The following is a 144,179-nucleotide window of genomic DNA, read 5'->3' on the forward strand; positions in this document are numbered from 1 at the left end:
TTGGAGGAGGCAAGAGGAGAGCTTGTCAATGTATACAAAAACATGTAAAAGAAGACAGAACCAAGCTCTTTTCAGTAGTGCCCAGTGACAGGACAAGAAGCACTCTGGAATTCACAGTTCCTTGGAGTGGGAAACCAGCTCCTGCACTTGGCCCTGAAAGAGGTTGAATAGGCCACCTGTTCGGGAGGATAGGGACAACACCACCTACCTCCTCAAGAACTCCCTCATTGCCTAAGAGGAAGCAGTTGAAGCATTTCATCTCCAGACAGCAGCAGAGGTGCCACACAAGGCAATACAAGTGCAGAGGACAATCTTAACATCGCCAGGCTTGCCAGCGCTTCAGCCAGCTGTTCGCTCATCGTACTATGTACTTGTCTAGCTGTATGCTGGATGTTTTGTCTGGATGGATACTGTGAGCAGCAGTATCAAAAATAATGCTGAAATCCAAACAGATTACATCAACTGGCTTCCCTTTGTCACCTAGATGGGTAACCTTGTCATAAAATGAAATTAAGTGAGTTCAACAAGACTTTCCCCTTGTGAACCTATGTTGGCTATGACCTACAAGTGTGTTGTCTCTGAAGAGTTTTTCAGTAACTCTCAGAATATTCTTCTCCCTAATTTGACCTGGCAATGAGGTGAGACTGACGGGTCTGTAATTAACAGGTCTTGGGCATTGTCTTTGGCAGCCTACTCTAGGTGTGCTTGCTTGAGCTGGGGGGTGGGGGGGGAGGTGGAACCATGTGAATTCCAGAGGTGCCTTCCAACCTCAGCCAGTTCTGTGTTTTGGAAATCAAATCACTTTCCAATTCTATGGCAGCAAGTGTACTCAGCACCCACTGCCCATGTTCCCCCACAAAGTGCTGTGCATACAAAGTCAGAGCATTTGTTTACCCAAGTAATTTATTGGCATCAGTGCATAGGCTGAAGATTCTGGAGGGAATGGACTCTCTCCAAGAGTTTGGGTGCTCACTGCCTGGAAGAAGTTGAGCAGTCCAGCTGTTTCGGAGGCTGGGGACAACACCATCCACCTCCTCAGATGCCTTCCCTCTCGAGGAAGCGGTTGAGGTGTTTCTTCTCCAGGCAGCAGCAGAGGCACCGCAGGAGGTCATCCAGGCACAGGGGGCAATCTTTTCTTTGCCAGGCTTGCCAGGGCTGTGGCTGTCAGGTGGTGAATCACAGCCGTCTTCAGGGTGCGGGGGGAAAAGCCTTTGCTCACCAGCATACGGGCGCGGGGCTGCAGATGTTTGAGGTGGAAGCTGTGGGGTTGGGCATGCCTGGCCGTGTGCCCGACAGACTGCATCTCTGCCACAGCGCAGCTCTTTGGCGGCGCCATGCTGCTGGTGAAGCTGGCCGCAGCTACTCCAGGCTCAGGAAGGAGTCTGAGTTGTCCATCTGCACCCCAAGCGTGCTCTCAATGGAGAGGATACTCTAAGAGGCATTGGCCAGCCTGATCTTGCAGGAGCGGCGGGAGGGCAGCACCGTCAGGCGGCAGTGGTGCCACTGCGGCAGAAGCTCCCAGGCTGCTTTCACGAAGGCCTGGAACCAGTGAGTGGTTTCCTCCACATCCAGGTAGAAGCCGGTGCAGAGGGTGCGCAGCAGGCTGGGCTCCTGTCTTCTCCTCAGCTCGTGCTCGGGGTGGTGGAGGAAGCACAGCTTGTCCGCCACCAGCCGCTCCCTCGCGCAGGCGCACTCCAGCTCCATGCGCAGGCCGGGCTTCCTCGCTGGCGCCCAGCTCCGGGTGGAAGGCATGGCCGGGGGGAGGCCTCAGGGGCACGAGCAGGCGGTAGAGGACGTTGTCCTGCCGGGTATTCCCATCTTCGGAGAAGCAGCCCACACTGATGGCTGGCTGCAGCCGTGGCTTGAAGAAAGATTCCCCGGAGAGTCTTTCACAGGCACCAAGAAGCTTGTCCACCAGCTCCTCCACCACCTTGCACTTGTCGGCCATGTACGGCGCCGGCCACTGGGTGTGATCGGCCCAAACCCTGCCCAGATCCCAGGTGTCATCGGTGTGGCTGTCGTCTTCTACACCATCCTTCTTCTCCTTCTCCTTCTTCCCTGGGTAGCTGCCCTGCTTGCTTCTGCTGCCCAGCCCACGGCTCCTTTTCCTGAGCCACCGGCAGAGCCCGAAGAGCAGGACAAGGAGGTCAATAAAGGTCCAGAGCTGCCACTGCTGCAAGGCAGTGAAGAGCAGGGCTCCCAGGCCCACCCCGCTCTGCTCCTGGCTCCTCTTCTCCATCTCATGCAGCAGCCGAGCCATGCCTTCAATCAGCAGCTCCGCATGCTGCTGCATTTGCTCATTTGCATTCGCATCCACATGATCATCCAGGAACCACAGCTTCTGGGCAATGCCCAGCACAGCCAGGGCGAGGAAGATCAGCCGAGCCATGGCTTGCAGGAGGTGCAATCTGCACTCACCAATGGCCAAGGCCAAAGTGTGGTGGCGCTGCTGCTGCCTGCCCTGATGACAGCTCCCCCGCTGTGACTCATCCTCTGTGCTGTCAGAGGCACCACAGCCACATCACACCAATCCCCCTCCTCTCCTCTCCCCTCCTCTGCTCTGCTTTCCAAAGTGAAGACGACCTCTGCTGGGTGAGATTCCGGAAGTAAAGAGGCAGAGGCAAAAGACATCTGGACATGGAATCACAGACTCTCCTGAGTTGGAAGGGACCCATGAGGGTCATCACGTCCAGCTCCTGGATCCACACAGGACTATCCAAAAATCAAACCACGTGTCTGAGAGCATTGTCCAAATGATTCTGGAATTCCAGCAGACTTGGTGGCGTGACCAGTTCTCTGGGAAGCCTTTTCCCCTGTCCGACTGCCATCTCAGTGATGAACCTTTCCCTAACCCCCAGCCTGACCCTCCCCTGTCCCAGCTCCATGCTGTTCCCTCAGGTCCTGTCGCTGTCCCCGCAGAGTGGAGCTCAGCAGCTGCCCCTCTGCTCCCGTTGTGAGGGAGCTGCAGGCCACCACGAGGCCTCCCCTCAGCCTGCTCTGCTCTGGGCTGAACAAGCCCAGGAACCTCAGCTGCTCCTCACATGTCTTGCCCTCTACACCCTCCACCACTTCCATGGCCCTCCTTTGTACACTCTCTCCAGTAGGTCTGTATCCTCCTTCCATTGTGGCGCCCAAAACTGCGCACAGCACTCGAGGTGAGGCCGCAGCAGCGCAGAACGCAGCGGGACAGTTGCTTCCCCGGACTGGCTGCGCTGGGCTTTGTGCAGCCCAGGGTGCGCTTGGCTCTTCTGGCTGCCAGGGCATGCTGCTGACTTTTATTCAACTTGCTGCCAACCAGAACCTCTGCATCCCTCTCCACAGGGCTACTCTCCAGCCTCTCATCCCCCAGTCTGTACGTATATTAAGGATTGCCTCTTCGCTCCCCGGTGCAGAATCTGGCACTTGCTTTTGTTAAACTTCACACAGCTGATGATTGCCCAATCCTCTAGTCCGTCAAGGTCTCTCTGCAAGGCCTCTCTGTCCTGGAGGCAGTCAGCAGCTCCTCCTAATTTAGAATCATCTACAAACTTACTTAGTGTGAATTCAAGTTCTGTGCCCAGATCATTTATGAAAACATTGAAGAGAACTGGCCCTAAAATGGAGCTCTGGAGAACCCCACTGGTGACTGGCCACCAGTCTGATGTAACCCTACTTACCATAACCCTTTGAGCCTGGCCCTTCAGGCAGCTGTTTGCCCATCGTACTACGTACTTGTCTAGCTGTATGCTGGATGTTTTGTCTGGATGGATACTGTGAGAAGCAGTATCAAAAGCTATGCTGAACTCCAGAAAGATTACATCAACTGGCTTCCCTTTGTCACCTAGATGGGTAACCTTGTCGTAAAATGAAATTGAGTGAGTTAAACAGGACTTTCCCCTATTGAACCTATGTTGGCTATGACCAACGAGCGTGTTGTCTCTGAAGTGTTTTTCAATAACTCTCAGACTAGCCTTCTTCATGGTTTCACCTGGCACCACAGTCAGACTGACAGGCCTGCAAATACCACGGCCTTGGGCATGGTCCTAAGAAGCCTGCTCTAGGTGGCCCTGCTTAAAAGGTGGGGTTGGACCAAGTGACCTCCAGAGGTCCCTTCCACCCTCAGCCAGACACTGACTCCTGTGTTTTTGGAAAACATTTCCTAATTCTGTGACAGCGGTGCACTCAGCACCCTGTGCCCATGTTTCCCCACAAAGTACTGCGCAGACACAGTCAGAGCGTTTGTTCACATAAGCTGTTTATTGGCATCAATATATAGGATGAAGCTCCCTGACAGAATGGACTCTCTCCAAGAGTTTGGGTGCTCACTGCCTGGAAGAAGTTGAGCAGTCCAGCAGTTTGGGAGGCTGGGGACAACACCATCCATCTCCTCAGGTACCCTTTCATTGCCTTCCCTCTCGAGGAAGCAGTTGAGGTGTTTCTTCTCCAGGCAGCAGCAGAGGCACCGCAGGAGGTCATCCAGGCACAGGGGGCAATCTTTCCTTTGCCAGGCTTGCCAGGGCTGTGGCTGTCAGGTGGTGAATCACAGCCGTCTTCAGGGTGCGGGGGGAAAAGCCTTTGCTCACCAGCATACGGGTGCGGGGCTACAGATGTTTGAGGTGGAAGCTGTGGGGTCGGGCATGCCTGGCCATGTGCCCTACAGACTGCATCTCTGCCACAGCGCAGCTCTTTGGCGGCGCCATGCTGCTGGTGAAGCTGGCCGCGGCTACTCCAGGCTCAGGAAGGAGTCTGAGTTGTCCATCTGCACCCCAAGCATGATCTCAACGGAGAGGGTACTCTCGGAGGCATTGGCCAGCCTGATCTTGCAGGAGTGGCAGGAGGGCAGCACCGTCAGGCGGCAGTGGCGCGACTGCGGCAGAAGCTCCCAGGCTGCTTTCACGAAGGCCTGGAACCAGCGAGTGGTTTCCTCCACATCCAGGTAGGAGCCGGTGCAGAGGGTGCGCAGCAGGCTGGGCTCCTGTCTTCTCCTCAGCTCGTGCTCGGGGTGGTGGAGGAAGCACAGCTTGTCCCCCACCAGCCGCTCCCTCGCGCAGGCACACTCCAGCTCCATGCGCAGGCCGGGCTTCCTCGCTGGCATCTCCCCCTCGGCGCCCAGCTCCGGGTGGAAGGCGTGCCTTGGGGGTTGCCTCAGGGGCACGAGCAGGCGGTAGAGGACATTGTCCTGCCGGGTATTCCCATCTTCGGAGAAGCAGCCCACGCTGATGGCTGGCTGCAGCCGTGGCTTGAAGAGAGATTTCCCAGAGAGTCTTTGGCAGGCACCAAGAAGCTTGTCCACCAGCTCCTCCACCACCTTGCACTTGTCGGCTATGTACAGCACTGGCCACTGGATGCAATCAGCCCAAACCCTGCCCAGATCCCAGGTGTCATCGGTGTGGCTGTCATCTTCTACACTATCCTTCTTCTCCTTCTCCTTCTTCCCTGGGTAGCTGCCCTGCTTGCTTCTGCTGCCCAGCCCAAGTCTCCATTTCCTGAGCCACTGGCAGAGCCCGAAGAGCAGGACAAGGAGGTCAATAAAGGTCCAGAGCTGCCACTGCTGCAAGGCAGTGAAGAGCAGGGCTCCCAGGGTCACCCTCCTTGCTCCTTCTTTCCCTGAGCTTTTATGATTGATCACAATGGTACACACCATGGAAGACCATTCGGTAAGTTCAAGTCAGCTGTCCCAGCTATTTCCTCTCCCAGTTTCTTGTGAACCCCCATCTTACTCGCTGAGGGTCAGAGCAGGTAAAAAAAGAAACTCTTCATGCTACATGCACTGCTCAGAAATAACAAAAACATTTGTGTGTTACCAACACTGTTACTGCCCTTCTAACTCAAATCTGAAGAACAGATTCAGACACAGTGGTTTTATTTTCCTAGTGGCAATTAAGTATGGACTAAATTCACAGGTCGGAGAATTCGCCCCACCTTTGCTAAAGCAGGTTAGCTATCAGGGTCCAAATTTTAAGTGCCATTTTGGTCCTGAGAGTCCTTTCTCATACTAGCGCATAATATGTTTCTTTATACAGGAATAATGACCTGAAAAGCAGCTACATCAGCAGCACTTTTCTCTAAGGTGTAACTATGTCCTTGCACTCAGCTTTTCCATATACAACTAATTGTGAAGAAACAAAATTTATATTATTAACTAAAGAAATATATTGGATTCCGCAGTACTCATTGGGAATTATTTATTTATTTGTTAATTTTCCTGAGAAAGAAGGATTTTCAGTTCACTTATTTACTGCTGAAGGGAAATGAAGCTTAGCATAAAAAGAAGAATTAGTATGTCCAAACTCTGCAAGCACTATACTAGGGAACAGTTTCCCTAATACAGGTAATCTTATTTGCTGTAAAAAAGCTATTCACTGAAGTACAGCTAGACAACAACGTAAATATTTGAGTGATTACACTCTGATAGTCACTCTAAGTTTCTATGAGTATTTTCTATATACATAGATATCTTAGATATCTTTTGGCTCTAGTACATGCTGACTTTTCAGTTTCAAATAGATTTAAATGAGGTTTTTTATGTCGAGTAATGTGACATATAAAGTCAAAGTATCTGTGAGTGATTTCCACTCAATTGCAGTAGGAAAAGGAGAGAAAGTATAGATCAGGTTGGTAAGACTAGCAGTTTGTGTTCTGGGGGGAAAAAGAAGAAGAAAAAAAAAAAGAATATGTATATAATGAATATAAATATAAATAATTGTGGAAATACATTTCAGATTAAGTTCAATGAATTATGAATTCATAAACCATTAAAATGGTATGCAGCATCAGCAAGAATAATTTCTGCTGAGTAGATTGCTAAGAAAATCATAGTGATTCTAGAAAAATATATTTGAAAATACACCAAGAGAAATACACCAGAAATCTGTTTCCTGCTGACTGTGTGACACCATACAGTTTAAGCAGAATCAAAAGAATTTGTGCTATTCAACTACATTGAATCAATGAGGCCAGGAAAATACTTTAAATCTATGAATGCTTATCTTCACAGTGTCCATATACTTATTAATTTATAGTATTTAAATATTAATTTTGCTTCTTCAGAGGTAGTACTCTAGCAGACTACAACTAAAGAGCATAATATCTGGAGGACTGCAGCCAAGATGTATAGTATACATATCATCTATTAATCATGCCTAAGCCAGGGGTATAAAAATCATTTGCAGATGGAGTCTTTATTCTCGATACTGGAGTCCGAAAGTAACACTATGCACATTTATATATGTCATATCTCAACATTGCATTTAAGTTTCATGAATTACTTGGCCACCTGTAAATTTTGGTGCCATATCTGACTCTATCATTATTAAATACAAAGAATCACAGCATTAGAAATTGTTACTGAAAGCTACCTTCAATTAAATAGTCAGGTCCCAATTCAAAAGTGTATCCATTAAAAATTAGCTTCTACTTCTGAAGTGTAAGAAACTGATTAATGTGCATCTATATATATATATAGTAGTACTAAAGGTGTTTCATTCAAAATTGGTTTAGTTGTAAATGGAAAAAAGCCTCATAAATACGTTAAGACATGAAGCATTTTAAGTGGGATAGACAACTGAACCATTAAGTCATTAATATTTCACTGACTAAAAAATAAAATAAATAAAATAAAATAAAATAAAATAAAATAAAATAAATAAAAGAAATACATACTTCTATTCCTGTTCCTGTATTATTTCTAAAACAATGGCTTTCTACACTTTGACCACTAGTGTATAGACCATAATGATACCCAAAATATGTTTCTATCTGTATCTGTGCCACTAAACCCTTCATAATAAGTTAATTTCCTTCCACCATAGAAATGCATCAGCACTTCCTATCTGCAGAAGACCTGTCCATCGGAGACAAGCGGGGAAGCCTCTGGAAGAATTCTGCTCTGAAAAGCAAGAAAGTCTAAAGACTCAGCAATCACTAGTTTTGAAGTGGAGAAACCCTGAGAAAGTCTGTTGGTGTTAATATGGTATTGTATCTACTGAACTCTGCAAAGACAAGCTTAAATGTTGTGGGACTCTCAAATTGCTGAAGATACATCTGTAATCACTGGCATCATCTGGAATGATTTAATGGGCTTCTTCGACAATGATTGTGGATCCTGATGTGGCAGGAGCTGTTCTCTCTCTGTCCAGGGAAACAATGATGAGGACAACCCTGTCTCTGCTGCCTGCCAGACCTTGTATCTCCAGACTTCCCTATCTCATCAATACCAGCACCTTAACCTGTCCACATCCATGCAGATCTCTTTCCCATTTACCAGCTGTGTCCCTTGAGGTCCTGGGCAAAATCCTAAATCATTGGGAAGACTGAAGGTGATTGAATGAGAGATTTCAATCTTCGTTGATTATCAAAAGAAACTGATGCATCCCAGTAGATTAATCAGGTAAAGGAACACAAAGTTCACCAGCAAATAAGTTTGATAACACTCACAGAACTGTCTTTACAGCTCATATATGCAAGTACAGACTCTCTTCACAAAGCAGCATTTGAATGTGTGAAAAGTCTAAATGCAGACATATAGAATTCATACTATATATACATTTGAAAAATGCCTCTCAAATTAACACTATTGCTATTTAACTTTCACATATATTTCCACTTGGGCAGAGATGCCACCTGACCTAGTGGGAGATGTATGTCCCTGCCCATGGCAGGGGGTTGGAACAAGATGATCTTTAAGGTCCCTTCCAACGCAAACCATTCTATGAATCTAAGATATACATCTACTCATTTTGTAACCTGGTTGTTCTTCTGGCTGTCATGTATTTACTCATAGTAATGCAGTTTTTTCTTCTGTGCTAAAAATGTCGTGAATTGAATGCATATGTTGCCTCCTCTTTTAAAGAAAGCAAGGGTATTGTTCTGACTCCTTGATCACAGCATTCTCAGGCTGGAGAAGCATTGTTTTCCATATATTTAAAAAGAGGTGAACAACATTTATATGCTATAACTACATTAGATTAGCATCAGGATAACAGTTATGTCTAATTTCTGATTCCAGTAACTTATAGTAATATAAAGATATGGGAGTATGACTTAAAACCTTTTCGAGGAAGAGGTTTTCTCAGCAATACTGTGTAATATACCATTTTAATGCAGTTTCATGTATATACCTATCCAGTAAGTACTTAATACTCTAGGCAGTTTATTTCAACTATATCTCTTAGTTATTGGCATGATCATTAATTAATTTGCAATTATATTAGCTACTCAAATATATTTTTATACAACTCTGCTTATTGTATGGTTAAAAAATAAGCTGAATTAATGTGAAAATTTACATGTGAAGGACAAGTAAAATTCAACTTTAATTCACTCACTCTGAAGGAAGGATTTTCAAAATTCATATTCTTATTTACTATGAGGTTTAAAACTGTATTCTCAGAGGCTGCATTTGAGATCAGAAAATATAGTCCAATCCTTGTCCTCAAAGCTGAATCCCTGCTGTTCAGACTGGTGATATATGGGGAACTTTGGCTGTTTTCCTTTTGTAACAAATGGGGTGTTAACAGATCAGCCAGGTTGGGCATGGCCTAAACAGTATTGGAAAACAGGCTAACAATGCTCATTCAGAAGAAAGGAACATTTTATTCTTTTAGAAAATAAATAGATAAATACATTTTATTTTCAACTTCTTTGGCTGCATTTCCTATTTTTGTTGTTGGTGTATCTAGCTATTCAATTGGTAGAATTTGAGATCTGTATTTTTACAGTACCTGTGTAATACAATCAAATATTGTCCTTGTTCTATGAGGAAAAATAATAATTGTTATTAACAGTAACAACATAATGAGGTGCTTCCTTGAATTGAAATATAAAACAGAGTTGCCTGTCTTATTTGTTAGGGACAAAGTTCAGGAAGCACTTCATGGAAAAGTTTAGAACAAGATCCAGAAGTAAAAAAGTACTGAGCTCTTCTGACTGAGTAGCGACAGTAACACATGAAACTTCTGCATGGATCCTGCACCAAGAAACAGCCTGCCCTTTCCCTCTCTCCTCCCCTCCCCATTTTCTCTCTAGGCACTAGCTGGATAAAAATTATATTAACACAGAATTTTAGAACTCCACTTTGACTTTGATATGGGTCACTGGATAAAATTATGCTAATCAGAAGAGATGCATCAATTTGCCATGGGTAGAGCATCTTCAGAAAATGAGTGAAAAATTGCCTGTTTACTGCTGAAATAACACATATATGAAAACATGCATACATGAATGAACTTTGCTTTTAGTTCCATGGTTGTTCCAGGAAGTGATAACGTGTGAATCCAAAAAGATGAACATGAAAAATGTAAAGGAATGGGGAAAAGGCTGAAATTGTATCTGTCTACCACTTCCTCCCCCCTGCACCAACCCCCCCCCCCACAAAAAAAAAAAAAAAAAAGCTTTTAAGTAATTGCTATACTGTCACTCACAGAAAGGTGAGTTAAGTACAATCTATATCCTGTTATGAACTAAAAACCCTCTAACCTGTGATGAGAAAGGGTTATGAAAACTATCTTTTCTTTTTGTGTTCCAGTTGATCATTTCAGGTCCAACTGCCTTTTCCCTCTCATTTATGCAAAGCAGAGATTTTGCTCTGGTTAGCAGCTTATTTAGCATACAAGGGTAGCTTATTTAGCATACAAGCATACAAGTGACTTCTATTGCCTAGTGCTGAGGTCACTAACTTTTATCAGTCATACCTATATAAAATCTTCCTGAATCATGAAGTTTATCATCACCTTTGCCTTTTTTTTTTTTTTTTCATAGAATCCAGATTTCTCTGCAGCATGGATTATCGTGTTCTTTCTCATTTACTCCAAAATTTCCATTTTTCCTTTCTAGGGCAGCATCAGGTTTTTTGCTCCTCCAGCCAGCCAGGGTTGTTGTTAGAGGCCAGAAGCTGCATTTTATCTATTTGGCCTAATCACAGGCACACCACAATAATCGTACAAGATCATGTTTGATTATCATCTCTTTTGGTATCCAGCCTTTGTCAGTAGCTTTTACCAAGCTATCAGAAGAAATATAGGTGAAATACATTAGACATTCTCCCATTTTGCAGACACAACAGAACTTGATCATCGTGACTAACCAGTAGTTTGACTGTCTTATAAGTTTACTTCAAACTGTATGCCTAAACTTCCATTAAGAGCCTCTTAAACGCTACTTGAAATTACTTAGGCATATAAGGAGGAATTTGCAAAAAGCAACCTACAAAAAGTGAAACCAGCCTTCTGGTTTCTTACAGAAAATTTTAAACAGGGAAGGTTACTTAACTTTTTTTTCCCCTTTTTTTCTTAACTTCTGATTTAATTGCAGCAAGGCACTTCCCTCCATGTCTAACCCCTCAACCCAGTCACAGTATTATGTTCCCAACCAGTTCTTCATTTCAAATGACAAAAAGCTTATCTGCTCACTTTGATACGTAAAGCCTCTTAGTTGTTATTACTTCAGGAAAATCTTTTTTTACAGGAAAGTGCCCTAAACACTCATTTATGGGTGTTCCAATGCAACCCTCTACAACCCACTGAAGCTGTCACACAGTGAACGATGAACTTAATAGCTGCAGAAAAAGAACAAATTAATATTACTCAACAGTCTAGCAGTTAGCTTCTCTTTATTGGATAGGAAAATCTTTTGCAATGAATATTTTGCTCTTTCATAGTAAATATTCATTTTTTTATTATTTTTTTTTTTAATGTAAGTATTGCTATCCTTCTACAAATGAGGAAACAGAAAGGCAAAGTGATTAACAGCTTGCTCTAGTTCCAAGGCTTAGATCCAGATGGCTGAAGCAGCTTTGTCCACTCTCTGAGCTGGCAGGAGTTGAACTATTTTGATTCAAACATAATTTACACACATTAGTTTAAAGCACCCTAGCAGTTAAGTTGCCTATCAGCTTTTCAGAAGATGAGAGTCATCATTCATTTTCTTAACCTCTCTCATAATTCTTGTTAGCTTTTTGTTCTTAGAATTTAAAATCTCCTTTGGTTTCTAATGCTCTACGTGCAATATGTACGCAGCACAGGCTGACATCTAAAGCTTTCGAGTATCTGTTCTGTTATCAGTTAATTTGAAAATTTTCTCTGCGTGTAAGTATCAGATACATTTGCACAATGAGAGTTTAGCCAGTGTCCTGTTCCCTGAAATCTCTATTGAGTTACATATAGACTATAGAATATACAACAAATTGATAGATTATTGGAAGTGTAGCATAATAGACCCCATTTCTGTAATGGGATTTGTTACAGGTTGCAAAGCCAGATTTAGGTAGTGTAGCTTTTGACATCTATGAAGGCAGTTATAGTTGAAATCCAGCCACGGTAAGAAACTAAGTAGAAAAGCAACATCCCAAAGAACCTTCAATAGCAAAGCAGGGTGATCTGACAGGTTTGGAAAGGGCCTATTAGCAATTTCACACACACCAAAAACAAACAAACAAACAAAAAAGGATGAAAATTTAAGTATGGGGACTTGTAAGTTAAAAGGAAGGTAGTGAGTCCTTCCCACACATTTTCTTGCTTTCACCTTCTGGATAAAATGTAAGAGACAAGTTCCCAGAGGATGCATTCTTGCCTCACTAGTAACCTCCAATGTCCAAGGTACTGATAATTGAGTCATTTCTTCCAAGTATTCAACCAAGACTGCACCCAAGTTACTGCTCAGAAATAGATAAGGAAATCAGACCCCCCTGAGGACTGCATCTCATCAATTTTTCTACCTTTTTTTTTTTTTTTTTTTTAATTTGTAACCACTTATTCTTCTCCTTCATTCAAATCATATTTGTATTTTCTCTGTTAAGCCTGGAGTAAAGCTGACATATACACAGTACATCAGTACATTATTTCTCTAGGAATAATAGTCCTGTTTAAATGAAAATATCAAACTGATCCACCTCCATATTCTCCTCTTCTACAGAGGCTTCCAGCCTCGACCCAGGAGTCTCAGGTGACTGAAGAGTCTTCAGCCAGGCTCCAGCACTCAGTGCTCACAAGTCTGCAGATACCAGGCTGTAGGAGAAGGCAAAACAAGTCTCATTTCAGGCTAACAAGGAGACATTGACTATGCTGGCCATAGTCACCTCTCACATCATCACAGTGTACCCATAATAGTCTTGAAGGCAGCTGCCCCAGTGGTTTTCATCTGCTTATACTCAAGAACTGCATGTATTTCTTTCTATTTTCTGGTCAGCTCTGCTGTACAAAACTGAGTCTCAGATAATATCCTGTGCACTCTACTATGTCTCGTAACTTTGGATTAATGATGCTGTTGTCTCCCAGACCAGAAAAGGCTCAGATTTGATTGGCTTGAAAACTGAACAGAGTATAACTGTTTCCACCATATAAATGCAGATCTTTCAGTATCATGATATACCCTCGTCAGGGCCAATAGAAATTGGTAGTTCTTGTAGAAATTGGTAGTTCTTGTAGCCCATACCAAAGGAAAGCAGAATGGGCTGCAGAATCGTGTGGCAGTCAGCAAAGAAACATGTCATAGCTCTGCTTTTCAAACATGACATGTTACGTGGCCCAAATCATGCTATCCCTCACTTACATAATGTGCAGCTCAGAAAGTCTGTAACAAATGTATTGATTAGTAGTTGTTAAGAGTGAAAAGCACCATTATGAACTCACAGTCTGACATCTTCTAATGGCACCAGTTGTCAAACTTTCTGCAGTGACTTCTGCACTATGTTCGCACTGGAAAATGCCTTTTTTCTCCTCTGGGAAAAAAAAAATCTATATCTGAAAATTGAGGGAGACATTCTTTCCCTCTTGAAAGCCTTAATAATTAGCCATTAGCTTTGATAAAGCCAGAAATCCGCCTTTATCTCTATTTTTTTTTCCTTATTTTACTTTTTCCCCTTATGAAGTGGCAAAGCCTCACACTGTAGAATTTTTCCATAGAATATTCTATAAAATAAGTTCTCTGTTAGGAAATGTACTTTATGTTCACATGTGAGCAAGAAAAGCAAAAACTACCCTATTATCACACTCCAAAATCCTACAATTTCAAGCACAGATTTGAATGGCTGTGCACAGCTGAGTAAAACTGAGAGGAGATAAGGAACAGACAGCGAGAAGGAACTCTGCTCACATTGACGTCACTGGTACAATTGCACTGACATCCAGGCAAAAAGACTTGGTGTTTTATGCAGTACAAGTCTAAAATTTTACTTGAAAAGACTAAAGTACAGTCTTTGTGGTTTTTTTTTGTTTTGTTTTGTTTTGTTGTTTTTTTCTTATGTTTGCTTGGCAATATACGAGTTAGGAAAATACTGACTGCAGTTTAAAAAGTGAACAATGTCCACCCCAAACAATGCCTCTCCAAATCTCTTTTCTTCGTATCAAATTCATTTGGTCTAGTATTTCACCCTAGGTTTACTGAGGATGGATGACTTAATATATTACTGGGATACTGATATTATGCAATACCAATATTACAGATTTTTATTCTGATAGTTCTCTGATTTCACACCAACCTAACAGACAAAAGAATCACTTTCACAAACTCAGCAGCTGATCTACAGTAACTGTCCGCTGTGAATTCTTTTAGCCCATGGCAAATGCAAAATAAATTGAGTTTGCTTAGCCTTCTTTCATGCTAACTTAAATTAAGTTGCATTTGCCACAGGCTAAGAGCACTCAAATAGATATTTATTGTGGACTTGCCAGCACACAGTAACTTCTTACCCTGCAGTAATGTGTTTGTTTGATGTCTTAGGCAGAGAAGTTCTAATGTTGCATGTTTTCATATTATGCAATAAAATTAATAAACCCTTTACAATTTAGTGCCAGATCCTATCAAGTGAGGCAGGAAGAAGAGCCTGGGTAAATTTAAATATGAAATTTTGAAGTCCTTTGGAATTAAGGGGATGCAGAAGCTAAGCTGATACCAAACACAAGTCCATTCCATTCATAAATAAAGGGAAAGTAAGGGAAAAAATATGTATCAATTTAGAAATCTTTTAAAAGTTTCCTTATTTGACTATTTGAAGTAAATTTTGGATGATTATCCAAAACCGTTACTGATATGCTTTCTCAAAGTGTGGTTGTAATCTACTTTCAGAAAGTAAAAATTCAGTGACTGTTTTCTGCAAAAGTAGTCTGACACTTTACAGCATACCTTCATACTCCTATACTTCATCCTCTCATACTTCACACACACCTCTCATACTTCACACTCTCCCAGATTTCTCTAAAACTCTTAGCGTTTGACCTCTAGATCAATGCATTTGAGAGCACAATAGCCTTCATTAGAGAACTTTAAATTCAATAGCATATTTCAAAGCTATAACAGCAATTTTTTACTAATAAAAAAATAAATATATTTTTTAGGAGAGATTTACCATCAGGAGGCTTTATGTAGACTTGTCAAAATCTACCATACTTTTGTATTGCTTCTTGAGCAACTTTGAGCTCTGCTCCCTGCCAGCTACTTGGCACATGGACATGCTTTCTTGGTAAACAGAAGAACAAGGAGAATGGTGAAAGAGCTTAGCTCCTTCCGCTCATGAAAACAAATGAAAGGATGATAGACTTATTTTCTTTTCTAACCTTTATATTCCACTGGAGTCTCAATATCTGTGGGCTTCTTTATTGAAGTTGGCTACATGCTGTGAATTCATAATTTTCCATGACCAGGTTAGAAAGCCTGAAGCCCAAAAGAATAACTGAGTTATTCAACAAGGTAAACCAGCAGATAAAGAACACACAAGGAACACAACTTCTGCTCTAACAGCATTGCAGCTTTTGTGTAGCTTTTCCACAGCAAAGATTTACGTTCTAGGGCATCCAGCCTAAGAATAAATAAATACTAGAACTAACCACAAAAAGAAACAAAAATATTTAAAATAAGTATCTTTATTTGAAATTGCATGCCTGTATTTTTTTCCTGTGTAATTATAGCATGACTATATTTTTCCTTTTTTGGAGAAAAATTTGCATTTTTGGAGAGAGAAAAAAGTGGTTATTACATTTTAACATTCTCAATAAATATTGGAAAAATGACTGTGAAAAAAGCAGATTTTCCCTTCTTTTCATTTTAATAACATTACTCTCTTTTTATTTTTGAGCATCAAGTTTTATTAACTTTAAACATGATCCAATATCTAGAAATCTATACTTAAATCCTTTCTTAGATAATCACTGTTTAAAAAATATCTTTATGGAAATTTGAACAGTTCTAAAGTAAGACAATTGACCTTTCTCAATATTGCTATTGTAAAATGTTACCCTCTGGCTTAGCTCTATTAAATTAAGTAGGTGAGATGAACCAAGTAAACATAGCATGCAATTTCCCCCAAACACCTAGTAACCTTGTATGGTGAAATTGAAGCCAATTAACAGTTCTTTGCTGTGAGTGCTCACACTTGTGTATTCTGAGTTATGGGAGAACAAATACTTCGGTTCACTAGATAGACAAATGGATGCTTTTATATGGGGCTTGCTGGGCTATTCCTAGATTTAACGAGTAGCATCTGTCTGTTTATGAAACAAATAACTTATCTGTGTATGTTTTTTTAAAGTAAAATGAAACTTAAAGCCAAATTGGCATGTCTCTGATATTTCTCCTTTTAATACTGAACACGTGGTGTTGCCTTAGACCTACTTGATTTTGATTTCCTTTTTTTTTTTTCAATTAATAATAAAACAGGATAATACAAAGAAGACCTTCTCTATCTCGTTTCTTGATGCTTGGATTTGGTATTTAGCACAGCTTATTCACAGCACAGAAGACAGACTTTATTCCTTTATTCCCACCTATTTTTATTGTGTTACATATCGGTTTTGGTGGTTTTGTTTTGTTTGTTTTTGTTTTGTTTTGTTTTTTCTAGTAGAGTTTTGAATGTTGAGTTCAGGAGAAAGACCACAGCCCTAAAATCTCACAAAACTCAGTGAGTACTTGGGGTCAATCTGCTCATTTCCCCCGTCGGGCTTCTTATTAGAGGTGAATTTGTTTTCTGATTATATACTAAACTGAAGTTATCCTTCTCCAGCAGCGCAAAGTGACATTATTAGGCTTGAGGTTACAGCTCTCCGTATTTCCTATTAAGTGGCATAAAATGGCTCAAAAGCCCACAAAACAGGTATCATTCTTAATGGAGAGGTACTTGATATGATTCTAGAAAATTTCATGATCTGTAGAAGCAAAGTCCCACTCAGTTTTAAGGGATAATCTAAAGTTACACAAATTAAAATCTTAATTATTTTCACCTTGTATGTGAGATGGTCCCAGCCATCCATGAAACATCTATAACTGCTTTGTGTGGGGATTTTTTTGCATTTTCATCTTGCAATATTCAGAACTGATATGGGATTTTGCTTAAAGCAGAACTAGAATTCATCACTTCCATGTGGCATAGATTGGCACAACTTTATTGACATCAGCTGGCCTTGTGTCTCTGCTAGAGAAATTGCTGTTTCCTTTCCTGAAACTACTGTGATGTGCCAGCTACAGTATGAATTTGTCAAATACAAGTTCTCATTTCTTTGCTTACAATAGTTGTTATGAGTGGGATAACCATTGTAATCTTTTTAATTCTAAGCTAATTAAGCCATTCACTGTTTCATAAATTCTAAATGTTGGTTATGCAATAACTATTCCTTTCAGATTAAAAAAAAAAAAAAGTGTGTGTTGATTTTAATCACTTGTTTCTATTTTTTCTTACCCTTGAACACATCCATAAAGCAAACAGTATTTTATATCTACATGTATTCCCCAATGGATATACCAAGATATGACAAGTTCTCTCTGGATACATAAGTGATGCTTTAATCGGATCCTGGGTGGCATCATCCTTTCCAACTGTGTTAATATGACAAGCCAATTCTCAGTTGATATTTGCAAGCTATCCCCCTCTAGGTATCTTTGCTAGCTGCTACTTAAACTAAAATAGCTCCTTCCTGAAGTGACAATTTCTGCTTTCCAAGGCCAAGGAAAAGTTTGATCTGCCAGTCACTACTTCTCAAACTCTGTTCAAGTCCACTTTTCTCAGCCACAATTTGCACAGGCTTAATTCTGTGGTGCTGGTGTTGAGAGACTCCTTCCAAAGTTTCTCTTTCCAAAGAGTTTTTGCTCACTCACAAACTCTGTTGTTCTAAATAGCCTTCCCCCCGCCCCTCCTCCCCCCCCCCTTTTTTTTTTCCCAGCAGTCTAACATTCATCTATCTGATGTTAACACTAGTCTTGAGGAAATAACCTTGTTAGGAACACCATGTCAGTGTTTTGCAATGACTAGTTCACCCTTGTTTCCGTAAAAACATTAGCATTCCCTCTACAGATCTCTCTGCAAGATATTCACTTCTTTTCTTTCTTTTGCTCCCTTACAGCTGGTGTTTTGACTCCATGCAGTCTTAGAATAGTAACAAGTAGCCAAGCTAAGGCACAAACAAAAGAAATGCAGCAATGGATATAATTAATTACACAGCATCCTAGATAGGCTCCTGCACAACTGCAGTGACACAAAAACAATATTTGCCTCAAAAAATTCCAGGGAGCATTCCCAGGCACTGAAATGTGGTCCACAGTGGGTATCTCCACATTAGCATGCTAGTTATTATCGAAAGTCCACTTTTCAAACAAAACTTCCAGTCATCCTCACCAGCCACTCTTTGATTCTTACTGTGGAAAATAACAGTAAAGGGTGAAAGGATTTTTTTTTGAATGAAATTAAAAGTGGGCTTTGCATGCCAAGTGACTTTCAGTTCAGATACTAGTCTGGTCCAGATGACTTCTCTGACCTTGAAACCTATATGATGTGAAAGTCAGCTCCTTGCTACCAACTATTCTTCTCTATGGACCCTATGGACTCTATGTTGCATTGCTTCCAGAAATAGCCCAGACTTAAACACTCTTTTGTCATGCCAATAATCAGTCATCCATGTGCAAACAATTTGGGGAATATTTTAAGAGACACCACAGACTAAGGATCACTGTCAACAAGCAGTTTGTGTAAGGCTGCCCTTTTGGGGGGGGGGGGGTTAGAAAAAGTAACGTGGACCATTTCAATGCACTGATGGATGGATTCCTCACTTTGCAGTGACAGGGAGGAGCACTTTATTCCAAGATAAACACCACTTAAGTCAATGTGACTATATCTTAAAATGAACAAAAGCAATGAAATGTGACCGTATATTAACTGAAAAATGCTCTTGGATGAAAAATATTCTAGGAACGAATCTAGAAAACTCTTCACATTTTTCATCTTTCCTCACCACAATGCAGAAACCTGCTGTCTACCTTTGGTGACTCAAGTATTTATAGCATTTTATAGTCATTCTCTAAATTGTGTGGGACACACGCCAGATTAGCAATAGCAGAAAACTTTAGTACATAAGCCTTATGAAGTGTTGTTGGCACTGATGGCTAAGGCACTTAATTTAATTAGATGAGCTTGCCATTGCTGAAACTGCTGAATGTAGTATTTTCTAGAGAGACAAGAAAAAATCTAATTCATTAGACCTCAGAAATTGTGTTCAGCTCTTGTTATTGTCCTCTCTCACAGCAACTGCACCATTTTGAATATAAATACAAAAGGCCACAGAAGGTAGTATTTCACTCTCTGAATTTATACATATTGCTGTAAATTCTCATGCAACAATGAAATGCATTGTATTGTCTTCCTGGCTGCCACAACATAGCGTATGATTATATACCTGATACCTATAAACCAACAGCAAAACACACAGTTGTTATAACATGTTACTATTGTCCTCTGTAATGACAAATGACAGCATGATTTTGCAGTATGACGACTTGTCTCTGCTAATACGGAAACTAACACATTTCTAAGAAAAGGAAAATAAAAAATATATTGCCATCGTTAATAACTGTACTGTGAAATGGAAAAAAATAGATTATAGCCTTTAGGAAAAATTATCAGTCCTCTGGCACATGCATTGATCCATTTATTTTGAAAGAGAATGAAGATGTAAAAGAAAATTATAGCTAAGACTGTGAGGAATTAAAATCTGAACATTTCTGGCATTGAATATTGTCTTATTAAACTTCTGGTTTAAGATAACAGCATTTCTTCATAATATGGTACAGTATTTGTCAAATAACATTAAATAGTAATATATGACTAGAAAAAAAAAAAATAATTCTTGTATAGAACCCTGCAAACAGCCCAGTCATAACTGCCTTGGTTACAGTTATTCCTCCAGCAGCTTTATGGTAGTATAACTCTACTATAACAGAGGATGAATTGTGTGAACTATACCTGCAGCTTTATCAGTTTATCTCACATTTCAGTTGGTCATTACTACATTATATCTTTAGAAAACTGAAGGCCAGAAAATCAATGTCCTGCGTAGGGGGATGCAGGAAGTCTGCACCTAGACTGCAGTAAAGTTCCACCTGGGGGCCAGCCTCCATACTCTTTAAAGTTGGCAAAACTCCTAATCCTGCCCTTTCAATCTGTCTATATTGTTTGTAATTTGCCTCCTTTGCACAAATATTCCTTATCGTATAAGACACTCAGGATCTCAGGAGTCAGGTGCCTCCCAGAAGATACCACAGAACTTCAGATTAATGTACAGCACCAAAATGTTTTAGGTATTAAAGGTAATTTGTTTCTTTTTCAAAGTTTTCATAAATCACTTGTTTGCCAATTGTGACTGTGCAAGTATTCCAAGGTTTGTACTCTTTATAAGATTCTGACTTCTGGCTCACACTATATGCAGGGTATGGTATATGCATGCTGTGCTCTCTTTATTTCCTGTTTGGCTAAAATGTTTAGAATACGAATACAGAAATATCAAAATAAATAACTCACTTCATCACCATATTTCTGAGATCTAGTTAAAGACACTCATTACTCAATGTTTGAAAATCTTTTTCAGATCAGAAAGAACCATTTTGTTTAGCCAGTGAACTTAACACAGAGTATGCGATTGACTTTGGCAGATAGAAGTGGGATCCAGTAATGTTTTTATGGGCTAAGATAAAAGGTTCTTATCTAGTGCCATCTTACATAGTGCTATCTATAACAGCCTCATGAACTCACCAATGCATCATTTGCAAAAGGGCATTAGGCTGATCCCCCAAAAAGAGATGTATCAGTCTCTAAAAGTCCCTGCCATGTAAGTGGCATCACTTACTGGTTAGCCATTTAGAGCAGAATCCTACCTGGAAAAACAATTATTTTCCTATAGTCATTGAAATCAAGGGCCTTCCACAAGATGCTACAAAAAGTTGTGAGTTCTCCCATGACACTGCTAGTAAACAATAATATGGAAATAATTGCATTGAAAGTTATACCTTTATTAAGTTTTCATTATCTTGCCTGTTAAGTTATCTTCCCTTTAAAACTTAAAAACTTCGTGATAGTTTTACTTTTGAAAGCATTAAGACCAAAAAATATAGGTGTACATGCATATCAAAAAATTTTAACCTGGAAACAGTGTCCAGAAAGACTTTCAAATGTGCTTAGATGATGAAACCCCTAATATGCAATAAGATGTAAAGGCTAACCTCCTCAATACCTTATCAAAATGTTTTGTATTTAATAAGTACCTTTTCTTCCTTGAAATCAACCTTCATGATTCCTTTTCTCTCTCAGTTCCTGATTTAAAATATGATAGTTGAGTTTCACTGTGATTTTTGAGGTACACTAAAATGTTCTGCAGTAATTATGAAGGGCCAGAGTTAAGTAAACCTACAGAATTTTAATGAGTTTGTGGTGGTAATTATTTTTAATTGCTTTCAATCTCATTAGAGTACCAGGTGGCCGCTATGTAACCTCACCATGGATGTTGATTGTCTATATGGCCAAGTATTTCTCTGCAGAGACTAATGAACAGGCTGTCCAAAGCCTCAGTAGTGTTCTACTAACAGCAACTTGTTAGTTCCTTTGAACAAGAGGAGTCTGATTCTGGCTTTACTCACACTACTTAACTGCAAATATATCACTGCATATGAAAAATTGATATGAGATATACTCTTTCAGCATACCTTATTAAACAAAAATATATGAGCACATAAAGATGTGAATATATTATGCTTCATTTTCTACTATAAACTGTTTAAAGGCTTTTACATTTACGTATCACTTTAGAAACAGTAAGAATTGTGTCAGTTCCTGATTCACACAGGAAGATAAAATAGGAATGGGTCCCCTACACTTTCTTCTCTTCCGCTAGACTTTTGTCCTAAAACAAACTAAAAAGAGTTTATTTCTTATGTGATTGAGAGATATAATTTTAAAAGGACAGTTAAAAGCAAAGTTTTACCTTATGCATCTACTGAATGGTAGAGGAGTTCGCATATGGTTCTTTCCTGAGCAATATCAAGAAAAAGAAAGAAAAAGTGAAAGCAGAAAGGAAAACAGAGAGGGGAAAAAGAAAAACAGTAACAACTAGCTTTGGATTAACAAGGAAATATGACGCTGAAGTTAATTCCATAGCTATGCAAAAAGGTATGGTTCTGCAGGGATCAATAGTTTTTAACACATGAAGATTAGAGACTTGATAATAAAAACAAATACTACAGAAAAAAAAATCTAATCAGTCAAAAACCCTTCTTTTTACTACTGGAATAGAATCTTTGTTACACCCTTCTAAGCATGTAACTGTTGTTCTAAGACTGCTAAGAGTTCTAGATTCAGGATGCTTGAAATCAAGATGATCTTTATTTAAATTAGATGGTATCACTGAAAAAAAAAAAAAAAAAAAAAAAAGATGTATGCTAAGTACAACCTTACAGTATATAACTACTTGTGATGAACTACATGTAAAGTTCTGACATCTCTTCCAATATTCTGTAACAGAATGAAACTCTAGAATATAAAATCTGCAATACAATATCATTAGGTTCTCTTCTTTCAGTTGTTGACTTCTTTATACTCTTTTTTTTTTTTTTTAATAAATTCAACAGAATATTGATCAATTTATTCAATGCGTCTTTTTTTTTCCTTAGCTAGATCTTTTACTTTCTTTACAGATGTTTATTTCACATACCTCAATTGCAGAGTCATAACTATTACGCATTTTACCTGTATTATATTAATAATAAACAAATATTCTCTGTTCGTTATCAACTGAGCTGTATAGACACTGCTTCTTTTAATTAAAATACTTTCTTCCTTGGCACAGTGGATAGCCCAAAGTAACAATGTCTCTAAAATCATATAGTTCCCACAACAGATATCATTTATTAAAAATAAATAAATCGATTTTATCTTGACCTAGAGGATTTTCTTAGGCTCTAAACCGGTTATCTAAAACTGGATTCTTTAGTCAAAAATGCCTCCAGCCTCATAGCGTCTACACTATGACATGACCAAATAGCCAATGGTGTTTAAAAAAAAACATACGCTAAGCTTCTGGAAATCAAGTTGTAGCAAGCTGGTTCTGTTACCAGTATTTAAAAAATAAATAAATAAAAATAAATAAATAACACTTTTTGTTTTGTTATGTTTTGTTTTATATCGACTGAAACTGTATACTTGTTTTTGATACTGAAGAAACCTTTTGATTTTTGTATATGGAGTTACTGTATACTGTTTTAGTTGTATATAGTTTTGTACACTGTAGTTTTGTTTATAGTTTTGTTTAACTGGAGTTAAACATGGATTAAAACAAGAAACTCAAAAATAGATGTTACCTAAAAAAATACAAAGAAATAATGCTGGCTGTCCCTATAGTAAGATTAGTGTAGGTGACATTATGTAGCTGTCTTCACAGCTTAGGAAGACAGCCTGCATACTTAGGCTTATTGTCACAACCTACTTATCATATCAATATAATTCATCAAAACTATTAATTCACAGACACAGATAGGGATAACTCCAAACTCAGACAAATGTTAAAACATCCTTAAAGCCAGTCAAACAATCAATCAATTAATTTAGCTTAAAATGCTCACACATTAAATAATATTGATGTGCATTAAGAGACTTAAAGTCTGCAATTGAATATTCTATCAAAGAGGTTTGGAAAATGTAGTGAAGCTTCCACGTAAAAGGCCATAGGTGCATTTGCATTAATCATGGAAGGTTTCATAGTTCAAGCACTGTTCTTTCCTTTGCAAGCACATACTTTTTCTGTTACTACCTTACAATTGTGTCAAGACTTTCTGTATCAGCACAGCTTGAACTCATCAGTGACTAAGCTTGTTATGGATAATCTTATTTATTCTACCACCTCTCTGCAAGATAATCATATTATGTTTTTCTCAAGGGCTTATCACCTTGAATCCACCCAGGACCTGAAACATGCACAGAGAGAGCAAGAGAGAGAAAGATATACAGATGTGTGAAAAACTTAGCTGAAGTTCTTACTTCTTTATGCTCAGAATGATTTAATCAAGACTCAAAATAATTACCACGTATATTAAATCTTTCAGAAGAATAGATTTAATTGGCAGGAAAATTAAATAAAAATGTTATGAATGACACTTTTGATAAGGAATGAACATTTACATTTTCTATTAAAAAGTATAGAATAGAGTATATTGTATCAAAAACCTCTTATCTGTAATGAGTTAAAGATAATCCCAAAGAGTATAGATATGATTTCTGTAAGAAGACCAAGACCATATTTGCCTTTCAATAAGGTGCAGTATGAAAGGAATATTTTCCTCCAAGATTTTAATAAGCATATATAAAAATGCAATTCATTTGCTGAATTACTGAAAACTAGATATTGAAAGGAACTTTAAAAAATAAAAAATAATAAATCTGGACAATGCACAGATATTTGAAGAGACAGAATTACCTATTATTCCATCATTTGGACTTTTAACCTTGATTGGATTAAATGCTATTAAGTACTGCACATAAGAAAATCCTCCACTGCCAAAGAAATCTATTAACATACTCCTATTTATAGGATCTAATATTATGTACAAAAATATATCATAATTGTTATGAATTAACTGATTTTCTTCAAATGCATACCATATGAAAGTGTCAGAATATGTCTCTTCATATACTCAGGCAATATTTGCTTTACAAACTCAGTCCAAATTAATTTTTGCCCAGGAAAACCATAGAATCCATTAGGGCTTCTCTCTGAAGAGAGACTGTGACCCTCTGAGTTACTTGATCCAATATTATGACTAAATCAGTGAAATTAAGCAATGGTTCTAACTCTTCATCGTGTTTACAGATTGTCATCTCACTTGTATCTATTAAGACCACCTAAAATACATCAGCTTAGCTATACACAATTCAACACAAAACTATCATGTCCACTTTTTGTACATTGCCTGTCAGCTGAAGTTCTCTGAAGTGGGGGACTCAGTTCTGTCTTCAGATGCACTCATGCATCAGTAAAAAATTGGTGTCCCTATAAGCAGAAGATAATCCTTAAAGTTTGAAGCTTTTTATTTGGCTGTAGTCTTGTGTAACCCACATGGGATATAGTTTTTATTATTGTCAAATAATTCTTCATTCCCATGTATGTAACTGGTCCTTAAATATGCACAAATGTTAGCACACCCTGTGCAGTGTGGAAGGTGATTAAGTATGAAGTGCTGTTTTGAATTTCAAGTGGCTCCTTCTGCATGAAGTATAACATGCTGTGCAAACTAAAAAGATTTGAATGTTTGATTTGGTCTTCATTTCTTTTCTCCACAGAGAGTTTTTGCTGTTGGGAAAAGGCAGCATTCACATGTCTTAAATCAGAAACAAAATCAGGTTACAGAATTTTTCAAAAGACATTTTGTGCTTTATATGTAACCCTTTTAAATGTTTATTTTCATAGTATTCTCTTGTGACATAACTGTTGATATATGGCAGAAGAAAATGTGCAATACTGAAATGAGATTCTTGGGATTTACTTTCTTTTTCTAAACATTTGCCAGGAAAAGAAAAAAAAGTATCTAAAAATTCATTAAATTCATATATAAATGAAGGTGTGGAATACTTGTACAGTTGAGCTAATATGAACGGGACCTGAAAAACTGGATGTTAGAGTTAAGGAGTCAAAAATTGTGAGATACCAGCGTAACTTTAATTCACCCTCCTTGTGCGTGTGCATTATTAGGCTTTGATTTCATATCTTCATTTTGTATTTTCCACTGAATCCACCACTCATTTTGCAGCTTCTGGGGAGGGGTTATAACAACCTTATAAGTATTTCATGGAGCATGACTTAAGAAACAAATAAGCTTCCTAATTCATTCATGGTATCTGATCATCTCACCTTAGTTATCTTTTTTTTTTTTTTTCTTTATTTGGTGGATCTCTGCCCCTTCTTAGCCCAGTAATAGGAGAGATGATCCACCATCAAAACTTTATAATTACAATTGGATACTTAACATCTTATTGGTGGAAAAAAAAGTCACTGACCCTAATCCCTATGGCTCTTCTCTCCGGGTGCAGAAATTGGTTATCCCACATCTAGGTTACTGAGCTTTTAAAATAAGGCTGGTAACATTTATAGTACACTCTAAGAAAAGGTAAATTTAGCATTTTTGAGAAGAAGGATTTTGACTTTTCAACCCAAAAGAAAGATTTCCTATCTAGAGTTCTCTACTGAGAAATGAAAATGTTGGTAAAAAGAGCTAACCTGCCTCTCCACCTTATTCCCCTGTCACAGTATCTCATTACTTTTCCTTTAGGAACTGGAAAGTCTGAAGTGACTAAAAGGATTGTTAAAGAATCATTTATAGATCCCTCAATATGCTCCACAGTGTACTTACCTTCACTTTTTCTCTATTGAGAGCTCTTTGTTCCAGACTTCACCTTCATTCTCCCCTCTACTCTGCTCTTGTGAGACCCAACCTGGAGTACTGAGTTCAGCTCTGGGACATGAGAAAGACATAAATCTTTTAAAATGGGTCAGGAGGATGGCCACAAAGATGATCAGGGAGCTGGAGCACTTCTGTGAAGACAGGCTGAGGCTGAGAAAGTTGATCAGTCTAGAGAGCGAAAGACCTTATACTGACCTTTCAGTACTTAAAGGGGGCCTACGGGAAAAATGGGGAGAGACTCTTTACCAGGGAGTGTAGCAATAGGACAAGGGGTAATGGTTTTAAACTAAAACAAGGTAGGCTTAGATTAGATATTAGGAAGAAATTATTCGTGGTGAGGGTGGTGAGGCATTGGAACAGGTTGTCCAGAGAAGCTGTGGATGCTCCATCCCACAACCCAGTCTAGTGAGAGGTGTCCCTGCCCATGGCAGCGGTGTTGGAACAAGATGATCGATCATTAAGGGTCCTTTTCAACCCAAACCATTCTATAGTTCTATGATTACACGATCTTTGGGGTCCCTTCCAACCCAAATCATTCTATGTTTCCATGATTTTATGATTTATACCTAGAAGTAAGAAACCCAGAAATAATTTCCATAAATAAAGGATACGTTACTATTTTTACCTGGTAACAGTTGTAAATCCTGTGGTACTCTCCATCATGCATCAAACATTATTGTAACTGCCTGCTGGTCTGAGACTGCTTGGTGCTGTAAAGACAAAAATTCACTAGGCTTTGACCTAAATTAACAGCACTGTTTCCTTTACTTGGGTCCAATCTGATTAATATGATTTAAACAGACCAATTAAAACCAAGCAGTCTTCAGTCTTTTCAGGTTCTTCACCATCATTTATGTATATTTCCCCCTATAACTAGTATATACAGTACTTATGCAGCTTCTTTCAACTACTGATCTGCTGAGTTTCCGTGAGGAGAAATCTTCAGCAAGTAAAAAAAAAAAAAATAGTAACGTACTATATTACAAACAATATGACTTTGTACTGAAGTGTGGATTGTTTATTTTGAATCCAGCATTCTCTCAGCTCTCGTTTATTCAGAAGTAATTTCCCATTTTTTTCCATACTGTAATCTATAGTAACACCAATTTCATACATGTATGCTATTATTCAGTATACTTTGCTCACATGTTGATACATAATGGTGAAAAGAATTTAGCAGGATGAATATAATTAAAAATAAAATGATCTACTCTCATTTGCAACACTTCAACTAAAACGGAAACATATAAAATATATACACCCAAGTAAATTTTTACTAAATTTGGTGGTGTAAAGTGCAGAATGGTAACTTTTACACAGATTTTAATGTATGATATTATAGTAATTCAGATGTTTTACTTGAATATAACACTTATGTATCAAAAAGGCCAGATCTTCTGCCAATGTGAATATTAAGTCTCACACCACAAGCATATGATTCATCAGAACTAATAGTCTATGCTTAAGAATTTAGATGTTTCTTTATTGAAATTCAGAATACACTATTTTTCTTGCTTCCAGAAATACATTTAATTCACATATGCACATGGCTTAGAAATCTTCTCTGCAAATATATATATACATATCAGTGTTTACAGGTACCAGTTAGGGAAATATCACTATGTCAAACTTCTATTTTTGGTACCCATTATTGGAAGTACCCATGGCAATCACAGGAAATAACTACAGTTGCTGTGAAAGAATACACTGAAGAAAGATCAGCTAGAAGCCTCAAATATTGCTGTAGTCTCCTACAGAAAGGAGAGCCTCCTGGCTCCTTTATGTAAATACTGTAACATTAAAAAAAAAAAAAAAAGCAATATGGGTCATAGTTTAGTCTAGAAAAGCTGTGAATTTATAATGGATTCTGTCTAATTGAGGGAAAATTCTTTTTCGCTTCTCTCCTCCCTTCAGACACCTTTGCATATCAGCTCTAACGCATAGCTCAAAGAACCCTGTAAGGTTACATACCTAGGTTTCAACACTATCAATCATCCTGTGTACTCTTGCAAATTCTGTGTCACCAGAATAGCCTCTACATAAATAAATCAAATGAAGTTCCCAGGCTGCTCTTAAGGTGGACCTTCCTCTGGGGCTGCTCACATGTACTGGTGGGATCTGCATGATTGTTGCAGTTAAAACTGCAGGCTCTTACAGAAGGAATCGTGTCTGTCCTTTGCATCCTATACACAATTTAATCCACTGTCAATGCTTGATTAATAGCAACGTTAACAAATTAAATAGCTTGACTCTTTAGTTTCAGTATGCTAAATAGGATGCTTTAATTGGTCACCTTGGATGGACGAGGAGCAAGCAACGCTTCTACTCTGTATGTTTCCCCTTTCTGTCAAGACTGCCAACAGATTTTCTCATCTTCAAAACTGGGAGTGCTTAGGCAATACAAGCATTTTAGACTAATCTGGTCAATCCATAATTAAGCATTCAGCATGAAATATTCTTGTACTAGCAGACAAATGAAATCATCATCATCCTTTTCATATTTTCAGTCTTAAATGCAGTACTCTTTTTCTCAGCAATGAAATTTTTGCTTGGTAAACAACCACATTGATTCCATGTACCTAGAAACAATTTATTCAAGGCATTATTTACAAATATTACATCATTTTCTAAGAAAGACAAAATCAAGTCCCACAAAAAAAAAAAAAAATCCTAGACAAGTGACCATGTTTTAAGGTAAGAAATGTTAATTACTTCCAATATTTCTTAAATTTCCACTCAACAGTAGACTGAAATTTCCACCCAGCACCTAGGTTTTTATAGATGTGCCTACAAGTATCAAAGCACAACAGGATATACTTTATGTATCTTTATATAAAGAATCATCCCTCAAGAGTGATATGGCCTACCAATCCAGCAATCCAGCGACAGATGTGGAAGAAACCTGAGTGATTCTTTGGCTGTGATCCTTGCTGCCTTGAGATAAGATTTCACTATCTCTTCCCTCTGGTTCCACTACTTCTTGTCTACTTACATTACATAATACTGGCTTAAAACTGTCTGTTACTGGTCATCTCTATTGCATCTGACAGAATTGCTCTACAAGCTCCACAGGGGTCCAAAAGAAACAGTGCATAAATAAACTATTTAAACCTAATAATAAAATATTATCTATATTATTTTAAAAATATTATAGTAAATCAAAGATCAGAGTCTGTCAGAATTTGATAATGGTCCCAAAATAAGTTCCTTTATAGTCAAATTAGGAAAGCATTTAGCATGCATTAGAGGGCTTACTATCAAGGATTACAGATTATTTTCTACTTTGATCCAGTAGTATTTTACTGCATCTGAGCTTTTTATCCTCTAGGTTTTAGCTCTCTGTGAATCTGTTGATAAGCTCTACTGGATGACTGTGCTAAGACAGACTCCAGGTGTTAGTGTGTAAATTGCTAGCCCACTCAGTGGTGCTTTTAAAGGCATATCAAAAGCAGAAATTTTAAATATTTTGTCTGTGCTTTGTATTTAATCTGTTACATATTTTCCTTTCTATGGACTACCACACACAGGCAGGTGAAAACACATCAAAAATATTTCTTTAGATTTTTTTTTCAATTATAATTTCATGTTTCACATAGAAAAGGTCCTCAGAGACATATTTTATTCTGCAGAAATTTTATTTTATTTTTTTTTGGAATCAAGTGCTCTGAACTACCTGGAGAGTTGTGGTGGGTTTTAGGCTTGATTAAAAAAAACAAACAAACAAACAAACAAAAAAAATGACTACACAATATAACTAGGACATAATCCAATAATCCATGAAGGCTGAGGGTAGCAGTCTATACTTACTTCTTTACATCATCAGAGAAATAAATCTTGAAGACTGAAGACAACCTGCAAACAAACAAGCTAATAAAAAAAATGCCTAAGCCATATAGGTTTGCAATGTTTCAACAACTTTTTTTTTTTTAACAGACCCCAGCAAGTCACTGGGGTATAAAAATAGAGCAATCAAATTCTCTTGCCATTACTGTGGTTCAGAGGTGGAAGCAAAATTAATGAAAACTAAAACTGATCATTTTCACAGCCCTTTTTTTACTGAGATCTTCAGTATAAACCTACATAATTCTGCTTACCAAACTGGACACAGACCAGTTCATAGTTACTTAAGATCAGTCATCTAAGTTTAAGGATTTTCTAAATATTTCTGTTATTTTTGGTGTATGGATATTTTTACATATGTAAGCAAGCCTTGCACTTGTGAACAGCAGACTAGTTTGTTCTGTAACTTACTATTTAAGATTACTTCTGCTAGGATGTAAACGTGATGTAAAAAGTCTTTCGTACAAAGACCTAATGGCAAAAGTCCATGTATCATTTAGCATACTTCATTCACAGAGGTAGTGCATTTACTATATTAAGATAGCCTTTTAAGGGATTACCCAATTTAAAAAATTGAATGAAGGAAAAACAAATATCTGGCACTTCAATTAAATTGTAACAGAAAATGGTATGTTAACTGCTGATCCTCAGAGAAATCCAAAACCAGCGAGAGGAAAACATTACCACTCAATAAAAGTCTTGGCAACTTCCCACTGAAACACAATATGCACACATCAAACAATCACTAACTTATTGGATCATTAGGTAAAAGCTGGAGTCATTTGAAGAGAGTGCTGCCCTCTTTAAAGCTGAAATATTTCCTGGTGAAATAAATAAAACAGACACAAATAATTCTGCATAATAGGAATTCTTAAGAATAGGAATAAGTTAGGAAGCAATCTGCTAAACTTTCTTGCTTTCAGGTTTATTTTAAAGTTAACTCTTCTTTTTTATTATGCTCAAAAAATTTTACTATCCAAACAATGTTACTTTTCTCTGCTTGCAAACCCAGAAACCAGATTTCCAAGGACATGAAATTCAAATCTTTCTCAATGTAAATGGAAGAATGCAAGTGGAAAATAAAGTATCATCTGAAAATGTTCTTGCAAATACTTTCCATTTCATAAATGTACAAATAATTGCAATATTTTTTTTCTTTTTTTTTTTCTCCCTGCTCTTTAAATGAGTAGTATTTTTTTACCTATAAATGGGAGTGAAAACACAATTGTGTCATACCATGTAACTACCCTAATGGCTTGAATTAAGAAGAAAAAAAAAAAAAAGCTAAAAGATGAACAGATGAGTAACTTTGTTGATTTAGTCATAACATGAGACAACATAAAGATGTGCTGACCACAGACACTTAGTGAACTTGTTTATACCTAACATTCACACACATAGAGACTTTTTTTTGGTTTCACCTCTGTTGGTAAAACAAGTCTGTGAACCTGTCTTTCACAATGAAATTTACACTGGTGGAACCACATTTCATGCTGTTTTGATCTAAACTAGATTTTGGTCTAGAGCAATTTTCTGTGACTGCAAACACTTCACTTAATCACACCTTCAAATCAGCCAGATTTCCATTCCTCTAAGTTTGTAAGAAACAACCACTTTGACAGCCTAGCTATGCTTTTTAAATCATACAACTCAAGTGATTTGAAGTTCATGAGTGACACTGCTATAGCATATGGTAGGGCTGTACAAGGATGTTTCACAGAAATTTGGATATACCTAGAAATCATAACTTTCTCATTAAAACCAAACATTGGCTCTGTGATGGGTTCTCTATACTCCCACGCTTGACATAGTCTTGCTCAGAGTTATGAGCCACAGTAGGCCTTGATGGGACTGCTCCTTGCACATCAGAGTTCCAGAACATGGTAGGGAATCTGAGTTTGTCTAAGAGCCAACGACCTGAACTTATCGCAACTGCAGAAAAGCCTATCTGAGCTCTCCAGGGATCACAGCAAGCTGTAACCCTTGATCTCTGTGGTGGAGTAGCTTTTCCCCCAAGTCAGCTATGGTTCAAGATTGACTAATGTTACATCAGTCCTCCATTGTCAATGGACAATGGCCATAACAACTGAGTACGAGCAGGCACTCCCTGATTGCACCTCCAAATCTGCAGCCTGGACAGTACCACAACTATACATTCTGGAAGGTATGAGAAGAGCAGAATTAGTGAAAAATACCAAAACTGCTTTATCTGAACAATAGCCAGGATGGTAAAGTACTAACAGTCTGTTGTCTCGCAGTCCTATGAATGATAGTCCTAAGCAACTAGTTGATTAGTAGCAACTAAGTAGTCCTAAGCCCCTTGAGCCTTCCAGGGACCACAGTGGACTGCAACCTCGATCTCCCCTTGAGCCAGGATGCCTCTCAGGGTACCCCCCCCCCCGAGGGGAAGCGCATCTCAGGGCTGACTCCTTGAGGAACAAGGTTTTTTGTGGACAAAAGCTGACAAGAGAGTAGAGTGAGTAATTCACCCTAAGGGGAATTTCGGAAGCATGTACCTGGATTAAGAACACCCCCCCCCCCTCAGACTCTGCAAAAACCATACAATCTAAGCTTGTTCCTTGTTATTTATCATAAAAGTATAAAATAAATCCTAAATTGCCACTACGTTAAAGTTGTGTAAAAACAATTCCACAACATGCTCTTCTCAGGGTTTGCTACACCTATATACCACACTATAACTCTGTATTATGCTGCAATTATTTAACTCCATGTAGAATAAAGGCAGCATCTCAAGAAATAGAAGAAATGGTCTATCTCTGTCCATCACCTCCTCTTTGGTCTGTAGCTTCTTTTGTTTTTCACTTTAGAATGCTTTGTTCCTGCATGTCTCAGTGGTTCTTCAGTGGTTTTCTTATTATATTCCTTAGTTTTCCTTACCTCTGTCCTGTATGTTTCTGTCTTACCTCTTTTCTCTCCTCACCAAGTACATGTAATCTGAATTTCATACACTCCAAAACATTTACTGCTGTACTACTACTATTACTATCTATCTTCAGGAAGCCTTCTGAATTTACTTCATTGATGCCTTCCAGTCCCTTGTTCTTACTTCCATTCCCGTTTCACAACTTAGCATCATGTACATTGCACAACAATTTTGTTTCTGCTTCCAATTCCCTTTCCTGACTAATCCCTCAAGATCAGTTTCACATCCTTCCTCTTATGTCTCTTCTTGTGAGTATTTTTCCCCTCTCTTCTACCTCTTCCCTTTTCTCCTTGCTGGAGAGGTGAAGATAACCTCTACTCTGACCTAAGGAAGATAATCCCTGAAGATCCTCTCCAGGAAGACAGTCATATTACAGCAACTCAAGTAGTATCTCAATGAGGAGAAAAGTTCCATTTTCTGTTAGACTTAGAAATGTTTCTAATGTTTCTTCTAGACATCTACATTAAAACAAACAAACAAAAAAAAATCATGCTGAAAAACTGTAAGAACTAGATTAATCAAGGATCAGTAACTGAGAGTGCTTGATGAGGCAAAAAATTCCCTGGCTTTTACAACATACTGTATAGATCAGCTGGTTTAAGTAGTTGTAACTCTATTGATAACTGGGGACCTAGCTACTCCTACCTCCTAACTGCCAGCTACTCCTACTCCTGCATTTGCAATGAAATAATTTTTTTTTAGCCCACACAAGTCCTGTTTTAAGCCAAAGTCAAATAAAGGGCTTACTTTTAACAGCATTCTTTCATGCAGAGCCAGGAATACAGACATTTTAGCTGCAAGCAATTAATATTTTATATAGTTTTTCTTCTCAGAGAACAACTAAAACTGGGGTTCTTACATAGTTCTCATTTAACAGTTGTTTTCAATTTGTATTTGAGAATTTACTTACAGAAGAAAAAATATGAAGTGAAAATACTACCTTGCATATATTTATTTTATTTTAAAAGCAAAAGCTATTTGCTATTCATCCCACACTGGTAAACTCCTTGAAAGCTCTAAGACACAAGTGACACATAAGCTGTAACATTACAGCATTTAAAATTAACTACCTTTGCAGGACTTGTGCAGAGGGCAAGGAAGCGTGCAATATCTGAGTCTACAATTAACTTGACTATCACTGTGTGCATCTGTGAGTATAAATCTTTGCTTCTTTATGTGTTGTCTATTGCACCCTACTCACCAAAAACCAGATACATTAAAGTGACAGCATACTCTCAGTTTTCTTCCATGTAATGGTGAGGAAAATGTTTTCATCATCTCATCCTGTATAAAGAAATTGTTGGATATGAGGAAATATGACTGATTACTTGCACAAGAATGTTTCTGTGGGATAATTTACGGTGATTGTGTATGCTCAAGAGGAGGTGGGTTTCAGAAAATTGGAAAAAGGACTTTTCTTTCTGTACATCTGGATCCTGTGTTACAGCGCAGTTGAAACCCAGGGGGCCTGACTGAGAGATGGCTAAACAACAATGTAATTTGGATGGAAATTTCTTCTTTTTTTTTTTTTTTTTGGCTTCTGTTGTTATATGGGTAGATGAATCAAAGAGACCACCTACTCAAAATAACTTGGGAAAAATTGGGGTTTGCATCTTCTGAATATGTTCTAAGAAAGAAAAAAGAAAAAAAAGAAAAAGTATTTGATTGGATGCTTTCACCTCTTCATTGTGCAATATTCTCTTTGTCACAAACTCAGTTACACTGCATGGATGCTCTCTAGGTGTTTCAGTGTAAAGTCATGCACTTTTATTTAAAATGTGATAGAAGTTCTCAGTCTCCCAGAACCTTCTGTAGGGGCTTAGGGGTGGTGATGCTCAGCATCCGGTAGAGCTACATATAAAAAAAAAAACTTCTCTGGAATGCTGTGATTGTGGGCCTCCAGCAAGGAGATCAATAGACACCAACATTGCAAGCTCTTTGCCTTGGGGAAAAAAAAATGAAAATCACATAAGCAGAATCAATGGCAATGTAATATGGATGGCATTTTATGTGACCAGGGACAGGGAGAAGAACAGTTGTATTTATGAAAGTACATAGCCAGCTGGATTTTGTTTATTCCTCACACGATGTAACATCATTCCCATTTATACCATGCAATGCTGTGGTTTTGATTTTTTTTCCAGACAATCAAAAGAAAATTTATCTTCCTTATCAAACACTGACATGCCAAAATCTCTACAAATTTATGAGATATAAAACATGGATGTAAATTTGTAGTTTAGAAACATCTTCAATTCACGGTACTCTTTCTAGCTCCCCAGATGCAACATAAAGTTAGATGGATGTCTCTAAATCAAAATTGCATTTTTCTGACACTTCATTTCTTTGCCATGTTGTCTCCTCACGATATCTGCACTACAAAACTCTGCTTCTTTGCCTATTTATAGCACCATAGGACACACATCAATTTTACAGGTAACAAGACTAATATATACAGAGAAAAAAAAATCTTATAAATTGCATTTGTGGGGAAGAAAACTGTGTCAAACACAACAGTCATTTAAAAAAAAAAAACAATTTGTTTTGCAATTTTTTCAGCTGAAGTGTAATATTTTGAAGTGTCAAATCAGGCTATGTTGGACATATTTATTGTGATGCTATATATGATATACACTGTATACTAACGCAGAGATGTGATAGTACATCTCTTTCACTTGAAAGGAAAACAGCCTGGTTACAACCTCAGATGCTGAAATATCTCTTTAAATACTGTCTTGTGTTCTTTCACCACATTTTCCTTTTACCTTTTTGCACCTTATTTGTTCCCTCATTGCCAAAAAGGGGTGTCTTATAATTCTGACAACCACCTTCTTCCTCCAGATACCTTCTATGAATTTGGATCCTAACATCCTTCCTAATCGTGTATAGCACTGTGAGAGAATCAATCTCTCTATATACAAATATACATATGCTCTCTTTCTGCTGTTATATAAATTTGAGGCAAAGAATATCACTGTTCTCTACTTAGTAAATTTTGATAACAGACACAATATGTGTCTGTTATTGTAGTGTGATACAATAACACCAAACAATTCTTTTGAGATTTGCTCATTCAGAAAAGATGTCACCCCTCAAGAATATATTCCCTTTAGCCTTTATGATAAAGAAACATGTAAACTAGATCAAAAATTTGAATGTATCTTCATCACTTGTATGCTCATAATTTAAATGAGTCTAGACAGACAAGTTGAAGTTAGAACATAAAACAAACTATCCTTCTTTTCAGAACATTTCAATTAGCCAAACTGTTTCATGTATTCTACTGGTAGTTCTATCAGGATTCCACAGAAATAAGCATGTTACAGAGAAGTCCCCGGACTAATAAAATGGAAAAACAAAAACAAACAGACAAAAAAACCCTTAACTTTCTTCAGCCAATCCCAGATGAGAAAACACAGATCTGTTCTCTTACGTTTCAACTAAACCTGACTTGCATCTTGAAGCACTTCATTATTCCTTTCAGAAGAAGCCGTATCTTTGATTCCATATTCAGTTTGACACCCATCCTTTCATCCGTTATTCCCCTAGGCTTGCCTGCTAAACCTCCACAGAAAGATTAAGAGAATATCTTCCCATTCTAGCAATGGCTAGCACAGTATTGGACATAATTCTCTGCCACTATTAAAGGAATATTAGGTTGGATTTAGGGGTCTAGTAAATTAATCTGTTTTATGTTACTGTTTGTAAGACCTATGGTATTTGTTGTTCCTACTTTGCTTCTTTAACAATATTGCTTTGCATGTGTGTATACCCATTTTTTTTAATTCCTCTAATATTGCTCCACTGGAAATGTGAGGTTGTTGTCAATAAAATTCTCAGTTAAATTAAGTACTTTCAAAAGCTGAGAATCTGGCTTTTTGATGTGAGGCTGTTGCTAGTCCGAAGCCTTAATAAGAGGTTATGCTAACACACAAAAAGTATGCCAGATCATTAATTTATAAAAGAGGAAAAATCATAAAGACTATTAAAAAATGTAAATTATATTCACACTCAAAGCCAGTTGTTCTCTGAGTTAATAATGAAATCCCAAATCTGAAGAGCCTTCTGATGTTATAATTACCCTTTAAATCTTTTTGTATAGCTGTTATATCCTGTGGAGGGGGAATCTGTTTATCTCAGTACAGATGCACAGCAAAATAAGACATTTAAATAACACACAGGGCTCTTCATACTTGTCTAACTCTATTGACATTAAGGTCATTAAAGTCAGGTCATTCATCCTAGTGCTCATGGCCTGCACAAGACCCATGCATCACTTAAATCCTGCTTAAATTCTCTGAATGGGACTTTAAAAGGATTTATGAGGTGTGCAGCCTTTTAAGCCTTTTACTACACAAAAGGTGAATGTCACCGCTAATTTGCTCACCTCTGCAAATCCTTAAAGCAAAGTTACAGTAACTTCAGTTGCTGTTTTTCCTGAAACAGGTTGAGCAAAGGTTGATAGGACTCTCCTGCTATCTGAAGAACTGTGCTTGATCTTATTGCTGGGGTATGATATGAAACAATACCACAAACTTTTTAAAATTTGCTAAAAATTAGCACCTAAAAGAACCACTGGTATTTTTAAAGAGTGAAACAGAACATGAAAAGAAATAAGCAAGCCATTTGTGAGTACTTATTTTACTGCAACATCTTTCAGTTTGTGAATAAAAAGTCTTCCAAACATTTTTTGTTGTTATAACTAATTTTCCACAATAATATTGTACTACAATTTTGCATTGCTTAGTTAGAATTTTGGGGATACAGTAGCTTCTGTAGTCTTTCCTGTGGATCATCGTTTCACCTTTGCTCTTTGCTTCATGTTTGCAGAGCATGGGAGCTTTCAAACACATCTTATTCTACTTTTCATATTTTACACTGTTCTAAATTGTTTTGTTGTTGCCATTTGGTTTTGTATGATTCTGTTTTTTAAATACATCTTTCTCCTTGGATTCTGTACTAGTTATCTAGTATAAGACAAGAACAATTGATGGCCAGTCATTGAAAGAGTAAGAGAGAGACAGCTATTTTTGAATCTGCCTTGCCTAATTTAATTTGTCTGATTTCAAACATAACCTAACATAACATAACATAACTTCTAAATGCAACTAATAGCAAAATTTAATACCTGTTTGGATCATGCAAATATAGGCTAATCTGGCAGACTATGTATTTTTTATCCTTGGTGAAAATTGCAATCAACATTTCCTATTAGTAAATGACAGATTTATATATATATATATATATGTATATGAAAGCTTTGAAAATTTAAAAAAGAATTCAATCACTTGAGCTTGGAATCAGATTATGACCTTTTATGCTGAGGAGCTGTTACTCACCTGACATAACTCTTTGGAGTAACTAGATTAACCTATTAATGCAATGCTTTATCAGTCAAACAAATCAGAATATTGGCATTTTCTAAATATGTGTTAGCTTTACATGTCTTGCATGTAAAATTCTCTACATAAAATAAACACATAATGGAAGAACAGTTTCCACAGTTCTTCAGTATTCACTGTCTTTTAAAAGAATGTGTGATGACTTTAATCACTAGTATCTATACATACTTAATACCAAATCATCCTACTTTTTTTTTTTTTTTTTTTTTTTAAAGAAAATGACACCTACACCAATAGAAAATTTCAGAGATTTTTCTTTGAAAATAGGTTATTTATCAATTGAGAGATTAAAAAGCTAATTTAATTCCTTCTTTTGTAATCTCTGCTACTGGGGCTCTGGACCATATCAAGAGGGATTCTGACAGCTTAGTATTAGAGGGAGAAGGAAGGAAAAAATGAACTATCAGCAGTGAATGATTGTATTTAAGGTTGACAATGACGAAATAGTAGAGGCCATGCTACAATTTCTGCTCCTTCATTTGTCTTTGTTGATAAAATGAACACTGTCAGAGGCTCAAGCTCACAGCAAATTTAACGTGACTCTGTTTATCCCTGCACTGAACAAGGTTTGCACATGATCAGATGATGAATGCACAAAATTCTGGGACATCCCTTCTTTCTGCTTAACAAAAGCAGGCAATTTTCCTAGCTTCTTCTTCCTTGAAGGAATAAAGATGGTGAAAAGCTAAACAAAATATTTAATGTAGCATGACATCCAAAATTAACACAAAAATACACTCTAAGCAGTCTTTGAATACCATTCTTCTAAAACAGTTTTCTGTCCTTGTTAGAAAAAAATACTTACCTCTAAGAAGTGAAACATGCCAGGCTATGCAAGAGAACACTTTCATAACCATAAGAAGGTATGAAAACTGAATTTTATTCATGAAATTTCTAATGATGGAAACAAGCATACTAAGATCCTTTTAATTGTTTCACTGAGGAGAATTTTCCACAATAAGCTGAATTCTTTCATGACATAAGACTATCCACATTTTTTAGTAAACTATCAGTACAAGTATCCTGATTATAAGGTGTTGCCAAATTCGCTTGCAGAGATAATATGGCCTCAACTATATTTCATACAAAATAAAGGTTTGAATTTTACTGGTATTTAAAGTAGTGTAGCATGCTAAAACAAATTGTCTTCATGTCATGCTGTTGTTTATATCATGTCATGGGAAACTAAAGTAAATCAAAGAAGCAACTCAAACCCAAAGTCCACGTATTGTCTGCTAAAATTCATATTTTATATTTTCCTTTTGAAAAAGAGCTGAAAGCAGTGACTTGTCAGGTAAGTTTCACTGTCTTTATTGATTTTAACTCTTGTGCAAATCTCCAGCTGAGTGGTCATAGTCCAGGTATCATATGGCAACTATGGCATTATAGCTGATAAATTACAGAGATAATACTAGTCTAAAATTGAAAGAGTTGGTCTTAGAATAGGTTCTCGTCCTGCACTAACTAAAAATGTTATACTTCTGTAGATTAACAAAGTACTTGAATAGAAATGCTTTGCTTTATTTTCTGAGGAATGCTGGTAGAAGAATCTTAAACAGATGTAGTACCCCAAAATTGGAGTTCATGCACTGTCTGAATGCTTTCCTGCATCCACAAGCCTCATAACATAACTCTCTTAATATGTGCAGCAATTCCTACTTTTTAATAGACTTTCTATTCTTCACACCTTGTATTTCAAAGCTCCCCCTTCAAAGTGCAGACTGAGAAAAGGTTGCTGAGAAAACTGAAAATGATAATTTGAGAGGGACTGAAACCTGAAACTTAGCAGCACTTTTTGAAACAACACAAAAGTTTGAATTCTGGACAGTCTCTTCATCACACAATTAGATTTTGCTGTATGCAAAATTGATTTTTCCAAAACTACTCCATGGCAAAAAAAAAGTCATAGCTAAAAGACAGATGACACATATATAAAAATACATACAGAATGCTACCCAATTTCATTAACAAAGTATGGAAGAACATCCACAAATACTGTACTTACCAGATTTCTCTGATATTCTGCAACCATTGCCTTTCATAGCTTTATGCTGATCAAATCATAACCTGAAGTCCAATGACCTAATATTCAGTAATGCAAAATTCACATTTCATACTTGCAATGTCATTTTTTCAAAGCATTTTTCAATGTTAGAACATGACAAGGTTGAATACATTTCAACAGTGATATGATTTGAAGCTGCAAAAACAAGCTGTCTGAATTGACTAGAATTTTTACCAAATTTTTCCTACGGTGCAGCTCTTGGATTAGAATGTTTGAATGTCAAACTTTCAAAAAGACAAGCTGTCTGTAACTCTCTCTCTCTCTCAAAATAATTAAAAAAAAAAAAAAAAAAAAAAAAAAGAACCAAATCAGAGAATCAGTGCTTTCATGTTGTGAGAAATAAGTATTTCCTAATCCTTAAATAGAAAAAAAATAAAGTGCTAAATTATTAGTCTTATTGATTACAGCACCGTCCCTGAAATAATATTTTTCCTGATTTAACAAATATATTGCTTGTACTTCTCAGATACACAATTCTATCAGGAGATGTGTATCTGGAGAGAATAAAAAAGTGGACCCAGCCACTTTTTTTCAATAGCATTATACTGACTGGTCCTGCTAGTGTGAGCCTTCCTCCAGGGCCCACCATAGCTGGCCATGGCATGAGAGTCATTGTGGGTCATTGGTCCATGTTATTAAGTCAGGTTTACTCCAACATCCTTTTTCCTGTGAGCTGAAATTTATCAATGATGAAATTTTCCCTTATTCCTCGAGAACCAGCACCTATTTCATGTCTCATTTACCGTTTACTTTCTTGTAAATACCACTATTTGTTAACACAATTGATCTTTCTCTTACAATTACAGTAGCAATAATACTCTGATTTTTACAGGTGCGCCAGCAGATGGAGAAGACTGGAAGGATGTATATACACTTAAGCAGCTTTGCAAGAGAAAGCAAGAACTTGACATGTCAGCTAAAAGTTTACATCCTAAGATGAGACTTAAAGGGTCTTCAATGCCACACAACAGAACTTAAAAATAGGGTAGACAGTAAGGCAACATGCGCAGATGAAACTAACGTGGGAACCTGTACATAACATTCCTATCCGAGCAGCTGCAGCTTGGCTTGCACACCGCACCCAGAGGTCTCGGCATGGCAGTAGCCTTGGCATGGTGGAGGCCATGCCTGGCCTCCTCCCTGCTGGGCCACCACATCCCAGGTGAGCAGTGCCCATGCCAGGAGGCGGCCTCCGCAGAGACCCTGTGATTGTTTCAGGAGAGCAGAAAGCTTTCACTCCTTCCTGTGTTCATTTCCTTAGGAAAATGTTTTTCCCAGGACAATCCTTTTTGTTAAAATACTAATTTTCAGATTCAAACACTGAAAAGAGCACTGAAGTAGTGCACCAGTGGTTGTAGAAGCAAGTTGAGGTGTGTGTTTCAGCAACACTGTACTCCCATTCATTTGTACAGGGGGCTTACAGTAGCTCAGAGGAAAAAGATGGGTAGTTCCTAATGGTCTTACTGCCTTCATGTGGTCTGGAAAAGGGTTTGCCATGCAGTACAATCACAGAACAAACTAGCATGGTTTGCCCCTTCAATTCCTGTTAGCTCACTTACTGCACTTGGGATTAAACACAGTAGCAGCCCCCAGAATACAGTCCAGCCAGAAATCTCCACAGGGCCAGGAAGTGCAGAGAACTGCAGCTGAACCGCTCTCCAGCTGCATTTCACTCAATAGCCATAGGCTGCAAATCCCTAGTGTAAAGGAACAGGTAAAACACCCCTTTAAAGCTTGTTTCTACATGTTTTTTTATATATATATATATATATATATATACACATACACACACACACACACACATACACACATATGTATATTCTAAAGCATAAATATATATGTATAAACTTTAAAGTAGACAAAGCTGCTGTATTTGGACAACATTAATGGAAATAGTGTGTTCCATTTGCTACAGATACTGCCTTACCTATATGTTAATATTGTTTAAAGGACAGCAGAGATAAATATTCAACATACTTAGAACTCTCCTGACAGGTTTAAACTCCACAATCTACGCATATCATTTCCATCATAATCAAAGGGATATTTTTCAGGATAAACTGTCTCATTTTTGGTACTGCAGACAATTTTTAACTAGGAATAGTGAAGTGTTTGAATTTGAAAAGCAAACACAAGATGCAATCTGTATTAAACAACATCCTCTAACACAAATACAAACCAACTAGAACAAATAGCTTCAGGCAAACTAGCAGAGTAAACAACAGAAAGCAAAGAGAACAAGGAAAGACCAGAGAGAAGCTGGGTTGCACTTTCTTTGGAGGTAGAGGTCTTAGAGGGTTTCAGTGACTCCCAGCTCCGTCTGTGTACAGGAAATCATTTTTTGCCACTGGCACGAGAATTAAAATTCTACTGTGGGACTGGGAGAGATGAAGTTCATAGGGCTTTATAACTTAACTTAACTTAGGGCTTAATTACTTTCTCTCCTGCCAAATAACACAGCATCAAAATACTTTAGTATCATAAAGTAGCCTCAGACAGTTTCTCAGTCTTTCTTCAGGATTTGATTTTGCAATTTAATCCAGTAATACTAGCTTCTTTCCTGCTGATTTCACTTGAGCTCTGTGGATGCAAGAATCAGCTCTTATTGATCACTTTGCACAGCCAGGGCTTTCTTCTGTCCACCCTTTGTAGAATACTAAACCACTGGTAAAGTAATATAGCTCCTTTCACAGATATGTTTGTTTTTGTCTTTTGTTTATATGTGTCTATCTACTAGACTGCCTGCTAGTTAGATTTTTGTCTTGAGGCACTTAACCATCAGTCAGTACTTCATTACTCTTATTTTTCTGGTTTTGTTTCATCTGAGATTAAAATCTTTTTCAAAAGGTGGGCTGCCAACTTGTAAACACATATGCTTAAAACACTATTGTGAGTTAAACTGGGTAATCCATGGTTTTCTATCTCTTTAAGAACACACAGTAAGAAACATTACTTTGATTTCCATTAAGCTTTAATGTAGAACCATTAGCTTTTTCAAAAAAAATGAAAATAAAAATCTAGAACACACAACTGAAAGAACTGCATAATATTTTAGTAGTAGTATTGTTATATTAGCATGTAATTCTGTGTCTTTGTGTGCTACTATAGTCAAGAAAGCTTAGTTTTAAAAGACATTCAGCATCTTTTAGAAACACAAGCAAACCAGTAACAAAAGGTCTCATTATTTTCTATCTTATCTATTTTACTTTCAGATCTAATGATTTTCAGAAGTCATTGGGGTTACTAGGGTCAATAGGCAGTGTAAGAGACCGTTAGATGTAGAAGACAAGGGAGCTACAAAAAGCAGCTGCAATGAAAGACAGAAAGACAGAATTATCCATCAAACATTAGGATCATTATTAAGAGTAGAGTATGTTTTAAAAACCAAAGCATCTGGTACAAGGAGGAATATTCTCACATTCTGCATTGGCCAATTTGGACCTTCTTTTGTACCTTTTAGGGCTCTGGAGAAAAGCTCAGTGTATGAATAAGACTTATTTACAATCAAAATTCAGATTTGTACAAGCAGAAGTGGGCTATACCCACTACTTCATCTCACTATTTTCCCTGGACTTTGCAGTTTGGCTTTACAGCCAGCTTATGTGTCAGTGGCACATGGTATTCTTATATCTGCAAACACTTTCCTATAATTTGGCTCTGTTCTCTAAAACTAGACTTACAAATTGCATCCAATCTGCCCACTCCTTCTTCCTCACACTTCTCCCCTACTCTACCATGGAATCTCCAGGGGCTGCAGGACAATCTTTGCTCTGGCACCTGGAGCACCTACTTCCTCACCCTCCTCCTCCTCTCCCCTGGGCGTCCTCAGGGCCGCTCCTTGCACCACTCCGCTCACCGCCCCCTGCCATGTGGCGTTTGCCCTCCCTTCCCCAGGCTGCCCCCAAGGCGAGGCACCACCATCTTGGCTGCGGGGCCTGGCTGTGCCCTGCAGTGGGGCTGTTGGGGCTGGCTGGGGCTGGCACGGGGCAGCCCCGGCATCACCTCATGCAGCAGCCCTGCATGCCTCTGCCACTGTTTGGGCACCTGCATGCAATACATTAGTTTTTAAGATTTTGATGTTATTTCTCAACTGAATGTGGTCTCGGTCACTTCAGATACGATAATTCAAAATTTTGCAAAACCACTTCTCTAGCAGGCTTTTCAGCCCAATGAACTGCATTGGTAGGATCAATTTTTGTAAGGGACCAGCTTTAGACATTTCCAAATACAGGTGTGTCCTGTTCTCCAGACACTGCACTGTTGTGCCTCTGGTGGGCTAAGCCCAGCAGCCTAAATCACTGGAACGATAAAATGTTTTAACCATTTTCCTCCCTCAGTTGAGAGAGGACGGGGAGCTACAGGCTTTACAGTTTCTGTGATTTGATTGTCAGTACAGCCACAAGAACAAATTAGGGCAGCAAAACCAAGTTACAGGAAACTGTAATGTGCAAAAGGCAGGAGGTGGGAACAGAAAGAAGAAATGAACTGCTGCCCTTTAGAGGTGGCTGGGACCTCTCGAGTTGATTTTGCTGTGAATGCCAGCATCCTTTACAATTCACATCCACATTTACTAAAACTCTTCTTGCCTTCCCACAAGAGGATGGGAAACGATTTTACAGGTCATTGTTACCAGTTCCTCCACCTTCTTTACTTTTGCTCTCCCTGCTCTGGCTACTGCATATCCCCATCACCCACAAGAGCTTTCTGTGAGCTAATTTGACTTCCTAAAGTTTGTGAGGAATACCTGCAAATTAGACTCTTAATTCACTAATACTGAAGAAACAGATCAGATCATATAACGGTCAAGGGGAACCTCAGATATGGAAAAAAAAGTGAGGACAGGACTGTTACCAGGCACTGGGAGAGAGGCATAACGAGAAGTGAGAAACTCACCTATTCCAGGAACAAGGAGTCATTAGAGTACCCATGCTGTCCTGAGACTATGCTCCCTCATCATTCTCACTCCACCACTCCTTTGAGGTGGCAGCTGGGTTTTAAAAACACTTAATGCATCACCACTTTTGCAAACATACCATTGCATCATTCGGTATATTAAACAAAAATCTGTTTCCTCTGTATATCTATATTAAGTGACGTTTGGATCTTTCTTCATTCACTGAGTTATTATGAGCTGAAAGCTCAAGTTTTGCTTGGATCTACTTTAGGAACAAAGTTTCTATTCTTCACACTTCAAAAAGCACTCTTTTTACATTGATTTTGCAGTAGACTAGGTAGCATTCGTTCACAAAACCTGACTTTTCAGAGAGATCTGAAATCACAGAGCAAATTTACCTCACTGAATTTATCATCCATTTGTGAACACTGGTGATCTTGGAAACTTTGCCTGTGCAGATGTGTTGCATTTCTTGCTCGTGGACCTACCATTAGCACACCTACGTGAATATTATTCTACTATATGTTAGGAGACAATGTGCATATAAAGACAGCAAAGAAACAAGATTTTCAGCTTAACAGATGTCCAAGCCAAATTCCAAATCTCTTTCTTCTTCCTTTCTTTGACCATTTGTTATAATTTGAGATTAGATTAGAGCTGATTGCTGCTTTTCCACGCAATCCTCCTATGCCAAAATGACAATCAAGGATGGATGAATGCAAAGCATTCCTATTTTTCATGCGCTTTAAGTGTAACAAGGCCAGATTTCTCTACATTAGGAATTAAAAATGAGGAGAAAGAAAGAGACTGTCATTTTTGAAAAATTATCAAAACTCAAGTCTCAGGCTGTCCATCCATTCTAAGAATCCATTACTAAGTACTAGATTAATTCTCAGTTGGAACTGAGAGAACCAATGCACACCAACCTCTCATCTGAAATTCAAGCTTAATTTTTATTTTTTGAAAATATTCACCCATTATTTGTAATTTCATTCACGGTAGTTTTGCAGTGATCCATATTTTCCAATAGCTCTGGGGCCTGAGCACTGAAATAACATCCAGTAAAGATTTTTCCTCTCCAGCTTTCAGGCCAGTTGGATGTAGGATGCACCTGGGCAAATTCCTATAAAATAATGTGCTCCCCAGAAGATTTACATAGATTGATAAGCTTCAGGTAAACTTTTGAACCAAATTTTAAATCTTTAGAGGATTATCTATAAGCTATTATTGATGGTTCCACTGACATTATTAATGCATTGCGTTATATACAGTTAAATTCTTTTGTGCTTTTATAATGGCAGAAAAAAACAATTTACTTAATTTTGTGGAAAGGTTGTAAAGAACTGAGCACTTTCTGACTATGGGGGTCATGCCCTAGGTTGTTTGTCAAACAGGAGCCAAACCATGTTGGTATAACCAGAGAGGTGAGACAAACAAAAAAGGATTCAGTGTCAGCCTTATTTTTAGGGGAACCTTTGCCAAGCGTTTAAGGTGATTTCAATCACAAGTTGCAGTACATGAATCACAAGAGGAAGTAATACACCAAAATGCTTGGATATCAATTATGTCAAACACCTGAAAACATCTATGTTTGCACGATCCTCACCCATACTGGTACTTCATTAGGTCAACATATTACTGTGTTTTCAAGCTAAGCAACTTCATAGCTAGATAATAAGGTAGATTTGACTCAGTTATCTTGGTTTCTGTTGCTGTTGTTGAAAAGATTCAGATCTGAAAACTGAATGCATGTCAGTCAAATGAGTAAAGGATGCAACATAGCCGGCTCAGTTCAGCTCCCAAAGCAGCAGGACTGCATTTGTTCAGCATTTTTCCTGTGACAGCTTGCAGCAGTGAAAGACAAGCAGCAAGTTAATGTTGTCCACTCACAGCAGCAAATAATTTCAACAACTTGAGCTCTAATTCAATGACAAACCATTTTGGAAAGCCCTTTTCCTTCCAGCAGTGCATGCACTGAAGTAGGATGAATATTTTTATGACAGCCAAACTGCACAGCAAAAAACCACACTAATTTTTCCAGATTTACTAACAATATTTTTGACTGTTACACATGCACAAAGAATTAAAGGAAGGTGCTATTGTACTGTAAAATAACTAGAGGGTAGCATTGTACAGTCTAGTAGAAACAATTCTAACTAGAATGCTTCACATTTACTTACATAGCTGCTGAACTTCAAGGAAATCCATCGCAAGTCAATGATTTCCCAGATTTCCATGACAACCTAATGAAAACAAATGAGATATTCAGAAAATTATGCTTGGATGCATCAAAAGAATAGCACTAATTACAGTAGCAACACATTCTTGGAGGGAAATGTTGAACTGTATAAACAATCAGCATCCATTTGGTGTCTCATAAAATGCTATGTTATAAAGGGGAATTCAACAGTCAAGTCTGCAGATGTACATCTCTGACAAGTAATTTAAGTAAAGCTCACTGTGGTCTCTAAAACATTAAATGGATTCTCTTTGGGAACCTCTTAGGTTCCCAAATGTACTTACCTCCAGATGCAATATTCAGCTGGTATCTCCTGGGGAGAACGTGATTTGGGTAAAAACAGTTGATTTTAGCACAACTCTTTTTATTTTTACCATCTGATCTCTTTATCACTCTGAGGTTAGATATTCAAGTAGGAATGGGCGAAGGAATTGCAATAAACCAGACTATTTTCTGGGGGCAGCAATTCTATTTTGTCTAGTTTTTCAAGCTGTTAGACCTCTGATAAATTACAGAAGAACTAAAAGAGGGAGATATGTTTTTTTTAATACAGAGTGCACCAAGAAATTACACAATCTTACCAGATAATTTGTATTACAACTACTGTCTCATTATAAGTACTATTATACTTCATGAAAGGATCCTAGAATACATATCATTATATAACAATGATTTAAACGCCAGCCTACCATGAAATCCTTTTCAGGAATAACTCAATCTCAAATGGAGATAGAATTTTCTTAATCTGTTCCTCTCCAGCATACTGTATTTTGATAGCATCTGAGAAACAAGCCATATTACCAAACAGTGTCACATCAACAATGCACATTAGAGTTGCATCATAGTATTCTTTTCATAAATGAATAAATGGATTAAAAATTCAATGCACTTTTGCTTATTGTTGCAGGAAGCATGGCCAAAAGCACGACAGACACCAGTATGGTCAGATCATGCTCCATTTTATTGCCCAAATAGCCTAACTTTTATAGTGAACTTATCAGGGGCGAATAGTGTCTCACACAGGATTATTGGTCAAAAGCACTCAGACAAACAACTACAAGAAAACAACCCCCTTGTGATTAGCAGTCACGTAGACCTTGTCCTTGAAGCCAGCTGCTGGTAACAATATTTTTCTAAATTCCTCAATTGGGCAATGTGGGAACACTGTCATGGAAACTTCTCATAGTTGCCCTGGTAGCTTGGTTTGCTCAGCTGCAGCAAAATATGGGATTTTAGCTGTTTCAAAAAATCCCTCAACAGCTTTTAAGTCAGGCTTTGAGGTAACACACAAATTCATCTGAATTGTGTCAATTTCTGTGTCAAACCAGAAACACTACTTATTTCTGTAGATAATATACAATATACATTTATGATAAAGTTTTGGGAAAACATTTATCTCTACATGGGCTTTTTTTTTTTTTTATGCCCAGCCCCGTTTTAAATAGGTAAAATGATAAATTGCTCATTGCTATTCCAAAGCTCTTCTGTGAAGTATATGCAGGAAAGAAGATCTGTGATTCAAGGAGCAAGACGCATGTTAATTCTTATACAATGGAGAAATCGATATTAAAATCAGGACTGCATGGCTTCTGAGGCTGTACTCCCAATGATAACGAAGTATTGACTTACTATTCTCAGCCTGGATCAAAAAACTAAGAGAACACTGAATTTTAACTAATACACATATAATGTAGTTGCAGCTTATGTTGACTGCCTCCCCAGGAATGCATAAAGTTATGCCATACATTGACATTTATCCAGACTTTGAGGAAATATTAAATCAGGTTGCAAGCTTTCTGGGGCCAGGACCCTGTCTTACTGTCTACCTATATATCTAGCATGCCTGTGGCACCACATAAATAATTTAACAGTAAATGAATAGGATCAAACAAACAAGCAGAAAAAATAATCCAATCAGATTTTTAATCAGATCCGATCTTTTAGTAGTTTAGCCACCATTTCAGAGTCTGCTACCTTTATCCAACTGAGCTGTCAAACCTTACTCATCTATATTGAAGAAAGGGCATACTGCTAGTGTTTGTAGACAGTTTGCTTCCAGAAGATATGAACCAACGAACATCTCAGTGGCCTTCTACAGTGGCAGGGCAAACAAATCAGTCCATGTTCATGACAAGCAAATTTACATGCTTTAAATGTAGACAAAAATGCTAAAGCTGTAGAACTTAAAGCTTCTGATCACACAATTAGGCTAGTGTTTCAAGAAGATACTGGCATTGGTACAGCTCAATTTCATAAATATGTGACCTGTGTATTCTGCAAAGCCATTAATATATATATATGTATATATATATATATATATTTATTGCTATCTATCCTAATTCACACCTAGTCAAAGAGAATTACAACTACAGGACAGAGTCATCAGGCACTAACAGCTATCACTATAGCAAATATCTGTGCAATTCAGTAGCAGCTAAAATCTGTTTATAAAATAAAAATAACAAAACATCTTAATTCAAAGAATAAGCCAACTGAGATGAATAAATAATTATATAAATCATGATTTGATTGCAATTTCTCTAATTCTAGGGGGGGAAATAAGGATAAAATTTTTCTGAGTATATTATTCACCATGTATTATTCACTCAGTTTCACTTAATCATCCAGCCTCTGTAGGTGCCCAAGACAACCCTTCAAACCTTTGATTATTTTTGGTCTCATTTAGAAACTGTCATACAGTTGCAGTGTATTAGTTCCAAACAGCAACGATTTCAGAAACATGCAGAACAGAACTGATCAATTCAGTTACCCTCTATCGGAAGAGGGATATACCCTAAAATGTGTGAAATGTTTGAAACATGAGATTGAATGTTCCATAAATAAATTAAATTCAAATTGAATTATTTTTAAAATATTCCTATAGTTCTAAGTCTACAGTTCTTTTGATTCTCAGTCTATAGGTTTTCTAGACATGAATGGGAATTCTTACAATACAATAAACTTACACTTTACCAAATAGGTGTTGGTGTTTTTTTCCTTCATTGCTAAATCTTTACCCAAAATAATATTTATTTTTTTTCCTGACATACAATACAACCTCCTATCTACATTATTTACTGTTTTACCTGTTTCTTTACCTTTCTGTAATCTCCATGACAAAGTACCTCAAATGAAACTCATTTAAGAAATGCAGAGGGTCAGGAGGCACCAATGAGGTTTTGAGACACCAAACTACTAGGTAAAATTTTGCTCAAGGAACAAGGTCAGCAGTACCACGCAGGCTACTTTTTTCTTTTTCCTTTTTTTTTTTTTTTCCCCTGGGGATTTTATCTTTGATTTTAATTTGACTTTGAGTTTAATTTGACTTCCAGCCTTTGTCTTTTCCCTTGAGATTTCTATACAGGCTGTAATCCTGGTTGAATTAGCTCCAGAATTCTCAGTCAAATACTCAACAGGCATGTAAAGATTATATGGATGTGCAAGTAGAGATCTGGTACCTAGGCTCCTGCTCTTGTGTAGTCTGATATATCTGGGAAGCTATGAACAAATTGCACATGTATCACACAGACAGCTTGCACATGAAAATCCACATATGGAAAATATCAATTCCATTCCTTCTTTTACCTCAGATTACACTCATATTCAGTTTCCAGGAAAACACCTTTGCCCTGCATTCTTGTTATTGGGATGGAGGGGAGAGAGCAATCCTGTCATCTAGTAGACTAGCTTTTTTAACTGTCCTTTTCTGATGTAAAGTGTGCAGGATATAGAGCAACAGAGAGATGAAGCTTGCTTAAAATGAGTATTCTTCCCCACAATACAGTGGAATGATACCATTAGTCTAAGGGAATAAAATATACATCTGAGGCAAAGGCATTTGTCTTTAAACAAAGGGCTGAAACATGGTCTGCTGTCTGATACACTCAAATACTACTTACTTCCATGAGTAGGATATCCACTTGAGAAGCAAGTTGCTAGGGTTTCTAATTTCCATTCCCTGTAACTACTCATGGTACAGAAAAAAAACAGTGTCAGCTGGTGAGATTTATGGTGGGTGGTGGAGTGTAGCTGGAATGCCAGTAGCCAGGGCAGCATCCTCAGATGGGGGTGGGAGACTAGGTAAGTATAAAGCCCTTTGGACAGAGGATGGAACCACGTTTCACTTCCAACATTTGATGCCAGAGGGCAATACAAAGCTCTCCATCTCTTTCTGAGGCTTTAGATTTTGGGGGAAGAAAAGGAGCGCAAGATAATTGTTTTCTTCACAAAAGCCTTAATATGATTCTTTTCTATGCAGAAGAAAAAATAATAATTAAAAAATAATCAGACTTCCATTTCAGGGAAGGGAAGCAGGGGAAACTTCTATTCATATTAAACTAAGCTAGAGTAATCTTTCCAGTGTCTTAGTTCAGCTGCCACTAATGGCTTATTTGCCTAGGCCTGTGATTCCTTGACTTAGGGCTGAAGAGACATTGTGAAAATAATACATAATGCTTATTTCTGCAGCATGGAATATTGCATTTGACTTCTTTTAAGGCTTGGCCCCAACTATTTCACAACTAGTATTTGAGAGGAGAAGATCATACAACTTACTCAATAAGAAGGGTGTAAAATCTGACAAACTGTAAGTACAACAGGGTTATGAAAAAGTGGGATACCAAATCCAATAAACCAGAAAGCTATTCTTACTGGTACTGAATGAGGCATGCCTAAGGTTCCTGAGGAAGTTACATACATTCATAAAATCTCAAGTGAGAGACTGTAAGTATTGGAAATCACTTTCTCTGACTGGTCTGGCTGTAGGAAAAGAGAACTCACGTGATGTACTTTATTACTGAAAGAGGCCATAGCTGGAATGGTGGAGACCGGACAATGGCAATGCAGCCCAGGGTCTCAGCCCAGGCATCTGGTTCTCTGGTGAAAACTTTCTCTCATTCTTTATACCAGCTTATCTTGTTTAGTTAATTTTACTCACAGTTTGCATCATCATTGATACATGCTTCCCCCATGACAAACGGAACACACATCAGCTTACTATGATGCATTAAATATCCATATGTTTACCTGGTGGTCAGAAAGAGCTTACATCAGAAGTGAGTGAATTTCACATCACTTGAGATAGGGAGAAAGTCAATTACAAGGAGAAAATCAATCTTTGAAATTGATGTCTAAGAAATGCGCTTGGCAAGCCACTCATTCGCCAAATCAAGCCCCTTTTGAAGGTTGACCATCCGCAGCAAGTGGGGATATCTGGAGTAGAGCACTTTTTAGAATATGGAAAAAAGCCCACAGAGCATCAATTAGACATTCTGACCCATAACATAATTTAAATTAATTTTCAGAAAGTAGCATGTGTGATATTGACAGTAGAATTCTGCCCATATGGTTTAACATTTGGTTGCCTTCAAAGCAGCTTCGAAAGTTTAAACTATTTGTTAATACTTCTGCAATGTTATCTCTTCCTTACCTTTATTTTTGAGAGGTAAGCTTTAAAAAGTTCTCAATTTCTTCAAATGGAGAAGATGCATTACACTCGGTTTCCAGATATGGAAACATCACTGAAAAATATGACTGTGGTACCTATGTGAGTTCAAGTAATTTCAATCATTTCTTAACAAAGAAAATCTCCTTTACAGGAGCTGAGAAAAACAAAAAGGAAAATTATCCTTCTGGTCCCAGCATCTATGTTTTTTTTTTTTTTTTGCCTTTTTTACTTTTGGGGTGATTCAGATAACAAATATCCCCAGCTGGTCCTGCTACAGTAAATTTTCTAAAATTAAGTTTAAACCAAGCCTGCTACACTCATATATATTCTGTAATGTCGTGTTCTAGAGGGGCACTGGCACACAATTTTATCTGCAACATTATTTTTCCGGCATTTGTGACAAACTATAAACCACGTTTCTGAATTTTTAAACGGAGGACTTTCTCATTAGGAAGCAAGTGAAAGTAGGATTCTGCTATTGTAAACTAACAGCAAACTTGCTCTTAAAGCATATTTCTAGTGGTTCTCATTTTACTGCAAATGTAAATTCAAAGAGATGGATGTTTCTATCATCCCAGCACCACCACAGAATTAAAATATCAGCAATATCCATGAATTACATGGGCCTCATCAACACTTTTTACAGCAATTGAGATAGCATTTTATATTTTTTGTATACAAACAGCAATAAATATACTCATGAGTACTGATCTTTATTACTGCTAAGATTAAGCAGCTCTTATGTTCTTGGCCTTGCACAAAAGAAAAAAAAAAATCATGAATTCTTAACAAGAAGTTTCTACAATAATCACAATATATTTAAGAAGTCGTAATCTTGAATTTTTTCAAGGAACATATTGAGCCTTGGGTGAACATGAGGATGTCTGGGAACAAATTCAGTGTAAATGTATCATGTTATTTGTTAGTTCCAAAGCACCTGAAAGATGCTATCTGCTACTACATGTATACATCTTTTAAGATTAGACCTCAGACCACTAGGAAATGGCCTACCCTTCAGCAGTAACAAGAAAGTAAGGATGCCCTTTACTCTTTTGTGGTTTGAAAAAGCTAACATAGAATTTGAAGGACTCTGTTCTTACCTAGGATGCACTTAGACTACAGGTCTCTTTTCTGACAGAAATCACTACCAAGCTTCCACAAACAAGTCCCAGGAGGGGTATATTCTCTGAACACTGCAACACACGTATGCATTCTTCAGAAGAGATGACAGAAACACAGCAGATTCAGAATCATTCCATTGATTTTCACAAATTGAAAGATTCTCTACCTAAGGACTAAAATGAACCAAGGAAAAGACCAAATGGCAACTAAAACACAGACTTTTTTTTTTTTTTTTAATCATCTTTTTCTCTTCTCCATTCTATGGAATTTTCTGCTACCCACATATCAATCTGGGAGCATTTAATTGATGTTCTATCTACAGGTTAAAAAAGAAAAACAAACAAAACCCTGAAATTTTCATTCAACAACTGATAATCTGTTATCTGAATGAGTTTATACTAAAACAAAACAAAACAAAACACAGTGGTATTCAATAAGGCAAAGCTTTGGTTGAAGTTCTCACTAATTTTAATGTAGCATGACATACCAGTAACTAGATGTAGAATCTGATTACTAATTTGGGATTAAAGCCAATTTCTTCTTACTTTTAAGTATTTTATGCAGTCTTTCCTGTCCAAAACATTATACCAGCCCAAATTAAATTGGTTCAATATTAATTTAGTTACAGTGGTGCAAAACACCTGTGTAGATACACTTAAATTGTTTTAAAACTGAAACATCAGCCTAGGTTAAATTGATTCCTTTTAAGATTAAACAAAATCAATGTCAGCTATCTTTAACCTGTTTAATCCACTAAGTAAATTAGTTTCAAAACCTAATAATTTAACAGCACGTGTGAGACTAGTGTTTATCATGATGATCACCATTCTCTTCCTATTTCCTGGTAGCTGCCTGCTTCTCAGCCTATGTCCATCTGCCATATTTCTTGCACAAACTCCTGTCTCCTTTGAAACCTATAACTTGGACCTTGTACAAGATCTGGCATTGCAGAGGTGCTGTCAATGAGAGGGACTCAAGGGATAATCATGACAATCACAGCATTAAAACTGCATAACACTGCATGCAATTGTGGCCTGTTTAGACAAAAAAGAAATAAATCTGAATTGGTGGGAAGATTAAAATAACTTGCAGTCTTCCTGTCAGTGTTTTTAAATTGCTGTCTCTAAACTATAAATCGATATATGGTGAATTAAAGATGAAAAAAATGACAAGAATCCGTATGAAGGCTTAAGCTTCTAATGGATTAAAACAAAATATATACAAAAATCACCATTACCTTATGTTCAGAGAGAATGAAATTACAAGTAACTAGATGATTTGTAACTTCAAGCAGAATAACATTTTCCCAATTAGGTGCAAGAAAGCATACTGTTTCTTGTAGTTGATTCTCAAGGTCTCATTCCTTGTAAGTGCAAAAACCCACCAGATAGCAAGAACTGTGAAAAGGGATCATATGAGTTTGACAGCTCCACTAAAGAAACATCATAAAATTGCTTTCTGGTTGCTATCTTGTAGCTAATAAGTGGCACAAGCTTGGGAAGGGGAAAATAATTAAATTCTTATGATAAAATCTAAATTTGATTTTGCTATGGAATAACTTATGGTTCAATTGCTCTAATCTTTACACTACCACTGTTTAAAAAAAAAAAAAAAAAAAAAAAAAAAAAGTGTTATAAGTGTTATATCTTATTTACTTCATATTTTTCAAAGCAAGAAGCCTTTTCAAGATATGCATCAGTAATTTTCAATATTGAATTAGGAAACTCTTGTCTTTAATAGCCACATAATAAGTGGAGGATAGTGAATCCTTTTGCATGACTTATTCCAATAAAATATATCAGTCACCAATAAATACATGCCATCAAGTATTTCTTTCTTGCAACATTTAAAAGCAGCCAGCAACTTAAAGAAACGTGGCAGGAGAGAAATATTAAACTGCAACATTTTATTTTTTTTTTTAAAAAAAAGGTACTAGGAAATATTTTAGGAACATGGTAAATGATGAGAAGAGCACGAAAGCAGTATTTCCCAGCCAGACAAACCTGTACTTCTTGTAAACATTATGCAGACATTGCATTAAGATGTCTCCTGTCATAGCATGGAATGATTGATAAAAATGATTTAGGGTCCAGACAGCAATAGTACAGAGCAAAAAACATGGGGGCGGGGGGCAGGCAGAGGGCAGAAATCCTTTTAGATTGACCTTTAACTGATAAATTGATGATGTCCTCATTAGCAGCAACCCTGCTGCTTGCCCTCAATAAAAGATAATGTCCTGCTGTTAACACTATTCCCGTTTCTGTGATTTAACACTACTATTACAGTGCAGATTCTATTTAAATGGATTAAGGTTTAAATTAAGATAAAATATTATTGGGTCTGCAGTGTTTGTCTCTGAACCAAGCAGTATGCTTTCATTGCCTGTGACTGGAAATCAGCAAGCTATAGGGGCATTTATCAGATGATATTAACGCCAAGGTTTTCACAAGGAAGTACCTATACAATACCCAATTTGTTTAGAATGTTCTCGGTAATATTTCACAGATGGTCTGTTTATGATTAACTGTTTAATGCATAGTTACCCATAGCTTAATCCTTCTTGAGGAAAAAAAAAAAAATACTAGAATTCCAGTATTTTCTTAGAACGCAAAATTTGTAGGGTTCACAATGTAGTTAGATAATGAAACAGATTACCTGTTATACACAATGGAAACACCATGCAATTTTTTATTTTGCATGGTTATCAGTGCCATCTGCAATGATCAAAAATACAGAAAGAGATGTGCCATTATTAATCTGTGACTTGATTTAGCAACACATTGGTTATTTTTTGAAAAATCATTTTAAACAAAGAAGCCTAAGACTTTCAGTTTTATCCCCAGATGTGCTTACCTTTCAAAACATGATTCTCTAAGTCAATTTATATTTTAAAGATAAAGGACCAAAATTCTATACTATAACAAATATATTTAGAGATTTGTCTAATTAAACCTAGTTAGAGAGTTACTTTAATTATTTAAATACATGCTGATTCAGCCTCTAGGCTTATTTATTAACTCCAGACAGATAGGAATTCTCTACATTGGTTTTGGTCTGCTATTTTTTAGATAACTTAGGGACTATCTCTACAGAACGGAAACTGTTGTGGTTTAACCCCAGCAGGCAGCTCAGTACCACACAGCTGCTCACTCGCTCTCCCCAGGTGGAATGGGGGAGAGAATCAGAAAGGCAAAAGTAGGAGAATTCATGTGTTAAGATAAAAACTGTTCACAAGGTAAAGCAAAAGCCACATGCACAAGCAAGGCAGAAGGAATTCCTTCTCTGCTTCCCTCTGGCAGGCAGGTATCAGCCACTTCCCGGAAAGCAAGGTTATTTTGATTTCCAGCTAGGTGGAAGTAAATGGGCATCATCCTGACCTCACAACCTACTGCAGTCCCTATGGGCACTAATTGTCAGTGTGGTCTTTTGAAGCGGCCAGGAATGACCACCTGGGTGATGACACAGGGGCACTTGTGGGCCCCACCCTGGGAATCATACTGGGGACAAGCAGGAGGCAGGTTTCTCCTCACTCTGCCCCTACTCACTGTGGGGCAGCCAGGAGATAGGAGCCAGAGCTTCAGAATCTGCCTTCCTTGGAGACATGCATGTGACCACAGGGCGCTGAAAGAGACCAGGGCAGGAAGGCCAAGGCTCAGGTGGTGGGTGGGCTCCTGAGGTGCTCTGGCACAGGGTTTTGCCACACAGGGGTCTCCCATTCCCCTTGTCTTCCTGCATGTAGCTGAGGGGAGACCAAGTGACCTCCACTCTCTCTCCAGGCTCCTTTTCTATCATTTTATAAGTCCTTAGTCCCCCTGGATCAGCTCCCACAGGTGCCCTTTCTCTTCCACTATGCTAAGCAGGGCTTTAATCAAAAGGTTCTCTACTTCATCCTGGATTCTTTCTAGGGGGAGGAAGGAAAGAATGGGGGTGGTGGGAAATCACACGTAATTGCAAGAAACAGCTGTCATTGGAGAAAGGTAGGCAAGTCACATAGGGAGTGACATGAATAACAATATCCAAAAGACTTGAATAATGTGAAATTATTCAAAGTGAACTTTCAGATAGAACACATATCAGTTGAGAAATTTGTGGGGTTTGCCTCTTACCATATATTATTTTAAAGAACATCTTTCTTTTCTTCAATTAATTTGTACCTGTCATTGTTGTTTGTTTTTTAATCTTTTTTTCCAGACAAAAGCAGAGAAGAGTCTGCAAGTGTTAGTAAGTAGCCCACGTTTGCAAGAAGTGTTTGGGCAAGATTATACAGGATTCATAATCCCATTAAAGTTTGAGAAACTTCATTAAATTCCATTTTGCCACTTTCCCAGGAGAATTTCAGATCCACATTAAATAGTCCAGTACTGCTACTGCATGTGGAATAAGTTTATCAAGAGGAATGGCAGCAATCATTCCTTTGGTGCTGAAAAACAGAAACTCGAAGTCTGTATAATCTTAATCATTCAAAATTTTCATTTAAACTCTTGTTTGACTTTTGCAGGTATTCTGTGAACCTTAAGCAAGAAAGTCTAATTCTGTCCCTATCTAAGTATGCAAAATATATTTATGTAGCCCCGCAGAAATTATACATTTTTTAATATTACGTCAAGCTGATTGCAACATTTACAACTACATATTCCACATTGTGTGCATTCGTGTGTAAAAAATTGTATTTATTATCAATATTCTTCACTTCAACTAGTGAAGAATTGAACTTACTTCAATTACATTGCTTTAGATATACATGTATATATTCAGGAAAAAGATTTATTAAAATAAAAACAGTGGATTAATAACAACCTTTGAAAAGATAATACAGTGGATTAAGAGCATACTTTCAATTATTCAGTTACATACACGTGATCTCTTTCACACAGTTGTTAACAGTAGGAGGCTACTTTATAATTTTATAAGCTTAGTGAGAATGAGAAAAAAATATCTTTACATTAATACTGTAATTACTCTCTGTTCTATTTCTGTAGTTACCCTTGTTATTTTTGTTCATGAAAAATAACTTGAAAATTTCAAATATTTTGATGTTGCAGCTTATTTAAAGCTACAAAACTTTACAGTGCCTTTCAGCTCTTCTGTCCATAAATGTCAAATAGTGCTAAAAGTAGGAAATTTTAGAGAACGTTTAAAATAACTTTTCAGAGTTAAACTGAATCCCCAGGGAACACTTTTAGAGGTTCTTTACTATTGTTTGTTTTAAAAGTTGATTAATACTGTAATTAGTGATAATTTTTGGAGGACTGCATTGAAAAAACACGTGGTCTTGGTTAAATTAATATTAATTTGTATTACTAGTCTTTTCAGAAAGCATTATTGAGTTCAGTGTGTGTCAGTAGGAATTAAAGATGTTCTGAGCTGGTTTTAAGACCATTTAAGTATGCATTATAGTCAGTATACACCCTGGCACCACAGAAATAACTAGCAAGATTCCCACTGATTTGTTCTGTTCTTGCCATACAGTCCTTTATTCCCTAATTGTTCTGGTGTTGGAAGTCTCTTACTGTAAATGCTACTCTTGCCCTTTCAAGCAGAGTTGGATGTATTCCAGTTGTCCTTAATATTTTATTATTACTTGTATAACTCCATCAGCATGGGGTGAATTTCCAGCCATTGGTTCACAATATCATTTACCCACACTCAGATTCTAGAAAGCATTTGATGGGATTTTTTTGCTATGTAGAATTATGGGTTGTGAACACAACATCAACGCAACTAAGGTCCTCAAATACTGTGATGTACTATTTGTCAGGTACTTTAGCAATTTATGTTGTGGTCCTTCTCATTGTTCTGCAATTATTTTTGCTTGAGTGACTGTTACATGCAAGATGGGTAAGCTTTACAACATGAGAAGACAAAAGGTATAAGATTAAAAGCAGAAAAAAAAAAAGTCAAAGAAAAAAAAAACAACCAAAACAAACCTGTCTCCACCACCTCACCACACCCCAAGCCCTCACATCATATAAGAAACCATGTAGGTACAGATACATTTATACTGGATTTGAAAACCCAGACTATTAGTAAGGTGCTGTACTTTAGGATAACCACTAGTTCATCAGCTCCATAGCAGATTGCCATCGTGGTAACACCTTGAAGAAAATCTGTATGCAGAGGGAATATAACACCACAGCCACATCCTTCCTTTAGCTATGGAAATAACGCTCTGACATGTGTAGTCCAATAGTCATCTCTAGCAAAGGCAACATTTTATAATAATTTCTAAAGCAAAAGGAAGCAGGCATAACTCACACTTAAAAGAAGTCTCTGTTGAGATGGACAAGTTGGAATGCAGAAATATGTGTAAGAGGACATGCAGATATGAGTTTGTTGATGTAAGTTAAATACACAAGAGCTAAGGGAGGCATGAAAATATACGAATTTAAATATTTTTAATTGATTATACCTACATTCTGCAAGGATATAGCTGTTATCCAGGAATAATTGGCTATAATGTTGAACACATGTATGACAATAGCTCCTGTTTTAGATATTTTAGAAAGAAACAAATATGAAGAGAGCAAAGAGATCAAGAGGAGTAAAGAAGTTGAAATAACTTCCCAAATGTCACAAAACTGAGTTTCCTGACAAAGAACGGAATTACTCAAGTGTATAAGACAATCTGTTTCACAAGAGTAGTATAAAATAATTTGGAGACTGAGACTTGACCAAGATCATTAAAAAGACATACGGTCTTTTGAAAAGGTAGCATTTTTGGAAACATAAAGGTGTTAGAATCTTTCTCTCTCTAGAGTTAGTTTTGGAGATTTAATTCTGATGCTGCATGAAGTGTTTCAAAGGTCACAACATCACAAGCAAAAGCAACAATCCACATGCAGCTTTTTCCTAACAGTTGCAGAAAAAAAAAATCTTACCTATGATTCACATAGGCTTGTGAATCCTTACGGAAAACCCCAAGCCTCATATGTGAGCACCTCCTGAGGGAAAATTAGTCATTTCACATAGCACTAATGATAGCTTGCCAGTGTTAAATTAATGGAATCCTTGGGGAGAAAGGTAATAACATTTTTTCTGATTAACCTAACTGGCTGCAGAACTCCACTGTAGTTCTGTTCAAATTCATCAGCAAAGCCATTTTTTGTATAGTGCCTTGTGTTGGAAACCTTGATTCTCAGAGCTGAAAGGGCAAATGGCAGTTTCTGGTGTTCTGCTGGTTTCTGTAATTACTTATGATCACAAACTACATTTATTCTCATAAGATTTAGCTAAGATGTAAAATCCAATGATATCCCATAAATCCTCAAAATAACTTTTTACATCAACAAGTCATTTGCTTGGTTTTCTTAAGTCCATCAGTCACTTCTAGTATGAAAGACACTGTAGGAACTGAAGACAAATTAGGAAGCTGAAACACGAAGCAGTACACGCAGGTTACAACAATGCAGTTGTCCAGGTGAAGAGTTTATATACCTATTCATTTAATCTGCACTGCATTTTTGCTTCACAAGATTTCAAGTTTCTTGTTAGAAGAAACTGAATAAAAAAAGAAAATGAGTGCGAACATCTTCTTTCAGGATTTTCTTTTTAATACACTGCTATGCTATTTATGTGTGTACGGTCATATAAAAGGAGTAGTCAAAATATTCCTAAGGAATTCTGTGCAGTATGATGGTAAAATGGAAACGAAAGGAGTATATAATGACAATAACAATTAAGATTTCAGAATGCAGTAAGGACACATTTGTTCTTGTTCCCTTCAAAACATCTCTGTCTGTGCTACAATTCTTTAACACTTTGAACTAAGTTTTGTATTGATTTATTATCAATTATAATAAAGTTTATAGATAGATTATGACACCTGATGCAAAAATTAAGTTGCATCACACAAATATGAGTGTTATCAATAAACAACAAGGTAACCTGTCAGAAAAGAGAAGTGAAGATGAATTTTATAAGAAGAGTTAGATCCAACTCTTTTTTCTCCTGACAGATCCTCTGGGTCACATCCTCTCTTTTACTTTGTGTTTGAGACTTCTTTAGGACTTTGTCTACACAAAGATGAAATAGAAGCCTCAGCAGTCAACCCACTTTATTCAATTACAACCATTACTGAAATACAATGAGCAATGTTTAGTCCACATGTGAAAAGTGAGGGAAAATTTACTTCGGTGAAAAGTAGTACCACTACCCAGTTTGGAACTTGATGGTAAGAGTGTCAGCTTTGTATAGCAATATAAACTGTGAGAACATAAATGAAACAAGACTTCTAACGCTAATTCTGGAGAGGTGTATTTAGAATTTTATTTTTTTTTATTAAGCTAATTCCCTGCTAAAGCACCTTGCATTTTTCTTGATAAGTCAATATAAGTCACTTCAAACCCTATTACCCATGAGAACTTAATTTAAAATTCATGGGAGACTACTATCTAATGATTCATTTCATTAATAACTCATTTCCCTGGTTTCTAGGCCACAAATGCTCCAGACTCCGAAAGCTTACCCCAGTTGTTCATAAGAACATTTTAATTGCCTCATTTCTAGCAAACACAGAAGGCTAGATTAGTCTCTGAAGTTCACAACAATTGTGTAGAGAAACCTTTAAGTGCATTCAAAGAGAATCCATATGCACTGCTGATACAGGGTTGCCCCTGCAGCCATCCACAGGAAAGCAACCTCTATTTTAAACTGTCACCTCATTTTTTGAATATATAGTAAGAAAGGTAGCAACAAAGATTTGACAGCTGCAACTATGAGAAAATGAGAACCAATGACAATTTAAAGAATGACAAGGAGGCTAGACTCAAAAGACAAAATGAACAAAACCTTAACCATGATTCTCCTATAAGCGGGGATAAGTCAAAAGAATTTTTGTGTCTGTTCTCAGGTGTGTACTTCTAAAAGCAGAGCTTTGTGTGAAGACTATCTCAGTTAATACCCAATTTTTGATATACATAGAACTATCCTGACTTGCACATACCCATGTGAGAAGTTGATAAATCAAGGTTACTGCAGATACTTAATACCTGAAGCAAAAAAGCCCCAAGTGATTAACATTGTGCATTCCTGCAGATGGTCTCAAGAATGACCCTATAAAGCACACCATGCTGTTTGGGCCACCACTACAGGGAGCTCTGCATGCAGCAGCTGGTGTGACTCCTAACCAGAGAGTAGGTTGGGGTTTGCAAATACATCTCACATGATCCAGGGCTTCCTTTCACTGGTAGGTGTTTAAACTATCAAGTCAGAGTTAATTACATGTTTAAACTCAGAATTACCACTAAAACTGGGCTTAGTGAAACATTTCATACACTCTTTTCTGTAGCAAACATAGTAGTTCTGCTTTCTCTGCCAGGAAGCACAGCATTCACTGCAAGTTTTTTAAAAAGATATACAGAAAGTTCAGTCATGTTACTTCTGAGACAATCTTTGAAATTACATTTAACTCTTATGAGATCATCTAGAGACTGCCCCAACACAGCATGTCATGAGCCCCAGTTTTCCAAGCTGTCTTCTGAATGTCACCCAAATGACATTTGGATGCTGGCGAGGAACTCTCAGAAGTGGTATACCAAATATCCCTTTCATCTCTCTAGTCATTTTAGAGAGGTGACAAGATGCATTTCAGTCTCCAGATCCATTTATGTCTTAGAAATCAACTGAATAAGCAATGCAATAAGCTTTTGAAGTGGATGCAATTTAGATTTTTTAGATTTTTGGTGCTGAACCAAGCCCCCTGTATCCTCTACTTTGTATGTGGTCAGGAATTAGACATGTTCTGCAGATTCTCCCTTCTCTCATTTCATGCGAGTTTCAGCAGATTACCTAAGTATGTTGTTATTCAAGGAAACATAGTTGTAACATGTGACAGTTAGATTTATGTGGTGCAAATATGCTGGATAAAAAGCCTTACATAGTAAATGCATTTGAATAACACAGAAAAAAGCATAAGGAGCATTCAGCCTCATCTTACATATCTAACTAAAGCTTCTCATGATGCTTCATTCCTCTATAGTAACTCAAAAGTGAATTAAAAGCCAAGAAATTACTATGTTTCTAAATAAATCATTTCTGAAAAAGACAATCTCATAACCAGAGGAAAGTCATTAAGCTGAAAATCCATGCTGAGCTGTGAAGTGCATTATATATTCCTTGATGTATTAACAGCAAGGGAGTTATTAAAGCAAAGTATCACAGAATATTCAATAAACTCTACATCAATAAAATTTACATTTTTCCCCAGAATTGAATGTTTATAGACTTTTTCAAAATTATTTCTTAAGAGAATTTAATCTTAAACAAACAGTACATAACTATTTCTTGAAGGCAATACAACATCTTGTTAGTAAAACGTCTAAGACACAGCATCACTACAGGGGCACAAAGAAGTTGGGAGAACTACGTGATATACTTATCAGAAGAAACAAATCAGAAGAAAGAAATTAATCTTCTTACCTTCACAATTAATCACCATCTGAAATCATTCTAGAGGTCTGTTTGGACTTTCTGTTTGTTTGGTGTGGTGTTATTTTTCCCTAAAGAAAGAATAAAATAATTGTTTTCATTACTACTTCACAGGAAATGTTATGCTGTTTAACAGCAGGAACATTATTGTTTATTGATCTTTCATTTAATTTAGAGATATAGTTAAAGACAATTGATTTAGGTAAAAAGAGAATAAGGGAAAGAAAAAGAAAGAATAAAATCTTACTCTGTTTTCCATAGTTTGCACATCAACCATATTATCCTAATAAATGAATTAAAGCATCCCAACACTATAAATTATCTTTATTACCTGGGACTATTAAAAATATCAACTGAAATCTGTCCATTATCATCTGCTGGAAAGAAACCATTTTTTTATTTGCTTATTACAGCCCACCCAAATGTACCCTGACCTTTGAGATGTATTCACTTACTAATTGAAAAATGACACTAATGAAGTTACAAATTTCTGATGTGAAATTTCTCTTAAATAGGGACAACAAAATTACATGACTGAGATACTTTCCCTGAACAAAAGGTGTACTGCTCAGTAATGCCTTTCATGTAGGAAGGTGATGTTCTTCTGTAAGAGAACTCGTTTTACCAGCTTGTAAAAATAGCACACCATTCCTACACATAGTCCCTTCCCTCCAATGCCTTCAGAAGGCATTTGGAAATTATCTGGAAAAAGCCTGGGAAAAGATAGATCTGTCTATAACATTCAAAGAACTCTTAAAAAATACACAAAAAGATGGTGGGAAAGAGTTCTGAACACCTCTCCCTCTGACTGCTGACAGCCTCATGCAGCTTCTAGATGAAAAGTCCCTAAATGATAGCTTAGAAACCAAATGCCCTCCTAAGCACAAAGGTATGGTTGTTTTGTTTTCCAAGTTTTAATAACTTGTTTCCAAATTCTAAACTTCTTATTTAGTTTAATATTAAATAACAAAGTGATTCTATGCTGTTAAAAGTTTGGTCTAGTAAACCCCATGCTCAGCTATATGGAGATTTTAAGTCCAGTTTCAGCACTGGATGGAAGCAATCCTAGAGCAGGCTAACAAGCAACATGAGTCACTGCAAGAGCTGAGCACAATGGAAGCATTCTTTATAGAGAAAATGGGAAGCAGGGTGGTGCAAAGAAAAAGTAGAATTTTTAAGTTCTTTGTAACCTGTCAGATCATCACAGTCTATGACACAGAAACGCTGTTCAGACCTTCAGAATACATGAAATACCTGGTAGCAATGCTCACTGTTAACGTAGTACTAAAAGTCTTAGGTGATTTTAGCCCTACACTTTTTGAGTTCTTCTAAACTTAAGTGCAATTATGAAACTGGCCTTTTTTTTTTTTTTCTTTTCTTTCTGTAAGCTTATGCTATGATTTTCTGACTGAGGTCAGAATTTTGTCAATAGACTAGTAACTTTATACTTAATCGTGCCAGCTAGATCTGGTTATGTCACTGACATAACCAGATCTAAGATGTCTTAAAAACAAAGCTATTTGTCAGTAAGAGTAAACCTTTACCCTTTGAACAGAAACCACACAGCAATGTTACAGAACACCATACAATGGAAAAGACAATAAAAACAAAGAAAACGGATTATTATAAGATGCATCCAAACTATAGCAGAGTCATAACTAGGAGTTTCTCTGACAAGACAGGAAAAAAAAAGATTATGTAATTATTTTCAGATTGTGTAGCTGATGCAGAAAATTTCAGAAGTAATTGTACATTTATTAGTAGTCTGTTAGAGCAAGAAACTGCAACTCCATCTGTTTTTTTGGGGAAAGAAAAAAAAACAGCCTTCACTATCAGATTTTTTTTTCCTAAATTGTGGATGCATTTCATAACATTTTATGCATTAGAACATATTGCATGCTAATCAAAAAACTATTTTGTACTGTGCATATTCATATTCCTTATGTTTGCATTGATGTGTTTATTTGTAAAAGAGATTATCTCAAATGTATTTTTCTTCCATATATTGAACACAAAAGATCTTATTGTTGTGCTCCAAGATAATAATTTTTTATACATTAAGTTTGATAGTCTATCAAAGTCTAAAGCACTTAAATTCATTTTAAATGAAAAGAATAAAAAAAGATTTAAAGCTAAAAAGGTCTTAAAGATGAATAGATGATTTTGTGAGCGATGCTTATAAAATTATTACTGTCAGTCAAATGTGTGATTCTCATCACAAGATTAAACCTATACAAAAGATTTGAAAACATACTTTAGCTGTAAGTAAATGAGAAATCAATCAAAAGATGATATAAATGAGTGACCTAGCTATAAGAAAAACAAAAAAAAACAAACAACAACAACAACAACAAAACAGAATGTGTGTTGTACTTATGGATGCTTTATTATTATTATTATTATTATCAATTAATTTTTTAAATGGAAAAGCTGACCATTCATTTCATCTACTTTTGTTGTAATTGGAGAAGTTTGACTATTAGAAGTCTTTGTTAAATAAAAGCCTTAGGATCACAGAGACAGTGTTAATACTCTCAATATATTTGCTTAAGAGAAAAAACATAATGGAAGCTGGGCTTATCAGTAGGAAAACTACATAGATATTCTTAGGCAAATACAAACCTAAGTGCCCAATAATATATTTTAATAAGTTAAAGTACCCACTTTGGAGTGTCCACTCCAAAAGCTCTTAAAGAATGTAAAAGTGTATTATGAAGAATTGATTTTCTTTTTGTAGTTGTATAAAACAGAAGGCAAGTCATCTTATTCATGTTACCATAAAATCGGCAAGTCCTAGTCTTGGACCAAGGCTAACACTAAAGAATACACAAATAGCTCCAGAGGAACGAGAAAGCAGGGGAGAAAGATCTAAGGTCTGCTTTAAATACAACTGATATCTATCTACATGTTTTAATTTACTTTTTAAACAAAGGATCTTACTGCTGTTATCGTAGTTGTTCTTACTATTATTAACATTGGATGTTTCCATCAAATCCTTGTCATGCTCTATTACAATTTCATGCAAGAACAGGAATATTCACGGCAACTTCCTAGGGACTGTGCACATAAGCACAGTAGTCATTAAACACTTGATTATAAATTTCTGATCCTACTAAAGTCAAGATTTTTACATACGTGGACAGAGAGCTGTTGAAGGTGAAATGGAGATTGCTGAAATGGAGAAAGAGGAGAGAAGAACTAGGAGGAGGTTGGTAGGACCCTGGTGACTGAAATGCAGGGAAATATTAGAAATGAGAAAAGTAAACTACATGAGATTTGTGTCATTTTGTCGTATTTAAAATGTAATAAGTCAAACAAAATGTAAGGTTGTATTTTTTTTTGTTGTGTTGTTTTTTAAATGTTTATTTTAGTAAGACCTCACTGTCAAAGGCAGTCACAGGGAAAAAATATAAATTGCCTTTGTATGTTATTGATCAAATAAAGCCTAAAAAAAAATTGAAACATTAAATAATCAGCAACAGTTCACATTTTTTGAATAGTCTTTGTAAATTTCTAGTAGATGGAACACTCAAAATAAAAACTCAGAAATTTGATGTCAATGCTCAATTTTACTGCTAATGTGCTACAGCTTGAAGTCACCAATACTGACAAATCTGTCACGGTGTTGGAGCATACCACTGCATTCTTGAAACTGTTCTTCTATGCTGACTTTTACAGGTTTCAAGAGCACTATTTTTATATGTGAAGCCAGGGAGTGTTATAGATCCTTAATGATTCTGAAAATCAAATCTGGTACACCTGCTGTGAGACACCTAAACTGAAAGAAAGTGAAATCTGCTATAACTTCTGGGAGAAAAAAAAAATAATAATAATAATAAAAAAGCTTTACTTTATTCATCTGTGAAAGATGTATACCACTGGGATCAAACACATTATGATACTTGATGTTATAAATACATACATATGTTTTGTTTTCTTATTATATATGCATATGTATATATACTGCAAATGCTTATTTCACATATACGTTTGCCTTTTGTGTGTACTTCTGCATATGTTCTGAAATATTCAACTGGAACTTCCCAAATGAATTCAAAGTACAAGTGGGCAACCAGTCGTTCCTTAACCATTCCCTAATTTTTAAAATGAGGTGGAAAGAATTCATGAGGTGTTTAAAGTTTGAACTCCTCAGTTTTATCAGTAAGTTAAGGAATGATTATTTATGTCAAAATACAATGTGTCTGGGTGAAGACTAGCCATACGAAGCTATTTTTGCTTGGAATAAAAAACCAGCTTCAGTTATAAAATGCAGGTTTTGAGCATTCAGCTGATTTCTGTCATCAGGTGTCCCTACTGAAATTAACCAGTCTCAGAAAGAAAGAATGCTACCTAACATGAGTCAGGGCTCATACTTTATCTCAAAATACCATTAAAAGAAAAACAAAGTAAGCTTTATATTTTCATGTGAGAGTTTATAATCAACATTACATGTGGTTTTGCAATAGCAAAATGATAACCTCAAACACTGAAAAAATGTGAACAAAAAGGATAGAATGCAATTCTATTATAGAAAAGACAGAAGATTGTCATTATATTTTTGTTGTTTTTATTTTTTCTTTTAATGCAGTGTTCTAAGCATTTGAAAAGCAGCTAAACTGATAGGGAATAACCTTCTTAACAGTCTCCAAGGACACAGAGACTGCAAAAGCGCTGTCTTCTTTTTCAAAGAAAGAAATCCCCAGACTTGCCCCAATGCCACAAATTATCTAATTAGTGAATCTCTTTTAAAACCAGTAGAAAAAAAAATGCTTTCTATTGTTTATACAATAGCTAAGGAAAGACCAGTTAAAAATCCATTATATAGACTTGTGGAAAAAAAATAATTAATTAATTAATGATGAGCAGCACTTACTAATGATGATTCCCACTGCAGTGGGCAGTGCAATGTGCAATTATATGACCAATAAAGCTTTTTTCATCTTTTTCTTCTCATAGACCTTTTTTTGTGGTATCAATGAGCAGAAAATACTGTATATAATGTGTTTGTACAAATGATATCAGCTAAAGAAATACAGATTATGAGAGGTTTTTCATTCCTCCTCCAGACAGTAGAGATTAACTACAAAGTTCATAGGTCACACACAATGCTTTCCAAATGCATTATGGATTTAATCCTCTCCCCCACTGTCCAAAGTAGGAGGGTAAGATAGGGTATAATGATATAGCAAGGAACTGGCTTGTTGCTCAGCTTTTTGCTTGAAAGTGCACAATTGAAATCACAGTGTCACAGACTAGGTCAGCAATAATTAGCAGTATTTTCGTAGAGCTCAGTACAAAACATGAAGAAACAATCCTTGGAGCATCTCCCTTATGGGGGCACAAAGGGCATATGTTCTGCTTATGTTTTCAGTGATGTATGTACTGCAGACAGTGGAGACATTTTTTGTTTTAGGGAAAACAAGGTAACAATCTACCATGCAAGAAGATACAGCTACCATGCAACAAGAAAATTGAACTGTTTTTCCACCTTTATATTTAATTAAGCTGATTTAAAGCTTAAGCTGTAAAGGCCACTAAAATGCTGTTATTATCAAAAAAAAAAAGAAAAAAAAAAAAAAAAGGGGGGGGGGGAGGAGGGGATTGTGCCATGCATACAGGCTACAGAAATAGGCTACAGAAACATGCTAAATTAAACCTACATGAATGACAAGCATAAGAAGTTCCATAGAAATAAAATCCAATTTAAGGCCTTGCAAACTACTTCAACACAGCAGGAAATTAAATTTTTCTTTCATACAGGATTTTTATATAAATTGTGTCAGAATGCTCAAGCCTACTGGAAACATTACATGGGATGTGGATCTGGCAATGAAAACTGAGATTTGTGTAGCTTAACTGCACAGCATGGACCTTCTTGCCTGCAATATTCAGAGGCCTGCTCTCATCATTCAGGATAAACAAGAGTTCATGTGTATACCAGGGGGCAGCTTCTCAGCTGATGCAAAGAAGAACAGCACTGCTGGTTTCTGTGACAAATTATGTTTTTTATAATGAAAGAGTTATGACTCTATTCCTTTTAGAACCTAACATTTTTATACTAAAAATGCTAGAAATCCTTTTAAAAAAAGAAACTGATTAGAGAATATGAGAAAAAAAAATGACTGAGAATTTTCACACATTTCCATATCAATAAGATAGTCATTCTGTAGATGTTTCCTTATTTAATGGTCTTACATGAATACTTAAGCAAATCAGTTTATGCAAAGGAATTCCAAGGAAAGATTATTATATTCAGCAAATACCAGACAATTTTCACAGGCTATGTTTGGAAGCAGTAGAGTTCAAGATGTGCCCATATAGAAGGCAAAATGGCTGACATGGCATTCCCGAGTTGATCCAAAATAGTTAGAGTCTATTCACATTTGGTATAAAATCTGTATTTTCACATGGCTTTCTCAGTAGAATAAAATAGTATCTGAACACTTCCTGCAGAGTGAAGCTCTGCTTGGCATCAATTTCTGAACCCTTTTTCTAAGTAACAACCTGTTCATAACAAAACTTTCAGAATAATGGACAAAGAATTCAAATCCAAATACAAAAAATACAGAAAATCCTCTTGTTTCATACAACCTACAGCTAAGGAGAGGAACTCCTTTCTCTAGGTAACAGACAATGCCAAAACTTACATAGGTTCAAGAAGCAGCAGGACAAATTCAAGAAAGAGGGCTATTAACTACATAAAAATTATGCCTTATGAAGAAATTTCCTAAGCTGCAAATCAATGTTAGGGGAAAGATCGTAGATATTCGCTCTGTTTTAGGTATCTACTTCTGGCTACAGTATGAGACAGGCTTCTGGGTTAGGTAAACTCATATAATTCCTTATAACCCTATTATTGACCGAAGTTTTTATTTTTACATTTTTCTTTCCTTCCCCCCCCCCCCACTTAAAATGAAATATTTTCAGAATAAGAACGATGACAAAAACATGAAAAACATGGCATATTTTAAGTTTTTCTCTTAAATTCCAAGATTGCACTAGTGAAATTAAACACTTCTTCCTGATTTCACGTTTTGTACAGCTAACTTGAATCATTTGCATAATCCAAAGTATAGGTTTGGAGATTTTATCTCATCTGCATTGCTGTATTATCAGCAAATAGGACCAGGGAATCTGGTCCTATTTGCTGATAATACAGCAAATAACCAGCCCTTCTCCACTACTTTCACCCCAAGTTGGTGCGAATATAAAATAACACCAGAATTCCCCAGAAGACTGGTGTTGCTTCTGCTAGCTTTAATAACTCCTATACTAGTTACCAGTGAAAAAAGACAGTTCATCTTAATTAGAAAAGTCTAACCAACAAAATTATGATTGGGAACTCCATGCTATGAACTATAGAACTGAACTGCAGGCATCTTGCAACCACAATGATAATCTATGCAAGAATTTTCATAGCAAATGCCAGAAATAATCATAAACTGCTCAAGCTAAATTGATAATCAGAAAGAGAAGAGTAGAGAAGTTCATAATGGAAAAACATCCATGCCACAAGGTTTCTCTCTCTCTCTTTTTTTTTTTTTTTTAAATAAGTTTTTTATAGTATTCTATTGAGGATATACAAATAAATAATATGTATACATAGTTCATATTGTTGTGTAACTGAACTGAAGAATATTGTTTGGATGTAGAAGAGCAGTTTGGAGTACTTTCATTCACCTTTCATTCGCTCTTCATTCACCAGGCCTATTCACTCAGCACTTTAAAATTGCTTTGAAAAAAAAAAAAAAAAAAAAAAGTTTCATTATATTTTGCTTTCAATTCTAGCAACATAAAAAACACAGATGATCATAAAGTTTGAATTAAGTATTGACATAAGCAAAGAAAGGCCAAATTTCATTTGCAGCAGCAAAAATTATCAAGGAAAAAAATGATGATTTCCCAAATGCCAAAACCATTTAAGCTGCTGTTGATCTTATTGTCAAAAAAAAAAAAAAATAAAAATAAAAAATAAAAAGAACAGTGACAGTCTAAGAAAGGAAAAAATGAACAGTAGCAAAAATCATACTATTCTATGGACTTCCACTCAACCTCAAATGCTTATAATGGATGTTGTAGATGCTGAAGGTCACTCTAACCTCATGTAAAAATGTTTAATTAACTTTAACCTAGGATTATGGCATACATGTATTTTCTGCTGTTTTTGTTGTTGTTGTTGTTGGTTGTTTGTTTGTTTCCAACTGCATTGTGCCCTTTTTAAAGTTTTGAACAAAATGCAAGGAATGGATATTAGACAACAGCTGTAACAGAGTGATGGACAAACCGTAACGGGTACAAAAACAAATACAAAACAACAAAACACACAGAAGACCTTTAAGATTTTTCCATACAGGAACATTCTATATACCAACTATGAACAAAGTATACCGATGAAAGGACAGATTTGTTCTGTTCTTGATTGTTTGCGAGATTTTCTGCAGGAGTCACATTTTAAAATAGTAGTAGTAGAAATGATTTTCTTTAACGCTACGTGTATAGTTCCATCAGTAACATGTTATTTTGGCGTTAATGGTCAGCTGCACCTACTTTCTTTAATAGTAACTCTCAATGGAAACCAGTGTCTTATTTGCTCCTGAGTCACTGTCTGCCTGGGAATGGGGGAGGGGGTTGTTAAAGCATCAGCGGCTTTAAATACCAAATTTTTCTTCAATGACTTTCCACAACCCTTTCCAAATTATTATTCAGGGATACCAAGAATGATTTTATTTCTTTCCTCTTCAAGGCTACCCTTGAGTCATTTAAGTCCCAATGATAACTTGATATTGTAGTGTGATGCTACATCAAAGCTCTAGCATGATGTAGGAATCTTTACAGCACTGTGACTTCCAACTGCTAAACTGCACAGTTCACCCTTCTTCTGTGTTTCCTTCTATCCTTTTCTACCCCATTCCATGAATCATATAAGTTTAGAAGCTGTTTAGAAGCTACTGAATGATGTCTTCATGTGTTTTCACAGTGGAATGGGCTGTTGCCATGTCTTTTTTTTTTTTTTTCCACCAAGCTTCAGCTCAGAAATTGGAAGATCTCCTTTAACTTCTCAAAGCAGCACTTACAACGGATAAATACAGTGTATACCTAGACAGCACCAGCAATGGTTGAACATTAAAGGAGGGAAACTCAGGTGAAGATTGTATAAGTTAGACTGAAATTCTTTCTATGTCTAATCAATGTTAAAAAAAGAAAAAAGAAAAAAAAAAAGTCAGATTTTCTGGCTTCTGTCTCATAGTACACTTCTGTATTTCTATTTATGTGTACCCTGTTTACAAATTCTATATTCCAGTGTTTGTTCTTCTAGTATACACTACAGGAAGCTACAATCATGGTTTACTTCTCTCTCTCTTTTTTTTTTTTTTTTTTGTAACACAATTATGCATTCAAATTTCAACACTATAAAAACATGAATTAAAGACATTGAAATGGAAGTTCTGCTTCATTGTACTTCTAAAAAAATATTATACTATAAAAATGAGGGAAAAATTACATTTTTAAAAATCATGAAAATTAAGACAGATTTTAATCCACTTTACAACTTTTCTTGTCAGTTTTAGACAATTTAAACAGTCAAGTATATGCCAATAAATAAAACCTGGAATGGCAAATCACAATTTAAGATGAAATCTTATTACTAAGAAACTGTGGTGACAAAATAGTTTCATCTGTTATATTAAAAAATTAATGAAGAAATGATTCTCTTGTTGCAAGAGTAACACATGGTTGAAATCCACAATCTAATACAGTTTTAATTTATTACAGTTGAAATTAAATATTTAGATTATATGATGGAATAAATAATGCTGGTGAATTCTCAACTGTAGGCAATTACATGTTCAATTATGTACTAAAAGAGCAGTGGGAATCAAAATCTTCACTGTAAATCCAATTGAAAGCTTTTTATAAAATAGTTGACCACAGAACTTAGCTTCAATGTCTATTTTTTGGAAAAAAAGCATCACACTTTGAACTTATGTACATAGACGTATGCACGTATGTATGAGTATATAGACATACAGATGCATCACTTTTCTTTTGCTTGTTTGAGCTTTCCTCGGTGAAGGGAAATTAGCTTCTGAGTAATCTGATTTTATTTATTTTTTAATGTATTTTAAACAGCAACACTGCACAATTCAAGACATTATTAGTTCTCCCAGTTAAAAACTAATAGTATAAGTTCTTTATGCTACACATATCCATGAGAAGTAGAAACTTCACTAGTACTCAATACCACAATTCCATTTAAAGACTACCTTTGCTCTTGAGATCCCACTTGCCAGTAGAGATGTATTTGTCTAAAAATCTATGTCCATTAATTCCCAACACAACTAGAGGATTGACTTCTGTTTGTTAATTTGTATGGATATATATAACTGTAGAGATAATATAGATGTTTACCTGATTATATTTCAGCTATTACAGTTCAGATCTGAATTGAAACAAAGAAAAGAAAAATAGGACTGAAGCATTACTGACACAAAACTGAATAAAATGGAATTCTATTTTATAAGCAAATACTTCAATAAGTATTTAATAAGACTTTTCAATCAATAAATAATTGTAAAAATTACTGAGGACCTGAATCATCTAGTCTCTCCAAAAACAATCCATAAGTCCTTCATATTTCACACATAAGGGGAAAGAAAATTACTGGAAAGCATTTATAAATATATGTTAGTTTTCAGATTAAAGACTATTTAAATTGCTTATACCAAAAATAAGAGCTGAAGAGAGCAGCAGCTATGTTATTGATTTGAAAACTTTAATGTAATAAAAATATTTCAAAAGCATTTGGTTAATTTAAATGTTAAAACAGGAACGGGTTAAACCAAACTATCTAGATTTGATATAAAAAGCATGATTCTGAGTTCTTTTTCCTTATTATTGGCACTCTATTAAGGCTAGTTTCCTGTACATTATAATGAGGTTTTAAACCAACAGAAGCAGCTCCTGACACCTCTCCTCTACTGTCACTTTCTCCTATCACCTTTCTATGCACCTCCTTATTTCCCCAGAAGTGGCTGGGTGACTGTGTAGTGAAGTAAAGCCCATGCAAATTATAAATAACTTGAAGGGAAGAAAAAAAAATCCCAGGTGAAACTGTACAAAAACTATGACATAAGGATGAGATCTTCAATGATTTTTTTAAACTAGTTCAAATATTTACTGGGATAATTCTTTGTTTCCTTGGAAATAATATTTCATTTCTTAATAATTTAAGTGATCCTTCTATCTAGTATAGATCACCTAAACTTGAATTCTTTGAAAATATGGCAGTGTGAAAAGGGTGTAAATGAGAACAATTTAATTCCTTTTAGCAACTACACAACCAGTTGAAAGTTTATCAACAAGCAAAGATGCAGAAAAGTTCAGAATATGCTAACACTAGAGATGTAAATTATGTGATTTTTTTGAAAGCCAGTGGCACATATTATAATAAAGGGGCACACCTGAATATAATGGCATTAATATAGGTGGGGTTTTTTTGTTTGTTTGTTTCTTTTAAATCTGTACAGCAATTAAAGCTCCAACTATTTGGCAGCTTGGCTTACATACCTCTTGCTCACTTTGTAAAGAAGACAGCATACTTTAGCTTTCCCATACGCTCTTGCTAAAACTCCGGGTTCCCAGGAAGGAATGTGGAGATTTCGCAAAGCCATATTACCTTGACAAAATAGATTCTTTTTTCTCTAGATCAAAACTCCTTTTCTTTTTGACCATGAGGAATATTAAATAAATACATATCATGTAATGCTTCAAAGCAAAACAATGAATAGTATGTATTTTAATGCATTCTGAATTATTTAAAATTTTCTAAGAAAGTTACAATATGATAACAGTATGATATCACTAGCTACTGCAAATTCAATTAGCATCTGGTTATCTTCAAACTATTTTTTGTTTGTTTTGTTGTTGTTGGCTTTTTTTTTTTTTTGTACCCTAAATAAATATTTCTAATTCATATTTAAATTAACTTCTGTGATTAAGGAAAACCCCGAAGTGTATCTTTGGTAAGACATTATAATATAACTCCCAGGATTTTAAGTCACAGTTATATTATACATGTATACTGTGTTAACACAAGTTATGTTCCAGAACAAAGTCATTCATATTCAATTTTTTGTTTATATTTAATTAAATTAAATAACTACAGCATTTCATGGTGAACAAATCAGGGTTAGTCAATGCTGAATTTCATTAATGTTGGAGAATAAAGAAGGAAACTGTAGAGCAGAAATATCGTCTTGTAACTCCAGCCAAGAGATCAGCTGAAACAACTATTTGTTTGGGATAGTGGACAGGAGGAAAAAAGGATCTTCTACCGAGCAACTCCAAATATAATCTCTTCCTGACAAATTTCACTAGGATTTTATGATGTGACAGATTTTGAATTTCAAATCAAAACCAGATTTATTTCTTGCTGTGGTAATATAATCGAGTGGTTACACTATGCTGAGGTGTATGGGTTATCCCGGCTTCTAGAGAAGAGGATCTGTGCCAGCACATTTACTGAGGTACAACTCCAACCTTCAGGAAAGTTATACCAGAAAATTACTCCACATAAAAGTTTACCAAAAAAAAAACATGAAATTCTGACTGAGTCAGACAGAAGTGAGAAAGCCCTTTTTTTTTCCCCTGACCCTAAATGAAAAAAGGCAGAAGAAAAGGTTTAAATTATGATTAAGCTAAAATATTTTAGGATTATCAAAATACTAAACATAAAAATATAAAATAATATACATATATAAAATAATAAACATTATATATACACACACATAATTTAAATACGAGGCACAATTTATATTAAATGTGATGGAAGCATTTGAAGGAGGGAGAGGGGGGGCACTGGCTATTCTGACAAAGTCAACATTCTTTTAAATATACATATTTCAATATTTTCATGACAATTGTTTGTTGCTACATTGTAATTGCAGAATAGGAATTTCCAGAGAATGTTATATTTTAACTCTAAAATGTTTTCTGTATATATTTTTCCATTTTCATCTGTGTCAAAGACACAAAAGGGTAAGGAAGAAAGTATATTCGAAGATGAGGTGTCTGAACAAACCCAAGATTAGAGATTTTCAGTCCTTACCTACATTAGTAGAAAGAAAAATGCATACAGAAGAAAACATTTGGTTTCATTATTTAAAGGCTATTAACTTCCTTGAGAAGGACAAACATGGTCTTTCAAGTTAAATGCTAGATGATGAAACAGACAGGCTGTCAGCTCTGTGGAATGGCCAGTGTTTGTTGTTTTTTTGTTTGTTTTTAATCACAAGCAATATTGCATTTATTTATTATTTTTTTAGCCCTTGCAACTAAAGGCTGCTGTAAGGTAGGTTACACTGGAGAAACTGCAGTTCACATGCAGCCCTTCTCCTGTGTGACTGAATTACTACAAAAATTTCATTTTATTATAATATTGTGAGGGAAGTTTGATTTTTTTTTTTTTTTTTTAATATTTTTATATTGATAGAGGGAGAGATATTTTTTTGTAGACAAGCGAGAATAGATTTGAGAAGCATTCCTCTAGTCAGGACATAGAGGCTCAGAAATTGCAGACCAAGAAGCAGGGAAGTTTGAAACTACAATCCTCTGTGTGCAGGGTTTCTGAATTACCCACTGTGTGTGAGAGGCTACGTAAATCAAGGTGCTGAGAAGATTTACAGCCCCAGACTAGCAGTTCAAAATCAGACCCTGCAACCCCTGTTACCTTGAATAACTTGATTTTGTAGCCATGCTAGAACTCTTCCACAGGATCTCTCTGCTGGGGGGGGGGGGTGGGGGGGGGGGGAGGGGGAAAAGGTTACCATTGACCATTGTTCCATTGTTGTCACTGCAAGTAGGCTACAGAGGACTGGCCTTGGCTGTATAGTGAAATAGAAGGAAATGAGATTGATAAACATAGTAGAAACAAGATGCCTCAAAACAGGGCTAACATGGTCCTGCTTTTCCTTCTTTTTTTTTTTTTTTTTTTTTGATCCTGCACAGATCTTTCCTCCTTTTTCACCACAAATTACACCTGAGTTTTAGAGACAGGGATGGTTCTGAGGAAGGACACTGAGCTCCCCTGCCTGTGGCAAGTGGGAAGGTTGCATGGATGTTGGCAGCCAGTACAGTACACCAAACATTTGAGAAGACAACATTGAGCTGAGCTACAAGTGTATGGCATGTGACATGGCAGCTGATGGTTCTGAGGTATAAAGAGGTCTGTAGCGGATTTGTTGGTGAGAGCAAATTACTCAGAGGAAGTATGTTTTGGTTACTCTGTAGACTTTGGTTTGTCAAGCCTTGGAGTGGGACAGAGGAGGGCTGTGAAGGTCTCTGACTGGAAGCTGTAAAGGTGAAAATGATGACAGGGAATTAAATAATTCTGCAGAGCTGTGAAGAGGGCTTGAGACTTTTTGGAGTGGCTGGAAACCTCAGGAAGCTGCTATTAGGAAGGACTGGGCTAGCTACTAGGAGCTACTGACCCACCTGGGCACCTTCATCCAGAACACTGCTGAGAAAGCAAGAGTACTTGCTGTCCCCTTGACCTCGTTTGCTATCAGAAATGCAGTAGCTGCAACAGAAGTCAGCCCTCACTGATAATACTCTGAAATATGGTTTCTTAGCTGTTTAAGCAATATAGACTTAAGGAAGTAGACTTACATTGTTTTTAAAAAAATTGTTTCTAAACAAATCTATCATAAATTCAACACTTTCTACAATCATCATCCTCTTATTTTTCAAGAGCTCAAAGTAAGTGTCACAATGATTCATCAAACTCATTTCATTGCATTTAGGGATTATTTTTAGGTGCTGGCAAGTGAAGTACTGAGGAATATATGTTGATACTATAAAAAGGCGAGATGCAAAGATTTGAGAGAGACATTTAAAATGCGTGCTAGCCAGCATCTGTGTTGTATTTCAAAGGCATGTTTCAAAGCTGCAATAAATGAAGTAAGATTTGCTGGATTTTGTTATCAATGGTAATAGGTTTAGGGTTTACGTATGTGTGCATGTCTAAGATGAAGAGTTCCTTGCCAACAACAAACTGGGAAAAGAACTTTGCCTTCTTGTACTTTGCTTGCCAATATAGATTACAGCTAGCTTTATAGGTAGAGCAATCTGGAAATCTAGGAATGGCATTTTGGCCTCAGAAGCAAAATTTTATACAATCACATATATGTATGTAATCACACAGATGAGACTGCTTTATCTACTTGTTAGTGTTCTCTCTTTGAATTCATTTCATTTACGCTTCAAAACTGAAAAATACAGTTAAAAGCATTCCTGAACTTTTGTTATCATTCTATCAAATTCACCACAATGGGGAACTGACCCATGGCAGAGTCTCATAGACAAACATTTTGCTCAAATAAGAATAATACCATGGACATCTAAGGCAATCCAACTGTTTAACACTACTTAGTATCTAATATGTAGTGCATAAATACTGAATATGCATGTTGAATGACCCAGTGACCATAGAAAGATATTTTTGAAAATTAATGGAAAAATATGCATATATGAAAGACAGAAAACAGACCATGAAACAAACTAAATGAAAGAAAGTAGAAAAATGAATAGAAAAGATTAGTATAACCTTAAGGTGTGAGAAGCAAAGTCTGTTTCCAATAAGGAAAACATGCTTCGTACTTTTGTGGTGCATTGACGTTCAAACCTCATTTCCTGACAGAATATTATACTGATGGAGATTCTCTGTTCTTCTCTTCACCTAATCTGTTGTCTCTCCTTCTTGAAATAAACAGAGAAACATGAAGTCATGGTACTGATCATGAAAATATAGATTTCAAAAGATTAAACAAGCAGGTGGTTTGCAAAATCTAGTTACATCATTTCTTCCCACTCCACTATCTGTATTTCTAGTCTTTTCTCTGGAACCATTTCAATGATGTCTTTCTCTTGTCTACCTCTTTTTTTTTTTTTCCTCCCCAAAAAAAACTGAAGCAATGGAAAAAAATCTAAAAAATGTATCTTTAAAATTTTATCATTATTACATCTTCCTTCCATTTCATAACCATGCCTTACACAGTCTTTCTGTTTTGTATTCTCACTAAAAAATCACCCCAAAGTAGTTTGCTTGTTCTGTTTTTTGCCACTTTCCTGCAATTATATGTGCTCATGTGTTGCTACAAGATCTTATCACTGCTGAAGTGCTTCTGAAAGCACAGCCTGCACTGAGTTAAATCTGCATCAGAATCCCCTCAGGAACAGGCTACTCTTTAGGATTTATATAATTCCAGCCCCTATTCTCAAGTCTTATTCAAAAGTAGCATTTTTAAATATTATTATTCACTATTTGTAAATCTGAATCCAAGTACATTTGAGCCAAATTGAGCATTTCCAATTTATTCACTGGGATTTAGCTCAGATGCAAGAGTTCCTGTTCAACACTGAATTTCAGGCTCTCTTAATACATTTTTCCAATAACAAGATCTTTCATACTTTCCAAGGAAATACAGCAGTTTCTTCTACTAATGCTGCTGCTGCAACAATTGCCATTGACATGACATCTCAAAGTATATATTATAAATAGAAGAAGTTGTAAACAAAGCTCCAGTAAAGCTGCTTGATAGATTAAAATCTGCACTAAGCTGTAGAAGCTTCACTATTGGAGTTTAAGCTCTCAAGCTAATTCAATTTTTGAACTGAATATGGAATATTAACACAAAGTAAAGCATTGTTCTGGTGTATACTATATCTTTTCAGTTCAAAAAGCTTCCAAATGCTCAAGTGAAACCAAATCAAACTGTCGCTCTGTAACTTATAGCTAAATTTTATCCATAATGAAATGAACTGTGGCAAATATATTAAACAAAATACATCCTTATTTCTCTGTTGTCAGTGTTGAAATTAACTTGGGAGAAGCAAGAAACAGTATTTATATGCAGCTGTAGCAGTGATTTTGCTTTCCATTTGCATATTAAAACTTGTATTACAGCAAAACAAATGACTTTGATAGATTGCCTTACACATAACTATTGAATATTTTTACACACCTTAAAAGAACTCAGCTAACTTTTAACATAAATCTGAATTTCCACACAGGGATAATTTTTATACCCTTTAAATTTTTTAAAGCATTTTTATTTTCTCAGTGAGAGTTTTTATAAATATTGTCATTTACTTTTAAATTAAAAAGGGTTTGAAATTAGAATGTAATAAGCCTTTTTTTCACTATTTACTGATACCACTTCAAAAAAAAAACAAAAATTTGAATATACTGGATTTGACTACTGAATACTCGATTTGTGGGGTTTATTGTTTTTGTTTCTTTTTCTTTTTTTTTTTTTTTTTTCTCCTTGTACATAACCTGACTGGAAGTTTATGTTCTATTTATGCTGTCCTTGGGAATAGCCATGTACAGTGCTGTTATGACAGCATTTCTGCTATCATTGCATAAACTTTATTCCATATTCTCTTTGCTGTTTCTGAGCACTCAAACCAAAATCTTGGTCTATCTTCTTGACATCGTCTGCTAGGTGAGAAAAAACACAGCAATATGGTGAAATGAAAGATATATTTAGCTCCATAGCCTGTCTCCACATAATCAAAACAGAAGATTTCCAGCAGACAGACTCTTCCTGACTGTATCTCCTTGCTTTAGAATCCTCAGCTCTGAACATTTTTTGTTCCATTTCCCTGGATGATTCCAAACTCTCACCTTGGAATTAACAGTGAAGGATTTCCTCCCATTCACCTTTGCTGTCTCTCTCATGATTTTATAAATAAAAATGTCATATACCTGCCTTCACATGACTACTATGGACTTTTTTTTTTTTTATCACATTTTTTCTGTTATTTTTTCCATCTAACAAAATCCTAGTCAGAGTAGCCATTCCTCCCACAGATGCTACTTTGATATAGAAGTATCTTTGATACTTCCTTTTGCCATTTCTATCATAGCAGTTCTGAATATGGAAAGCAGAACCACATGAAGTGGCCAAGATGTAGGGGCACCAGAGATTTATATAGCACTTATGTCATTTGCTCTCTATTCCTCTCTATCCTAGCAATTCCTAGCATTTAGTCTGTTTAGTCTGTTTTCCTGACCTCTAATCAGGGTAAGCAGTATGTTACTAAAGCTGCTACACAACTTCTCCATTATTGGATTTTCCTGTCCCAATCCCATTTGGAAAGTAGGTAGCAGCAGAACAGAATATAGCTCACTCTGATACACAAAAACAAGAGATTGTTCTGATGTCGTTGTATTACTTGCCTTTATGGGCAGGAAAGCACAAAAAATGCATAGGTCTTACAAACAACACTCTTGGAAAAACTGCTTCTGTTCTTCAACAAGGCATCCTACACACCCTCTCATGGACTTAAGCCAAAGCTTCCTCCACAGAAAGCAATCGCTCTTTCACCTGTCCTCTCTGTTTGATGGAAATACAGGAGAGCTGTGACAATTGTGCAATGGTTGACAAACCTGGATGTGTCTTGTTTTGGTATTCTTCCCAATAGAAAGAAGGTCAGTTATCTCAAAACTTTGTCAACAACCCAAATCTGGTACCAATCTCCATTGTAAAGAATGAAATATTTATTCAGTTAAGAATTGAAGCAACTGACTTGTGTCATCCTTAAAGACACTTTACCTTCCTACAGGTGTCAAACAGGGAAGAAAAAAAAAAAATGCAGTATTACAATTTGTCTCCTAAATGTTCTTACATGTTGACTGACGTTTTGCACATATAGGCTTTGTTTCTGACCAAAAGTCTTTAGGACAAAGTCCTTGTATATTGTAGATTTCTGCCTTTCTTTTCTTCATTACCTTTGTCTCTCTTAAATCCCTCACACTCCGCTGACATTATTTTCTGTGGCCTAAGGATGTCAGGAAATGAATTTTTTCACTTTCAGCTTTTCCTGCATGACTACAAATCCCATCTTACACCCACAGAGCACAAACGGATTGAAAAGATCTAAATACAATGATAAAAATCTAGACAGGAATAGAAATTGATAAACACATGGGAGGAACATTTTCAGGGGTCTTTTTAAATAACAAATACAATTTTGAACAAAATGTATTGTGTTTTGTTTGTTTTTTTTTTTGTCTGAATGCAAACTCATCTTCAGAGGGTTTTGTTGTGTTATTATTATTATTATTAAATTGTTAACTTGATACTTAACATTTGATTCTTTTCAGATTTTGGCTACACAGTCAAAACTGCTGCTTGTGGGATTTCTACATCCCTCCTTCAAGATATCCAAGAAATCTCTAACATCTCCTTCTCTACCCTCTCTTCACTGAACATTAAAAGGTTGTTGTCAGTATGGTAACTGATTTGCATTTTTGACACCTCTATTAAACAGTGTCAAAAGTACAAAATTTGTGATGTCAAAACTAAAACCATGACATTTAGGTTCTTTTGTTGTAGGGAACTGAAACTCATAGACATTTTATGGTGCTATTATTTTCTATTGCAGGTCACATATAGATTAATGTTCTAAAAGATGACTTCAAAGGCTTGATCTTTGAAAATTACTTTTATTTAGACTCTTTCATAGACATTATCTAGCCCAATCTGACAAATGCATCCAATAATTTAGTGCAAAAACTTGTATTCTCACACAAACAAGTGCTTAGGTCAGAGTTTCTCTTGCAACCCGCTTTTTTTCCCCCCAGTAATAAACAGTAATTTTAGTACACAGTTTTTCACTAATAGGTGTAATCTATAGACGGTTTTGCACTTGAAGGTTCATAAAACATAAGGGATATTGTTCTCAATATTCTGTGCACTGTGTTTTTTTTTTAAAGAAAAAAAAAAAAACTAGATGGTGATTTGTCAACTTTGCTGGTTTATTTTTCCTATTTTTCTGACAAAGTTATTTTTTCATTCTTCTTGTAAGCTCTTCCATGAAGGGCAATGAGTTATTCTGCATTGTTCATCAAACATACTAACTTTTCCAACAGAAAATTTGGAAAGCGTCCCCTTCCTTCCCCCCTGCCTTTTTCCAGAAGGCCTATGTACCCTAACAAAAACAGTCAATATGATAGCCTTTCTCCTCTCTGTCAGCAGACTATAGGATTTGCCAATCTGATTTAAAACATCCTTTCCAGTACTCTTTATTTGTTTACTTTAATGATGGCAATAAATAGATGCTTTTGGAAAATGCAAATTGGTGTTAGTGCATATGACATATTCCTGAGTATTCTTTTCTTGTCTGCATTTACTTACAGATGTTAGGAGACTTACTGAACCTGGTAAAGTCTAACTATTTAGTAATTTGGCTGATGTCATTCTTCTCCTTTAGTTCTAGTGGAAATCTGCCATACCAGAACTGAGTAATATCATCAAACATATAAATACAGCATTTACCTAAACCAGAAAGTTGCAGAACATGAGAAAGGTGCATTGCAAGGAACAGCATGGACAAGGCATTGGTAAGATTTACTGGCCAAGTAAATCTATTTATAATAAATAGTACACATAGTCTAATATCACACATTTAATTTTGGCAAACAAACCAGTTCTGCATAGAAAAGGAGTGACAAGAATACTACTTTTTTAAAAAATGGATGTTGACATCTGGCTCATAGAAGGAGTACTGATTTTTTGTTATGTTGAATTAATTCAGGTGACTGTGGAAAAATAGAATGCATATGTACATACATAACTATCCTGAGAAACAATTTAGGAAAGTCTAGAGATTATATCAAGCCATATTAATTTTGAATAGAATTGGATGCAAATTTCAAGCACTTTTTTTTTTTTAATGCAAAAAGTAGCTTTCATCATAGGTAGACTTTTTCATGACAGGTACAGACATTTATTTTACCTCATAAGTAATCATTGTGTTTTCTTCAGCTGCATTGTCATAGCAATTATAATTCAAGATTTACTGCTCTGGCAGTGTGTCACAGTGTGTCACTGTGAGGGCAGTGTACCCCTCACAACTTCTGCCAAATGTTGGTGTTTCAATGATGCGAGAAACCTTTTCAATTTCTGAGTGTCAAAAGCAGTTCTAAAATCTGACATAGGAATTTCCAGTGTTTTTAAATGTAACTCATTTAGAAATTAACAGATGACACGTGACAAAAAGTAGTAATTGTACACAGGATTGATAAAACTTTGGTTGGGAACCAGGTCCAAATTAAACTTTTTTTTTTTTTTTTTTTTGGGGGGGGGGGGGAAGGAGGGGGTTTATTATAAATCTAAAGTGGGAACAAATTATAAAACAGTGTCAGATTAATATCACTGAAGCTGAACAGCTCTTTATTCAGAGAACAGGTAATCATGGGCACACTGGCCAGTGTATTGAGGGTGAACACTACCTGTATTTGAAGGAAAAGTTCAAGCATCCCACCTATTTGGATCTTGTTGCCACTTCTGAACTTTCCAACAGTGCTTGTAGGACAAAGTTGTTGTTGGACATGTCACAGGGCATTCTGAACAGCTACCCATGTGAAATATATGGCCTTGTTCTACTAATGTTCTTCCTGTGCAAAGAACTTAATCACTAATTTATCATAAATTCCATAGAAATTATGGGTTTTCACAGAGATGCTAATGAATGTATGGTACGAATTAAAACCGAGTCAAAACTGAGTCTTCTGCTGAAAGAAAAACAGGATTCAATGTCAGCTGCTGTCCTCATCTCAGATAACCCAGCACTACTTCTATATAGTAGCTATTAACAACTTCTTGTATTAACTGTGTCACCAGAGGGCAAAGTTTACCCGGCTCCTAATTCCACAGAATGACTTTTCTTAAACAGGATGAAAACATATTTGCAACTGACACCACAAAAGAGTAGCGCAATAGAGGAACAAAAGGAGAGGGGAAGCAGTTGGCTTCCCTCACTTTCATGGTTTCTTGGGTTGGGGGGAGAGCTGCTAGCAAGCCCCAGTGTTTCTGGGACAGACACCAGATCTGTGCTGAAAGCAGAGTGGTGGAGCAGAGGGACAGCCCCTCTGCTCAGCTGTGGCTACACAATTCTATCAGAACAGGGAAAAAGAGAATAGTTAGCGTATCAGCACTGCTTCAAGAAATGGGGATGCTTTGCTCATGGTAATGACATTGCTCTCTCAGCATCTTGGGTACAATTTTTCATGGTTATCATCACGAATGGAACCAATCTACAAACAATTCATGTTTTTCACCAAACATTATAAATAGTGCTTTCCCTTCGAGAGACATACATCCAAATTATTAATTTCTTCCTTTGAATATGTGTAATTCTTGCTTGCATCCTTTACTCTGACTCCTCCATAGTCAATGCTATTTATGCAACATATAGGCTTATGTGAATGAGAAGAAAGTACTTTTGCACTGGAGAAAGTGGACTCACTGAAATGTAAATCAAAACCACAAAGATAAAGCACAGTTTGCATTCTCTTCACACCTTTCTACAGAAATATGGAGGGCAGAAGGCACAGTGATGGCTGGTTTTATTGCAGTTTTTTCTTTTTTTTTCTTTTTTTTTTTTTGTGACTAATGCCTTACTGTTGTAAAGTGATTATGTGATAGGCTACTGCTCAGAAGTCAGCATTCAATGTTTGCATTTATAGTACAAAATTAAAATGAGGAAAAAAATCAAGTAGTTTATGATCACGATAAAGATACAAGTGGTTTTTTTCAGCTCTGCTTTTCTATAAGAGGGATGATAACTATGTGACTGGAAAAAGGAAAACATAGAAGGAAAAAAAAAAAAGGAAAGAAAAGAGTTTGTATGCAGATTATGTATGACAAAAACTTTCTTGTTTTCTAGTATTATTCCTTTGAATTCTTTAGTAGCCTGACCCATATATGCCACAAGAATTATTCATAGACCATGCTTTATGGAAACAAGGAATAAGAAAAGCATATGCTAAAAAGCAAAAGAACACATTGTTGAGATATCTATATTATTAATAAAATACATTATATACATCAGCTAAACCACAGGTAAAGATTCTTGCTTACCTCCCACAAAGTCAAACGTCTTATTGGAACGGCTTTTCTCCTGCACTGTTGCTAATTTGTGTTGCTGAAGCGTGTGTCCTCCAGGAAATTCTGATATTTTTACTTTCTTTTCATTTGAAAATCGGTAAGAAATCAATGAAAGCTGGGATTCCATGGTTTCTTGTAGGCCTGATTCCTCTTCTGGGCTGCAAGATGACTGGATCCTGGTTCCCAAGATTAACTGTAGAACAGATTTTCAAATAAAATGATTTTATTGATGGAAAGTGATAATGGAAAGCATTGTTACATTCAATAAACAAGCCAACAAAAGCAGCTTTTGACAAGCTCTAAGCATTATTTCTCTCTGGCCCACTGTTTCTTTGTTCCTACTGTATTTTCTGTGAAACCATGCCTGAAAGCTGTAAGTGTAATACACTTACCAGTCATGGAATTTTAAACAGAGTTGTACTATCTAACAGCTTTGAGAACTTAGAGTATGTTCATGACTTATGAGATAGGCAGTGCAAGAGACCTACTGCACCTTTCTCTTTCTGTGACTTGCTAAGGTACATATGTATCCAAAAAGAAAAATCATCTGATGTTATTTCTGATACCTGTTTCTGATATTAATTGCTCATATATCCATTAGTAATTTACAATTTCATTCCATGGCATGTGAACATTTCCCTTCTTAAAAAGGACTTTTTAATTATTATTTATCTATTTATTTATTTTGGGACAAACTAGAAGTAACCAAACCAGTCTTGCCAATCACAATGCATTTTTACCTGTCACAGAGGGTGAATTTAATTGCCTTAATTAAGCTGGAAATCAAACACAGATCTGACCATATAAGGGAAACAAACCCATTGTCATTAAAACTGACAAAGTGTGAAGGTCACAACTTACATATTAATATATTCTTCCATGTGACCTTCTGTTGTAAACAAAGAATATTAAATGCTGTCATTCATCTTCTTCTAATGAACATATATTACTCTGGAGTCTAATGAACAGATAAAACATCTTTGTTCATCAAATATTTATTAAAGTAATATTTTCTATGCTTACCAATTAGAAGGGTATTTTATTACAAATTTAGAGCATGCCAACTTTGAAATCCTTGGAGACTAAGTGCCTGAGAATGCCAAGAAACAAAGAATGGTCTTCAGCTCATTATCTTCACATGGTTATTTTCAATAAACAAATATGAATATATAATAATAATAAAACCAGTGTTAGGCCAAGGGAATAACCAGTGGGTTTACTAATTCCTTTTTCTATCACTGGTCTCACAATAAGCAGTTATCTCAGTGTTCTCTGAACATGTGTAAAAGGTACCCTGCATCAATGCTATTTGCAAAGAATTTGTTCCTGCTGTCATCCTGTTACAGCCATTGTCTAAATACACATAACACAATGCAACAGTGTTGTTCAGTAAATATGTACAAATATATGCACACCAATAAATAGTATATAGTGTCATAAAAGCATATGGTATAATCTTTCTGTGGCATATATAAAAATATTCACATGCACTCACCATTTGTATAGCTCTTCCTGTTGACCCTTTGTACCTGACAACAGGTAAATGTCTTAGGGGCACAAGGGTTCACATCTCTACAGCAAGCTGAAATACTGGTGGTAAGCACTATCTACTTACACATGCATGTTAATACCAAGGAAATGCAATTAATATTTTATGTGGATGCTCTTAGCTTTTGCAACCTTGTCTGCTTCAGCTTTTGGAGATGCCAGTAACATGCATAGATTTCAGCAACAAAATATTTTCTCTGGTGTTTTTGTTAGTTTTTATGAAAATAACTGTCACATAAGCCACTATTAGATTTTTTTTTCCTACAGATTCATTACAACTTTTAGATTACTAATAAACAGAGCATGGAATATTTTACATATAGAATAAATACTTTTCTTAGGAAAGAAAGGGCTAAAAATTCACAAGCAACAAGCCCTTATAACTGGATTATCTTTAGCAAATGTGTGAGCAATGTATTTTGATAAACAACAGTTTAGACATTTTTCTTTTTTCTTTCTGGCATCTGATGTTGGAAATTGCATTTCCATAACAAGCACGTATCTGAAACACTCAAAACAGCCAACCTTAAAAATCTGTTAAAACTGACATATTGCTTTGGGTTTCTTGCATTAAGTTGGTAAGAGCAAACAAGGATTTATTGTACAATTTACATAAGGGAAAAAACATTTTTCCTCCAATGCAGGACACTGGTGCCCTCTGCTGTCAGTTTGCTGAGTATCATCGGCTTTTTTTTTTTTTTTTTCCTTTCCAGTACCAGTGAAATTGCTTTTAAATTGTTATTACCGTGTCACAATTATGCTTAGAAATCACAGTGCAAATGTGAAAATAAGTGGTTTGCTTTTCCTTTCCAGCTCTTACAGACTCCATCAAGAGATAAATGTTCCATACAAAGATCTTTCTAATTTTTCTGCCCTCTATAAACAGTTTTCAATTATAGCATGCAAACATAAGGCACAGCAAATACTTAAACGTGCACTCTGGAATTCTTCTGTGTGTCCTGAGATATGTTTGTAGCCTTAAGAAAGTAGGGGGTGGTATGTGGATTTGAAACCATAGTAAGGATGGGTAATGTTCAAAACATTCTCAGTACATAAAGAAGTAATTGTGGTTTAACCCAGCAGGCAGCTAAGCATCACACAGCCATTCACTCACACCCCCACCTCCACCCCTCACTGGGATGAGAGAGAGAATCAGGAAAAAAAATGCAAAAGCTCTTGGTTTGAGATAAAGAATGTCTAATAGGACAGAAAAGGAAGGAATAATAATTATAACTATTATTAACAGTAACACCAGAAAATAAAAAGCAAGCAATGCACAATGCAATTGCTAACCACCTGTGACTGATGCTCAGATTTTCCCCACACAGCAGTCCCCCCAATCCCATCCAGCCACCCCATATTTATTGTTCAGCAAGACACCACATGGCATGGGACAACCCTTCGGACAGCCCAGGCCAGCTCTTCTGGCTGTGTCCCCTCCTAGCTCCTGGTGCACCTCCAGCCTCCTCGCTGGCAGGGCAGCAAGAGGAGCTGGAACGTCCTTGGCTCTGTGTGAGTACTGCTGTGCCCCAACTGAAACATCGGTGGGTTATCAGCATTATCATTACCCTAAGTACAAAACATAGCATCATACCAGCTACTAGGAGGAAAATTTACTCTACTCTAGCCAAAACCTGGACAGAAGCCAATGAAAGCACTTCAAATGATGTTAACATACTCTGGACCTGCCTCAAAAACAATTGCTGCATCCTACAGTAAGTCTGTCTGCCAATCTGCTCACCTAGTTATGGTAAAACACCCACCTCCAAATTTCAGGGCAGCTGCTGGTTAACTCCATGGGAGGACTGGTGTAAAGCAAAAGGAAAGATGTGGTTGGGATTAATAAAACTTTTCATCCAGCAGTTTTGAAATTAAGAGGAAATTTAAGTAAACTACCACACCTGTGTCAAAATGCAGAGGCAGAGTATAGGCTGCAGCTGCTGCTTCTTCAACAGCTTTCCTCAGATAACAAGAGATTATTATTGAGTTTATATACATGTTTATACATGGTGGTCAGACAAAGTGATAATAAATGTGGCAAAGACTGCATATGTATATGTCCTATTCCCAGTAAAGTACGAAGAATTAAGAAGCAGTCATATAGCTGTTGCAGTCGATATCGAAAGTGTGTTACATCTAGTAACTACCTGTCCTGGCACTATCTGAGTTTTTTAAACACCTGAAAGTGCAACTAATTTCATTCTTGAAGGAAATTATGTAAAAATGAACGGGATGTCCTGGGTCCAGGACTGCAGGTTTGAATTCTAACCAAGGCACATAAAGTACAAAGATTTTTCAAAAATAGTGGAGACCAGCAAAGGAGATTATTCCCTTCTGAAATTCAATATTGTTATTATTAAAAGAAGATGATTTATCAGTTACTGTTCGGTAGCTGGTTACCCTGTCCTTTGTTTGACTGGAAATAAAGCCAGGTCAAAAATCTCAAGAGCAGGATGTCAGGGGCACTGAGGGTTTTGGCTGTCAGAAGAGGTTACCAGCTTAGAGGTACAAAAAGGTGAAAGGGAATGACAACAATCTTTATCTTTTACTTAGCTAAAGATAAATGAAAGGAATAATAAGATTAAAATTTTCTTTCATTGTCTTGAACATTTTCTTTCAGAAGTAGCACTTAAAGATATTTTTTGATTCAGGTTTATTCTCAGATGCGTGCATAAGAAGCCTTCTCTTGGACTAAATTCTGTGTCTTAGAATCCTTCCTTCTATTCCCTTTTTATTTTCATACATTTACTACTAAAAACCATTAAGTCTATTTAAGATAGAACATCTTTCTACCTTTTACCACATTTACCTCACCAAGATCCCCACGCTTCTGCAGAGTACAAACATGTGCGACATGTCTCTCCGTAAGAACAGGCAAGGATCCTGAATTCAAAATACTTGTGATATGAGAGGAAAACTAAACAACACCATCCTTGTATCTCTGAAAAGCTCATTTAAATTTCCTAACATAACAAAGCAGATGTGAATCTACTGCCTCTGGAGTACACTGTGGCACACTTAACACATTGCCAAACAGATGCCCCTGTTTGAATCCTCAGGAGGCAAAAGTGTTTTTTTTTTTTTTTTGTTTGTGTTTTCTTGTTGTTTGTTTTTGTTTTGTTTTGTTTTTGTTTGTTTGTTTTTTTGCAACACACTGCTACCTTTGGTGCCTCAAAAAATTTTTATTGAGATCACTCTCAAAAAAGCCAAGACTGTCTAGGTATTCAAACTAACAAGAGTGATAAAATTGTACATATTCTACCCAATAATATTCCACTTAATTTTCTTAGTATTCACCTGTTTGTGTGGTCTTACATACCCCAGAAGTTACTACTTCCTTCAGCATTTACTGTTCCTGAAACTTCAGTGTAATTTCCTCCCAGTATCAGAACAGGCAGCAGCTTTAAATGGCTGTGACACCTACTGGGCTAACCAAAAATCTTTTCACAGACCTGGTACCCTGCTCTGTTCAGGTATTTCAGATAGGCCAATACCGGTAATAGTCAGAGCTTAAAATTTCTTATGATGGAGGAGTGTTGGGGAGAATCTTTCCTGGTAGGTTCCCAGTGCCTATATAGGCAGACCTCTACTCTCCCCTGCGGAGAGAGTCCCAAACAACATACTTCAAAGAATGCAATTCTCCTCTAAAAAAAAAAAAAAAAAAAAAACAGGTTTTTACTCACAGCTTGAGAGAGTGACTATTTTTTATCACCAGGTCAATATGAAAGGTAAGGTCCACTATCTCCATTAAAAGAAGGGCTCAAGGGCAACACAGTTTAATAGAATGGACTTTCTCTGCAAACTTGAAAGGACCTTTTCATGCCCTATTTAGTGAATTTGTGAACAATACAGCCATATAACCTGCATGACACATTTATTACTCCCTCATTGGCATCCAGTTATTCTCTATCATACGCACGCACACATATATATTTCCTACCCAGTATGTTATGAAATTGTAAAAGAAAAGTAAGACCATTCACTTACTAAATCACTGTCCACCTTTGTCTGAATCATTTTTTCTCCATTTTCCATGACTCAATCCTTTCCTCAAATACACCTTCCATGTCTGCATCATAGTTCACATTTACTATTCAGAATGCTGCTAACTGTTGTTGAGTGTTGGGTCACATGGACTGAAACATTTTGCTTTCTCAGACTGAAATATGTTGATTTGCATTATTCCTGTTCTCCAAGCTATTGTTATTGGACATGGGAATTTCTTTAGATGGATTATTGACTCTTTTAATAGCATGGGATAAAATCCATAGCTACATTTTCCATAATACTCCCACGTAATGTTCCCTGCCCAAACTGCTGGAATATATCAGGCAATCTGTGATGCCAGATAAAGGGGAATGTGAAGGATCAGAATTAGAAATCTCATTAGGTGTCTTAAAGCTCAGAGATGCATCAGACAGTTTATTGTTTCTTTTGGAACACAAAAGTCAAGATATATTTTTGAATATAAATGAAGTGCTCCAAAAATATTTTTAATTTTTTTTGTTTGGTTGATTGGTTGTTTTTGTTTGTGGTTTTTGTTTGAATCTTCAGTAAAGAGGAAAGACAGTAAATTTTGAATAGTTACAAAAGAAAGCATTATGGACTTCTCTTCGAAAAGGAAATGAAGAAGGAAGACGGAAAAAGGAAAGAATGAAGAAGAAAAATGATTATTCTTTTATTTGCTGTGCCAGCTCACACAGGGATCAAATAATAAGTAAAATCACTGTAAGATTGGAGGGAGAAATAGTCTCAGTTAGTGTCACTTAGACAGGTTCAGCTGAATTGTGAAACCTCGGGGTGGGAGGTGGAGGGCTATTCTGCAAGGAAACAATGGAAAAGAAAAAACTATATTTCAAAATATTCATTTTAACCTGCCACCCACAGCAGTTTCAGATCTACTCAAATAAAACCAAATCATAACAAAACAAAACCAAACCCAAACCCAAAACCGAACCTAACCTAAAATAAAACTTCCTTTAGAGATTAAAAGCCCTTTGGGATATTTTGCTGTTCTCATATAAAATAAAATGTCAAAGTCTCATCAGCAAGAAATCTATCCCATCCTTCACTTTTTTCAAAATTTTCCTTCATTGATGACATTTTAGAAACCACTTTTAGTGCTAGATTTTTAGGAAATGGTCACCAAAATCTTGTAGAGTTTTTCCCAATCAATGTTGAGTAACATGAGCAGATAACTTATCTAGCCAAGAACAGCTATCTTGGGGAGGTTCCAATTATGCACATATTTACAATCAATCTACAGAGAGGACAAGAACTGAAGAATCACTTCAGAAACTTAATTTAAAGAAGTTTCCATAGTCAGAGTCACTGTGATACTAATTCATCCTAAGTAGTTGGCACGAGCATTTTGTTGAGTGCATTTGAACTTTTTAAACTGTTGTTCACAACATTAAAGATCTCTCAAGCCACACACAGTTCACCTGAACCGTTCTTCTTATGAATAGAGGAAGGTTAACATGGTGAATGCTGGATGTCTGTTACTGCTCAAATAGCTGCTTGTGTGAGAGGAACAGAGCTTTGAAAACACAGCTCTTACATTCTGAAGGAGCTTTCAATAGCTTCTTCAGCACCCTTAATTTTTATTTATATTTTTTTAAGTTGTAAAATAGTGAACATCTCAAAAAGTAAAACCCCGTGGAAATTACATAAAGATTGCACAGGTGGAAGCCTTTGCCAGCTCAAGGCTGAAAGTTTCTAACATTGCATATTTAGCTTTGTACGTGTTGAGCAGCTGAGGTCTACATGGCACTCTCTGATACAAAGGTGCACCTCACTTTTTGAGAAACTGATCAAGCAATATTTGGTACAATCAAATCCATGTTTTACTCTGTCAATTTTTTTTCCTTCAGGTACAATGCCCCATGCTGATAAAAAGTCCTTTTTCTTAAATCATATCAAGTGTTAACAGGGTCAAATTTATGGCAAACTTGAAATTTTCTACTGTAGGAAAATAAAATGGAAGTAGAAGCTAAATGAAATTTTAATATTTAATCTGGTTAACTTTTAAAAGTTTAAATCAACTTCGGAATTTTAAGATTGTTTTTAAGAGAAACTTTTTAAAATTTTCACCTATTATTCACCTATTATTCTTCTGGTATGAGAGTAATAGAAACAGAAATCTAATTTTTGTAGCAATTGGAAACTAAATAGTAACCTAAACCTAACCTAAAGTGACCAACAAATGAAAAACTTTACATAGTAGCGCAAACATTGGAGGGGAATAGAAAAGCTGCGAGGATATTCCTACACTTTACTGAAAAAGCTTGGAGCATATAAATGACAAAAACAATGATCATAGTAGCCACAAGAATGACAATTTTGAAGTGGAGAGAATATAAAACCTGCCAGACACCAAGTTCAGAAACCTGACTTTATTTACAAATCATGGTTTGTAAGCCCAGCATGAAATCTTTGGATACAAATCAGTTTGGAGGAATTTGATTTGACACCCTACAGCAGGGATGATGGTGTAAGTGATGAACATGCACTGTATTGCATTACAAACACAATTTGTCTTTTTTTGAAGCACTCAGCCGTGCTCAAATGTAATGAAACCTTTAGGGCCAGGTCTATTGAGATTTCAATGAGTGTGATACTTGCCATTACACTAACGCATATAAGCTTCAAACTGAACTTCAGAGGAACCTCTGGCTTGGAGGTAGTTCACCAGACTCTGTTTTTCCTCATCAAATCTTTTATTTAACAATGGTGATTGGAAAGCATCTGTATCTTGGTAAGAAAGGAAAAACATCACTTTTTGTTTTCCCCCTGAAATAGCACATAAATAATTGTACTCTGTATGGTATACCTTTCTAAGACTGTTTATTTTGAAAGAAATCAGCTCTTCTCAAATTTTCTAAAATCAAGAAAGCAAAACCTCCAGCTAATGTTCCTACTTTGCCTCAAAAATGCAATACTTATGAAAATGAAATTATAGGCACCTTACTTAGTGCATAGAAAACCAAATATACTTTCTAGTATGATTGTTTTTAACTTTTGTTGCAACTACTGCTGACATTAGACAAAAGAAAATTGCCTGCATGCATCATAGCTTACCCCCATTCATCTCATAATCACCTTCAAGCAAGCGACTGAACATTTAATCCTAATAAACTGCTAGAGAGTGTGGTGGTAAAATCTTTTGGCTTCATTGCTCACAAGTGTTCTCTTGACAGTAAAGCTATTTCCAGCTCTCCTGCTGTGAAATGTACCACTATTAAATCTTTCACATGAAAGTCAAAGAAAAACAAAATGAATGACAATTAATTTTCTTTAATATTATTAAAGTTTTGAGTAGTTTATGACTTCTTCTTCCTGGATATCACTTACTGTAGCTAGATAAACATTCTAATTTTCAAAACAAATTAAAGCACTTAGCTGCTTGCTCCATCTTAGTCCTCCTGAATGACTAACAACAACTCTGCCAGCATGCCCTTGTCTCTCCTCTAGAGAAATGGTGATAATACTTCTTTGTCTCACAGAGCTGTTCCTTTATATTTATGCAGATTTAAAAAATAATAATCCTAGAAGGTTGCCTATTCTAGGCTTTGTGGAGTATCCATATCTTCTTTCTACTAAGATCTAGTTCAGATGTTCAAATCCAATCACTATTAGAGTATGGGACATGGGAGGAGCAGTTCACTCATGAGGTGCAATACCAATGCCATTTAAAACCTCATAGGTCTTGACAAATAGTCTCCACTCAGAAACTCATGACCAACAAGTACTGCAAATTGTTGAACACTGACTTCAGCCACGAGATGCACCAAATGAGCTGTGCATCCTCTACCAACTTTCACCTTTAAAGAAACAATTCCATTTTGCATTATTCTAGCTCGGAGGTAATAAAAGACTGGGCCCTGCAGTGTAGTCTGCAACCCTGAGAAAAGATTCTGCATTCCTAAACAGAAACTGATACCACATGATTACCAGGTCTCTGCTGTGGTATCATCATCATTAATAGAAGTAGCTTTAAAATTACCCTGGAACCACCCACAGCTGAGAGATGCAGATGAAAAAGCAGTATCCTACAAGTATGCGTAATGCCTCTAAGAATCACCAGAATCTGCAGTCTGGAAGGGACCTCTGGTGTCCTCTATTCCAATCCATGGCTTAATACAGGACAAGTTAAAGCTGGTTACTTAGGCAGTGTCTAGTAACATTTTGAGTATCTCCAGGGATGAAGAACCCATGATCTCTCTATGCAACCTGTTCCAGTGCTGACTGTGCCCAGGTTGAGGAGAAAAAAAAAAAAAAAAAAAAAGAAAAAAAAAAAGATGATCTTAAATCAAATTGTAATTTCACATATTGTCACTTGGGTTCATTCTATCCCTGTGCACCTGTCTAGCTCCAACACACTTGAACACTCCCTGCATTAGTTAGGTAGGGAGAGAAACATGAACTCTCTCGAGTTTTGTCTTCCTCAGGCTGACCACACCCAACTCCCTCAGCCTCTCCTCCTACCTCCCGTGCTCCATCCTACCCAGCCATCATCGCGGCTTGCCATAGGACTTGCTCCAGTATGTCTCTGTCTGTATTGCACTGGAGATGCCAAAACTGAATACAGCACTCTAGATGGGATCCTGCAATTGCCAAATAAAGAAACAGAATAAATTCCCTCTACATATTGGCTGAATTTTTGCTGATACTGCCCAGAATATGTTTGATCTTCTTTACCATAGGGACAGACACACTGCTGACTTATTGTCCCACAGATCTTTTTCTGAAAACCTGAGTTATAGCCATTGGCCCTCCATCTGTACTGTTGCCAAGGATTAGTCTATCCCAGATGCAGGACTTCCACCTCTGTTGAACTTCAGGAGATTCCTGCCAGCCCATTTCTCCAGCCTATGTCTCTGTCTCTCAGCATACTTACTGTTTCTCCCAATTTGATATTGTACCAAACCACACACTTACAAAGAACAAACTCTGTCCCATCATCCAGGTCATCAGCAACGAGTGGTGCCTCCCTGCTAACCAGTCACTAGTTGTACTTTGTGTCTCTGAGCCTGATGATCCAGCTGGTTTTCTGCCCAATTTATCATCCACTCTGCCGGTCCACACCTCACCACTTTGTCTAGAACATGGGAAGTGGTGGGAAGAAAGAACAAAATCACTGGTAACAGAGAGAAGAGAGGACACTGCCCCTGCCAGAGCCTGTACAATGGCTGAAGGAGAGCAAACCCTGCTGTTTTAAAGAAACATTCAAAACTTCTGAAATGAATCTGAACTTTGGTCTAGGACTGGAATGGGAAATCAGAACAGAGCACCTCTTGATAGTTATTTTCTGGTTCATTTAGGAATGAAATACTGAAAGTATCTCATTTGGTTTGGCACTATTTCTGCATCTGCAGTACGATGCAGTCTCAGAAATCTATGTAAAGATGTGCACTGATCCTGATGTGTTAGTAATCAGGATAGCAGAAATTCAAGGCATGCAGAATCCCATGAAAAAAATTAAACCAGCACACCTTCAGAAAGGAAAACTTTGGATCTTATTTTGATGTTCAAGATAGAGAGTTGTAAGTAGTTCATTTTTAACCAAACCATTCCACACATCAATGAGAAAGGCTGCTTGGATCCAAGTATTTTATGACACATCTACTGTAAGCTAGGAAGTGAAAAACCATTGAAACTTATTCTTTTCAAACCTTCAGTTTTAGTTATTTTACTTCCCAGGCTTCCAGTGTTCTGAAGTCTGCATCACTTTAATCACTTGTCAAAACTTCTCTTTCTCCTGAAAGTTTTAAAGAAGAGAAGATGCTCTAGAGTTTGGCACTTCAGAAACTATGCAACTATCTTATACAATCAGACTTTTTTTTCCAGCTCAAGCTTTCTGTTGAAGACATGGATATAACAGGTACTTCAGAATAATATCTATTACTAAAAGAGACTGTTTTGCCCTAAATAGTTAACTCCTGCTGAATGATTTTGATTCTCTCCCCAGCTGCCTCCACTGTAAGTCAGAAGTAACCCTTCTAAAATTCCTGTCTTTTAGCAGTGAGAGGAGAATGAGGCCCTAACAGCACGTAGAGAGATTTTAAAAACACAAAATCAATTGCTGAAGTTAAAAACCAGAACAAAATAAAAATACACAACACTAAGTGCACACAATGGAAGTTTTGCCATAGTAATGTTGGGACTTGGCCTCGTAAGGCAGGATAATTTACGTAATTGGTGAACATGTTTTGGTCGTTTCTTTTACAAGAATGTTTGCGGATGAAGGCCATTACCATACCAGCAAAAAATGTATCTTAGATACATAGATTTGCCTTCCAGAAATGCCCCTGTACATTGTTACAAAGTGAAAATGTGGGAGAATATGTCTGCAGTAGGAAGAGGCAGAGTGAAAGAACTAAAGCGGCATCCTAGAGGAGAGGATGTGCACTGTGGAAAATCATCATCCGTACCATCAGAGGAAGCTAGGAGATCCCCAAATCTGGCGCTTCTTGCTAAAATAAAGCAGCATCCACTTGTAGGATGGAAGCAGAACACAGCAACCGGATCTACATAGCCACTTTTCCTAACAGCACATTGTTACTACTGGTGGCTAAGATTTGTCTCAAATTTGGAAAAGTACTGTCAACTAGCTGTAGCAACACTAAAACGGTGATGGATTCATTTCTGAAGTTGTGGTTTATTTCTGGAGTTTCCTTGAGTAAGAAACAAACCTGGTCTTAACAGCATGCTACGTGAAACAAATGACTGTGTTTTGCAGGCATACAACAATAGACTCGGCCTGTTTGAGAATGCAACTAAAGGAGATGAAAAATAAAAGTCTATTTTACAGTATCTCTGCCTTAGAAGACATAATGCTGTTATTTCAGTGCTACATTAATTGTGTAGTGGAGCGGTGTGGCAGGATGTGGAGCTGCTCTCTCAAGGAGCTGCCAGGCACTGCAGCCAAGCTGCTCTACTGCCTTTTCAGCCAGACAGCCAAAACAGCAGGGCCTATTTCACCTTCTTCATCTCTCCTCCACCCTTCTCTTTTTCCTCTCCCCTAACTGAATGCTACTCACCACTTCCCCTGCATCCGCTTTGGTGTCTAACACCACAATAAAGCAGCCACGCTGGAAGAACTAATTTTTTGCTAGCAGGCAAATGAATCAAATCAAATCAGCTCACAATGAAAAGCAGGTGGATGAGAGAACTGTCGTAATGAGGAGGTGGGGTGACTTGGGGGACAGGGATGAAATGAGAAAAACCACACCTTTTGAATTGTGGTGAGCTCAGCAGTTGCAGCTGAAATTGCACCTCTGAATCAGAAACACCTAATGTATTTTTCTGACTTCTAGAGGCTGAGCAGAAAGTGAGTGTCACTAATGGCTTGCTATAAAGGCCAGCTTTGTAAAAGCCTTCTATGGACATACCCTCTCACATATATTTCTGCCATTAAGGGCTTTTTAGATAATGATTTCTGCAACCAATTGTCCATGGCATTGTACATTTGATATGTACTAAAAGATACTGTTAAAAACCACTATCATATAATGTAAATAATAAGCTTGCAGATTTTGTGGTTATTTAAGCAGAATGATCGTTAAATAGGGCTGCTTAAAAAGATCTTTCTGAAAATGAATTTGTTGAAGAGTTTTAATAAATCCAAATGCCAAAGATGATAGGAAATGTATTTACTAGTATAAGGATCCATTTTTAAATATCTGCATACCTACTCAGCTACAGCTACATCTGGTTATAGAGTATGTAAGAAAAACAAGGTACAGCAATATTTTGCAATTCTAAATGTATGTCACCAGGAAATATATCTTCAGGTGACAATTTGTACGTGGAAAGCATTTTCAAAAGCATTAGCAGCCATGGAAGGACTTTCTTCCTCATGACCTAACATTAAAAAATTGTGATATGCTGTGAAATTCCAAAGGCGATTTCCTCTTTGTTCTTTACAGAAACACAAATCACGTAATTGCACAATGATATTCACAGTAATCCATAAGCTAATAAAAAGAAAAAAAAAAAAGAAAAAAAAAAGAATAATGTATTTCATCTTTCATATATTCCTTTTTCCATTTTTCTTTTGTCTTCTAATTCTAGGGAAAGAACAATATCATATTAGATACAGAAATAATGTAGGGATAGTGGAGGTGGAGGGAAGAGGGAGCAAGAGACAAGAAAAGAATGAAAACACTGTCTGAAAATAATAAGGCAAGGGATGCATTGGTTACACAATTATCAAAAAAAAAAAAAAAAAAAGTTATTGCTTTAAACTACATGAAACATGAACTTGTATCTTTGGAGGCCCCCAATCAAAAATTTTCAATTTCAGTCTTTAACAGACAATAACCTTCCCATCTCTGCAGCATCTACTAGACACAATATTAGCAACTGGACAAATGCACAACAGGAAATAATTCAGCAATAGGTGTCATTACAAATAAATTCTACAAATTGATTTTGCTGATAATTACGACTGTTCCAATTGACTTTTCTGAGAACAGCTATACCAAGGACGTTTTGTTTTCAGCAATTATTATTACTCATTAAATGTACTGAGGAGGTCTCAAAAGTTCAAAATAATGAACATCCCTATCCTAAAATGTCTACAGACTAAAAGACTGTTCCTGAGGAGGAAAAATAAATAAAAAATAAATAAAATAAAAATAAAAAATTGGAGGAGTTGTTTGTTAGTCATGACATTCTATACTCATTTCGCTTCAGTCTCAGGGAGCCAAGTTAGAAACACATGAGCGGTAATACTAAGTGCAGAAGAAACTTGCAGAAGAAGAAACACACAGAAAACAGAATCAACAGAAATTAACCAAATCAGGAAAAATTGCCGACTCAGACATTACAGACCATCTGCAGAAAATTACTTAATCCTTCCCTCCTCTGTACAGGATGTACCAGGATAGAAATCAAATCCTATTATCATATCATACATACGTTTGATGTGTGTTTTTGTCTTGATCCAGAGACAAACCTATGAAGTATATCAAAAGTATTCAGACACCAGTTTTCAACATCTGGCAGTTATCTAGGCCTCTTGGTAGGTGTAGATCAGTCCCACATAAAATGCTGATTTATCTTTTATCTGTGCACAAATAATGAAATTCCCTACAATTCTCCCAAAATACTTCTGTTTATAAAGTTTAGATGATTCAATGAATGGAGAGAGGCATGCCAGGTGATTGAGGTAACAAATCATCATAACTGAAAGTTAGAAAATTAACTTGAATATTTAATTCCAGGGGTAGGAGCTGCACTACCCTCTTCTCCCTAGGGCCAGGGTCTACACACACCAGCTCCAGCAATGACTGCCAGAATAGCAAGCAGCAGCTTGGCAACACTTAAATTAAATGTATTCAAAACTCTCACTGGCCAAATAACAAGTGCATTCATAAAAAAGTCACAAGAACAGTTTATAGGTATTTCCAGAGACAGGTATCATACTTGCCTGACAAAACATATATAATGACTTGTACTCATGCAGCTTTATCATGATATATTTTTTTCATTTCCATCCAACTCCTTGAAGGAAAAAAATTTAACTACTTATTTTTCATTTGAAAATATCTCAACTGAAAATAACTCTGTTCCCAGACTTCATATGTGAGATATTTTGTTTAATAAGGATGCAGTTGTTCAGTAAACCACTCATAATTCCTCTCCCAACCTACAGAGATGCATGTTTGTAAGAGGGGATGTAGGCTTTTACTGGAGAGTAACAAGGGCAACAGCTGTTGAGACAACTGTGTACCTACCTCCTCTGAGGGAAAAAAAAGGGGGGGGGGGGAAAGGAAGGGGAGGCTTAATGACAGCTGTCAAAAAAAAAAAAAAAAAAATCAAACTAAAGGAAGCCAGAACAGATTTTTATCTTTCTCAGCTGAAATTCCTTCTCATAAGGACATAGCTTCCAACTAGTTCCTTCAGGAGGAACTTCAAGTGTAATTCTGCTGTTAAGAGCTCACTATACAGAAGAAAACAAGTTTATTTCAATCCTCTATGTGAATTTATTTTAATCTATCAGGCAGCTAAATGGGACTCTCATATGATTCATCTTTGTATTGCATACAGAATGTGTTCAGTTACTATTTGTTTTCCCTAAAGGTTTTTAAATAGAAATGAGAAGAATTAAGAGATTTGGTTATTCATTCCTTAGTTTAAGCAAAAGCCTCCTCCATGTAGAAATAAGAAAACATTAAGAGATATGTCAGAAATAAATGCATGATTGTTGGATATAATTATTAAAATTTGAGCATTAGAAAGATCACTTAAACTTTATGCAGAACGATTAGTTTTTTGGCAACATGCACAGAGGCATTTTGGGGAGAAAAAGGTTGTGATAATTAAGCAGTGGCTAAAGACCAAAGAGAAAAAAAAAATATAGTGAAAAAATGAACGGGGAACTTTACTGAAGAGTTCAGATTCTTAAAACTATGTTCTTGAGTGCCTAATTCAATTTTTGGACTTTTTTGACTGAACTTCAGCCAGTTTCCATGCAACTGCAGTCTAGCTATATTCAGCCACCAGCTGCACCTGAGCCACGCTCAGCACTGTAGTTCTCCTTTCTGTGTGCCAGGTATGATAGTTCAATTTTGCATTGTTGGTCTCCCACTATGAACTTTATTAGCGCTCTCGGTGACTGGCTGGGGAAAGATCCCCAACCGTACCCCAGGGCCAGGTAGCTGAGCCTTGGCTTGGGTCACTCTGCGGTCACGAGAACGTGGCTCATGTTAGACCCAACACTGACACAGTCAAGCACATGCTTTCTAATAACTATCAGGTGGATGCTTCATGAAGAGTTCAAGAGTCAAAAAAGATCACAGTTCAGGAGTGCCAGATACTCTTATTTAGCACCTTACTGAAGCGTGGAACTTCTCTGAACTTCCAGTGTTACTCTCACACATGAAATGCTTTTGCAAGTGAAGGATACAGAAATAAGATGTTAGCATACCAGCTCATTAAATAGCTTATCCTTAATTGCTCTTAACATCTATATTAGCTTGTCAAGTATGCCTGCTTGAGTTACAAGCATGTTTGGATCATTGAACAAGGATGTCTTGAAATCTGACATCAAAGTCAAACAAGTTATTGTGACTTCTTCCTAACCTTGATTGCAGCCAGGTTTTCAGAGCTTTCAGACATGTAAGTCAGGTGTAAATGGGACAGGTGGGAGTTCAACACATTGGAAAATTGGGTTACTACAGTTCAGGTCAGAATCAGAAACAGGATTCCCTGCGCAGGACTTTTTCTCTTCCGAATACAGAAAATCAGCCAAGTTAATTTGAGGCCCTTCAGTTGTCCTACAGCATGATCAGTACAGAGCCAAATTGTATCAGAAATGTTTTAGCCACTCTCCATCTTAAAGATTCGTAAATGAAGAAAAGGATTGTCATTTCACTTCAGGGTAGGCTTTTACCTACTATAAACTAGGAACTGAAGTAATTTGAGAGTGACTTATAGAAGTTATAGAAACACAATCATTCTTTCTATCTTATTTTTGCAATGTGTTTTTCCTTGCATATTCCTTAGAATAAACTATAAGTACAGGAAGGAGAAAGGAACAATGACAGTTGACATTGTCAGTAATGCAAAATACAACTTAACGTCATGGTGAAGAAAGCTATGATTTCTACAAAGTATCACACTTAGAAATATGCTGAAACGTAGTTCTGGATGCTGACACTAGCATCAATCTTAGCTCAGTTTCTAAAAGGTAAAATTGTCAAAGTCATGATGATTCAGCACTGCTACCATCCTTTTACCTCCCACAAACAAAATGAATGAGTTACACCGGAAATTAAATGGCACTATATTACTATTATACAACACTTACTGGCTATAAAGCAAAACTGTAGGCAGTCATGTTTTAAAAAAAAAAAAAAAAAAAATCCCTTTTCCTTATGCTCCATCTTATGTAATAAACAAGGAATGTATCTTAGGAACCACCTCACACGTTTGTAACTGCTTCCCTATGGAGGATTCCGTTTTCCATTTTGTTTGTGTATTAGTAGCAAGCTGACAGCCACTTGAGGGAATTCCACCCCATCTCTCAGCATGCAGAACATGTTCCTCAGTGATTTTTAAATAATACAGTAATAAAATACTTAAAACATTTTATTTATATATATACTTATACATATAAAAGATAATGAAAAATATTTACAACGAAGGATCCTTGGTACCTTTTGAGGAACAATCAGAAAGTCCTAAAATAGAAAGTGTGACATTTCCTAGCAAATGTATTTCCCAGTTCTGGACATATTGATTTTTAACGTTCCTAACAGCCTGTGTATTTGTAAAAGGTGCTGCCAGGAATTTTAACTTTTTTTCTTTTTTCCATTGCTAACAAAATTATGCCCTAGGACAGTCACCAGGAAATTATTTAACCAGTTTTGGGAGGATCTTAGATTTCTCTAAGATTCCAGTAGAGAAAAGACATCGAAATATAATTTTTTTTAACCTGTCTTTTATTTATCATTGAGAAGTTACTACTGACACTTGGGAATTACAGTTCTTAGGATGTGCCCACCTGTTCCTGTGAACTCACAGAAAGAGCTTTAGACCCACTTTACTTTGGGTGCAGAACAAAGAAAACAGCTCTGAAAGTAAGGGTGATACATTATGTAAATACATTATGTAAAAGTAATTCCCAGCTGGGTAACTCTCTTCTCATGGGGACACAAACATTCATACACTATGCGCATGTGTATGCTTAATGATAATAATTAAAAATCATTGTATATACCATATTATCCTTTTTGAATTTTTCATTATCAAGTACTGCTTATAATTGGTGGAAACCATAACATGATATTAGTTATCACTTAAGAATATCGAGATAATTCAATTATGCTTGATAAAAATAAACCTAATTTATTAGTATGACCAAGGAGAGGAAAATTTCCAGTTCAGAGATCTTAATTCTCAATAGATAAGAATGTCATGTTACTTAATGAAAAAAAATACACTTAAACTAAAATAGCATGAGACTAACTGCTGTGTTAGAAAATCTACAGGCAAATAGACTACTACTGAAGGTAAAAGTGTCATGTAGATCCTATGCCACAGATGGCTGGAAAAGAGGTCAGTTCTAACACAATTAAGAAAAGAGAGAATTGCAAAATCTTAAAAAATTGGCTCTCTTAAATTACGTTTGGATTTATAGCAGTTCTGATACTTTGGGAAACAAATGAGCACCTCCCATAGTTAAGACCCTCAAAGGAGTTATTTGCTCTACCACCTCATCAGGCAGCAAGTCCTTTAAAGGACTTCTGAGGTGCTAAGCCATTGATTCTAAACAAATAATGAAGTCACATCACGAGCCCTGTGTGGGAGAGCTAGGTGGACTGAGGAGTTGGAGGGATAAGAAGAGCTGGTTTCTGTTTAGGTTAACAAGTGCTCTTGGTAAAACCATTGCTACTATTTCAAGAATTGGCTTTAACTGTGGATAGCACAGAATGCTGTTATTGTTGGCGATATCTGAGGGAACAAAATGAAACATCTATGCACTCTGAAGAGCTCTTTTGGTAGGATCTTACACCTTTGGTAGGATCTTACACCCATACACAATGCAAATTTTTTGTAGAACCACCCTTTTTAGTCAGGACGTGTTGGAAATAATGAATCACTTCTTCATGTTCAAACAAATGAAAGATGATGTTCATCTACCCAGAACTGACAGATGAAGTCATCAAACTCAGTCTGAGAGCTAGGCCACATTACAGTCTGAACATGAAGGTGAACTAAGTTTAATTCATTAGAATGGGAGGAAAGCATAAAATTAAAAAAGTATGGAAATGTGTACTCTTATTTGGCTCCCATATTGCAAGGTTATAATACATGCTTTATTCCATATTTATTTTGAGGAAGGAGGGAAGACAGTAGGATCAAGATAAACTGCAAATTAAAAAGGAAAGTACACTCAAATATAGATTAAATATACCTGTAACAACAAAGTGATAACAGACAAACCTAGTTTACTATGGAAAACACATCTGCATCAAGAATATCATCTAACGGTTTATTACAAAATATATATATTTTTTTTCTGTAGGTTTCTGTGTAACACTATTTTATATGCTGTTTTCTGTAGCAATTTATGTTTAGATATGTTTTGACTAGCTACTACTGGGAAAAACAGGAGAGTAAGTAATTGATTGACCAATTATTCAGGAAGTAATTTGTATTCTTATTTCATTACTATAAAAAGCTTATGTTAAAAATAGAAAGATGAAATGTAGACAATTTTAAAGCTGGTAAATAACAACTGAAATGAACCTGTAAATGTTTATCTGTTATACAGTGGTTTTCAACACAAGTTCTTGGCACATTACGATGTGCTTTCAGACCAGTGCAATGTAATTGATGGAAATTTCATCAGAAATGTGCCAATGCTCAATATTTCAGTTTAAAGAACGGTATTTCTTCAAACAACTTTTAAGGGAAGTTCTATGTGTGTTCTTACTAACCAACATATAGGTGTATTAACATAATATTTGCTCTGCTATTAATATTCATGGTACTGACTATGCTCCTTGAGATTATTTTCAAACATAAGTCTTTGTAATTTGAGGTTTGTTAAAGTGTGTGGTATTTGTTCTTCACACCTCAGGCCACATCCTATTACTTTACATTCATTCAAATGTTGAGATATCTTTTTCACTGTGAGTTTTCTGAAGACAACTAACAATGACTATAACCCCCCACCTTGACACTTTGCAGTTAAAGCTAAAATGATCCCACCTTGACACTTTGCAGTTAAAGCTAAAATGATCTAGTGCCTAATTGCCATTGAAAGGGTTGGTTTTTGGCCTGGTATTTCTGCCATTCCCATCTCACCGGAGCTGCGTCTAGAAAGGCATGCCTCAGACAATCAGTGCAGTGTGCACTTTTAATCCCTTTCTTGTAAGATTGATCTTTGGCTTGTTTAACTCCTTGGGTCAGTTCATGAGAGAGTCAGAGAAGCACCAAGGGTGGCATAAAGTGTTGACAGTTGTAATGTGAAACCATACTCTAAATGACACTTATAGGTTAAAAAATAAATAAAAAATCAGTTTTAAACCAAGACACACAAAGCAGCAGCTATTACCAACATTTCTGCATGAAAGATGTTTGAAATCAGATTCATTAAGTCAAAGATTTTGTTGCAACAACAAACAAAGGAGCATGGTTGTTAAGAATAGTATAACGTGCACAGAAAAAGATCTACCTTCTACAAACACATTATAGGAATGTTTTCTCAAGAAATGTCTTCCTTAAGATTGTTCCATAAAGCTTTTGGTCACTGAATGACATATATATTACTCTATTTTTTTTCTGGCTTTATTTTTGACTTTACTGAAGTTTTAGTCCCACCAAGTTATATGTAGTTTTCCCTAAGTGAGAACTGCATGGTAAAAAAAAAATATATATATATAGAAATAAATAAATAAATAAAAACAATCCGTTCTATTTAAAAGCCTGTGTCAAGTCTGTTTACCACATCAGCTCTCTTCTGTGCCTGACATGCACCATATGCGTTTCATTAAAATAGCAACTCATGTTAGCATACGGAACAATTCAGAAGGCACAAAAGTTTGTATGTGAAGTATATAAATAAGGAAAATTTCTGGCAGTTCTAAGAACATATTGGGAAATGAAGTGAATTCAGTTGTGTATATCAACAGTTTGCCATGTCCCTCCTATCATCTGCTTAAATTGCATTTTTTTTTCTTACTTTTGAGTTATCTTAATAACTCTTGCCATACTGATGGCAAGAATTAAAAATCAGATTCAGCAGACTGAAAGTGATGGAGCAGTTTTGGCAGTTAGAATAATAATTAGTTAGAAGCCCACTTTCACAAAAAAGCTTTTGCATGTAGAAAAAACACACAACTGGGAGACACTAGAAGGAGGTACACATCCATTTCTTAATCAAGGGGCTGCTCATTTTGTATGCATGGTATAAGCCACCTGAAAAGGTGAAAGGGTGAGGAACAAAGAAATGAGGAAAGACAGAGAAGTAAGAAAAAAATATAATGAAATGTATATTCTATTAAAAATGTAAATGATAGTTCATAAACAGACACCCATATCTCTGATGAGAATTTGTTTGTTGTTGTTTATCAGTCAGAAATATCAAGTGTTCACACATCCGTGGACATTACTAGCTTTATAATTATGTTTCAGCTATGTTCATTATAATACTTCCATCCTTCCTGCTCAATGGTTGCACCGTGACTGGGCTGAAAACCACTATTACACATTTCCATGGCTTTCTTTTTGGGTTTACAAGTTTAAAATCAGAACTGTCCTCTGTCTGCAGCCCAAGAGATCAAGAAACATACAACTGTACACCATCACCTTTCATTCATTACTCCATTTGACCATACATGAAAGCCAAGAACCATTTTAAGAAAAAACTCTTTATGGTGACCAAGGAGGGGTTTGACTCTTTGATACAAAACCAGAAGTCCTTCTGCAGAGCTGTGCTACTTCTCTACATGTGTGCATTCTTGTACCATGAGATATAAAATTTGGTTCCTCCTTATGAATGGTCTCCATGTGTTCCAAATCATATTTAAATGTTACACTGTGACAATGCAAAAAACTTCAGTTTTCAAAAGTGCTACCCAAACATAACCCTTTTTTTTAAAAAAAAAAAAAAAAAAAAAAAAAAAAAAAGCTGACACAGTCAGCTTCCTCCTCCACTGCTGACTGCCCAGTTCTGCTACATCCCAGCTCCAGCACGAGCAGTCTTCAGGGGTGCATTAAACACGTGTGAGCCCTTCCCCTAACTACATATGTCCTACCACCAAAAGGAGACAGGAAAAACCTATGAAGGCCCATGAAGGCCCACTTTGGAAATGCATTTTTATTTTTGGACTTTAAAAAAAAAAAAAAAAAAAGTGTGAGAAAAAAATTTATCTCCATCTGTGATATTGATCTATCTTTGATGTAGGTAAATTACATTGTAGAAATTTCCAGTGTGAGGCTTGATTTTGTGCTTGATTTTCTTTCTGCTTGTATTTTATTTTAAATAAAAATAATAAAAAAAAATAATAAAAAAAACCACTACGATTGAAGACTGCTAACATCCCTTAAACGATTGTGTTTCATCAGCAATCAAAAACTGCAACCCATTTATTTTACTTTATTATGCAAAGATAAAACTATTCAGCCATTCTACCTTCTCAAGTGTTTCTGATGTATTTCTTTATCTGCAGGTGAAAAGTGTTCTAGAATATTATTTCCTTGCTAAGAACATTTGTTTACAACTTCAGAATTGGATCAGATCTGAAAACCACTATCAACATAGAAGTGGATTTTAAGAGATCATTGAATAGAGGAATAACGTTCTTTCCTAGGATTTATTTCCATAGCAATAGTTCAATTCAACAACAGCGTACTACACTCAGTCCTTCCACGTGCCTACAGACTATACTGATCCTGCTTAAACTGATTTTGAATTATTTCCTAGCCATTGTTTAGCCTGCCAGTGGGAAATAAAGTGTCCAGAAATTAGAAGGGAAATTGTGACATCAGCTTTTGTATGAAACACAGAGGCTGTCTAGTTTTCTTGCACTGCAAAGAAGGTCTTTATTTCTCTAATTCTCTGGAGGAGCCAGAACTACGTGGGAGGGACACCATCAGGAGCTGAGACAGTCAGCTTCTTCCTCCACTGCTGACTGCCCAGTTCTGCTACATCCCAGCTCCAGCACGAGCAGTCTTCAGGGGTGCACTAAACACGTGTGAGCCCTTCCCCCAACTACGTATGTCCTACCACCAAAAGAAGACAGGAAAAACCTATGAAGGCCCACTTTGGAAATACATTTTTATTTTTGGACTTTTTAGAAGTAATATAGACCCCCATATTCTTTATTTCTTTTTCTTATTCTTTCTTCAGTACTATATTTCATTACAAGAGACGTATTTCCAAAAGCAGGAGTAAGCAGATGATACTGAACTCTTGATGAGAGCTATGTAATGGCTTTTTGTCACATGCTTTTGCCTTTGGCGTTTCTTGGACTAACCCTGTTACTTCCCCTAAAAGTATCTGTGAAAACACCATCTTCCAATTTGAGCAATACATAAATACAACTTTCTACATATATATGTATATATATAAACCCACCTCTTTTACATACATGCCAGAACAGTTTGCATTTGTCAGAGCTCAATTTCTGTTATAATATCCCCTATGAATATGTCTACATTGTGGGGTAAATCAGATATAGGCAAGCCTCATTATGCTCTTTGCTGGACAGATATGAGCTTGGTTTAACCTGGAAGCCTTATAGCTACCTATATTAAGGTTACTTTGCAGCTAAGTTGATAAGACATAAAAAGATAGGAAAGAATTATGCAAAAGAAGATTGCAATATAGTTATTTATCTATCCTGCCTGGTCCATTTGGACAATGTCTCTGGATAAAATTTCCAACTGAAGGCCAGCAATTTCTCTAACAATATTTTGGAAGATTAGAAAATTAGTCTCAGTTATAGAACTCAGAGAGGAAAGACATATTACCTACAACCTCAAATGGGCCCCCAAAATATACTTTTCCCCTGGGCTTACGAAGGACCATATCTAGTACAACCTGTATGCGTCTCTCACAATATATCAGTTGACATACTAATTTTCTATAACAAACAATATGCTTCTTAAAGTCTAGTTAATAAGGAGCTGTTTAGGCAGCAGAGAGCCATTTCTAGTCACTAGGAAAATAATTTTCTTGCTAAACTAATATTAATAAAAAAAATTGTTCTGTCCTAAAAGGTTACCGTGCAATCCAATGTGCATGATTACACTTTCTGATTACATTTATAGGAATCAAAGGATAGTAACATATTAATGTACTAAATTAACCTTAATGCAGCAAATAGTTGCTGTTTTAATCCTTTCTTGCAGACAAGTCTTGGATATTATGGAGCTTTCTTATATCCTCAAAGAACAGTATACAATATGTGAGATTTGAATAAGGCTTTTGAACAAATATTTTGTTTTTAAGGGTGCTTTGAACATGCCTAGCTTGAACATTGAATATTTGAACAGATACAGCTGGTTGCAGTTTTTAATGGATACAGCAGTTGAAATCTCAGAAGACGATGCTATTCAACCCAGGAATACAAGAGCATTGCAAGTTCTTTAGAAGGGCAGAAGTAAAGCTTTCTGTCCCTGGAGGCTACAGAAACTGCAAGCTATATGCTCTGCTCCCAGTACTTCCTTTTTTATTCTCCTTCCCAAACCAGTGTGATATTGGTATGCATGCTAGCCTCTTACCAGAATATGGCTCCATTTCAAGACTGGAGGAAGAATTCACTACAATAGCTTTTACAGCAATTTATTTCACATCCTTGTATTGCTTTGGCATGCCTATAAAACAAAACAGCTACAGAGACATATATTTTAGTTCCTTGTAAGCTTCATAAATGACTGGGTTTACCCACTGATGGTGCTCAATGGATGTTCATGGCCACGGGAGCGGAGGTTTAACACTGTAGAGCAGATTAAATGCTAACATAGTGGTTGCTGATACAAAGGTACTCTACAAAAACTTGGCACGTTTGAGCCTACTTTAAGAGCAAACACAGGAACTTGAGAGTCAAAGCACTACATCTACTAATATATATTTCCGAACATGGCCAGTATCCAATATTTTAATGGAAGATGGAAGAAACCACACAGTAGGAAAAAAATAAAATAAAAATCAATGGTTCTGCAATTTAACAGGTTCCTTCCTGAGTATATGAAGGAAAGCTCTCTTATGGGCATGAAATCTCATATAGAATTTTGTGCATTGGTTGTAAGAAGTATTACATTTATCTATCCTACTATATAACTCCTGATCAAGTCATTTTGTTTATTCAGATTAATTCCATGATTCAAATTCAAATATCAGTGTGCCCCTTACTTGCCTTCTAGACCAATGAATGATGGAAAGCCTAAGACAGAGTTGAGTTCCATTCCACCTAAAGTCCATGGAGATCATTTCAGAGACAAAGATAGTGGCAAGACATAGTAGGAAAGAGAATATATCTTTTTCATCCCTGTCTGAGAAGCCGTGTTTTTTGAAATGCCATCCACTGAACTTGTGAGAACTTGGAGAGAAAAATACTACAGATTGCAAAAATAGTATGCAAAGACACAGCTCCTATGCAAAGACTCACCTTAAACAGATAAAAAAAAAAAAAAAGTCTGTCCCTCAATACTACTATAGCCTGTTTTCATTTATTTGCTTGGTTATAACAGCTGTTTTCATGGTAGTTCATTTTCTCATTTTCTCTCTCTCCAGACTGCATAGCTGTCTGACAAACAATTACATTATTTACTGAGTTTCATGTTTGCCCATTATTTTGCCACTGACTCTGTCTCCTGGCCTGCAATTATCTACCAACTACAGAAATTGAGAGGAACACCCAAAAAGAGACCTGCAAAATCGCACTAGTCCTCAGTTAATACACAAAAACAGGACAAGAAAAAAACAAACAAACAAAAAAATCTGCTTGTCCCCAAGCAGGAGAAAACAAAGCCAACACTCTTATCACACAACACCTACGCAAACACACCATGCACCTGGAAAATTAATAAATAAACAAAGCCCAGTGCCAGGAGCTTTTGCCACTCCAAGGTTAACAAAGGAACTAATGTACATAATAATGAATGCTAAATCCCTTCCCCATTGTATTTCAGAGAACAGAACAAAAGTAACTTTAAATACATCAAAAATCACAGAGAGAAACAACAGCAGCCTCAAATCATTTGCTCCTCAAGAGACTGAACTTGTAAATCAGCCATCAGAAAAGCTAGAATGGCGGAAAACACAGAAAAGAAGAAAAAAGCTAAACCATCAAGGAAAAAAATAAAAGTATTACTATTTAATGAGCAACATCTGTGATTGCCATCATTTAATGGCTAGTTATTGCACACATCCAGAAATATTTACCACTTTGTATATTTTGAAAATTAACAAAAAAATCACAAACTGAAACACACTCAGATATTTATGTAGCGTTCTTCTGTTTAATGAAATTGCAATCTTGCTATAATGACCTAATTTTCAAGAAAACATATACTTTATAAATATATATACATATATATATGTATTTTATATATATGTATTTCCTTCTGCTGTGCCCCCCATGAATTGATGCTGCCTCAAAACTGAATCAAGCTACAAGCTTTCTCACTGGGAGTATTCTTCATCCCAGAGCTACAGATAGCTACCTCATCATCCTGAGCTAACTTGAATACACCTAATTAAAGTAGAATTCAATTGCCATTGCTTCTTTTTTAAGGGTAGCTTTCTTAATGCATTTATACAGCAGTTTTACCTAAGAAGTTTCTCCCATTGCAAACAAAACAGAACAAAATATAATAACAAACAGAAAGCCATGGGAGTTTGAAAGATACTTCCCACGACTTTCCAAATATTTATTTATTTCTAGTGCCTAGCAGGGAAATCTGCAATTTTTTTTTTTTTTTTTTTTTTTAACAAGATGGGATGAACTCTCAAAGGAAAAATCTCTGTAGTTAAAAGAGGAAATAGAAAAAAGAGGAAATAGTCATTGATGAATTAATAATGCAAAATGCTTACTTTTAAATTAACATTAATTCACTTAACCTAGGTTTAGTTCAGGACCTACTTTTAAGTTTACAGATGCTGTTTCACAAGCACAGGATGTGCCCAGAAGAAGGCCTATGCCAGCACTCTTGCTCCAAAAAGCTTCTAGCCAAGGAACATGTGGAAAGGAGAGGAGACTGGGACATGACACTATCATGAGACAGAACTAGCATAGGTCACAGAAAATATGCTTGTCAGGTACAGTGCATGTACGTAACATCAATCTCCAAATTAATTCTTTCAAGTCTGTTTTTTTGTTTTTGTTTTTGTTTTTGTTTTTTTTTCTAGTTTTTGTATTACCCCTGGATGATGCATTGGCTCTACCTTTGCAAAATCTTGTCCCCAAGACAAGAGCAAATCCAACTTGTGAGAACATGAAAATGACAATCTAGAGAGCTAGTTTGGAGAATATGCCACTTGAATATAATGCCCTTGGCATACTAACACCTAATGATCACATTAACACAACTATTTCCTACTTATGGAAATAGCTACTCTTGGGCAAAACTGGCCAAAAATGTTCTTCCACTTTTACTTATCAGGAAAAGAATTAAAAGCAATTTGCTTCTGAACACTACAGTACTATGTAATTCCACGCCTGTGTTACATCACTTTGAAAGTCTGCATAAGAAAACTCAAGTTAGATGCTACTGAAAAACCAAAGCACATCTTTCCAACTAATTTGCAAACCACTATCAGGTGTTTATCAGTAAAACCCCAGTTACAAAGCAAGTGCTATAAGCATCACAGGAGGTGCATAAATGTTAGTACTTGCTGGTTCTATTCCTTTTCACAGCTCTCAGCTCAGGAAACCTCAGGTAGAGGAGTGAATACTCAGTTTAAGATCAAAAATCATTTGTTTATTGTTTTTGTTTCTGTTTATTCCCCCCCCCCTCCTCCCCCCCGCCTCATATCCACTATTATTACTACTACAATCTGGGACAACAGTTATCTTGATTTCACCATACAGGAAATGTGCTTTGAATTTTCAAGCAGACTTCAGGAAAGGAAAAATATCTGAAAAAGATATCCTCCATCAATACATCTCATTGAACTGCAACTGAAGAAAGATATTATTCCTTTAACTAAGCTTCTCTCATTTCTATATAGCTGTCTAGCTAAGGAATAAATAGGGTTATAAGGAGTTAATATACTTAATTAGAGCTTGCTCAAACATTACAACATTCTTCCCTCTGCCTGACCCTAATAGTAATCTCTCTTTCTCCCTAAGAATAATACAGGATTTTCTGAGGAAGCGGGTATAAAGAGATTGTTATAAATGAAGTCTCAACTCAATCTGAATCTAGTAATATTTATAAAACAAATATTTTTAAGAGGAATAAAAGGTATAAAAGCTATAAAAGGCAAGTAAACAGTGCTGGGTGTGAGGGGAGTCTACGCTCCACCAACACGCACACACGAACATCAAACGTTCTAAATATACAGAACATTGCTTTACATACTAAACCCAAGTATGCCTATACATACGAACAATCACAAAAGGTAACAAACAATCCTTTAAGTTCCATGACTTAACAGTCTCCATTTTCCATTCCTTTTCTTGATTACATACAAGTCTCCATTTTCCATTCCTTTTGAACAATATGTCTCGCTTTAAGTTGTCCAGCATCTCGGTCTTCGGGCCTTATGTATCCCATTCTTCCCAGATCGAAGAAAAAGCATATCCATCTCCTTTTCAAGGCCAATGAGGCCTGGGTCAAAAGGCACGTTCAGGTCAACAGGGGGCGTAACAGCAAAAGCCTTCGACGGCTGTAGCAACAGAGGGGCCCATTGCGTAGCAGTCAGAGCCCGCAGCTCCCTCACTATCTGGCAAGCCACACGTTTGTGATTGTGGTCCCACATGGCTCCTTAATGCCTCAGAGACTGCTCGCCAGGTGCCAAGCAATCCCACTGCAACCTTGTCATTTTTAGTTGCAGAGTCCCACTCCTTGACCTCAATTTGGTTCCATGTTTCAGGATCATGAACTGTCCAGTTGTTAATAACGAGAATAAGCTGTAAGGCTACCAGGACAGTCTTTGTTCCTAAGGACGTATGATTCCCCATAACGCGCAACTGCTTACCAGCGAGAGGCAGTTGTGTGCACGGCTCCGCTTCTCTCAGCTTGAGCTTCTCTCCAGCTCCAGTGCACCCATTTCCAGCGACTTTCAGTACGAGCTTCTCTGAGCGGTTTGCTGAGTTTGGCCGAACCTATCTTCATGAGGCGATCAAAGTGCCCGTTCCCGTCCTGGTCTTCATTCCTCTAGCCTGTTCCTTTCCACTCCTTTTTCCTGCTTCTTTATTGATGACATAACTTCATCACAACGCGTTGCCTTCTTTTCTTTTTATCTTGAGGGCAGGCTCCCCTCTTATACCCTCTCTCCACAGCAGTTCTTTCCAAAACAACTTTTCATTGGTCAAGCAACTTTGAATATAACAACAACAGCAAACACCCAGAAACTTCCATGCTTTAAGGGCTGGAGAACAAGCAACCCCAGAATGCATGGAGCCTCCTGAATCACCCTTCTTTGTTCCCTCTAAACTCTTTTATACTCCTGATAGCCTCATCGTTAAGAGTCTAATGTTATCTCAACCACGGGGCTTTCCAACCCCCATGGCCACACTCCCAGATCTCCCCCTTCTTTATCAACCATTTTCTCGACACGAATTACCACTCCATATATGACAAGATGGAGAAGGGAAGGTAAAGAGTCTGTTTATTTCTTCCTCATACACACATTTAAAACCCCTCGCTTTTGAGTGTGAGAAGAGTGCTGGTCAGTATTAAAATCAATTTTATTTTTGTTTCCCTCAAATGTACAATACTTTGGCTAACGTATTTTAAATGAAAAACTGGAACAAAGGATATTTAATTCTTCATTCATAAGAACAATGAACCCTGAAGCACTTCTAGCCAATATCAATAACCACTATTGATATTTTTCCTGAGCTGATCAATAGACAAATAGTCAACAATGTTGAAATTTACAGTAATAATATCAAACTAGCAGGTTGATAAGGGCAAGTTCTTCCTATCCGAGTATTCTCTCTAGATGAAGCTTTAGATTCACATACCTAACATCTATTTACATACATTTAATAGTCAGAAAGAAGTCTTGCAAAAATAATAAAAGAGTAAGTTTTGGTTTTGAAGGGAGAATCTCATATCTGGAAGCACAATTATATAGTTCATAGAACCAAATGATCACATTACACAAAAGGCATTAGGTATTTTGCTCTGATGTCTCTTTTCGAAAGAAATTCTATGTTTGTTTTGCAACGCCTCGTGGTTTTGAAATGCACGCTGGTTTGTTAAATCCTAGGAAAAAAGTCTTCTTGGGCAATGTGAATATTCCCCAGCTTGAAAAGAACAAGGAGAATCAACATGCACAGGAAATGCAGTAAAATGAAGTTTTTATTTATCTCAATGCAAGATAGCTTTTTTCCCCATAACTATGGTTTAAAATCCAAACAGTCTTTGATTTACCTATTGAGAAGGTGAAAAAGGAAGTATGAAAGCATATCTTACATAGCATAACAAGCTGCTGCACCTCATATATGCCACTCACTGCCTTGTATACACTCCTATCCTGTGGTAAATGTGAGTTCTATAATCTGAGCTGCTGTTTTATTAGTTTACAATATATTCCCAAAAACAATGAACTATCTAAAATTGGTAAATATTTATTTTCTGGCATCTTCTTAGCATGTACGGCAACAACTAACCAGGTTAAATACCCTTTAAATTGTTGTGAGATGAGAACAATGGTGTTTTTCTTCCCTGTTTTGGAAAACACATGGTAGGATACTTCGAAATCACTGCTTGATGGTATCATTCATACTCACAGCCTAAGAACTTTATATGTCATTGACTGGACTTCGTTTTGGCATCTGTTACAAGCTCAGAAAATACAATAATAAACTGAGTGCTTTAATATATAATTTTATTATTGAGATGATTTGTCATCATTCATGATGAAGATTTCCTAAAAGAGAAAAAGTAATTGAAATAGGTTATTCGTTGTGGCTGCAACAAAAGTTATACAGGGTTTATTCTCACTTGTTTAGGTTAGTTGGCTGATGGCAAAGCTCCTTGGGAATTAAAAAAGGAGAGAGTGCAGCAGGGGGTGACGGGGACCAGATGAACGTGTTTTGAAGCCAACAAAACATTTAATACCATTCAGTTTGTGTATATGAATTATACTAGTAGCTTACATCCTGTGATCAAGGCAACTGGAGCTTTAGAACAGAAATTTTGAGCTCAGATATCCAGAAAAGTAACTGAAGAAAATATCAGCAAACTCAAAATGTGAAATAGCAAGACTAGTTGCTCCAAGCTTCAGGCCAAACTTAGCAGGTCGGGCTGGTTGTCTCAGGCTACATCAGTTGACCTGTTGAGATGCACTGAAATGTTGTGTAAAGTATAAAAAGAGGTGCCAGATTTATCTCATCTCTGATTTAGCTACCTACGAGCTAATACTGGATAAAGTATCAATTTGACTGTTATTTAAAGCCTGTCTTCTTCCACTGAAATTGAGACAAAATAAAAAGAATATTTAACACAGCTGAAAAGAAAAAATCTCAAACACCCTATTTACTTTCTTTCAAACAACTACTTCTCTCCACTTCTGATCTGCAATAAACGCCATGCAGTAAAATATATAGCATTCATATGTGTGTGCCACTACTCTTAAGCACTGCAGGTGGGCAAGATGTACTACAAAATCCACACTCCAGGAAACAAACCTTCTGCTCTCTCACTGGATCTGTTTGCGTGGGCAGAAGTAGTCTGATATTTGTTTACAAAAATGATTGCTGCAGTTCTTCCTTACGAGGAGAGACACACTTTGGAAGATAAAAATCAGATTTCTTTACTGGGTGAAAGAGAGCAATAGAGGGTACTAAGAACTGGGGAAGGAGGGAGGGAGGGCTCCCTACCCCCTTCCCCCCCCCCCAAAAAAAAATAAAAAAAATCCTACAAACAGTGCTGAACAAACATGAGCTTAGAAGGGAAGAAAGGAAAAAGGGATAGCCAAGCCCAAATGAAGTCCATACTATAGAAAATCTAGTTAGATGTATAGTCAGAATACATCGTTAACTAGGGTCACATTGTTATTTATGAATTAATGGTATCGAAACTATCTTTATGTGGTTCCGGTGGTATTAAAAAGAAATTATGACCTCCATCCCTCAATTATGTGCAGCAACCGCCAGCATGGAAGTAGTGCAACTGTGTGAAGTCCAAACAAAGTTTATTATTCCATACAATAAAAATCGCTTTTGGAAGCCTTATGAGAGCTTATTTCAGTTTTATTTGGCTTTTACACTTCAGAGAGAGGAAAAAAAGAAAGAGTCAAGGGATCAAGTTATGAGATTTCAGTATATTTTCAGTGATAAAATAAAAGTGTCATTCTCATTCTGTATGGCAGTTTTCAGGTTAACCTGGGACTTTGAATTTCTGTAGGTATTGTTCTAGCAAGGACATTATGTTTAGAAAGAGTAATGGTGGCATAAGAAAGTATTGGCTGAAAAAGTCATTTTTTAGCTCGCTATTTTTAATCTCTAAGGCTATCTTGGTTTGTAAAGGTTTAAACATCCTACAAGGAAAAAAAATCTACTCAGCATGGCATATGGGGGCTTTTGAAAGCCATAGCTAAGAATTAGTCTATGTAAAGAGCTACAAATACTTGTGCAAACAATTCACCAAACAAGCAAATACAAACATCTCTGCAAAAGCTGTGACCTCTTTGGGGCTTGTTTACAAATGGTAGAGACTTGTTTACATAATCACATTAGAGCTCTGTCAGCTAAAATAATATGAAATGTATCTCCAAAGTTCCTCAAAAAAAAAAACATTCTGAAAGTTCTTCTTGTATGGACTGTTGTATAACCTAATGAAAGTTGATGTATATGAATATGCGTACTTTAGTCACATCATTTGATTCTATTAATTTTTAGTAGAACTAGCCTAAAGATTAAAGCAATAAGTGTGAGAGCAGCATTTGCAAGAATGACGCTTCAGTAAGCAAGCTTTAGAGAAACTGCAAATCCATGCAATACACTAATAAGGCACCACCTGCCTGACTCCCATGGGCCAGCTGCATGCTCCAGTGATTTTCCAAGGTGGATATGATGTTAACTACATGGCAGAGAGCATGCTGGGGCCATCACACAGAGAGGAAAGCAGTGATCCATGTCTTTGTTGTAGCAGAAAGAAAACAAAATAAGAAAAATGAAGCTTCAAGTCTGTGTAATACCCATTCTCACCCATGACACAGTGCTCCGTGCACTATTCTGTATATTATTCTAGAGCTAATGGACTTCTCCAAATCCTATTTGCAAATCAACTTTAAGAAAGATTGCAGCAGGTGCCTGGATATAGTCAGATGAGTGAGACAAACCAGTACTGCATTCAGACAACATTTTAATGCTTGATTTTCATGCTTTTGAAGCTGTTAGACACCTGCTGCTGCATCAGCATTTTAAAATGCAAAGGGAGAGGAAATAGCATTTTTTCTCCTCCTGGCAAGTGGCTGCTGATGTTGCTCACCTTAGTAGCAATTTCTCCATTTGCATCAGTAGATAATCATCTCAGGGAACATCTTTCTCAGCATTCTTTCCTTTTAAAGCCAAAGCAAGGCATTTAATTTTCAAATAGAAAACAAAATATTACATTGTGCAGTTCAGCTTAGGACATATAGAGAAATTAATTTGTATTAGAAGCAGGCCATTATATACAGTTTGTTAGAAATGAGTTTTGGAAAATAGATATACTACAATACGGTGCATCTGTTCATGAGAAGGGGAAGAACTATGCTGTACTCACACAGGGAGATGGAGGTCTCAGCGAAAGCATCCCAGAGCCAGATGTCTGCATGAGAACTGGGCTCTGTGATAGCTACTGGGGGCACCCAGGAGGAACGGCCACCATCCTCCCACACAGCCCCAGAGACATTTCTTTCACCTCCCACCCTGGCTAAGGTTCTTGCCACCCTGCCAACTACCTTGCAAACCCTCTGCATAATTTCCCCATAACAGCAGGTGATGATAGCAAGGAATTACCCAGTAGGAAAAAGTAGTTGAGCTACATCAGTGAAAGATAACACACAAAATATTTAGAGTGTCCTTAACCCCTCCAGGCACACGGGGTCTTCATTCAGCTTAAAAAAATCTGGCCAGCACTCAATCACCTAGTAATCAGGTGATTATTTGAACATGGTAATGCCAGCAGGATTGTTAAGTATAAGGATAAATTCAGCTGTTCTTATAGGGAAAGACTTAGAAAAGCAAAGCTGTTCCCTATCACCTTCTGTTGCTAACCAACTGGAAAGGTATTTCATTCTTCCTGTGAAGTAGAAGATATAGGTTCTCTTTAAAATAAAATAAAAAAAAAAAATACAACAATAAAAGTAACATGCAGAACATCCCCTTTTCACTTGTCCTAATTTGCATTCTTACCAGGCTTCCTTTTATTCCTAATTTACTTAAAACTTACTTCCCAGTGCCTTAAAAAAAAAAATAAAAAATCAAAGGACTCTCTGAATGGAAGTACCAATAATTTTCAGTTGAACTTGGGTGTGTTTTGAAATTCTACCCTAACTTAAGGAGTCTGTGCTCTATTACAGGAAAGATATAATTCTCCGTGATGGGATAGATGTAGATCAGTCAATAACCTGTCCTTATTCAACTTGTCACTCAAAAAAAAAAAAACAAAAAAAAAAAAAACAGGACAAAAGACTGGCCTGGGTTTTAACTTCTCTGTAGGCTGACGAGTGTGTACGTATATATATATATATATATATACACACACACACACACATGTACAATATATATATATATTCACATACATATATATACACACGTGCTCACATGCCATGCACCCCCCTATCTGCTTCACTGCCCCCTTTGGTTTGTGCTTTATATGCAGGACCAGTATTTTTAGACAACACACCTAGGGGTCTCAGTCAAAATCACCCTTTTCTGACAATACTTTTCAACCTCATTCATACAGAAGTTTTTCTCTTTGCAATTCACATAGAGGAAACTGACAGATATTAAATATATACAAATATATAAATGACCTCTCTACAGACAGACAGCATAGATATAAGGAGAGTGACTTCCTTCGTATTCATTGTGATATCTGTGCAAGAAACAGATAAAACTGACTGCATCTCAATCTAGTGTTTTTAACATGAGAACTTCCTGTTTGTGTAGGTTATATAAAAGGTTACGTAAATGCAATATCACATGAGTTTAAAGTACTTAATGACTACACATGATGCATAACTGCATATACACACACAATTCATCTTCCTACATGACATAAGCAAACACTTCCCTGCTCAAACTGTGCGTATAATGTATTTTAAGTCAGCTTCTCCAGTCCAAGCATTTTTATTTATATTTTTTTTTAAGAACATATGCTGAACCCTGCAAATGAAATAAAAACAGCAATTGAAACCTTATTATGCAAGAGTCTAGTCTGTTCATGAAGCTTAAAGGAAACTTGAGAGATATTTCAGAGCTTACGTACAAGTCAGCCTTGGAATGAGATGGTAGATGCATACTGGACAAGATGATAGGGTCTTCAAGAAGAGATTTAAGGTTTTCCTAAGAGATGGAACTGAAAGGTCACAGTTAGGATTCAATAATCCTCTAGTCTATTTGTATTTCACACTGTCTATATTATTTTCAGTATTTCACAGCATTTGTTGCTGTGCCGTAAGAAAACATTTAAAATCTCATGTTTCAGATATTCTGTCAGTTGATTATACTGTTTTTCTTGCAGTTGGTCAGCAGTGGTTTCAGTTAAAACTGATAATGCAGTAAGAGTCCATTTACCACTAAAACAAGAAACTTTGGATACTACCTAGATATGAAATACCCAGATGGCAGGTCAACATAGTCAGTCTTTGATGATCATGGTATTTTGGACCCAGCAAGAGTCTTACCTCATGAGATAACGGTACAAATTTGAAAGGAAAATGAGACAGAGTGGAAGTAAGAGGATAAGAAGAAGATTTTTCCATTATCAGAGGCATGGGAAATGGGCTGACTGCTGGGTCAGCCATAGTAATAACCCCTTGCTGTTGCTAGACATGACATCTAGTGCCACCTCAGCCTCTAAGACTGAAATGCATTAAACTGAATAGTCACTGGGCTTATACAAGTATAATTTAAAGGGCTACAGTATCCATGAGGCCAGATCAAGTGATTCAAAGATCCCTTATCCCTTAAGTTCCGTTAAATCTAAATACAGTTTACGTATTATAATAAATGTAAGTGAAAAAAAATAAGTAAATGCATCTTCAAACATTTTGATTTTGTGACTGACAGGCTTGCAACTTCTAGTAATGTTAAGAACCCAAGTGATATACTTCACTACGTCTTTAAATTACACTCACATATAAACCATGCTTTAAAAACTGATGCGTTAAATTATTAATTCATTCTGTTCATACAATAATTCCGCAATTTGGATATTAAATGTACTATAGCAAAAGGCTGTCACATCAATAATGAGTTGCAACTGATTGAAACCATTTTTCTAGGTCTTGGTTAATAGCTTTCCCTTCAGAACTCAGTTGGTATAACAACTGGTCCTTAGACCAAACTTCATGGCTCTCTATGTCATGTACATGTAGTTCATGTTAGAGATAACATTTAAGGATTCATTTGTTAAGCTTTTACCTCCAAGGGATATGGCAATTTCTACAATCTCCCAGGAGAGTTTGGTGATGATATTTTGTCAAAATGTGATAAGGTAGGGTTAAACTGCTTTTCTCACTGCTGCTTTTCAGCATATATCTACTTAAAGCACACAGTAATAGCTAAAGGTTATCTTACTCAGACTCAGAAACAGGGCCACAGTCACATCCATCCTTCCCGAGCCAAGGGCTGAGAAACATGAGAAGCATTCTCATATTTTTCAGAGGTTGTAGGAAAGAAGACACGATCAAGGTTTTTGTTCTAATCTTGCAGTGAAATGCAAGAAGCTTTGCTTATGAAGCTTCAACCAGAATCTGCAAATACAGACACTTGAAATTTTATATAATTTAATTTGAAAACGGATGTCATTCATACCAGCACATCCTGATTGTCAGCCACCAGTGAAAAAATGAGCTCTACATTTTAATACACACACAAGAAGAAGAAAAGGATTTGCACTGTGACAAACAGCCAATATGATTCAGATTATCATTTAGTGATATCACAGATGCATGGTACAGTTTACCTATGACACCATTTGCTTTGGTCCTTCTGTACATCATAAAGGACTTTTTCAGGGAATTTCAGAGAAAAGGCAAAATCCCATTGGATTCAAGAATAACAGTGAATGTGACTCACTTTTTTAACAAGTATGTAGAAGAAAACAGTATGGACTCTGGACAAATACTGATGTCTCCGTGTGTTGATATTACTTTTGTTAATGTAAACGGTTGCAATCAAACATCATCCTTAGATGGCAACATGAAGCAGTGACTTTCCAATTGGAAAAGTGGAAATCTATTGATTTAGTTTTCTATGAACTCCCATTCTTCCTGTGAATGAAGGAAATTAATGAAACCTACAAAGCTTCCCATATGCCACACAAAAAGATATGAAGAGGTGATGGTCTTAGCAGATGTACAAAACAGAGCACTTTGTAAGAAGAAAATTCAAAATTTAAGTATAAACATGCTTTTCATTTCACAGATCTGGAAGAAAAAATGAACATTGTATACTTTAGCACCAACTATGGAGATAAGATCACTACAGTAGATTAATTATTTTTTTTGTAGCAAGAAGAGCATAAACCCTGCTGAGAGTGTTTGAGAGCTGATGTGATGGATCACAGTGCAGTAGTTCTATTACGATTGTATTATGCAAATGTTTTTATGCTGTCCTAAAATGTGTATGACACATTTGATGATTCACTGCACATAAAGACAGATTCTTGACTTTATACAACCCCAATGACTTCTGCAGAGGTGTGCAGATCTATTAAGTAAATAAATACATTTATTGAAAAAACAAACAAACAACCCTCCCTATCTGTGAGAACGGAAGAAAGATCCAACAAAACTGAATACATTCCTGAATACATTCTATATTCTTGACACGAACAACAAAGCTTATATTATGATTCCTCATTCTTGCTTGCATAAATAAATACAAAGCCTGTAGTACATAAAGCAGAAGTGTAATCAGCTTCATAAAGATCTCCAAAATGACCTTTTTTAATGACTTTTTTTTTTTTTTTTTTTTTTTTTTTTTTTAAGGCTGAGAAGTAACTCAAGACAACCTCATAGTCAGCAAAGCTCTTAAGAAAAAGTGAACCTGGTAGCTCAACCCAGAACTCAATTCTCTCCTAGACCTGACTATGCCCTGTTGGGAAAAAGAGTAGATAAGCATGTTAGCATGTTCAGCAAGTATGGGGAAACAACATCATTCCTTGTTTCTATTATTTGTGCTTCTCCATAAGCTAAGTTTAAGCACATCATGTGTAGTCTAAAGACACAGAGCACTAAACTTGTTGAAGACCAATCTGAAAGACATTCGTAACCTTCTTGGTTAAAATTGAGGAAATAAAACTGGTTTATTACTGAATAGAGCAGATCAAAAGTTCCTCAAAATTTGATGAAATGTCGAAGATCAAAGTGCCAGAATTGAAACACTTCCTCAAAACATCCAGTTCAGCATTTATTTTAATAGTATCTTGTATCACATCAAACATTTATAAAATCATACAAATTGGATGGAGCAGAGTACTCAGCATTAATGCTGTGACCCTGACAGTACTCGGAGTAGTGATAGGCAGTGGCAGTTCTGCTTAAGCCCTTGCAAGCACTTATACTAGCACAAGTATCCAATTTTTCACTTGCATCCTGATGCCTTACTGTGACTTCAACCCCTTCTGTTATGAAGGGGGATATCATCTGTACTCTAGACAGAAACTAACTCAGATTATTAACTCAAATTATGACTCAATTTGCAGACAACATTAAGGAATTGAGACCTGATCTGAAAAGGTAGAGAGAATATCTTCATTAGTTAAATTTAAAATTAGATGTCAGCTAATGCTGTAAGAACTGGACTTAGTGATGTGTATGAACTTCGGAGTACTGGAGGAAGAAAAGACAAGGAAAACTTTCTCGAAATATCTGTACTTATTCACAATAGAGCTGGTTATAAAGTTTTCTGTCACTATAAACCTGAAATAGATTTAAACAGCTGAAAGGCCCCATATTCCATTACAAAGTCTTCCAGTCCTTTCTAAAAAGCAATCTGCCATGGACAAAATTGAAAGTACTGTCTGATTTGCTGAGACATCAAAACTTCATGATTCCAAAAAGTTCTTAGAGTGACAGCCGTGATGAGCTGTTTGCTGCAGTGGCACATTGCTGTAGAGAGGTGAGCAAGAAACTGGGAAAACAAGAGAAAAGGGAGGTCATCAAGCTAAGAGCTAAAAGAATGTTTAGAATAAGACAGACTTGCTTTTAAGTGTCTGTTTACTGACACCAACTCTGACAGCAAATACTCAACAAGACATACCCACGATGCAACTGTTGAGTTCTTCTGTGCTCAGGCGGTGTATGCATAAGAGCATGCTGCTCCAAGCTGTTAGATATAATTTCAGTTGAAAACTGATTCTTCTGACCACTTGCTACAGGAAACAAATGTACATGTTCAAAAATCTCATTTCATAATGAGGTGGCCATTTTAGAAAGTGAACATATAAGTAAATATAAAACTGACACCTATTTTCAACTTGTAATTGAAATACAGTAATATTTAGACAGGATAGATCCTCAGTAGCAGATAACCATAATGTGGGCTGTAAGTGGAAGTGTATTTGATCCCAGATTTGTTGTTGTTGTTTGTGCCTAAAACACTGACACCTTCTCCCATCAATTGTCTTCTTCCTTCCCCCACTGAAAACATGCTACTTATCTTCAAGAACTCACTAGGCTATTTAACATGACTAATAATTCCAGTCCTTTCATTGCAATCTCTTGCTGTGCAGTGCCTTTGCTCTGGCACAGAGGTGGGCACTGGGGATGAAGATTTGCCTTTTGCTGAGCAGATTGCCTTTTCCCTTCCACATAGGTCATTGTAGCCTTTTATACACTCATTTCACAGAAGAAATAAGTCTTTCAGAATCATTGAACGTCTTTTAACACTCTCTTGCTAGTCTGACTACTTAAAAATTAAGTAGAGACTCAGATTATGCAAATTACGCAAGGTGCCGCATGGAGAGTCTGTGCCACATACAGCACTTGGGTCTCTCATTCAGGGTGCATATCTCACCCTCAGGAGGTGTATATTCACACATAGTTTGCGGCTCTTAAATAAAGCTCATCCCACACTTGAGTCTAAGATTGCCCAAAATTAAAAGAAGAATTTCCAGGATCTTTCTCAGCTAAACTCTAAACTAAACATGGAAAGAAAAAAAAAAGTGGTTGTGGGGAATTTGTAGGCCAGTTGATCACACTAGGTGAAAGAAAGATTGTTTCTGAAGTCAAAATAGTGCGTTTCGTTGTGTCCTCTGCCCCTATCCCAAGATCTGGAGTGATTGAAGCTACAGTATTGACTTACCAATTTTAGTTAATCAGCTATCACAAAAACAGCAAAAAGAAACAATACAGAGGCAGAGCTGGCTCTTTAAGACACAAGGAAAATATAGACAAGACTCACAGATTTTTGAGAGCTAATGAAAGAGCGAAACACCCATTCTCTGTGAAGAGTAGGAGTGCTCAGAGTATGGCCATTTAATCATATATCCAAAAGGAAGAAATAAGAGGTCTTAGAGAAAGCATTCTTTACAGGTGCTTTAAAATCCCTAGGGATGATATCAGGATTAGTTATATATCTTCTGGCTGTATATTGGTGTATATTCCCCGTTCTCATTCTCCTTTCCTTTCCCCACTCCCTCAGATTAGTAAGGACCTTGGATTTATACTCTTCTTCGGTAGAATAATGAACTCCAAAAATAAAGTACATTATGTTTGCATTTGGTAGAGATAGAGATATTTGTCTGGAAGGTCAAAAAGAACTACTGTAGTGCTTAATTGGAAGGGACTTGCATGAAAGGACAACCTTTGTCCCTGCTATGCCCTTCATTTTAAAAACAAGGCTGAACTTCTATTATGCAACCTACAAAATCCATAATTTTCTTGACATCCAAGAACAACTCTGCTGTCCCAGCAAGGCAGCATGACAGTAACTTTGATGAGTGGAATCACGGTCCTCGGCCTGAGAGCAAGCTACTGGGCAACTTCCAGTGCTCAGACCAGCTGCGCCTCACGGACCCTGGGCTCCCCACCAGTGGCTCACCTGCAGCTCAGGGATCCATGACCCTTGCTGTCTTTGCTGTGATTGGGACCAGTGTCATCAAGGAAATAAAAGGAGGTATTCTGCATAAAGGGTACTATATACTATTTGGTTTGTAAAAGCATACTGCTCCACAGGAAATAGAAAGTAGGGGGATGGTTGGACCAGATGATCCTGGAGGTCTTTTCCAACCCTAATGGTTCTATGATTCTATGATATTTTTATTTTACTATATCACAAAGAATACATTCTTCTGTTCCTTTAGTTGCAGTCTGTCTTTTCACAAACCTCAATTTTTTTTTCTTCCAGTAGAAAGTAAATATTTCAGTAGTCATCAGCATTTTAAGTCAATATTATGCTAGATAAATGATTACATCATACATTATTATATCGTACTGTAAAATAGGCACAATTCTCCTGTTTTCATTCTGCTTCAAGATCAAGAAGTGGGCACAATTTTAGAAGAGCCTCTGGAGGGAGACACAGCCCAAAAAGTAGCTTGTGCCTGACATATGAAGAATAGAATTAATGTGTTCTCAAAAATCCAAAAGATACCTTTTAAAACATATCCAAACATACACAATAAGACTAATCTGTCTAGATGTGACAATCTAAATTCTTCAAAATTTCTTTAACCCTTCATTTATCTTACACTAAGAATTTTGCTATAGAGTTACTTAAAAGGTGTATTTAAAACTTACAAAAAAAATGTTTTCTGGATTTCAACAGCAATAACCAGTATACTAACAATAGGTACTGTAATGATAAATCCTTCTTCTTCCTGAGATAACTAAGGTATTCTTTAATGTTCATATAATTATTAAATCAAACGGGGTTAATCATTTGCATTTTGATGTAGCTTAAGGGTGGTGTATTAACAAGAGCTTTAAACACTATTACAAAATTTCATGTTATACGAAGACATGTAGATTAAAAAAACAGCTGATTTAACACATCAAGTAGAATCTCACTACAGGTTGAGAATTACAATAAACCACAGCCAGGAACAAATCAAGGCAGAGGAAAAAAATCTAAGTAGTACTTTTCACCATACAAAGTCTTGCTGCCAAATACAGGGTCTGACTCTGTCCTCATTAAAATAAATAAAAAACACTTCCCTACGTATCTACAGGTACAATACAGTGATTCTACCTATACTACACATTCAAAAAGTGCTCCTAAATAAAAAATAATATATATTATACAATTGGTGCAATTAGCCCATACCTCATATACCCTCTTTACTCTTTATCGCTTTTTGAAAAATTGAGCATTTTGATAAAGCCAGATCTGGAACATGTGAGATACACTGCAGAATACAATTAAACAATATATAGTTACTTTGAGTACTGATTTATTCTACAATGTGCCAGTAACCATTCATAATTACTTTATCACCAAACGTTCAATCTTTTATCTTAGAAGCTCCATGTTACATACCATGGTGCTAGGTGAACAATTGCTCTAACACGCTTTCACACTCCAGAGAAGCAAAATAGTCCATGCACAGGCCAGTCGTGTGAAGTCTCAGACACATTTTTGACAGACTGTCTTCAGCAGAAGTACTGGCTAACAGAGCTCCTGCCTTCTGCCTCCCACCATTCTTTACTACTCCAAATTTCAGCAAGACGAACTTTTGCTGCCACTTCCTTTTGCTGACAACGAACACTTAATGGAAAGCCTTTTTTGTTGTTCTTGTATTTAAATTAAATCTTTCAGTACAAGGAAGAAGCTAAGTTCCCCATCACCCTGAAGTAGGAAAAGTTGTTTGTCTCATATTCAAAACACAAGACAGTCAATAGATACATTGGCACAACTGAAGCTATATTGTAGCTAATAAAAATGCTGCACCACCCTACCCCAACACTTCTCAAAACTCTTCATTCATATACATATACCGTATGCATAATATTTGCTGAGGAACATGCAAGCTTAGAGATCAGTTCATTTACTGTTCTATTCCCATCAATAAAATACTTACTAAAAAACAAAAATAAACAAGTTGATCACAAGGAGACGTTTAGGGAACAGAAAAAATTGGCAGGTATGAATGATGGTTCTTGCTAGCTAATATTTTCTCAGCCCCTTATATCTACTTTTCCTCCACTGAACTTACTGCAGTTTGTCTACACCATTTTTCTTCCAGGTATTCGTCCATTCTCCCCTCACACCCTCATAAATGACTTCCTTTACAGAATCACAGAATCACAGAATTTTCTAGGTTGGAAGAGACCTCAAGGTCATCGAGTCCAACCTCCAACCTAACGCTAACAGCCCTCCACTAAACCATATCCCTAAGCTCTACATCTAAACGTCTTTTGAAGACTTCCAGGGATGGTGACTCCACCACTTCCCTGGGCAGCCTGTTCCAATGTCTAACAACCCTTTCAGTGAAGAAGTTCTTCCTAACATCTAACCTAAAACTCCCCTGGCTCAACTTAAGCCCATTCCCCCTCGTCCTGTCACCAGGCACGTGGGAGAACAGGCCAACCCCCACCTCGCTACAGCCTCCCTTGAGGTACCTAAAAAGAGCGATAAGGTCACCCCTGAGCCTCCTCTTCTCCAGGCTGAACAAGCCCAGCTCCCTCAGCCGCTCCTCGTAGGACTTGTTCTCCAGGCCCCTCACCAGCTTCGTCGCCCTTCTCTGCACCCGCTCAAGCACCTCGATGTCCTTCTTGTAGCGAGGGGCCCAAAACTGAACACAGTACTCGAGGTGCGGCCTCACCAGAGCCGAGTACAGGGGGACGATCACCTCCCTAGCCCTGCTGGTCACACTGTTCCTGATACAAGCCAGGATGCCGTTGGCCTTCTTGGCCACCTGAGCACACTGCTGGCTCATATTCAGCCGACTATCCACCATCACTCCCAGGTCCTTCTCTGCCTGGCAGCTCTCCAACCATTCCTCTCCCAGCCTGTAGCTCTGCTTGGGGTTATTGCGCCCCAGGTGCAGGACCCGGCACTTGGCCTTGTTGAACTTTAGCCAAGGTCATCCACAAATCCATTGCTAACTGTATGGAGAACCATCTCCTCTTCTTCCCTTTCCATCTGATTGACACTGATTTCTTCATTGGGAGCAAATGGGAACAACAATCCCCACTCACCTTCTCTATTCCAGTTAACTTTGCAGACCACCATTATAGACCTTTGCTGGGCTGAAGAGACAAAGCCCATCCAATCATTTCTCATATGGAATTGCTTATCCTTCCAAACCTTCACTGGACCTTCTAGAGTCAAAATGATTTGGGTTAGAATGGGCTTCATTACTCAACCCTGCCTTCTCAAAGCAGGTCCAATTAGATCAGATTGCTCATAGAAATTGTTGGATTTCTATCCTTGGAAGCAGTCAAGACTCAACTGGGCAAGATGCAGAGCAACCAAGTCTAATTAGAACTACTTTGAGCAGGAGACCGGACTAGTAACCTCCAGATGTCTTTTCCAATCCAAATTTTACTCAGATTCTGCTGCCTTTTTTTTTTTTGTTGTTGTTGAGATTGTGAGACCAGACCCTCATAGTATTCAATATTCTAGCAAGCCATTAACTCTCACAAAACTAATTATGTTCTCTACTTTGCTTCTAGTTCTTTTCTAATAATTTTTTTCATTAAAGTTGGGTGTTGGGATGATGAGATTGGAGCTGATGTTACTGTGGAATTTTCCATCACAGCCCCAAAAATTTTGCTCGAGAGGCAACAGCTAGCTTCACTTATAAAATTATGAGCTCTGAGCTAGGATTTGTCTTTCTCCACGTGCACCATTTTAAATTTATCTGCACTATACTTTGTGCCAGTTCAATCTTCTTGTAACTGAACTGAAGCTAACAGAATTATCATACGGACAGATTGAATATAACAAGTAGTTACACTAACTATATACAACTACCCATGCGTTTTTCAGAAAAAAAAATCTAGTGTGCTTTGGTAGTAGATTGCATTTTCCTAACACTGTAACCTTGCCTTGGCTTGAAGTTCTAATAGCTTTAAAAGCACTTTCACACAAAAAGTAATTAAAAATCACTAAAACAATTGTTTAATATGTGAGTCACTAGGTAATTTGGCTCTTTTTATAGCATCCATTGCATTGAAGCACCATAATAGAATAACTAAATAGAGCTATATTATCAAAGGTATATTCCGAGACATCTCTCTTGTAGCAGGTTCACCTTAGCTGGATGGGCCAGACACCCACCCCGACTAATATGCTTCCTCAAAAGGACAGTGGTAGAAAATAAGGTGGAGAAACTCGTGGATTGAGATAGAACAGGGAGCTAGATCACTTACAATCACACTCAGGCAGAACAAACTCACCTTGAAGAAAAAGTTTAATGTATTGCCCATCAAAAAAGATTTGGGTACTAAGAAAGAAAAAATAAAACCACATATTCCTCACTCCTTCTTCCCAGGCTCAATTTTACTACTTACTTAATTTCTCTACCTCTTTTCCCTGAGCAGCACAGGAAGATGAGGACCAGGGGTTGCCATAGCAGCTTTTCTCTGCTACTCCTTCCTTCTCACACTTCTCCCTTGCACAAGCACGAGTCCTCCACAGGGTGCAGTCCTTCAGGAGAAACCTGCTTGCTCCAGTGTTCTCCCCAGGGTCCTCCCCAGGCAACAAGTCCTTCTGGAACTACCTACACTGCAGCCCACGGAGGACCCTACACCATAGCAGGCGATTATCTGCTCCACCATGGTATTCACCACAGGCTGCTGGAGAACCTCTGCTCCACCACCTAGAGCATACCTCCTTCCCCTTCTCCTCCTGATCCTAGCCTTGAGAGGGCCGTTCTGCACACTATTCCCTGCCATGTGAGGTTTGACCTTTCTTTCTTCCCCAGGCTGACTCCTACGTGTTACCATCTTGGCTGTGAGACTTGGCCATGCCCTGCAGTGGGGCCAATGCAGGGAACTGTGCAGTTGGAACTGTGTCCAGCACAGGGCAGCCCTAACCTTGCCTCATACAGAAGCCCTGCAGCCCCCTACCACCACCTGGGCACATGAGTCCAGTAAGTCATATTTCAAGCTTTCTTAGAGCCTTGAAAATTAACCCAGATCAACTTTAAGCTGCTTTTTTAAAGCAGCTTTACTTTTTCAAACAATTGATGGAAAAGCCAGTACATTCCTAACATAGAAAGATATGTTCACATTATAAGCTATCAAGACAAAGCATTCCTGAGAACTCAACTCATTCACCCAGAAAAGAAAGGTGTTCTTGTCCAATGTACCTGAATTTATACTTTCATACAAAGGTGCCCTAAAGAACAATAGGATGAAAACACTGCAGGCAAGGAGGTAGTGAAACATATAATGACTCTTTCAAAACAAACACAGGACTCAAAATAGGACACAAGTCCTGTTAGCCTACTAATTTCTGTTGAAGGATTAAGCTTTCCCTAATTCTGTGCATGGCAAAGACATACCTGGTGCAGGATACATGGCAAAGCATATCCACATGCTCTTTTCTGTGTGCGTATCAGGCTGCCTGCCTATAAAGACAGACATGAGCAGCTCACACAAGCTGCAAGTTCCTCAACGTTGCTTTAATTTGCTTCTTTTGAGACATGGAGACCCTAATTTGTTCCTTTGACAAGCCTGAGTCCTCTGACAAAACCACTCAAAGAGACCTTTGTTCTAACCCTTGTGGGTGATGCCAATATCCTGTAGTATCCATACACCATCTAGAAATTCTCCTACAAGGTGTCAATTTACAGTCAACGTTTGGAGAGGCCATGACCACACGAGGAAGTCAATGGGCTGCAGAAAGAATGAACCAAAAAAAAATTTTTTGAATCTAATACATAGTATTAGGCTTTTTAAAAACTGACTTGTATTCCAAATTTCTCTTCCAAAAATAAAGGAATTATGTGGAATTAGTCAGCCTTGAATAACAGAAATGTGGGCATTTTAGTCAACTGCAAAATAAACAGTGCATGATTCTACCTGATACAAAGCAAAGGGCTACTGATTCTTTACTGCCATGCTTTGTAAAACAGGAATAAAACACTAACTGCCTTTGTGATACCCCATTACACTTTCTTTGCAAAAATGAAATAGCTTCATAATGTGCAAAATTCATCTAAAAATGGAAGATCTAAGATGAAATGGACTGATTCCTCACTATCTATGTATAAATATTTAATCTGTTTATAGTAGAAAGGGGGGAAAAAATCATTTCAAACCTCAGGACTAATGCATCACCAGTGGTCTGCACAAACTCAGGATAAGAAAATAAAAGAGCACAAAGCAACAGAATCAGCTGAATTCAGAAAACAAAACAAACAGGGAAGTTGAATTCTGACCTAATTTACAGCTTTATGCTACTGAATTTCATCTGAATTCCCTTGTATCCCTTGAACACATTTCCTCTGTTCTGTCTAGATTTTTCCAGTTACAGTTAGCATATAACTGCCTGCAGTATCAGAAGTCCAGTACCTGTAATATATAGAAGCTGTTTCAAAGATTAAACTTACTGCAGAAAATTATGTCCTTTTTCTGAGGAGTTTCCCAAAAAAGAACAGTTTCACAGTTTCTGAAAAATGTTGATTTTTAGGAAAGTCGCGTTCATGAAGGGAAGAGGCAAGCAAACACAAGCTATGTGTTAACTTAAACAGCCTATGGAAATTTTAATGGCACTACATAGAAGCACATCTGGTGCAGTACAGCACCCTGATATTGTAACATTGAGCACGTACCATGCCAAGCAGGTCTTGCTCATAACCTGTCCACTGGCTAAGAACCTGTGTTATTGACAAGAATCTGTTCACAATTCCCCTCCCCTCAAAACAAGTAAATATACTAAATTAGGCTTTCAAAGCCTGATTTATATAGATTTCATGTGATATTCTGCTCATATAGATAAATGGTAGACAAATAACTGTGATAGACTCATAAGATTAAAATCAGCCATGATAAAAGGCATTCAATGGCAATACTTGGACTAACCAGAATTACTTCAGTGTGTTAACATTAAATTGTTGGGTATCTTTCTGCACATTTGCTCCAGATCAATAAGGTGTTTTGGAGCAAGCCCAGTGTACATTCATCAGTTGTCAAAGAGCCACATGAGGCTATGAAGACATGTAATTTATCCTGGCGGAAAAGTAACTCCAGTAAAGAGTTACAGTGCTCTGATTTCAACTCCCCCCCAAACCAACATCTGTTGCAACCTGTACAACATAACCTCTTTCCCCCCCCCCCCCCCCCCCCCCCCTTCATTACATGGAATTATGTAGTATGAATATTAGGTGATTTATTTAGGCAATAATGCTAATATGCTGGAAATTATATAAATACATATCATAATACTCATCCTAATCACAATGTACAGTTGAAATAAATATGGGGAGGAAGGAAAGAGAAAAAGCAAACATGGTAATCTACAAAAGAGACATATAAGAAGCACAGCAACATGGTAATAGCTCTTAATAGCTGTGCAGGAATTATAACCCAATTGCTTACTCTAAGGCTCTGCTAGCTAGGCTAAAAGAGCTTTACCAGCAAGACTATAGCTTTGAGAAATTCCACAAGCCTTTAAGAAATGTGTATTAAATTTTCTTATCCCTTTGATTGTGCCTGGAACTACTTGCCATAGCAAGAGCCACACTGAACCATCTCACTGTAATATAACGCAGTATTTACTCTGTATATGCATTGCACAATGTGCCTTGAATAACCTCTGGTAGCCTGAGTTTTTATTTGCATTTCCTATACAGTATATGGAATATGCCCTTTCCTCTCCTACTCTGATCTTATCATATCCTCAAATACATCAGTTAATGGATGAAATCCTCATACACATTCCCTGTGCAGGAATAGCAGCCTGACAGTTATTGCGAGAGGAATTCAATACCTATGGAGAATAAAGATTTCAAAAGGATGAGTGAGAATTCGTACCTCCAATTGCATTTTCTATTAAATTCTGAACTTCCTAAAAATATCATGACCCTGAATATACGATGACCTCTGATTTTTGTGTGTGCTTGTATTTTAGTGCTGGAAGATTACTTCTTACTTCCTCTCCCCTACCCAAACCCACTCATCATCTACCTCCTACACACTGCATCCTTCAATCAAGTTTTCCATCTCACATTTCCTGACCTTTCCTCCCTCCTATTGCACATCTCCATTCATCCCACTTTGTCTAAAATGTATTTTGTTTCATATCCATCCCAAGCTTAAACTGGAGAGCATTAGTCTTCTATACCCATTAATTTTCTGAATGTGTTGTGGAGGAGGTTCTGGAATCATTGACTATTGCTGGTGAAAGCTTTGTCAGATGGATTCCCTGAGCATGAATCATCATCTCCCAAATCATCTCTTCCTGACTTTCAGTGAAAATATAAGCTGGTATTTAATTACAATGTGAAGTGTGAACTTTTTAAAAACATATTTTGGGGGAAAGGGGCATGGAAGTAGAAAAACTGAACCAGGTAAAGTTGCCTCATACTTCAGTAAAACAAACTGGAGCAAGGGTTGAAATCCACTGCCTTATAGGTCTCATGGCCATTCACTAAAGAATCTGCTGCATTGTTCTGCTTCTCTCATTTCAGAATAGAACTTCAACAGAAGTGAAGGAGTCCCATCTCAGACTTACCCTGACAAACAGGGTTTCTCAACTGAGAGATGAGAGACCAGCATGTCAGGATGCACGGTAACTGATTTAAAACAAATATTATTTCTTGTTTAATTAAAACTACACGAGGTTGTATCTAAAAGCACATACTGGTTTTGGCTAGAAAGAAATACAGTAGAGGATTCTTTGTGCTGCTGGCACTGACAGCATATGGATAGTTTGGGAGCACATCCAGAAGTAGTCACTTAGCTACTTGGTACAATCAGATGCCTCAGGTTATCAGTAGTGAACATGGCTTGAACCTGGCAGATTTGAACCACTGCTGAAGACCAAAGTTACTTAATCTCTGAAGAGGTATACACACAGATTTGAGCCACTCCCATGACAGGGATAATCATAATTGTCCATTAGCTTTAGACCAAGGATGCATGGCCAAGTATCAACACAAGCATGGCTATGCCTATACAGTGTCAATCTGTTGCACGTAAATTATATCTTGTAGTAATAGCGTTGGCCTGACTGGAGGGCTGTGGATCTCTAAGAGAACTGCCAACTACAGCCTGAGCTAACATTTACAGACAAAGGTTTTGCAGACTTACCCTGCTCTCTTCAGATCTGTTTATTGAGATTGATAATAATGAGAATGGTTAGGCTTATTACAATCTCTAAATAATATATCAGCTATGACTAACAAATAGCTTCACTGTAGTCTAATAGCTATTTATTAACATAACTAAAATAAATTAGGAGGTAGCTTATTCATGCAGTCAAGAAAATGATCAGTTAAGATGAGAAAGATGAATGGAATTTCTTATTTACCTATTTTGTTGAGAGATAAACAGATATATCATTGCAATTAATGTGTCTGTTGCTAATTAAAAACAATGTTTGCAATGATCATTTCTGATGTAATTTTACATTTGGGTGGCTCATACTGGACTAGGGAAGCTTTCAAACCTGTGAGCTAATTTTTTGCTTTCCTTGCTTTTCTCTCCTTTGTGTTTTATGATTCCTATCATCATCACTACCATGAGGTATTTCCCATGTAGTATTACTTTGTACAGTACAAGTACTTATTTCTAAACAGCACTTTCTTATATAATACTGTATTCCACATTACACAGCAATTTCACTCAACAATAGCAAAACCTATGCAGCATGAATGAAGGAAAACAGTGAATTAAGGTATTTTCTGTGGCTGAGTGAAGAAGTAGAAGCATTAGGATGGAGGCCAAGAAAAAGATAAAGACAGATTATAGAGAATAGACCAACTTTCAGATGCATTGCTACATAGCATATCATAAAAAATAAATAGCAAATGCTGGAGTAGGTCCTTAAAAACTGTAATATCTAGTTTACATCAGGTAAATTATGACAAACCGCTTAAGCTGAAAACTTGTTCCCTCTAAATTTGTATAATTAGCACTACCTCCTGCACCAAAAAGCATTTAGTTTTGCTTATTCAAAGGTTGATCTGAAGGTCTCTGCTATCAAGGGAGATTGAACTGGAGATTTGCAGACCTAATCAATATGTAGTGTTTTCTTAAATAAAATTAGTTTACTTAGGCTTCAGATTTTCTTGGGAGACTACATCAGCAATAGGATTAGGATGAAATATGGGAAATGGGGAGTGCAACTGAACTCTCAAATAAACATCAAATAAAGCTGGCAGTTCCAGGAAGTTTTCCTTTTTTTCCCCAGTAGAGTTTGAAGGCAAATGGATTTTGTTGAGGTTTGGCCGCATGTCAGTTCAGCCAATGGAACAAATATGTTTTAAAGGACCGACACAAAACATTTGAAAGTTAATGAGGGTGTTTCTATTGATTTTAATTGGTTTCAATCAACTTTTTAACAACTCAGTGATACTTCCCATCTGACATGAAAGTGGTATATTCACTAAACTCAGTCTCTCTGCTTAGCTTTCTCTTTTTATTTTGCAGTAAGAGGTATTTGCTGTTGACAATCAACTACTAAATCCATTACACCAGAAGAGGAGAGATGTGGGGGGGACACTCATCTACACAGCTTTGCCAGTCAATCTCTTCAGTGACACACATAACAGCTTTGCTAACACCCTTGTTGGATAGAAACTCCATTGTGTGAATATGTAAAGGTTATATTGTAACATTGCATGAAATCCACTGAATACAGGTCCAAATTGATGTTCACTTATGAGTTTGAAGAATTGCTAAGCTTGTTCTCAAAAAAAAAAATCAGGAACTTAATTCACTAAATTTCTCAGGAGTCCCTGGTTCTGATATTTAAGATTATTTTTGCTATTTCATATCGAATATCGAATAGTTTTGAAATATCAAGAAAAGAAGTACTGATACCATATAAAAATACTCACATACTTGTTCCTTTCTCATTTTTACTTCCCAGATTGGCTAGTCAGGGAGAATATGAAGACTTGAAAGGTTAATCTGGACCTAGTTCAACCTTTTTCTTTTTGTGTACCTTTTAAAATAATAGGTCTAGATTAAGTAACGTAAGAGCAAATAGCATTTGTCTAGAAAACCACCTGTCTAAAAGCAGAACTTATTGTAACAAGTCATCAGCTGGAAGAAATATGTATGTCTAAATAAAAGAAAGGGAAGTAGCAGTAACACAAAGAATAGGCACACACTTCCTTAAAAAATAATCTGGCTTTAGACCTTTGATTAGCTTATTCAGAGAGAATAGGGATAGCCAGAGAAGCTTTTTTTTTTTTTTTCAGCTGAATTAGTAGTTAGAGGAGTTCTGAAAGACAGGAAGCACTAAGAAGGTTATCTTTAGAGGGACTCAACCTGAGAAGTCTAACAGTGTGACCAGCAGGGCTAGGGAGGTGATCGTCCCCCTGTACTCAGCTCTGGTGAGGCCGCACCTCGAGTACTGTGTTCAGTTTTGGGCCCCTCGCTACAAGAAGAACATGGAGGTGCTTGAGCGGGTGCAGAGAAGGGCGACGAAGCTGGTGAGGGGCCTGGAGAACAAGTCCTACGAGGAGCGGCTGAGGGAGCTGGGCTTGTTCAGCCTGGAGAAGAGGAGGCTCAGGGGCGACCTTATCGCTCTCTATGGGTACCTCAAGGGAGGCTGTAGCGAGGTGGGGGTTGGCCTGTTCTCCCACGTGCCTGGTGACAGGACGAGGGGGAATGGGCTTAAGTTGAGCCAGGGGAGTTTTAGGTTAGATGTTAGGAAGAACTTCTTCACTGAAAGGGTTGTTAGACATTGGAACAGGCTGCCCAGGGAAGTGGTGGAGTCACCATCCCTGGAAGTCTTCAAAAGACGTTTAGATGTAGAGCTTAGGGAAATGGTTTAGTGGGGACTGTTAGTGTTAGGTCAGAGGTTGGACTCGATGATCTTGAGGTCTCTTCCAACCTAGAAAATTCTGTGATTCTGTGATTATTGCTAGTGCTGAATAAGGATGGGTAGTAACTCTCTTACCTTACTTGGAATTCAGGTTAAGTTGTAGGAAGTAACCTCTTCATAAGACTCATGAAGAGGGAATGACCATCTGTTACAGGACCTTGTTTCACACTGGATGGTTTCTTTCAGCAAGAAACCAGCTTGTGTTTAAAAACAAGAAAAAAAAAAAAAAAAAGAAACAAAACTTCACCTTTAGAAAGGCAAAAACCCTACCCACCAAAAAAAGTCCCCTGCACTTCCCTTCCAAGCAAACTTTCTGGTTCTACAATTTTTCCAAGTGCTCGCAACTTTGGCTTATAATATAATAGGAGCACTGCCAGAGCACTTCACTCCAGCAGCCTGAACAGCGACCAGGATAAATACAGAGTTTAATGGCAGATAACTCAACTTTAAAGCAATTTCATCAGGCAGAAATAAACTGCTTTCTCCTCTTTCAGGTACCCTTCTTAAGAAAAATATATTGATTTTTTTCCTCAGATGGCCATACTGACTAGTAAGATGATGCATTCCTTTGTCTGCATGGGCATTTTGAGCAGCAATCGATTTTTGACTCTATGGGAAAACAGTCACTATTGAGTGATAAACTACAAAAAAAAAAAAAAAAGTGTGTGCTTCTTCTTGCTCCACTGACAGAAGCATAGAATTAACATGAACAAAACCTAATTTAAGAGAGAGAACAAAAAAATACTCCCCCCAATAAAGCTTTCAATTTGTGACCACAGGAACCCATGGTAGAAGACTAAAGACATCACTAAAATTAAAAAGAAGTGTATTTGATCATTGTAATCTTCCACTAATGAGTTTATCTGTATAGTAACTTCACAATACAGCCAACTGAGGTCCCTTTGTGATTGATCGTTAAAGATCCCATGGCACTTTTCATAAGGCTAGAGTTATCTTCCCTGTCCTTGCCAAATTCAATCACAACTGATAATTTTCTTCTCCCTATCTATATTTTCCCTGCAGTTTTATCTGGATAAGACTTTGCTTTTCATTTGCTGGACAAAAATTGTTTTATAATATTTCTGTGTGCTATTAAATAGCTGCAGTTTTCCACCTTAAAGATTACAGTATTAGATGAAATGATTTCTGTATTATGGATACAACAATGTTATCATAGTTCTTCAAAAGCCTGTGGTAATTTGCAGTATGAGAGTAGGCCAATTTAGTGTATTGGCTCCTCAGCTGAAGAGCGGGACTATGGTAGGACAATTGCTTTTTCCTGTTTTGACGACTCCAGTTTTATAAACCTTACCACTAATAGCAGAATCAGGCCTGCAGAATCAGCATTGCTTGAAGGTGCTTAAGCAGAAAGGAAAAATTGACTGCACTGGAATCACAGTGCTGCCAAATAAGCTGAGCACAATAGATAAGTTTTATTTTTTGTTTTTTAAATGCTCCTGTATGCATCAGAAAAGTAATCTATTATACGGACTTCAAGTTTTGAATGGAATGACAATTATTCCTTTAGATGAAGAGTAAATCATGCTAGATAATAAAATTCTATTCAGTGCAAGGCTAGTTTCTAATGCAAGCTGTTTAGTCTCCATGAAGGAAAAACTGGAAATGGAATTCAAGCCCAAACTCACATTACAGCCTGGTTAAGAAGTTCTTGACTTTACTACAGCTTCACAAACTACACAATGTAAGTCTTATCAGAGCCACAGTAGATTCTAGTAGCCAATCTGAGTTTGAAGATCTGGTTGTAATTGATTTGAAGGGGTGGTGGTGTTACCCACCCATTGAAAGAAGGCAGAATTTTTCTATTTTTAAATAGTTTTAGTAAGATTCTATTTGTTTCCAACAGTAAGCTACACATAATTCCTTCAGCGGTATAAAACCCCCTACAACATTGTCAATAAGCCTGTTTCTTTCCCTTTGCAAGGCAAAAAATTCTGGCTAAAAATATGTCTAGAAATTAATGTTTAGAATATTTTTCCTTCCATGTTTTCAGAATATTTAGTTTTACTTTTTCAGGGCAAACTACCCCCAAAACTTCTATCAGGTTTTTCCTCTAGGAATTTTCTGTGTACCCTATTATTAATATGTATACATCTGTAATTTATGATTTTTGTCTCAAGTCCACCATGGTTCTGTGGCAACATGTCTTACATTAATGTACCACAACCTCATACTTTTCATGAAGTGGTACCCATGAATTGCTACATAAGCCAGCTATTGCAGGAACTAAAAGCAAGATGAGCTTGTGTTAGCATTTCTAAAAGTTCCAAAGAACTGATGCAAACCTGTGTGCCAAGGTCAGGGCTAGGTTCTGAACAACTGCTCTTGAAGGTTGGGAAGGTTCAGGATGCTGAAGAGGAAAGATCACACAGTACAGGTGCTATTGCAGTTTCCCACTCTTTTTGGATAAATGGGAAGGGAAGCAGCTTCAAAAGCCAGGCTTATAAGACTAAGCAACACCAACGGCTGTTTGACATGTTCCTCAGCCTTACTAAGACTTGCTTTGCATGGTATTTATCACCATTTCCTGCCCTTACTCAGCAGCTGCTTTAATATGAGAAACACAGGTTACAACAAAGAGTTTTACTGAGCACACTCAAATGAATTGACAAAGGATACAGAGGCAGAAGGGGAGCCAATTTGGAGCCCCTTCAGCATTCTAGAAAGATTTAGAGAGCCAAGGTTCTCTCTTCCAGTAGCCAGCTTTTCCCCATATCATTCCATAAGTTTGTAGCAGAGCCACTTCCCATTATAAATGGAGATTTAATAATAATTTAAAACATGACCATTGAAACTCCATTT

The sequence above is a fragment of the Netta rufina genome, assembly GCF_964035555.1.
Source record: "Netta rufina genome assembly, chromosome: 1".
NCBI lineage: Eukaryota > Metazoa > Chordata > Aves > Anseriformes > Anatidae > Netta > Netta rufina.